This window comes from Equus caballus, chromosome 1, assembly GCF_041296265.1.
Source record: "Equus caballus isolate H_3958 breed thoroughbred chromosome 1, TB-T2T, whole genome shotgun sequence".
Classification (NCBI taxonomy): domain Eukaryota; kingdom Metazoa; phylum Chordata; class Mammalia; order Perissodactyla; family Equidae; genus Equus; species Equus caballus.
Window position 1 is genome coordinate 184,924,729 of NC_091684.1, and position 144,179 is coordinate 185,068,907.

General features: G+C 42.3%; 1 protein-coding gene, 3 long non-coding RNA genes, 1 other non-coding gene and 1 pseudogene across 5 annotated transcripts; 3 read left to right on the forward strand and 3 right to left on the reverse strand.

Annotated features, from left to right (window-relative positions):
- Nucleotides 1-66,073: 66,073 nt before the first annotated feature.
- On the forward strand, nt 66,074-69,790 carry LOC138925165 (uncharacterized). Its single transcript, XR_011440997.1, has 2 exons — nt 66,074-66,184; nt 69,393-69,790. It is a non-coding gene; the product is annotated as an uncharacterized lncRNA (long non-coding RNA).
- A 4,474-nt stretch (nt 69,791-74,264) lies between these two features.
- Nucleotides 74,265-92,576, reverse strand: SPTSSA (serine palmitoyltransferase small subunit A). Its single transcript, XM_070274112.1, has 2 exons — nt 92,335-92,576; nt 74,265-75,416 (listed from the first exon to the last, which is right to left on the reverse strand). Exons 1-2 carry the CDS (start codon nt 92,552-92,554, stop codon nt 75,313-75,315), a joined length of 324 nt encoding a protein of 107 aa, XP_070130213.1. The 5' UTR covers nt 92,555-92,576; the 3' UTR covers nt 74,265-75,312.
- Nucleotides 74,818-74,897, reverse strand: MIR1892 (microRNA mir-1892). The gene has a single exon (NR_032781.1). It is a non-coding gene; the product is annotated as a microRNA mir-1892 (primary transcript).
- LOC138919102 (large ribosomal subunit protein eL31-like) lies at nt 84,871-85,718 on the forward strand (annotated as a pseudogene).
- Nucleotides 92,577-92,756: 180 nt separating the features above from the next.
- Nucleotides 92,757-107,512, forward strand: LOC111772023 (uncharacterized). Its single transcript, XR_002805886.2, has 3 exons — nt 92,757-92,895; nt 93,264-93,436; nt 106,734-107,512. It is a non-coding gene; the product is annotated as an uncharacterized lncRNA (long non-coding RNA).
- LOC138925163 (uncharacterized) lies at nt 106,330-109,545 on the reverse strand. Its single transcript, XR_011440996.1, has 2 exons — nt 108,994-109,545; nt 106,330-108,819 (listed from the first exon to the last, which is right to left on the reverse strand). It is a non-coding gene; the product is annotated as an uncharacterized lncRNA (long non-coding RNA).
- Nucleotides 109,546-144,179: the final 34,634 nt, after the last annotated feature.

Below are 144,179 nucleotides of genomic sequence, written 5' to 3' on the forward strand. Positions count from 1 at the left end.
CATCAGAATTTTGTTATCATGTGAAAAATGGCTCTGGCCACTGGAGACACCTTCAGTGAACACTGAAAAGGCTATTTGTATGTGGTGTGAGAAACACAAAGATTACACTTGGTTCTGGATAGAAATATAAATCTGGCAAAGGCCAGAAGCCTAAATTAAAACAACTCTACTTTTATGAATTTGAGAATTGTGAGAGATCTGGGGTGTCAAGGATTTTATACACACAGAGAGAAACCGAGGACATCAATCTAGATAAAGATAAGACATTTCCTGCTCTCAAGAATATACCATGGTGATTAGCGTACCGTGAGAAAGAACAATTAGAAGCTGAAGTGTGCGGCAAAGACTGTGCATAAAGGTGTTCAGGAATAGAAATGCATTGAAGCATTCGGAGAATGTGCCTGGAGGAGAAGTAACACTTAAGTTAGCCCTTAGATGCTGGACGAAATTTAGATGGGTGGTAGGAAAAAGGAGAGCTTTCAGGCGGATGAAGCAAACCAAGACAAGACTCGGGCACAAATGAGCGTAACAGACGCAGGGAATTTTACCCTCGGTCATAAGCTCTATGGGACAGGAACTGTGTCTGAGCTTGTCCACAGTTATATTTCCAGAGACTAGCACATGGAGGGCACTAGAAATTACTTACTAATGACTGAAAGAAAGGGGAAAGGAGGAGGGGGAGGGGTACAGGAGAGCAAGAGAGAGAACTTGAGTGAAGACAGAATAGTGAATAGAAATGTCTGACCGCAGAAGAAGGTGTGTGTTGGGAGTGAAGGGAAATAAGGTTGGTAAGATTGGGTGGAGCAACGGGAGGAAGGGCCTTGACCAAAGTAGGGCAGAGAGTCTGAGTTAAAGTGAAAGGCAAGATGGAGCCAGAGGGAGCACAATGGGTTCTTGAGCATTAGGAGAAGCATGTTAAAGGCCATGGGATATGAATCAGTGTGTCAGCCATGTGAAGGCCAGACTGGAGAGGACACAGGCTAGAGGCTGGCAAAGTCCTCAGGAAGCCACTGTGACAGTCTAGACTCAAGAAAAGATGAGACTTTGACTTATGGGGATGGTAGAAGGAATGAGAGGAGGCACAAAAGATCGAAGAAGCTGCTGAAAGCACAAAACCTATGCAATGTTTATGTCCATTGGGATGATGCAGATAACAGAGAGAAACAGGTCAAAATGCGTAGTGGAGAACCTGAAAGAGTGGTGGTGGGACGCTTAGAAAAGGAGACGTTAACGTGTCTAAAGATGAAGTGAGGGAGATACTAAGCTCAGTATGTGATATACAACTTTAGAAATATAGATCTAAACCTATAAACAACATTCTGCACAGCAGAGAGTCCAAGAGTTGTCTATGGTTTCATACATGGGCATGCTTGTGGGGTCAACATATATGGTCTAGCCACTGAGCAATTCAACTGCAGGAAACAAAGGATTGTCCAACGCTTACACAATATACAGTATACATGTTTAGAACACGTATGCAGTGTACAGCTGTGTTTGTCCATCAGCGTCTGTTTGAATAACCTCTAGTAAAAATAGCTCGCTCCTCTTTCTGTGGTTGGACACCTTTGTTTACTAAAAAGTTTTCCTGAATATTGGTATTTTTTTGACAAAATGAAGCTCACTTAAGCATAAATTTGGTAATCTTACAAAATAGATGAGGAAGAAATTGCTACTCTTCCCACATCATTCTCCCTTTCTTCCTTAGTTAAAAACAAAAACAAAATTTTATTGGGACACAAGACTACCCAGGATAAAGACTACTTTCCCCAGATTCCCTTCTAGCTCATTGGCCATATGACCTAGTTCTGGCCCATGGGATGGGAGCAGAAGCAACGTGGGGAATTTCAGGGCCATGCCCTCAAAGGGAAGGAGCTTGCCTTATGCGTGCCTCTTTCTCCTCCTCCCTGCTGAATGGAATGTGAGTGGGATGCTGGCAGCTGGAATAGCCATTGTGGATGACATTGGAGCTGCATGTTGAGGATGACAAAGCAACAACAGAGAAGGAGCCCTGAGACCCTAAAAATTGTGTAAACACATATGCACACCTTCTTAGTCCCAGGTCTGCATGAGCGAAGAATAAACTTTCGCGTAAGCTATTTGTATTAGGCTAAATTTTGTTTAAGCTATTTTACTTGGGTTTCTGTTACAGCAGCCAAATTATATACTAACTAATACTTTGGATTCTAATCTCTGCCTCTGTCGTTTACTAACAAGATGTTTAGTTTCTCCGAGCCTAAGTTTCTTCATCTGTAAAATGTAGCCTATTCCACAGGGTTTCAAAAGAAATTAAATGAGGTAATGTGTGTAAATCCACTTAGCACAGTGAGTACTCAATAAATTGTAGCTGTCATTATTGTTACTCCTATCATGTGTTGCTATGAAAATTAGCTATCTCAAAAGCAAATCCAAACAATTACAATTCCTTAGAAGTAATAAAAAAGACATTTACCACACTTTAATATAGTAGTTGAAGATTAATTTATTAGTCTAAACAGCTCTGATATAGAATAAATATCTTATTTCATAGTCAAGAGGCCCAGAAAGGTATAGGAACTAGAAATTGAGAGCAATATAATAAGTAAGTGGCAAAACTTGAATTAAGTTTATATCCTTCACTCCCGTGAGGTTCAGTCATTTGAGGAACAAGCAACAGGACAGAAGAGTGAGTGAGTGTGTGTGTGTGCACGTGCGTGAAGTGGTGTCCAAGAATCTCCCTGTCTTTTCAACCTCACACCATCTATGTTTCTGAAGCACCCAAAGGTCAGACCCCTGGGAAGAGCTGGCTCTTTCCTTTATGAAGAGGCCATTCCATCTCTGCTCCTCAAGGTGTCCTGGTACTTTGCAAGTCTCTCGTTAATAGAGAAGACACAAGTGTTTTCCTTCCACGTGAGGGAATATCTAGGTACGCAGAGCCTAGGCCACCCTGAATCATTGTCCTAACATCCTCTGCAAAATTCCTCCACCTTCTCGAAGTTTCACCTTTTTGCTTTCTTCACACAGCTGAAGTCCCCTCAGAGGGAAAGCTACCTTGAGAATGCTGCTGGGGTCTCTTTTCCCAAGGGGCACTTTTATTTAGGCTGTAAAAGCAGTAGGAGACGCTGAATGTTTGAGGACCGATGACCGGTTGGAGGAACGGAAGGAAGGTAACTTACTCAATCCAAGGAATAAAGCTGCTTCAAAGTAACCGAATCATCCGTCAGGATCAAGAAAATTCTCTATTATGGGGAGACAGACATGAAAAGGAACAGTCGAGTTGTTAAAAGATAAATCTAGGTTTCAAAGGGAAAATCTTTTATAAAACTAAGGCATTCTTATTGCAAAACATATTCTATTTCCCAAAAAGAATAAAGTAAGAAAGAAAATGTCTCACTCTTTCAACTCCCCAGCTCTTTTGCTTAGAAGCAGCCATGCCTCATATTTTCTTATATATCTTTCTAGAAATTGTCCTACATATGCAAGAATATATTCTCTCTATATATACATATATGCGTGCATATAACCACAAAATTATATATGTCTTCTTCTTGTATTATTTATAAAACTATCAATGAAAAAATTATTTCTAAAATCTTATTTCTTCAAGCAAATCTCCTTTCTAACAAGAAATGAAAGCCTTCTACACAACTATCTCAGGTCTTCACAAGAGTCAGCAAAAGTCCAGGTACTCTGCGAAACAGAAATAATCAAATGCTTCAAAATATTTAATTTCCTATTCCAGGAATGTGAAACAGGTGTAATTAAAATAACGCTTTTTTAATTAAGTGACCTCTCTTGACCAACCATCTGTGAATAATTCAGATTTCCCCCTTATTATTACTGTAAAATTAAAACAAGGTCATATAAACAGGGAGATCCTCTTTAACTATCTTTAAGCACCAGCAATATATATTTTCCACCAGTTAAAATCCTTAATGATACAAAAAACCTGTCAAGCATAACTCCCCCCATTCACTTGCCTGAAACCATCAATATTTTATCACGCACTTGCAGTTGGCTTTAATTTAACAGTCCAGGTTACTAATCAAACAAAACACCCAAGTCATTAAAAGTTAGCATGCCATTTAGAAAGTGCATTTCACGTTTATTAAAATATCTTTCATGCAGCCATTAGAAACCTAAAGTTTTAATTACAATCAGATATTTAGTTCTACTCCCGTTATGCATGTGGCGCTCTCTTGCCAATGCCCTGATTAATCTTCCAGACCAAGTCCATCCATTACCTCCTGAAATTATTTTCCTCTCAACTTCTGCAGAATTCATCTTTCAACCCCACCCCCAACAAATCAGTAAAATGCCTTTTAAAGGTGTGCAAAATAACAACCCAAAAGATAACTCATTTAAAAGATTTCATTTCAAATGCAATTTATCCTTCATGAAGGACCAAAGAAGCATCATTCAGAAAAACGAATTGAAATTGAAAATTAGCTCTTCGTGTCTTTATGTTAATTTTTATTATTTATTTTTCTTTCTAATGATGGGTGAAGTTCAACCAGCATTTTCTCACAATTTTCTGTGTGATTCAACTAAGTGTTCTTATTTTTTTTTTTTTAAAGATTTTATTTTTCTCCTTTTTCTCCCCAAAGCCCCCCGGTACATAGTTGTATATTTCGTTGTGGGTTCTTCTAGTTGTGGCATGTGGATGCTGCCTCAGTGTGGTCTGATGAGCAGTGCCATGTCCGCGCCCAGGATTCGAACCAACGAAACACTGGGCTGCCTGCAGCGGAACGCACGAACTTAACCACTCGGCCACAGGGCCAGCCCCTAAGTGTTCTTATTTTTTAACTTTCCAATCTTCCCTACCCTTGTTCCTGCGCTGGCTTGCTTTAAAGTTCCATGAAGGAGATTACTGATATGCAAAACAGCCGATTTGGTGTTAAATCTAGCTCTTCTAAATTACGGCATGAAGGCTCTCATCAGTCATATTTACTGTGCACTAAAAGACATTTTAGATGGGGTTTAAAGCTGACAGCAGGGATGGGATCACTGGATCTCAGTTCTAAGAGTCACACCAATGAAAACTCTGTGACCTGCTCTTGAGATGAAGGCCTCCAACAATCCAGGTGTGAACGGAATTAACAGTCCATTCGATAAACAATGATGTATCCTTTAATGACTGAAAACATCTTACATCCACCAAGCTATCTCAATATAAATCCATAAAGACCACAGTTCTAAACAATAAAAACTATGTTAAATACAATAATCATACATTTTAGTAGGAAAAAAGAAAGATCTTAACCAAAATTCAGGTTCCATTTCCCAAAATAGCTCATATTTTCTGAGTCAAGAGATAAAGTATCCCAAGGAAAGCCAGTCACAATGAAGGTGTCCCCGAGTCTCTGGGGCTCAACAGAGCATGACTTCAAAGTTCTATTTCCTTTACATGTTGGAAGAGCACGATGGAATCAGCTGGATGATGCTTGCTGCAAGTCAGGGGAAGTGCGTCAGAATGTTGCCAGGTTCTGGGCAGAGGCAAGGAGAACAGCTTCCTGCCACACTCTGAGCCATCCTTTGTCACCTGGAGCCTGAAGCAGCTCTGGTTGTGCCCAGATTTTGGCAAAGTCCCTCTTGAGCAGCTCCATTCCCTTGCATAGGATTTTTCCTAGACTCTAATGAGTTCCATCAGTTTAAGGCCTTCACTTCTGTAAGCACAGGGACTCAAACACAGTGCAGAGGTCTGTAAGGGGGAAAACCCATACCATTCCCTCCCTCTTCTGTGGCCTGGATTCCTGGCCCCTACGCACAAAACACGCAATAGCGAGACTGGCACAGAATAACTGCAATAGACACTCTCTTTCAAAAAGGGAAAGATCAGAGGGCGCACAGCATTTACTGGTCCCTGATAATTCCAAAATGCACTCAGTCAAACATCGTTAGTTCCTGAGTTAGTATCCATCATGTTCCCTGGGATTTGTTATCCACGTCTCTTGGTCCTACCCTCTGAATCATCTTTCCTTTTTCTTAACTGACCTGTGGTTGTAGCTGAGGAAACTTCTTAAACTGCTTCTTGCCCATTGCAATTTAAGAGCCCCAAGGGCTCTTTTTATTTTGAGTTATCTTGTCCCTTTCAGTCAAAGTTGATGGTGCTTCTATCTACCGTATTCTCTTAAAAATTTTGGGGGGTTTCTATTAATCTTATTTGGGTTCACTTCGTTAAATGAAAGCCGTACTCAACAATGTCTTTGAGACAGATTCCTCTCTGCCTGGGGATGAATCAGAGTGCTATGGGATACTCAAAATCTTTTTGTCTAGTCTAGACATGCCCTTAAATCTTTTTTGAATATTAATAAAGGATCTTACAACCACACCTTTGATTTGACCTGAACTTGAGGTCATTTTTTTACTTCTAAAGCCTTTTGCCCATGGAGAGGCTGGGAATGAGAAAGTTTTATTTTCAAGCCCATTAAGTCCTAGGTCTTTTATAGTTCCTTTAAAAATTATTTGAATGCCATAAAATTTCTTTTTTTTTAATCTGATGTCTATCTGCACCTTATCATAAGTGGCTCAGAGAAACTAAGTGGCATTTTCAACATTCTGCCAGGAACTCTCTTTAGCCAAATCCACCAGTTTGTTAGGTTTATGTTCTATTTTCCACATTACTGCAGATGACAGGGCTGTCACACTTTCTTCCTCTATTACACAACAAGAGTCACTTTTTCCCAGCCTCCAAAACCAGTTTTCTCCTGGTCTTTCCAGGCTTCACCAGCAGTCTCTTCAATGGTCTTCCAGCTTTCAGCAACAGGCTCCCCAAGGCCTTCCAGCTTCTGCCTACTGCCCAGTCCCAAAGCCACATGTTATAGGGTTTTATTAGAGTAGTACCACACCAAATTCTGTTCCAGTTTTCTATTGCTGCATCCTGAGCAGCTTAAAACAATCATTATATCTCATGATTCTGTGGGTCAAGAGTTGGATCAAGACTCAGTTGGACAATTCCTTTGTTCCCCATGCGGTCAGCTGAATGCTTGGCGGTATTCAGCTCATGATGGGCTGGGTCCAAGGTGGTTTCACTCACATGGCTGTCAGCTTGGTGGGGATAGCTGGAAGGGTGGGCTTAGCTAGGGCTGTCTCATATTGAGGCTCCAGCATGGTAGTCACAGGGTATTTGGAATACTTCCATGGAAGCTGCTAGTCTCTCATGCCAGAAACTGGTACATTGTCACTTCTGCTATATTCTAGTGGTCAAGCAATCATAGAGCCAGATTTAAGGAGCAAAGACATAGATTTACCTCTCAATGGGAGGAGTGTCCAAAAAATTTGCAGCCATCTTTAATCTGTGACAAACTCTATAAGCTAGGTATTGTTATTCTTATTTTACAGTTGAGGAAACCAAACCTTAGAATGGATAAGTAATTTGCCCAAAATCACACACTATGTGCCTGTGTGGCCCTGTTTTCCATCAGAGATACAAGCTTCTCTCCTTTCCTTTCATCCCTGCTCTCAGGTGGATTTCTGCAAATTGTACTTCATGAATGTTTATAAAAGAACAAATGATCACAGGCTACAAAGGTCTTATAAAGGCAATGTCCTTGCTCATTTGTGAAAGTGCATCTGACAAATTCAGCCTAACAGTGTGCTCTCTCAGAGGTGGAGGAATTAATGAGGGAACTACTCTTCTGGACCAACATGGGAGAGCTGTTTGGTGAGGATGAAGTGACAGGAACCTTGGGGAACAAAGGGACTTTGTCATCCTGGAGTGATGACCATTAGGGAAGGGCAAGCTGGTGTGATGGGAAGCGAGTCCTCTCGCTGTATGGCAGAAAGAAAACATAGCTATGGGTCCACAGTCTGTGCTTCTACCTGGGAAGACTTCACAGGAAGGATGGGGCTTTCAAAAACAAAATTCTGAACTAACCTCTAGAAATTATTCCTGGGAAGAAGAAAAGAGAGCAAGGACTGATGTGGCTACACAGAAAGCATCCTAGCGAGCTCCAATTTAGGATACACATACCACAGATGGGGTCAAGGGACCCAGAATCAAGATTAACTGCAAAAGCTGGCACAAACCAATGGGAATTGTGTCAGGAAGGCTGAAGCCCAGAATGTGCAGGTGGTGCTAAGGACAGTGAGGAAAACAGTTTTCTGATTTTGTGGGGCAGGGACAAGGAAGACCTAAGTCTGCTGAGTAGAGATCATGGCACAGTGTTGACAGATCGTAGAGAAAACAGAACTGCTCAACTTCTATTTTGTTCTTTCTTTTCCTTAAAGAGAACGGGCATTTGACTGGAGAGAGTAGCGTAAATATTGAAGTAACTGAATCCCAGGCAGGGGAGACGATGGTGAGCAAAACTCTCCTTCCATCAAAAATGAGTTCACCTCTTCCTAACAATCCAGTACAATTTAATAGCGGACAAGTTGGGACTCTAAATGCAAGATTCTCCCCTGCACCATTCAGGATGCAAAGAAAACTCGACATGTGCCCATCAGCTCTCAGAGTGGAAGGCTCAAATCTCCACACATAGGTAATGGCAGGAAGTCAAAAATCCCAATGGGGCTGCGGACACCGGGGATGCAGAGTGACTGCTAACTGGTGCGGAGTTTCTTTGCGGGTAACGAAAATGTTCTGGAATTAGATAGTCGTGATGGTTTCACAACCTTGTGGATATACGAAAAACCACAGACTTCATATACTTTAGACAGATAAATTTTATGATATGCACAATGTATCTTAATTTTTTAAAAAGAACATATGATCACATTTTACCCATGTCCTCAGTATCAATCTTCTTTTCTCTGTCCACTCATCTGAAAAACCAGTGGCCTGGGCACATCTCCACCCGTTAAGGGACAAAACCAAACTCCATGTTGAAAGTTCTTATCCTTTGTGACTGATAACAAAACATACAACAAAACAGTTTGCTTTTTAGTCTTCTGGAAAAAAATGAAGGGCTATAACTAAATCTAGCACATAAAAAAAATAAAAGCAAATGCTGATTTGTGTCATTTTTTTAAAAATGAGAGAAAAAGATGGAATCACAACTGTGCCAATATTACACTAAATTGCCCACCAGAAGAAAACCAGATGGGATAATAAGTTGGCTAAAGTGGTGAGTTCAGATCCTCAATGACTCTCCAGGAAGTAACTTTATGTACAATTGATGAAAAGATACGACAAGGAGCTAGAATGGAAAAGTCTTAGCAACTTTAGTGGCCACAAGCTTTCTAAGCAGCAGCAGAGTGACGGAGCTGCAAGGCTATGAATGCACCTGAGCTATGAAATCCGGTGTCCATTTGGGCATGAGGGGAGGAGAGGAGATGGTCCCACTCTAATCTACGTGGACCAGCACACCTAGGGTACTGTCTGTCATTCTGGGTGCTACATTCTAAGAGGACACAGGCAGACTAGAACCTGCCAGAAGATTGAAGTTCTGACACCATGACATAATTGGAACCATTAAAAGGACAGATACTACTTAGCTTGGAAAAGAAAAAGCAAAAGAAAAATCTGAAAATTGTCTTTTAAAAAATTGTCAGAAGAATTCAGTTTCTTTTTTGACCCCAAAGAGAAGAGAGTGAACTACACGAGTCTTATTAACAAGACTTCAAAGAGGAAAAAACTAAGGTTGCCAAACGCTTGAGGACTGAGTTGAGTAACCTCAGACAAAATAGGTACATGAGCCAGAAGTCACAATTAGCCGATGTCACAAATAAACGTGAGGGAGCAAGAAAAGTGAACTTAAAAGTGAAAACAGAGCCCAGCTGTCAGGGAGAAGGAGAAAGGGAAAAGACAGTCAATAGGGACATATGCTTGGTGAATTCCGGAAGCGAGTCCCAGGGATCCGCATTATTAAAATGTCCTGAAACGATTCTCAGGCAGCCAGACTGGGACCTGTTTATCACCCAGCATTTGGAAACCACTCTTCTAGAGAGTTCTTTGATCATGCCACATATGTCCTTAAAAGCCCGCAATCATTCTTTGTGACTGCCAAAAATAAAATCCAAAGTTTACAATTTGGCTTCAGAACTCTAATAGTACGGCCCAGTTCTACTTTTAAAAATTTATCTCCCATTGCTTCCCATTACCAGTCTCCTCCTCTGGCCAAACTCTTGTATTTATTACTCACCAAGCATTCATCTGTATTTGTTCTCTGCTCCCATCTGTTTATCCCTTTCTCTCCACCTGGAACGTCTGTCCTCCTTGCATCCACCCTCCCCCACAAGTCTGCTATTCATTCAAGCCACCTTGAAGCAAAGGATCAAAAGCATGTTAAGGAATTCTTTCTTGATTATTCCATGCAAAAGTTATTCCAGGGGCCGGCCCCATGGCATAACGCTTAAGTTCAGTACGCTCCACTTCAGCATCCCAGGTTCGGATCCCCAGCGCGGACCTACACCACTTGTGCCCCGTGCTGTGGTGGTGACGCACATACGAAATAGAGGAAGATTGGCAGGGATGAGGCAATCAAGCAAAAAGAGAGGACGACTGGCAACAGATGTCAGCTCAGGGCGAATCTTCCTCAGCAAAAAGAAAGTTATTCCATCATCTACATCCTGCTCAACTCTTGATCACTTAGTTACTTCAACTCAGGTCTCAGTTTATTCATCTGTAAAACTATCATAATAATACTACCAACTTCAGGGGCTAGCCCCGTGGCCAAGCGGTTAAGTTCACACATTCCACTTCAGTGACTCGGGGTTTGCTAGTTCAGATTCTGGGCATGGACCTACACACCATTCATCAAGCCAGGCTATGGTGGCATCCCACATAGAAGAACTAGAATGACTTACAACTAGGATATACAACTATGTACTGGGGCTTTGAGGAAAAAAACAAAAAAACGGAGGAAGATTGACAATAGATGTTAGCTCATGGCCAACCTTCCTCACCAAAAAAGCATACCTTTAAAAAAAAAAATGGGGGGGGGGTGAGCCCAGTGGAGTAGCCACTAAGTTCACACACTCTGCTTCCACGTCCCGGGGTCCACCAGTTCAGAACCCAGGCACAGACCTGCACACCGCTTATCAAGTCGTGCTGTGGCAGGTGTCCCACATATAAAGTAGAGGAAGACAGGCAGAGATGTTAGCTCAGGGCCAATCTTCCTCACCTAAAAGAGGAGGATTGGAGGCAGCTGTTAGCTCAGGGCTAATCTTCCTCAAGAAAAAAACAAACTACCAACTTCATAGGGTTTAGTGAAAATTAAGTGAGTTTACAAATGTGAAGCACCTAGAACAGTGCCAAGAATATATGAGCTCTATAAATTATAATTCTTATTATTAGTTTGACCCTCTTTATAGGAGGAAGTTAATAGGACAAGCCATAGTCCCTACCTGCTGCAGTTGGTCCTGACGCTGTAACTGATACCACCTGTTCTAGATTTTCCACCACCTAGGACAGATTCTCTCCCTTTGGCCAGCACTTCTGCTGGTCTAGGTTGCTGGCCTGGAAGGTGACCTACTCCTTCATCCCGGAGGGGTCAGGGCCCGCGGCTGCTTTGCCCCTGTCAGGCCACAGTAGCTATAATTCTTTTTTCACATAAGAGCACCAAGAGACACGCCAGTGGATCTCCTGAGCTCTAAACATAGTCTTCTCTGTCCTCATCATGGAGCAGCTGCCCTACCTCCTCATGATGGTCAGGGTCAACGACCCCTGCCAGGATAACTCCTTTCTTAGCCTGCCAATCTAAGGACATAAGAAGTGTAAAACGACAAGGTACAACCATAGTCCTCGGTTTAGTAGGACTCTGACTGAGACCCCTGATGGAAGTATCCTCATCCTTATCTTGGAACCAGGATCTCTAGAAGTCCAGAACCTAAAATTGCAGGAACCAGAAGCATGTATTCCCCCAGGCAAGTCACTGGAATCGATGGTGAGCAGGACCACTCTTTGTTCGTTCCTTGAAACCAGACTCATGCTCTACACAAAACCACGTAATGCCCATTGACTCAAAAGAAATACTGCATCTTGAAGGACAGTGTTCCAACCTTGTAGATTTTCATCTTCTATGTGACCCTTTAGACACAGCTTCCAGAAGCTATTCCAACGCTTTTCAACCCCTCAGGATGCTGTGCAAAATACGCTAAGTATGGTGACTCTATGATCATATGTCCATTGTCGAACCTCCTTAATGTAAAGTGAGTATACCTTGGTCAGGGTGACATGTAGGATCATGTTAGTAAATCAGAAAGTCTGTATGCCCTCAGAGAGAGGTACATCAGACACTCTATGAGAGCCTGGAGAGCAGGACTGGCTGAGAAACTGAAGGCGGGAAAGGCAAATCCACACCTAGAGTATATTCTGGTTCCAGTAAGACAAATTGTTGCCCTTCCCAGGGTGAAGGTGGCTGATAGAATCAACTTGTGACCAAGTATCTGCTTGGTCCCCTCAAGTTATTTACCACTGAGGGCTCAGACTCGCTCTCTGTTGATGAAAGATCTAGTGGCAGCAGCTGGATCAGCTCTGTGTCATCTCTATCTCTCGTACCAAGGCTACGCCATTTATAGGGCCGTTGTACAAACACTGGGTGCCTAAGGACAGACGCTGCCTGACATTTCCTGGATGAGTCCTCCTGACAGCCTGGTTGCCCAGCTGTCTCTTCTGTAGCAGATGCTCTATAGTGAGCATTCATAGGCAATGAAAAAGACGCTGACACCTTTTGGCCACTCTCATAAGTGCATCCACATGCTTCCTCTCAAGACCAGACAGAAGAGTTCTGGGCAGTGCCCCTGGTCATCCAGTTTATGTGAAAAGTAAAGTTGTCCAGGGTAAAGATGTACCTGGATTCCTAGACAGTGAAGGATGGCTTGGCTATCAGTCAGAGGCCTAGAAAAGTGAAGTACTGTTGGCCTTTCCAGGTCAAAGCAAACCACCTCTGGTGGTCTCCACAAATTGGTGTGGAGAGAAGAGCATTGGTTAAGTCCATAGCTGTATACCAAGTGCCAGGGGCTGTGTTGATTTGCTCCTGTAAAGATTCTATATCTGAGGCCAAAGCTGCAGTCAGAATCATTGTCTGATTAAGATTACAACACTCTCAGTCATTCTCTAAGATCTAGGCACATCTGCATAGGTGAGTTAAATGAGAATGTGCTAGGTATCACCAACCCTGCATCTTTTAAGTCTTTGATGGAGGCAGTAATATGTATAATTCACCCATAGATGCAGTATTGCTTCTAGTTTACTACCTTGGTAGGGAGGGGAAGTTCCAGAAGCTTCTATTTATCCTCGCCTATCATAATGGCCCTTACTCCCTGGGTCATAGAGCCTGTACAGGTATTCTGCCAGTTACCAACTGTGTATATTCTAATACTGCATTCAGAAACTGAGAAAATCACCTCAGGAAGGGTCCTTGGGTCAACTGGGACCATTGTGAGTTAGAATTGAGTTAAGTTTCCATTTATCACCTGACCACCAAGTCCCCACACTAACTACTGGGCCTCAATAGCATTTTACTTCCCCAGAAATTAGTATCAATATAGAGCCAGTATCTAGTAATACCCAAAAAGTCTGGATATTGGCTTTTCCTCAGTGCACAGTCACTCCAGTAAGTGGCCACTAGTCCCATTAGGGACGGCTTGGGGAAGATTTATGGTATACACTTGTGGCAACATTGCAAGGCCCTTCCCAAGGGGACCCAGCTGCCCTTCAATCAAGGAACTCTGAGTCTGCGAGCTGGCTGAGGTCTGGAAAATGGTGAACGGTCATGACTCTCCACTGTGGTGACCCAAATCAGGCTGTTGGCCCCCAGATCTGGAGTTTGTTTGTCGTTGCTGTTGTTCTCTGCTATGTAGATGAAGCAGGATTCTAGGAGAATGCCCATCCTTTTCATTCAGAATTACGCCATGATCATGTGGCCTCTGCTGGAGAACCCTGCAGGCCAAACCATTCTGATTACCAGGGCACCCTCCTACCCTGAACAGTGAGGTTTGCTCAATGAACTGGAGCTGGTCTGCAGGAAGCAGGCTGCTGGAGCACCACAGCAGCTTGTAGGAAAGGGAGCACCAGTGGGCCTCTGCCTGCTGTTAGCAGTGTACCATCAGAGGAAAAGGAAAAGGAACCAGCAGACCAAACCAGGAAGAGAAGCTCTTCCGTCCCCTCTGCTGGGCAGTCTCCCTCCAGCACCCTCTATTGATAAAGCCTGATATTGCACCAGATGGCAAAGGAGAAATGATTACACATCCAGCTCCAAAATCACAAAGCAGGGGGAAAAAAGGAAAGAAAAGTGGATTTGGTCTATAACTGGCGCATATGCTGACTTCTCTGAGACTTCTGATCCCTTGCTTGACACTCTGCCAAGGCAGTTCTGGCCTTTCCACCTCCTTTAAGGTGAGCTATCATTTTTTCCAAGTTTCTAAGAGGCATACGACAGCATAATCAAGATGAGCTCTAAGAGCCCTCACCAGAACATTAAATTCTGAATCAGAGGAGAGCATATTCATAGTGACAGACTCTCTCCTTATCTAATTCTACAATCCACACTCCCAGGCCATCACTCTCAAGACCCACCCCCAGGCTAACGTGCTGATATACGTTAGCCAGTTCCTGCAGCTCAACTCCTTTCTCCTTCAGCAGGAGCAGCACCTCCCCAGTTGGGACATAATAACATTTGACCAAAATTATTAGTCTAATGGCCAGGAAAGGAGCTGAGGGCAGAGGACAGCATCTACTGTCTTGAAAAGCATCTTCTTCCATTGCAACCTCTGCACTGTCTTCAGACAGGGGAAAGGTACTGCCATCCTCTAGCAAGAGGAAATGGTCCATTTCTGCAGGCTCAGAGGAATCTGGCGATCCAAAGGTCTCTCGTGCACCCAACTGTCCCCATTCCAAGGCTCACGCTCCCCCATTAGGACATCGACTTTTGCAGGAGAGAAGCTGCTAATGCAGTATTCTCTGAAGTTCTGCTGCCCTTGCACTCAGAGCCTGAGCTTTATCTTAAGCATGGGCTAACCTCTGGCTGCTGCATTGGAGGCCTTCAGACTTCCAAACTATATTTTATTTTGGTAATGAGCTTGTCATTTTCTCTCTTCAATGCATCAGTAAGCACCAAAATCAACCAATTATTCCACAGTCCTCTTAATTACAATTTCCCTCAAATCTCTTGAATACCAGAGATAGTGCATGAACCAGAACATCCCCTTCAATCTACAGCCCCATCTCAGCTGGTCACAGCTGAAAGTGGTGGTATCTGCAAGGCTATGATACACCACGCTACAGGACTCCACCTACTACAGCGATGGTCCTTCTTGCCACCTGGCTGGTGAGTTATCCAACTTTAGAACCTCATCCCTGGAATCTGCTGCCTAGGACCAACTGTCTTATGGAAATTTCATGTGCAAGTGATTTAAGAAAGGGCCCCTGGGAAAACTGGTAAGATAACGGGGAGCAAGACAGAGAATGGGAGGAAACCAAGCAAGGCGCTGTATTAGCTATCTACTGCTGCATAATGAATTACTCCAACACTGGGCATCAAAAAACAACAGATATTCATTATCTCATCGTTTCCGTGTCAGGAACCCAGGCACATCTTCACTGAGTCCTCTGCTTCATGGTCTGTCGCAAGCTTGTAATCCAGGTGTTGGGCCAGGGTCTGCAGTCTCATTAGAGTTCAACCTGGAAGGATCTGCCCGCACACTCACTCAGTGGATGGTGGCACATTTAATTCCATATGGGTTGTTGGACTCAGGGCCTCAGTTCCCTGCTGGCTGCTGGCCAGAGGCTGTCCTCAGTTCCTTGCCATGTGGGCCTCTCCAATAGGGCCCTTGCCTCAGCAAAGGGTGAGAGCTGAGAAAGCGATAGAGAGTCTGCTAGTAAGAGAGAAGTCACAACTTTCATAACCTAATCATTGAGTGACATCCCATCACTTTTGCCATATTCAATTGGTCAACAGCAAGTCACTCTGTCTATCCCACACTCAAGGACAGGGGATTCCACACGGTCTGAACCCCAGGGGGAGGGGATGATTGGGAGCCATTTGGGAAGCTGCCTACCGCAGGCGTCATCTCAGGCGAAGCCCCCCAGAGGACAGCTTCAACATGATCCTGCAGGGGAATGCTGGAGAAGACGTTGGGCTTCCGAGTTGTTCCAACCAGGGGCAAGGGAGCTAGAGCCTTACGCTGTCATTCCCACCAGTCACTGGCTAAGGGTCACTCCTCAGGGGGCGCAGAGTTCCAGGCACTCCCTGCTTTTTGTACATACATGTAAGGTGAGTCCCAGTGGCCTGAGGGCAGTTCTCAAAAAAAGACTGGCTGTTGGAAGTGAAAGTACAGTGGATGGGGTTAAAAGGAATCCAGAGGGATCTGGGCAGCACGTCAGCATTGTACCACACCGAGACTGAGAGAATGTAAAAGGACACTCTCCGTGTGGTTATCAGTAGCAAATAATAATCGCACACCTGTTATTGTGTGTGGCTATTCTAGTTAGAGGTCTTTGACTTTAAGTAATGAGAACCCATTTTTTGCTTGTTTTTATTTTTTTTCCTGTGAGGAAGATTGGCCCTGAGCCAACATCTGTTGCCAACCCTCCTCTTTCTGCTTGAGGAAGATGGTCCCTGAGCTAACATCCATGCCCATCTTCCTCTACTTTGTATATAGGACACCGCCACAGCATGGCTTGACAAGCAGTGTGTAGGTCCATGCCCAGGATCCAAACCTGCAAAACCCAGGCTGCTGAAGCGGAGCACATGAACTTAACCACTATGCCATGGGGCCAGCCCCAAGAACCCATTTTTTTTTTTAAAGATTTTATTTTTTTCCTTTTTCTCCCCAAAGCCCCCCAGTACATAGCTGTATATTCTTCGTTGTGGGTCCTTCTAGTTGTGGCATGTGGGATGCTGCCTCAGTGTGGTTTGATGAGCAGTGCCATGTCTGTGCCCAGGATTCGAACCAATGAAACACTGGGCCGCCTGCAGCGGAGCACAAGAACTTAACCACTTGGCCACGGGGCCAGCCCCCAAGAACCCATTTTTTGGGTTATTAAAAGGCTGCTGAGCAACTGCTCACAGAACCTAAGACACATTCTTGGCTTGAGCACCTAATCCTGGGGACAGGGAAGAGAAGCACAGGAAACTAGGGTCCACTCTTGCTTTCTCTGTCACTGAGGTCAAGAGTCTTTGTCTTTCCGATCGCTACTTTGCTCTCTCTCTGAGAACAGACCTTCTCTACCTGCTAATCCTTATGCACATGACTTATCACTCCTGCTCATGAATTCACCTCCCAGCCCCTTCAATGATCTTCCAGAGCAGCTCTCTATAAACACTTAGCTCCATTTTTCCAAATTCCTGTAACTATATAGAAGGCAATATTTCAAAATATTAATTTTAGTCACCTATAAGTGGTAGAATTGTGAATAGTTTCTTTTTATTCTAGTCTGTTTTTTCTGAATTTTCTACAATGAACACTCATTACATTTATAGTCAACAAGGAAAAGACACAGCTGGACTGGATTTTCTCCACCTCACCCCAATCTTCCATCACAATACCCTCTCTTTATATCTCACCTCACCCCTTCCTGGCATATGATCTTTGGAAAGACGAAGTATTGTTAGCACAATGTAGCTAAGTTAAGCAATGAGGGGCAGTCATTATCAGCAATGGAAAGTTTTCTTGTCTTATATACGATTTGCTCTGAGGAACTGAAGGACCTGAAAAGTCATATTCCGTTCCTCCAGGATGAAGCTGGGGCCCTGGAGGGGGCACTGACTGTTCTGTGGGGCAGGAGAGGAAGAAAAGAGACCCATCCAAGACAGACTCTCTGGACAGACTGTCAGGTGGGTCTGTGGAGATAATAGAGAATTGCTTGGCATCCTCCTGTGGACTTGGTGTGTAACCATGACTATGATTGGTTGGAGCTAGTCCTCCTCACGTTGACCTACCAGATGTTACAGGGATAAATAGGCAACAGCATATGATAAGTATCAAATGAGAAGTTCAAAAATAAGTATCAAGGAAGACATCCGACTCTCTCTTCTCTTGGGATCACTGTCCTCCATCTCATCCAGCCCTTACATAAGTATTTTAGAAACAAGAAAAAAATCTAGTAATGCTATAGGGCTCTATATTACAAAATATATGTGTGTGTGTATATATATATATATATATATATATATACACACACACACACACACACACAATAACGGCACACTTGAAATCACTGCTAATCCTCTTAAGTCATATCCAGGCCTAGCCTGTGCCTTGGGCTGTAGTGAGCATCACCTTAGGCTATATCATGTCAGGCTTCAAATATGCATGATAATAAGGAAACAAACATTCCTCCATCTTCCTCCACAGCATTGCATACAATCCAATCTGCATATGTTGAGATCTTGCCTAATTTGCTTTTAATATTAATAAAGAAATATTTGACAATTTTCCTCTTTACGATATTACATGCCCTTGATTCCAGAAATTCTCCCTTGTGACTAAGTTAAGTTAGATCTCTCCTGTGATCAGTCATGAAGTCTGCTCTCGCCTGTGGTGCAGAATAGCAGCCGCTTGCCATTCCGTCACTAGAGCCCACCATGACATTGCCTATCATTCTTTAAACACCAAGTAATCCATGTTTATTTGACCTTTCCTCATACGCTTCATTCTCCCAGCCCAACTAAATTTATGGCTTCCCTTTGAATCTACTCCAAGTTTTTTCTTGCTCTCCTAAACCATGGAATCAAATCAAATATGTGAACTTCTGGATGACTTCTAAGCATTACATTCCCCTATTATAAATTAAAGAAACACAAAAATGTAAAGGGATTTCTTTGATGTGCTGGAATATATGGCTATGCTGACGCATGCAGTAAGAATTCTTTTTTGAGTGCTGGACAAGTCAAAAGAACAGGTTATGCCATTTGTGAGTCATTGATATTTGGTAAAATGGCACCATCTAGTGCCCCAGATCAGTAACATCTGCAAGAAAAAGGCAGGAAGAAAACTGTAAATCAATTATAGTGCAAAATGACAACTCCAGAAACCAGCAGGGCCAAGGCAATTTAATAACAATAGGTCGATTGACTGTGAGGGCCATAATTCTCAGTCTATTGACTGGGCCATTGGAGCAGCTTAACAAATAACTTAGCCTTTTTCCAGAGAGAAACGCACTGTTCTGAAACTGCGAGGTCCCGCAAAGAGGAGAGAAGAGGAGCCAGCAAGCACCTACTTCATGCCGGGCTCGCTCTAAGCATCTGGAATGCTTTTTTTTTTTTTTTTTTTTTTACTTAATCACCACATCCACCTTATGAGGCAAGTATTGTTATCCCCATTTTACGGATGAGAAACTGAGGTCCAGAAAGGCTAAAATCTTACCCTCAGGTAACTTGACAGAGCCAGACCTGACCCTGAAACCCACATTCTTCCCGTTGCACTGCCCCAGGGAGGATGTACAGGAAGCTTCTCAGCCACCTTTCTCATCCATCAATCTCCACAAATAAGACTAGGGAGGCCCTGCTGGTCCAGTGCACCACCGGGGAGTCCTTGCTGTCCAACTCTGCTGAGAGACGACAAAAAGGAAATTCAGAAGTCACGGGACACAACAGGACAAACCCTGGGCTGGAATAAGGTCTATGTAGCAAAAGAATTTCCAGCAGCTCAGTTTGAACATTATTTTTTTGCTTGCCATTATTTTTGTCTGCCTTTAAATCAGAAGCTTCTAGCTGCCAGGGGCTATACTCTTGATATGTCACAGTAGTGCTAAATAAATATTGACCAATTGACTGAATTAAAGCATGACAAAAGTTCCTGTTCACACCTGCATCTCTGGTCATGACCAAGTTCCTGGCACAGACACGGACAATCCAAAGGAAGCCTACATTCTTGGGAGAGAACAGAGGAATTCAATTGAAGGAACGAGAAAAAGCTGCCGGGGCTTAAGTCCCTTTCAGACATAGGCTGACTATTGTCACTCACTAATGGAGTCGCTCCCCAGGTTAACTAACCAGCAAGTAGTAGTAGAAGCATAGAATGGAGAGAAGCGGTCAAAGGCACTTATTCTTCTAAAAGTTGGGCCTTGTGTGAAGAAGTAGAGGACTCTTGGAGTACTAAACTTTCATTCATGTAACTATTTTTAATTCAGTTACTAAGTCTGTTAGGTTACTGAATCGATGAGGCAATTCGACAGAAAAAGTGAACAGAACAGCAATGATATTGTCACCCCCCCCCAAAAAAATCAAGCCGAGCTCCTCATATAAAGAAGATAAAAAGATATAAAAAATAGAATTAAAAAGAATGGGAAAACACAGTGAGTTCTTTCAATCCTATGAGTAGTTTTTGTTGTGGATTTGTTTTGTTTCCTGAAGGAAATATCACTTGAAGTATGATTGCATCCAGGAAAGTTTTCTTGAGAATTCTATTCTAACTAGGAAGATAAACCAAAAAGACATTAAAGGGAATTTTATATTTCTTCTAACACGCACACGCACACATGCACACACACCATCAGTGGTGATGATTTGTATGCAACTCTAATATAATTTCACAGAAAGAAAAAGCTTAGCCTGTTATATTCCAAACTAAGGTAAGGAACTAAACTAGGCTTCGTAAGAGAGTTAATGAAATTGGGTATCTGAAGGCTTCCCAAGGAGTCAATAACATCTTCAAACAAAATCCAGACCGCTCAGCTTCTAGTTTTGTCCTAGAATCTCTATGTAGCAAAAACTCACCATAACTGTGTGGGCTTTACTCCGTGCAGTGGGGGTGGGAATAGACAGGGTCTAGAATCTAGAGTCACGCCTTTGAAGTGAAGATAACTCGGTGGCTGCATCAACAGAACAGAAGGTTTGAGAGGTTCCAGAGAAGCCATCACTTATGTTCATCTATCCATTCTCCCGCAAGGGGGCTCTGTAAAAACAGAAATTTGCAAAACCCCGCCTGCACTGAGGGGTGCACTCTATCGCCCAGGAATACAGCATGGCCAGCTAGCCCTAACTAGGGTGCAAATGACTGATGGGGAAGGACAAAGGGAATACCATGTGCACAGACACAGGGGTACGAGAACGTTTGTTCAGGTCAAAGCAGATCATTCAAACGAGTTGGCAAAGGGTGTGCTCATGGGAGAGACGATGCTGAAAAGGTAGGAAAGGGACAGATTATGAAAGGTCTTATGTGAATGCTAAGGAGGTATATACTTTGGATTACACTTTGGATTAGGTTTCTCAGATATAAGTAATGTAAAAGGAAAAAAAATCCTCACAGACCCTTTGTTGGCTTAAATTCTCTTTAAATATTCTGGCAGAGACTGCTAATAATTCCCTTACACTCATTCTCCTTATCTTCCTTTTACTTAATATAATTCCTCACTTTTTATCTAGAGCCTACATTTCCCAGCCTCCCTTGCAACTGAGTATAGTCATATGACCACATTCTGGCCAATGAGAAGTAAACAGAGAGAATATATACAACTGCCAGGTCATGTTCTCATTGGGAAGCAGCTTGCCCTTCACTTCCTCTATGCTCCTTCCCGCAGGCTAGAAATCCAATGAAGCAGTGACAAACCAGCTTCAACCGTGCAAATGAAGGCAGTACTCCTGGACCTCGCTGCTCACAATGTGGTCTGCGGACCAGAAACATCAGCATCACCTGGGAGTTTGTGGGAATGCAGAATCTCGGGTCCCATCAGCTCTACTGATGCTGATTCTGCGTTTAAATAAAATCTCTGGGTGATTCATATTCACATCAAAGTTTGAGAAGCACCAAGCTAGGAGAAGGCGGAGCAGCAAGCTAGACGGAACCTGGATCTCCCGATGGCGCTACACTGCTGACTACCTACGAGCTCAGAGGGCTGTAAAAGAGAAGTAGATCCTCCATATTTGTTTAAGCCTTCTTTATTTTTACCTCTGGTCTAATATGTTAACCTATATTAATATGTGTGAATATAAAGCAGTATAAATCCCCATCCTTATAGCTTTTTTAATATAAGTGTATTCATGCTTTCCTTTGACTTTATTCAGTACCACCACTGTTAAATCATATACTATAGTGGTTCTATCAAGTAGTTGAACTGATTACTTGCTGGTCCACAGCCATAAAATTAAGACAAATTTATAAATTAAATAAAAATATAATGATAAAAATCCAAATGAACAATTGTTTTAATATAATAAAAAGGATGATGTTTTTCTGCTGGAACAAAATCACTCTTCACCACGTGACTAAGGTGCTGATGCTTCCACATGAATGCTTGTGAGTTTGGCAGGTCTGTATTACCATGCATTTTATGATGGCTCAGTTCTCTACCACTTGCCTCTATCTGAAGTACTGAAACCATCAGTAGCATGAAATGCCATGACATTTCTTGATTTCACTTGGCCTAAATGCATCACTTATATAATAAGTTGCCTCTGTTCTTTTCTCATTCACCTAGGACAATTCAAGAAGTGCTACTTAACACCAGTAATTTTATAAAGACAATTGCAAACACAATTCATAACACAAGATGGTCGCCCAAACCTAGAGAGATAAAACATATTCACCCACCAAAAAGGAAAAAAACCTGTATACAAGTGTTCGTAGCGGCTCTATTTGTAATAATCAAAAACCAGAAACATCCCGAATAGCCTTTAACAGGCAGTTGGATAAACACATTACAGTACACCATACAGTGGAATACTACTCAGAACAAAAGGAAACATATTGATACATACAAGTTGAGTAGATTGCAAATGCATTATGCTAAGTGAAAAAAGCCATTCTCGAGAGTTTACTTACTGTGTGATTCCATTTATATAACATTCTTGAAATGACAAAGTTATGATCAGCAGTTGTCAGGGGTCAGGTTGGGGGGAGGGTGTGATATAAAGGGGTACCATCACGGAACTTCTCTGTGGCTATGGAATGGTTTTGTATTCTAGATGTGTCAGTGTTTACACAAATCTGCATGTGTGATAACATTTCATGGAACTATACACCAAAAAAGAAAAACCACAGTGCATGTAAAAACTGGTGAAATCTTAATAAACTCTGTAAGTCAATACCAATGTCAATTTCCTGGTTTGACAATGTCCTATCGTTGTGTAAGATGTTATTATAGGGGAAATTGAATAAAGGATATACTGGAACTCACTGTACTATTTTTGCCACTTCTCACAAGTCTAAAAGTATTTCAAAATCAGGTTTTTTTAAATCATAACCTAATAACAAAGACAATTAGACAGGAAATCTCTGAGATTTTGCATTTTAGCATGACCTAGGCATGACAGCTGTCAAAGGAATACTCAGAGAAAGAAGCATTTAGAAAAGGAGAGAAAAATTCACCCTCAAAGAGAACACGGGAAACAGACTTCGGAAGGACTGATTCACCAACTTTAAAAATGTAACAAAGAAAAATACACATTGTTACGAAGGTCAAAAAGTTTACATTAGTCCATTCATGGTGAGAAAGCAGCAATTCACCCACACAACTGTTACATTTACAAAGCTCCTGCCATATCTCCAGCCAGCGGCATAGCAAAAATCAAGGATAAAATTGCTTTTGTTCGGGAGCCCAGCTTTACGGGAGCTATTCAGTGTTTCAGTATTCAGAGGACCAGACTGGTCAGGGTGACTCTGTTACTTCTGATTTATCCCAGGGTGCAAAGATTGCTGTTTATGTTTTTGGCTTTTATAGTAGTAGGTGAAGTGCTTAGACACATTGCAAGCGCGGCAGGTTTTGCTTTTATGCAGACACCCACAATCTGCCAAAAGCACCCACACTTTCACCCCTGGCATCTCAGTGACCAGGGGGAGACCGCTTGTTCCCACCACGCGCTGTGACCCCATTGGGCGAGGGCTCTGTCTGCTGTTTTCCATAGAATGTCTGCACTTGAAAAATCACAAAGAATGCAGCCAACAATCTACAGGACCTGGGGAATCTTCCAGGTAAATTATTTAATGAATGGATTGTGAGAGCTTAGAAAGTAACAAAGCAGCTGCCATTCAGTGGACTATGTCCACAGTCCAAACTGCTTTATACATGTCATCTTACGTCACCCTCACAACATAAGGTAGACATTGTTCTCACTCTCATAATGGAGCTGGGACTTGAACCCAGGGAGTTCTGACTCCAGATTCCACATTCTTACCCTCCGCACTAGGCCCCCTTATGTAAAAGGAAGCAGTAACCGCTGGCATCCAGCTTGGATTTACTAAAGATAAGCCATGCCAGATTTTATTACCTCTATAAATGGAACTTCCAAGCCAACAGATCTGAGAAATAGGATAGACCTGATTTCAGCAATGAATTGACAAGATTTTGATTATTAAAGAGAATGACTAGTTTGAGATGGGATCTTGAAGCCAGGTCACAAGGAATGGGGACAATCACATGTGGGAATGCTATAGCGGGCATTAAAGCTGCAGAGGAAGAGCCTGAGTGCATGGATTTTTCCATAGGGTTTCTATGTATTTTGTGTGTTTTTCCCCATAAGTGAATCTAACCAATGAAACTCTCCTGCACACTCAGTCCCCAGTTTGTTACACCCCCAACTCATCCTGTCCCTTTTTTCTTTCCTGCTTTATTCCCCAAAGCCACCCCCCCCCCGCCCCCCTGCCCACCGTACATAGTTGTATATCTTAGTTGCAGATCCTTCTAGTTGTGATAATCCTGTCCTCTTACAGTCGGCATGGAACGCCTGTGTGAGAATATTCCACCAGGAGGCAGCAGAGAGCAGCAGATGTCTGCAGAATTAGACCCTGCCCCTGGGACCAGCTCAGACCTCAGTCTGCAAGGGCACCCAGGGTGGACCCCAAATCTCAGAGTGTGCAAACACGGGGCTTCACATACTGCCCCTTCTTAGCCTCACCTGCCCCAACTTGCGCCACAGCTACAAATCATACTGCCTGGGCAGGAGGGAGGAGGAGGCAGGAAAAACAAATTTCATACATACAGATTTCGGGGGCAGGTGGCCTCAGTTGCTTTAATATAACTTGTTTTTCAGGTCCTGAAAAGCTGCACCGCTTGAAGCTTTGCTTCATGTCCATGACCAAAAGGGTATTAAATGCAGATTCACACAAATATCTGATGACCCACACATCTGCGGACAGCTAATTTTCGACAAGGGAGCCAAGAACATACAATGGAGAAAGGAAGTCTCTTCAACAAATGGTGTTCAGAAAATTGGACAGCCACATGCAAAGGAATGAAAGTAGACCATTATCTTATACCATACACAAAAATTAACTCAAAATAGATTAAAGACTTTTTTTAAAAAATATTGACACCTGAGCTAACACCTGTTGCCAATCTTCTTTTTTTTCTTCTTCTCCCCAAAGCCCTCCAGTATGTAGTAGTATATTCTGGTTGTCGATCCTTCTGGTTGTGCTATTTAGGATGCAGCCTCAGCATGGCTTGATGAGTGGTGCCATGTCTGTGCCCAGGATCCAAACCAGCGAAACTCTTGGCCCAGAGCAGAACTCCCAGACTTAACCACTTGGCCACGGGGCCAGCCCCTGGCTTAAAGACTTGAATTTAAGACCTGAAACCATAAAAATTCTAGAATAAAACATAGGCAGTACACTCTTCAACATCAGTCTTAGGAGCCTATTTTCAAGTACCATGTCTGACCAGGCAAGGGAAATAATAGAAAAAATAAACAAATGGCATTACATCAAACCAAAATCTTCCGTACAGCAAAGGAAACCATCAACAAAATTAAAAGACAACCTAACAATTGGGAGAAGATATTTGCAAACCATCTATCTGATAAGGGGTTAATATCCAAAATTTATAAAGAACTCATACATCTCGACAACAAAAACACTAAAAATCCAATTTAAAAATAGGCAGAAGATCTGAACAGACATTTCTCCAAAGAAGATATACAGATGGCCAACAGGCACATGAAAAGATGTTCAACATCATTAATTACTAGGGAAATTCAAATCAAAACTACAATAAGCTATTACGTTACACTCGTCAGAATGGCTATAATTAACAAAACAAAATATAACAAGTATTGGAGAGGATGTGGAGAAAAGGGAACCCTCATACACTGCTGGTTGGAACGCAAACTGGTGCAGCCACTATGGAAAACAGTATGGAGATTTCTCAAAAAATTAAGAATAGAACTGCCATATGAGCCAGCTATACCACTGCTGGGTATTTACCCAAAGAACATGAATACACAAATGTGTAAAGATATATGTATGCCTATGTTCATTGTGGCATTATTCACAATAGCCAAGACTTGAAAGCAACCTAGGTGCCCACCAAGGGATGAATGGATAAAAAGATGGTACATATACATAATGGAATACTACTCAGCCACAAAAAAGGTAAAATCTTGCCATTTGTGACAACATGGATGTATCTTGAGGGTGTTAAGCTAAGCAAAATAAGTCAGAGGGAGAAAGTCAAATACTGTATGACCTCACTCATAAATAGAAGATAAAAACAAGAACACACACACAGAGACAGAGACTGGATTGGTGGTTACCAGAGGGGACGGGGGAAGGGGGAGGGGAAAAGTGGTGATTAGGCACATGTGTGTGGTAATGGATTGTAATTAGTCTTTCGGTGGTGAACATAATGTAGTCTACACAGAAATCAAAATATAATGATGTGTATCTGAAATTTATATGATGTTATAAACCAATGTTACCTCAATAAAAAAAAAAAGTATCATGAGAGGTTTGCTTAAAAGAGCTCCCCTTGTCTCTCAGACATAAATGCTCAGAGAGAAGCAAAGAGGATATGCGGCCTGAAGCTGGGCTTTCCTTTCTATCCTCTCACTTTTGCTTTAAGGACCACTGAAAGATTTCTGACAGGTATGGAGTCCTGGGCCCCACCCCCTCCCCAAAGTGTCTCTACACTAATAATCCTGAGCAGAAATTCATTAACAGTTGACAACTGAGTAATGGACGATGGCAACTGAGTTGAAGGGACCCAAGCATTCCAGGTAATTGTTCCATTGGTGAACGAGATGAAGAATGAGGGCTTTGACCCACTCAGGGCCCAGGTTTGAATCCAACAGATGACCCCACTTTTGCAAGAAAACTTCCTATGACCAGGGAACAAGGTCTCTCCCCAAACTCTACCATAGGGATTCAGATATCAGTTTCCAAGACCACAAACAGTTTGTCCTTGTAACAGGTACCTGGGAAACTTTACCTGTCATGGGATTTGAAACTTTCTGGGGAATACCCTGCATATAGCCTAGCTAACTGCATTTTCCTCTTTTTTCCTGATGAACATCACATAAACCTTGTGTGGGACCCGCAGGCTGACTCCAGAGTCCCCCAGCAGAGGCCTAACCAGCAGCCCTCCCATTGACAGGGTGCTAACCATTCCCTTGAAAAGAACTTCCCTTTTTCCAGCCCAAAACAGTCTCTTTCAACTAAAAGTCAGTTCTCTGGGGAAAGGTGATGGCCCCATATCTAAAACTACTGCCTCTGGCAATTCAAAGGCTCTGGAAGCTAAAATTAACCTGAGAGCAATTAACCCAGTTCAGAAGACCATGGGAATTTAGCTATTTTTAATTTATCTGAGGTAATTCAGTCCCTGTACAGAAAAAGAAAAAAATCCATGAATTAAAATCCGTAATCTCCAACATTTCCAATTCTCTAATATTACTCAAGATTCTATCAATTCACATTTTGACTGGAAGGAAAATAAGTATGAAGCCAAACTAAAGAAGCCTTTCTGCCTTAATCTTTCCACGGATTTCATTTTAGACAACGCCCAGAAGTTCTTGAGTCTTTCTAGTCGTATTTCTTGGAAAGACTAGGCTGCTAAGAAGTCCTCCTGTGCCAATCTGACCAAGAGTCCAGAAGAATTCTTCTGGCAGTCAGTTTTTCTCCACAACCTTCCCTCATCATAAACACGAAGGGGAAGCTGTCTCATTATTCCAATTAGTTCCTGAGAACAAGGGTGGCCATAGTCCTCTGAGCTCCCCACAGCAGACACAGACCAAAGGTGCCCCAATAGTTAAAGTCTGAGGGCCTCCAGGGCTGTCACATATGGGGACTCATGACTCTCCCAGCCCAAGGCTCCACCGTTTCTGGTGCTTGGAAAGCATTTGGGGGAATGTCTCTAAAAGCCCTCTGTGGCCTAGAGCATATAAGGCTTGAGACTCCTCAGAACAAACCATTTAAAGCCCTTAAATCCCCTCACTGAGAATCTTCTCTACTGTAATTCTTGCCAACTAAGGTTCTGACTCATCCTGTCTGTGTGTCCAGTTCCCAAATGAACCCTTTATGTTGGCCCATCTGGGGAGCATAACCCGAAAACACCCTCACTGACTGACCACCACATCCCCTGAGATAACTTCTTGGTTACGGCCCATTCCTCGAGGCTGAGCGTTGGCTGCAGTCTTCCAGTAACAGGGACCGAGACGTCCTCGGCATCCAGCTGACTCCCTGATGAACATTCCCTTCCCTTGCTCAAATGAACTAGCACAGGGGGCCCATTAATCTTCCGGATAAGGATCTGGCCTGCTACACCTCATCTCAGCTGAGACTAATCAGGTCTGCCTAATTGATGATATTAATAAATCAGAAAGTACAGAATCATAAGACCTTTAGACCCAAAAGAAATTGGTTGCATTTTTTTTCCTGACCCTGCGAGTGTTCTGGCATCTCCTCTCCAATGCTTTAGAAATCCTGGGATGTGGCAGAGGGGAAGCAGACCCAAGAGGCGGATCGCCAGCACAGGCTCCCACCTCGCCTGCTGACTACAGATCCAGGCTCAGCAAAATGACTTCTCCAGGCCCAGGATTTCTGGCCTTTTCCTCATCCTGCTTTCTGGCAGAGTTATTGTGATAAAGAAAAGAAGAATTTATCATTTGCTTTCAGCTAACAAAATTGGAATCACTTCTAAGTTACCTGTGGGTGTTTCATTCATTCACTGTTTCAACAAATAACTATACGCCACGCTCTCTCCCAGGCTCTGAAGAGACACTGGAGAGTGAGCACACCTCTGCCCCCAACTTCACGTCTATGGAGGAATCCACAAACAAATGGGGAATAACAATACAGCAGGATTCCCTGGTGATGAGGGAAGCCCAGGGAGCACTCAGCAAGGGGCCCTTACTGGGGCCAGTGGGACAGGATCTGAAGGGCCAAGGGTGAAGAGGAATCAACTCGGGAAAGAAGTATTCTGGAAATGGGAACAGCATGTGGCAGAGAACGGGAGAAGAGGACGTGTTTTAATCGGCCCGGAATGTGGTTCCAAGGGGCTGGAAGAAGGAGGAGAGGAGAGGCCAGAGAAACAAGAGACAGATTGTGCTGTGAGAAGGAGATAGGACTTGATCCGGAAGGCAACCAAAGCTATCCAAGGGCTTCACGCACGCACTCACTCATTCATTCTAGGGGCCTGACAGATAACAATCCCAGAGCGTGGTGAGCACTCTCAAGAAGGCAAAGCAGAGTATGGAGGAACGGGTGAGTGATACAGGGCTCTGAGGCAATCCACGCTATCTCCACTCAGAAATCTGGCCGCCGGCGGAAAAGCACCTAGAGGAAAACCAGTCAGTGGTCTGTTACTCAACCCAGAGAGAAAAGTTGGGATTGAAAATACTTCTCAGTAGATCAGTTCTCCACATAAACTGCAAGAGCAAAAGCAGGAAAAGACATGATCCAAGTTCATTTTTCATCAAAATCTAATTGTCTTAAATAACAGAATTTATAGAAAGGACACTGTAAGTCAATTTCATGTATATCTTTAACAAAGGGGTTGAGTTTTTTATTTTTAAAGAGTGGCACCTGAGCTAACATCTGTTGCCAATCTTTTTTTTTTTTCTTCTCCCCAAAGCTAGTTCATAGTTGTATATTCTAGTTGCAGGTCCTTCTGGTTGTGCTGTGTGGGATGCGGCCTCAGCATGGCTTGATGAGCGGTGCTAGGTCTGCACCCAGGATATGAACCGGTGAAACCCGGGGCTGCCAAAGCAGAGTGCATGAACTTAACCACTGGGCCCTGGGGCCACCCCGAGTTTTTTAGTATTTAAAAATCAACTTTCTTTGCTTATCTGTCTCTTGATGTTGATATTTTAGACTGAGTTGAGGGTGATTCTTTATCCCATATACTTATTTGTAAGGCTGACTGTAAGATTAGGATTAAACAAAGGTCTTATTGTTCCTACAAGCAACCTATTGAGAACTAAAAGAACTTGAACTTCTTTTCTGGGGAATTTTCCCTCCTGCCTATCATCAGATTATAGACGCTGAAACCGGTATTGATTTTTCTACATCCGGGCGACCTCCCGTTGATCCACATCCTGCCTCCCGCTTTGATAACTGCTGCCAAGGAAAAGAAAATTCAGTAAAGGTAGTGAGATCACAGACACGAGGGGAGGAACAACATTAGGCACTTTAGCAATCTCTGAGATTTGAGAGCAATTACATGTTTTCTCTTGTTGACAGCCGGGAAGACCAGAAATGGCAAAATCATTTTCATCTTGCATGCCAACTCTGATTGCTGCATGGTGGCCGCCTGAAGCATCGTGCTGGCCAGGGGTTGAGCGTCTGGTGCGACAGCGCAGGTGCTCTTGATGACTATAAACATGGAGGGTACCACCCACACAGGAGCTCAGCCCTAGGAGGTGAGCCCTACTTTCATTCTCTCCTGTGATAAGTATACTGATGGAATTAATTAGAATCATTTGGCAAAGATAGATGACAAACAGGGCTGAGTAAGAACGATTCTGGAAGCAAGGAATCTTTTCCTGATGCTTTTTTCCAAGACTGGATGACTGATTTTACATTTTTAAGCAAATGGGATTACTGAGTCCCACCAGGGGAGAATCCTGCTGTTTTGTATATGAAACATGGAAAAACCTGCCAGAGACCGTGATTCAACAGATCAGAGCTAGACACTTACGGTTAGTGCACTTTAGTGGAAGTGTAACTCAATTTTTAAAAACTCAAATAGCAATAATCTCCAAGTGATGCTCATGGTCAGCCTGTTTCAGAGTCCTCACCATTACTGTGTTTTTGTTGGTGATGGTCACTCCTCTGTCTCCAAGGTCCCTCCCAGTGCCTCGTACCAGTGAGCAATCAACAAATTGTAGTTGAATAAACAAATAAATGCTCTACAGGGGAAGTCTTCTAATGGTTAAAGTAACGAATAACTACTTTTGCAATTTTTCAGGTCCAAATTCTCTCTTCTGGACAATGTGATACAAAGTCTTTGGGTCTCAAAATAGTCCAAGAGCCTTGAGCATGCTCAATATGCATTTCTGAGAAAAACCGTTGGCTTCTCCATAGCCATCTAAATCAAAGTGGACATGTTTGCTCTTTATTTGTCTGTTTTTGCCTCCCAGCATCCATATCCCCAGCTTTAGTCACAGCTCCCGGGTTTTCCTCCAGAGAGCCCCACTCTCAATCCACAGCTGCCCAGCTAGATGAAGTTAGCTCCACCCCCAGCTCCATGGTGAGCAACATGTCCCACCTCCAAGGCAAGTGGCCCCACACATCCTCTTGGCCACAATAATTTCCTCAGTGGAGGAGAGGTTTGCTAGGTTCATGGGAAAGAGAAGCTTCCTCTTCTCCTCCACAAGACTGTATGTCAGAAAGATGGGAACCTGAAGGTTCCAGGGGCCATTACCCAGAGCTTTAGGAGGAGCCAACACAGAAGAGCAGAGCCAAGAGGGGCATCCTGCAAGCATTCTTCGAGTTCTGACTCGAGTCTCACCTGAAGACACTTTACCTGTGGTCTTCTCAGTGACAAGAGCCAGTGAATTCCTTTGCTTCCTTTTTTTGTTTGTTTAAGCTAGTTTGTTTGGGACTTGGGGGTCACTCACACTAAGAAGATTTCTGACTGGTGCATCTTCCACAAGCAATTGTGAATGAGGACACAAGTCTGACTTCCACAACGTCACCGAAATAGTGATAGGCAGCATCTCAAGCACTCAGAGCTGCTCTTATCCGGAAACTGAATTATCAGCACTTCTGACACTCCTTGGCGAGTTCAACTTTGACATTATGTAGAGTTCCCTTAGTTATCTAACGTGTGAAAAGCCGCAGTTCTCAACAGAGCGTCTGAAGTGCACAGTCTGTTCTCCAAGTAAACCACAGAGAAAGTATCACAAATGCTGGGTAAAATGGTTGAAAAACACTGTTGAAGGACATGTTCAGTATCCTTCTCTCCAGGTTCACCTAGTTCCAGCTCAACATTAAATTCGACAATCAGAAAGCAACAAACCTGACCTAAATTATTTGCTCTCCATAAAGGAATTGATTGGGTCCTTTAAGACTTAACATAATGGCCTTGGCTTTTGTAGAGAAACGAGGAACAGGAGAGTCACTCAGCAAAGGAAATTGCTAGTGACAGAGGTGAAAAAGGGTCCAGGAGAACAGAGAAAATAATCCTAAAGAAGGAAAGAAAATGCTAGGTTCAGGATTCAGGTATGGAAGCTAGATACCCGCCATATATTACTCACAGAAAAAGGAAAACTAAAACAAAGTTTGTTACAATGCCTCAGAGCCAACATCTCTTTCCTGTTATTCTTCTTGTCTGCATTGAGTTGAGGAAAGGGGGCCAATTTCATGGGATTGAGGGCTGTGGGCCTTTAAGCCTCACATTTTACCTCCCAGGTTGCTCGGTGGGCATGTCTGCCTGTTGCTACAAGCGGAACCCACTGAACAACGGGCCTGCTCACGCGGGGGGCCTCTTCCAGGGTGATGCTATCTGGCCGGTGATTCTTCCATCTGACAGGATATGAAGGACTCAGAGGCAAAGGGCAGAGGCGTTTCTGGGCCACAGCCCGGATACAGGAAAAGATCGTACAAGGTTGCAAACTACCCTTGAGGCAGAAGAACTAGCAGCAACTGAGCGACTTGAGATCTTGTGGGGAAAATAGTGAGGGGGCAAGGTCATGGAGGAAGTTATAAAAACTATTTCTCACATTATTTCTCTTTACTAAAATAGAACAATAATGATGACACTGGATAATGAGAATTACCAACCACGTTTCACTATCTTAAATGCATAACAATGGATAGTGTGCAATTAGTTTTCCATTTACCATCTAATCTTTGATAAAAAATGTTCAAACTTTCACTTAATCAAAGTTTAAACAAGATGGGAACTCCAGATCTGGTAACGTGGCAATTAAAATCATCTGGAAAAGCTGGATAAAATACAACCCAAAAATTTTGTTAGATACACAACTGAGCCCACAAAAACAAAAGTGTGAAAGCTGAAGCTGTGATGGCCCTTATGTGATCCTGGAGGGAGAGGGCAGAGAAAGAGAAGGACTTGGCAACAGATCAGGCTAGCAGACTAAGAGACAAGTCTTGGGCACACACGAGAGAGGAGTTGAAGCCAAAACAAAAGCAGATTTGAAGTCTAACTGTATATACATGTGTGATGTGGGAATCCCCAAGCCAGAAAATCCCCAAGGCGGGCAATCCCCTCAGAGTGCCTGAAAATAACAAACACAGTCCACCTGAGAGGGGATCGTTCCAATCCAGGCTGCTTGGAATTCACACACACAAAAATAATCTCCACTTAAGATGAACTGACCATTAAAAAAATCCAGGCACACCTTGGAGATACTGCCGGTTCAGCTCCAGACCACCACGATAAAGCAAATATCACCATAAAGCTAGTCACACAAATTTTTTGGTTTCCTGGTTCATATAAATGTTTACACTATACTGTGGTATATTAAGTATGCAATAGCATTGTGTCTTATCAAACAATGCACATATCTTAATTAAAAAATACTTTATTGCTAAAAAATGCTAACCATCATGAGCCTTCAGTGAGTCATAATCTTTTTGCTGATGAGGGTTTTGCCTCCAAGTTGAGGGCTGCTGACTGATCAGGATGGTGGTGTTGAAGTTTAGGGTGGCTATGGCAATTTCTTAAAATAAGACAATGATGAAGTTTGCCTCATCAACTGACTCTTTCACCAACGATTTCTCTGTAGCATGTGGTGCTGTTTGATAGCATTTTACCCACAGTAGAACTTCTTTCAAAATTGGAGTCAATCCTCTCAAACTCTGCCACTGCTTTATCAACTCAGGTCATGTCATGTTCTAAATCCTTTGTTGTCATTCCAACAATATTTATAGCATCTTCACCAGGAATAGCTTCCATCTCAAGAAACCACTTTCTTGGCTCATCCATAAGAGGCAACTCCTCCTCCTTTAACGTTTTATCGTGAGATGGCAGCAGTTCAGTCACGTCTTCAGGCTCCACTTCTGATTCTGGTTCTCTTGCTAGTTCCCCCACATCTGGAGTTACTTCCTCCATGGAAGTCTTGAATACCTCAAACTCATTGATGAGGGTTGGAATCAATTTCTTCCAAACTCCTGTTAATGTCGGTATTTGACCTCTTCCTATGAATCATGAATGTTCCTAATGGCATCCAGAATGGTGAATCCTTTCCAGAAGGTTTTCAATTTACTTTACCCAGATCCATCAGAAGAATTACTATCGATGGCAGCTATAGCCTTACAAAATGTATTTCTTAAGCAATAAGACTTGAAAGTCAAAATTACTCTTTGATCCAGGGGCTGTAGAATAGATTTTGTGCTAGCAGAAATGAAAACAACATTAATCTCATTGTACATCTCCATCAGAGCTCTTGGGTGACCAAGTGCACTGTCAATGAGCCGTAATGTTTTGAAAGAAATCTCTTTTTTTTTGAGCGGTAGTTCTCAACAGAAGGCTTAAAATATTCAGTAAGCCATGTTGTAAACAGATGTGCTGTCATCAAGGCTTTGTTGTTCCATTGATAGAGCACGGGCACAGTAGATTAAGCATAATTCTTAAGGGCCCTAGGATTTTCAGAATGGTAAATGAGCACTGGCTTCAACTTAAAGTCACCAGCTGCATTAGCCCCTAACAAGAGAGTCAGCCTGTCCTTTGAAGCAAGGCATTGACTTCTCCTCTCTGGCTATGAAAGTCCTAAATGGCATCTGCTTCCAATAGAAGGCTGTTTCATCTACATGAAAATCTCTTGTTTAGTGTAGCCGCCTTCGTGAATTATCGTAGCTAGATCTTCTGGATAACTTGCTGCAGCTTCTACCCCAGCACTAGCTGCTTCACCTCACGCTTTTATATTATGGGGATGGCTTCTTTCCTTAAACCTCATGAACCAACCTCTGCTAGCTTCAAGCTTTTCTTCTGCAGCTTCCTCACCTCTCTCACCTTCATAAAATTGAAGAGAGTTAGGGCCTTGCTCTGGATTAAGCTTTAGCTTAAAGAAATGTTGTGGCTGGTTTGATCTTCTATCCAAACCACTAATGCTTTCTCCATGTCAGCAATAAGACTGTTTCACTTTCTCATCATTCCTGTGTTCCTTCAAGAACCTTTCCTTTGCTTTCACAACTTGCCTAGCTATTTAGCACAAGAGGCCTAGCTTTCCGACTATCTCAGCTTTCAACAATCCTTTCTCACTAAGCTTAATCATTTCTAGCTTTTGATTTAAAGTGAGAGCTGTGTGACCCTTCCTTTCACTTGAACTCTTAGAAGCCATTGTAGGGTTATTAACTGGCCTAATTTCAATATTGCTGTGTCTCGGGGAGAGGGAGAGAGACAGAGGAATGGCTGGTCAGTGGAGCAGTGAGAACACACACAACATTTATCAATTAAGTTTGCCGTCTTATATGGGTGCAGTTCCTGGCACCCCAAAACACTTACAATAGCAAAAGCAAATATTACTGATCACCATAACAGATATAATGACAATGAAAATTTTGACATATTGCGAGAATTACCAAAATGTGACACAAAGACATGAAGTGGACAAGTGCTGTTGGAAAATGGCGCCAATAGACTTGCTCACTGCAGGGTTGCCACAAACCTTCAACTTGCAAAAAATGCCCTATCTGCAAAGTGCAATAAAGCGAGGTATGCCTGTAATAATAAGAAAACATATATAGAACTAATTCTCCATGAATAACAGTCAGCAGAGACAAGAGATAAGAGAACCTGAAACAATAAAGTAAGTATATTCTTAAATACTAAAGAAATAAAAGGAGAATAAACACGGAGATGAAGAAACTGAGGCTCAGAGAGATTATATGACTGGCCCGATTGTGCACAGCTATGAAGTGCAGAGCCAGATGTGGAACCTGACCACGGACCTCAGGGGTCATGCGCCTACTCTCTGTGCCGCTCTGTCGAACCCAAACAAAGTAGAGCAGAGGAACCAGAGTTCAACGCCTCAGGACCACGGGAGCTTTCCTCTGGACTGGTTACCGATGTCATCCCTTGGTTGTGTCTGTAGGAGGGTGTATGGGGCCACTCAGTTACTGAGGGGAATCATAATAACAGATGTTTACAGATAAGCACAGTGTCCAGAAGATGATGCAAAACAGTGCCACTTTTTCCCCTCCAGTCATCTGGATACCTGGGGTCTCTTCCCTCTCTGATCTCTCTTCTCTTCCTCCACTATTCCCTTGGTCTTTTCCCACTCAGTCTAACTGATGCGGGGTTGGTGAGCCGAGGAGTCGAAAGAAAGATTTCTTGGACTCTCAAGATCTGGCAGTTGTGCTCTTTTATTTAGAGAATAGTGTGGAATAGCATGGGGACAGAACCCATGGGCAGGCAGAGCTGGTGCGTGGGGACGGGACCCATGGGCAGTCAGAGCTCCTGCTGCTGCCCCGAGTTAAGGGTTAGGGCTAAATTTAAGGCATAGGTATGTGATTCATCTCTTTACAAGACAAAGGAAAGAACATGAAAAAAGTTAAAATGGTATCAGTGCAGGTGGGGTCTGGTCATTGGGTGATCCCATGACTTTTAGACAAGAATCAAATCGGATTAAGTAAAGGTTAGAAAGGTTAGAAGCCACCACCCTAAATCAGTTACATGAGATTGCCAGACAGCAACCAACTTAAGTTCTTGCCTTCCCCATTAAGAGTTTCTAGGGATAAGGTCATCTCTCTTCTTCTTCCTGGTACAGAGAGGGAGGCACCTTTTACAGATAGAGATTTACCTTGCAAATGTAAATGTGTCCCAACCAGGGCAAGTTCCATTCCCCAGAGCCTCCTTCCCTGTCCCAGTTTATCAAAAGCAATCAGCCCCAAACAATCCCGATGCCAAAGAGACATATCCTGGGGTGGCCAAATTCAGGTCCCTACAAGGTCATCCCCCCTTCCTTCACAAATGCAAATGTCTCTCAAAAGGGCAAGCAAAATTCCAGTCCTCGGAGCCTGCTTCTCATCTGCAGTTTTAAAAGTAACCAGCCTAAAAATCCTCATCATAAACCATTTTAAAATTAAGCAGCCTAAAAATCCTCATCATAACCACCCCACAAGGTGCAACTCCTTCCTAGAAGGACAGGGGCAGAAGCTTACTGGGCATCATTGGAAGAGTCTTTTAATCCCAGAATAGAGTGTCCTGGGAAAATAAATTTCTCTGTTGCTTATACTGACTGCCTCATAGAATAACCTCAATGTATTATTATGTTCCTCAATATTCTGAGTTTTTTTTTATTTTACCAAAGTCTCCTCCTGGGGAGGGATAGACGAAAGAGGAATTAAGGAGGAGGAGCTGAGAAAATCCTATACTGCCTCTTTCACAAGTAGCTTGACCTTTACTCTCTAAGCAATGAGAACAGTTAGCTTCTGGGAAGCATCACCTTTTCAAGCTGCTGAGGGGAAGTGCTTCCCAAACATGAGCCGTCAGTACACAGCCTGTCTCACCTGAGAGCCACTGACAGGAACCAGAAGTCAAGGCACCAGGGAGGCACATGAGGGTCACAGAGAGCCTCTTCCTCTTTCACCAAAGCAGGGCATGCTACGCTGCTCCTGGCCCAGGAGGACACTCTGGTTCCAAGTGAAACAAAGGTCATACCTGCTGTGTGCTGGTCACATTGGCCAAGTGCTGAGTGAGTGGGGAGACAGGTTCTCACACACCGTTTCCTGGCCCCACTCCCTCTGCAGGGCCTTTAGCATCCTGCTCCATTCCTCTTCTGCCTGGATGATGGCGATCTTCTTCTCACCCTGATATGCCACTACTGGGCCACACAGCAGAGATCCCCAACCATTTCGTCTGAGGTTTGAGATAACCAGTGTTCTGATTCTCCAGTTCCCTAGGGCTCTCCATAGGCACAGAACCAATAGCATGTGTGTGTAGACAGGGAAGGGGAGGGAGTCAGGGGAGAGAGAGAGAGATTCTAAGGAAGCGGTTCACATGATTGTGGGGGCTGGCAAATCCAAAATCCAGGGGGCAGGCTGGCAATTCCAGCAAGAAGTTGAGGTCTTGAGTCTGGAAGCAGAACTCCTTCCTCTTCAACGGACCTGAGTCTTTTCTCTTAAGGCTTTCAGTTGATTGCATAAGGCCCACGACATTATGAAGGGTAATCTGCTTTACTCAAAGTCTGCTGATTTAAATGTTAATCATATCTTAAAAAAAAAAAATACCTTCAGAGCAGCAAATATGACCAAACAACTGGGCACCGTAGCCTAGCCGAGCTGACCACAAAATTAACCATCACAACCTGGATGAGGGGAGGACGACCACAGAGCCTCTAAGTGAGAGGAGGACGGGCACCCCTCCCCAGCGGAAACCCCGACAACCCTCAGAGAGGGATTTAGAGAAAGGAGAGGGGAGGGGCACGGAGTGGGGGCTGCACAGCAGCAATTGTCCGGAACAGCCAAGCCCCACAGTGGACACTCTGAGCACCTCACCTTCGTGAACCACCAGATAAATTCTTCATCCTCCTCATTAGATTTAAGCTATTCAATTTTGTATCAAAGTTGCTCCCAAGAGACAAAAAGAACTGCAGAGAAATCTGAAGCTTCACACATGCATCGCTTCCTTCATATAATCTTACTGTCAATAGTAATATTAGTAATGCAATTTTTCAACTGTTTTATGTAAATGTAGAATAAAGCAAACAGACAAAATATATTGAGGTTATTAGGAACCAAAATTTTCAACGTAAGAGAAAAAGAGATGCACATATAAAATAAAACAGGGTTAAGGAAAAAAATCCTGTAATGTGACATTAAAATTGGAATTGGAGTTATCAATTCAAACACATCATTGTTTTCTTTAGCGGATTTCCTAGCTTTGTCCACTAAAAGGGACCGAAAGAAATGCCATCCCAGTAGCGATGAGCACAGCTAGCACCCAGACCTTGGTTTTTAAATATTATTCCCTGTTCCAAAGAAGCAGGGCTCCTCAGAGAAATGGCTAATTCCAGGGCCCAGGCAGAGAGCATACAAGAAGAGCCTAGGACATCTGTTGCCAAAAAGTAAAAGCAGTACATAAAGACTAATGGGGTTATATTAAAAGGAAACAGGAGGAAAACTGTTCAGCAGTATCTAATAAAGTTGAACATACCCATGAGTAGGAAATTCATTCTTAGGTATATGTCCCCCACCCCAAAAAACAATGTGTTCACCCAAAGACAGGTACCAGAATGTTCCTAGCAGCTCTATTGTAATAGTCAGAACCCGGAACCATCCTAAATGTCCACCTACATTAGAACGGATAAATAAATTGCAGGAGCAATAAAAAACAAAGAACTACAACATCATAGATGAACGTCATGAACGTGATGATGAATGAAGAAGCCAGGCACCAAAGAGCACATGCTGTATGATTCCATTCATACAGAGTTCCCAGACAGGCAAACTGATCAACAGGTTTAGAAGTAAGGCTGGTGGTTACTCTTGTTGGGGGCAGTAGTGATAGGAAGAGGGTGTGACGGGGGCTTCTGGGGTACCGGCAACGGTCTGTTCCCTGATCTGGGAGCTGGTCACACAGGTGTTTGCTTTGTGAAAAGATTTTTGAACTACAGACAATTTTTTCATATTTCTCTATATGTTAGAATTCAATTTTACTTAAAAAAAAAAACCAGCTTGAAGGGGTTCCCACCAGCCAAATTTAGTACAATTTGAACATCAAAAAGGATACTGATTGTTGCTGGTTATTAAATGGAAATATTAAATGAAAGGGATAATGAGTCCAGGGAATGAGGAGAGGATAAATAGGACAGGTTTTTTTTTTACAAAAGAAAGTCACTAATAAATGTAGAAGGAATGACAAGATTAGAAGACCAGCATTTTATAACCCCCGATATAATAATTGATTGAGGTAACAATCACCAATGGAAGCTAAAACCACTAGATGAAAACTCATTAGCAAACAGGGCATTCATACAGCGCCCAAGGATCATCCCAGAGACCACTTACCTTTACAAAGGAGAGCCATGGAGAGGCCTCCTTTGTGACGGAGAGGTCTGGTGGTGACAACCTCAATCCAGTGACTGAGTTTAGCATCACAAACAATGGATCAGTGTGACATTACCTGCCTCCTGATAGGATGCAAATTAAGCAAACAATCTAACCCATGGCAGTGGGTCTTCTTGACTGCATTAAGATCACCTGGGATTTTAATACTCTCAACACCTAGGCCCCGCTGCCAGACCAACCGTATCAGAATCTCCAGGTGGGACCCAAGCATCATTATTGTTTGAAGCTTCCCAGGTGACTGTAATGTACAGTCAAAGGATTGTGGACAAAACGTGTACGCTGAGTCCAACTTCTGGTTTATGGGACACAAGAAGATGGAGGTGTGGTTCTTAGTGCTGATGCTGATTAGAATTACCTGGAGAATTTTGAAACTAGGGCCACCTGGGCTTCCTCTCCAGAGATTCTGATTTAATTGGTTTAAGGTAGAACTCAGGCATCAGTTTTCTCTTTTCTAGGCTTTAAGTTTGGTTTAAATAACTTCCAGTGAGAACAGAGTGAGCCAATTACTACCCCTTCCTTGTAACGCCAATTCATCAAGACACATGGTTCTGATGTGAGGCCAGGGTTGAGGATTACTAGACAGAGGAACAGATGAACGTTATGAGGAAACAAATCTAAGATGTGGGACATTCTGTAAGACCACTGGCCTGGATTCCTCAGAAAGTCAATGTCATGGGGGAAAAAAGAAGAGAGAGGAACTATTCTAAGTTAAAATAAGTAACAAAAAAAACGTAATGTGTGCGTTAGTTTGATAAAAACAGCTATAAAGACATTTGGGGGAAGAATTGGGGAAATTTAAATATTCAATTGATTTTAGATGGTTGATTTTCTCAGTAAGGATAATGACATTATGGTTCCGTAGACAAACATCTATATTCTTGAGTGATATATGTGGAATATTGAGAAATGATGTGTTATAATGTGAATATAACTTGGAAGTTCATTGTGCCAATCTTTCAACTTTCCTGTATGTTTGAAATAGTTCATTAGAAAGTTGAGGAAATGGGATTTTTTTTTTTTGAGGAAGATTCGCCCTGAGCTAACATCTGTTACCAATCTTCCTGGTTTTTTTTTTTATGTGAGTTGTCACCACAGCACAGCCACTGACACAGATGAGTGGTGTGGTTCCATGCCCAGGAACAGAACCCGGGCCACTAAAGCAGAGTGTGCCAAACCTTAACCACTAGGCCATTCATGCTGGCCCAAGAATATTTTTAAATAGAGATAAAAACCTACTCACAAGTGCATATAATTACCACCTGTATTACTTCTCTCTTGAGAATTTTCCAGAAAAACCCACTCATAACTCAACCTTACACAATCAACCTCACACCACACCCAACAATTAAAGCTGCATTGCTCAACCTTTGCCCACTGGATTTAAACAGAAGTTACCTGAAAAGAGCTCTTATTCAAATGAATTTGAAAAGCACTAGGTTATGCAGGGTTTTCTTGTTACAGGACATCTCAGAAATCTTAAGATATTTAACAGGCATTGTTCATTGGGGTCAGGGGAGGACACCTGCATTTCTTAACCCTATTTTGTTTCCAACCCTCTTTGAGCACAGACCCTTTTATCCCAGAGAGTCTTATGGGTTAAGTGTTCTGCAGGCATTCAGAAAAATGCTAGCATGAAGCATCCTATCTCTCATTTTATAGCTTCTCTGTCTGATTAACCAAAGAGCCCAGGATGTCCTTCTGGGCCCTGAAGACTAATGGTGCATTTGCAGCCAGATGAAGATCTGTCTCCCAACCAGTACAATTTCCTGTTCACCAAAATGCAAAATGTAGACGCTGGTCCAGTGGTGTAGTGGTTAAGTTCACACACTCCACTTTGGTGGCCCAGGGTTTGCAGGTTCAGATCCCAGGTGCTGACCTAGCACCACTCATCAAGCCATGCTGTGGCGGCGTCCCACATAAAATAGAGGAAGACTGGCACACATGTTAGCTCAGCGACAATCTTCCTCAAGCAAAAAGAGGAAGATTGGCAACAGATGTTAGCTCAGGGACAATCTTCCTCGCAAAAAAAGAAAAAAAAGATGCAAAATACAAAATGTAATTTTTTCTTCATGAGCCTATTTTTTTTTAATATGTATGCACTGTTTTATGGCTTTCCTTCAAGTGCACTAAAGATGTCTATTTTAAATTGTGAGTTCCAAAAAGACCACCCCATGTGTCTCCTTCCATTCAGTATCCAGGATGGCATCACACACCACAGACAGAATATGCACTGATACCCAAACAACAAGAAAGAGGTGGATAAGAACTCTTGTCCCGGGGTATCCTCACCCAGCTCAGCCCCTACAGCACAGCTGTTTCTAGGCATCTCTCTGGTCCTCCCACGCCCACACTATAAGGTGTGTGTTGTGATCACAGGTGAGGGTCCTGAGGGTCAGAAAGCCTACGAGGCTTGCCTGGAGTCACAGAGTGGACCAGCAGCATGGCTGGGATCTGAGCCCCACGAGCCTGATCCCAGAGCTCCTGCTCTCACCCCAGACACTACTCTGCTTCCTGCGACCTCAGCCATAATCCTCTTCTACAGCTCCTGCTTTGCTGTGCACAGTGTCAGGACTTCCAGGAAAAGCAGACTAAATCTGCCCCTGCCACCCACACTTCATATGTGGCATAAGGAAGCTGGCAAGTGGCAAGTGCAGATTCAGAAGCTAAATCATCAAGAGTTACCCTTTGACTAAACCAAGTTGGCCAGCCTTGTGGCATTTCTAGCCTCAAAAGACTGCTATAAATGAAGAACAAATGGTGAGTGTGAACACAAAGGAGTCAACGAGCCACCACCCAGAACAGCCTGGCTGGGGCTCACCTTGAGCTTCTCCAAACCTCAGGGGCTGCCTGCAAGTCTCATTGACCACGGCAGAAAACCCTGGCAATTCTCCGCTCGCCTCCCTCCCTACCAAACACAGAAGCACTGTAGATAAAGGCACATGGGAGTTCACTCTACTATGGCCAAATTAAGATGGAAAACTGAACTTAAACTAAAGAGATGAGAACTCATTCTTAGCAGATCTCAGATCCAGTATGGAATTCTCAATGGTCAATGGGAAAAAGGGTTTCATGGTATTTCCTCAATCGATCAGGGGCTAGGGAGACCCCATACCGTTTTGTGTGACTCTCAAGCCTACACCGGAGCCCCAGGCTCTTTGGCTAAAGTTAGTCGAGGCCAAGTGAGTAGAACCCCACTGATGAGGATTTTTAGGCTGCTTAATTTTAAAATGGTTTATGATGAGGATTTTAGGCTTGTTACTTTTAAAACTACAGATGAGAAGCAGGCTCCGAGGACTGGAATTTTGCTTGCCCTTTTGAGAGACATTTGCATTTGTGAAGGAAGGGGGGATGACCTTGTAGGGACCTGAATTTGGCCACCCCAGGATATGTCTCTTTGGCATCGGGATTGTTTGGGGCTGATTGCTTTCGATAAACTGGGACAGGAAAGGAGGCTCTGGGGAATGGAACTTGCCCTGGTTGGGACACATTTACATTTGCAAGGTAAATCTCTATCTGTAAAAGGTGCCTCCCTCTCTGTACCAGGAAGAAGAAGAGAGATGACCTTATCCCTAGAAACTCTTAATGGGGAAGGCAAGAACTTAAGTTGGTTGCTGTCTGGCAATCTCATGTAACTGATTTAGGGTGGTGGCTTCTGACCTTTACTTAATCCGATTTGATTCTTGTCTAAAAGTCATGGGATCACCCAATGACCAGACCCCACCTGCAGTGATACCATTTTAACTTTTTTTCATGTTCTTTCCTTTGTCTTCATAAAGAGATGACTCACATACCTATGCCTTAAATTTAGCCCTAACCCTCAACTCGGGGCAGCAGCAGGAGCTCTGACTGCCCGTGGGTCCTGTCCCCATGCACCAGCTCTGCCTGCCCATGGGTCCTGTCCCCATGCCAGCGGAGGCAGCAGCAGTGGCTCTGCCTGCCCATGGGCCCTGTCCCCATGCCAGCGGGGGCAGCAGAAGTGGCAGCAGCAGAAGCTCTGACTGCCCATGGGTCCTGTCCCCATGCTACACTATTCTCTAAATAAAAGAGCACTACTGCCAGATCTTAAGAGTCTAAGAAATCTTTCTTTCGACTCCTCGGCTCACCGACCCTGCATCACCACGCTTGCCACCTGCCCAGAGCTCACAGTCAGTCCAGGAGTTAAAATCCCTGCCCAGGATATGAATCAGCGTGCGATTCAGATATACGAAGTCGTGAAGTGATGAAATGGTGAAATTTGAAGATACTCGACTTCAGGCCATGCAAAACTAGTTCCTCAGCTTACATCGTGGCTTTGCTCATCTCCTGTCAAAATGACGGACGTGGCAGTCTGTCACAAGGAACATTTTTAAACAACAGAAACTTGTGTTTGTCAGTGAGCATTCCCCAACTACCTGCCCTGAAGTATGTGATTGTACTGTATCCTGGGGTTTTAGGGACATTTTTGTCCAAAAATCCTGGCAGTCTTCCTTCTCCCACAAGCCCCAGAAATGATCAGCATGTTCTTCTTATAAATTAAGTTGCAAGAGGTTCTGAACTCTGAGTCTTAAGGGCTTTATAGCAAACTCTCTTTTTCCTACTCACTATTAAGGAATAATTAGACATTACTTATATTTGTTTATATTTTAATTAGTAACATACTATATTATACTTTTTTATATTTTATATTATACTCATATTAGTATATTAGTTTATCAGACTTTTAATGCAAGTCTTCTCTCCTTAAATATTCAACATTTCAAAAGTCTAAATGGACGGTCAAGATCCCCCAAGTTAGACAGGGTGAACCAGCAAGATCTGTGCACAGTCAAGCATGGTGAACACCACCTAGAAAGTGCTACTCTCTTCAGGTGACCCGCCTCCAGATCACATTGAAGATGATTGACAGTGACAGTATCCAATCACAACTTTTCCCATCTGCTTTGGGCTTGAGAAGTGGGCTTCCTCTAGGCTCTGCCAGAGGTACTTCAAAGTAACAAGGCTGCAAATATTATTCTGACGTAATACTAGCCATATCTAAAATACGAAACAAATCTACAGCCATGCTCTGTCTAGTCCCTCGTTGTGGGATGGGAATACCTCAGCCTTGCTGGTCAGGCTCTCCTGGTAACTATTTATCAAAGGAAAGAAAGCTCTGGAACATGACAAATGGCAAAAGGCTCTCTCAGTCTTTCCCACCAGAATCTTCAGGGGCTCAGCCCAGCTGATAAGAGCACAAAGCAGAGACGACACTGCCAGCCTGCAAAGAGCTCCCAGTCTACAGGGGCGGACAGACATCGTGCTTCTAATTAGGCAGACTGTGACAATGGCCATAATAGGGGTGTTTCCAAAGTGGCTTTCTACAGAAGAGGGGAGCATTCATTCTATCTGCGGGTGTTGGGGAAGCTACTTAACACAGTTCCTGGGCTTTTGACAGTTGAAAATGTCAGGGAAGGGAAGGCAAGGGTGTTCTGGGGAGAGGGAACTATGTCATCCAATGCACCAGCATGTAAAAATGCCTAGCGTGTTCAGGAAAGGGCACCTGATTTGAGGAGGGCAAGAGCAAGATAGGACCAAGATGCTCTGACTTTTTTGCAGGGCAAATTTTACTTAAGTGATTTGCCCATTTTCTGTCCTCCTCTTTTCTTCTTCTTTTTTTTTTTTCCCCCTTCATCTTCTCGCTCTCTCTCTTTTCACTACACATTCGAAATAGATCCTACGCAGGAACTCAGGGGAGGGAGCACATCCACAGTGGAGTACGAGGCAGCGCTTTCCTAGACTCAGAAACGCTCAGTGACAGAGCAGTGTCTGCTTAATAAGCAGATTGTCGGCATCGGGGCTGGAGATTCCAGGTCACCACAGTGCTTGGCTTGAGGAAAGCTCTCCCTGAAACTAGGTCTCTGAGTCCTGAAAGTAGGACAATGCAGCCACTACATCTTAACAGCAGATGATTTTATTTAGACTTTAAATTAGACTAACTTTACTACCACTATTCATAGCATAAAAATGGCTGAAGTTAATTGTGCTGAACACTTTTGGGCGTCATCGCTTTAAAAGTTCCCAAGCATTCCATAAAAGAGGTACCATTACTATGGCCATTTTACAGATCAGAAAACTGAGGCTCAGAGAAGTTCAGTGATTTACGCAGAGTCACACGACTAGGAAGTGGAGGAGCTGGGATGTGAATTTCATCAGTCCAACTCCAAAGGCTGTGCTGAATCAGCTATGTTAAACCCATAAGAGGTGGTTAAATGATGGTTCTGTTGTACATGTAAAAGCTCTTACATATTTAAGTTTCTCTGTACATCAGGGTTGCCAAATTCTTGACAATCTTTTATATTCCCCACAACACACAACATAGCACTGGACACAATTGCTCATCATTCATGCTGATTCATAAGAAACATTACACTGGGCCCATACTAATAAAAGAAAATTGAGAGAGAGAGAGAGCAACAGACTTGATCAAGGGTTGGTTACTATGTCTGTCCATCTGTGTCTGTGTCTCTCTGTCTTCCTTCCTCTTATGTCTCTGTCTTAGCATCTCTCTCTCACACACATACACACGAACACACAAACACACACACACTCAATTAAATTTCACAGCTGCATGTTGCTTCCTAGGCCTGGAACAGACCAGTAACCTAGAATCAGTTCAATATCATAAAACATTCCTACAGGAAGCCTGTAGTCCCCAGGAACTCAAGTTAACTGCTACAGGGCAAATGAGGTAGCAATTAGGAATATGGACTCTTGAGGCAGACAGACCTAAGCCCTTATAAGCTACATGACTTAGGGCTAGTTATAAATCTATGAAATGAGTAATGTTGTAACCATCACAGAGAGCTGATGTGAGAATTAAGTTTAATAACATATAAAGCTCTTAACACAGAATCTGGTACATGCCAAGCAACTAGCAACAATGCCAGTTGCGATTGTTACTGTTATTATTCACAGCGTCTTACTTGTCTTTAGAATCTGAGAATCCAGCATAGTATTTGGCACACAGCTGGAGCTCACATATGCTCAGAGAAACAAGACAGAAAGAGACAGACATACTGCAACACACATAGAAAGACACAGCAAGAAAGACAGAGAGAGAGATACAGCAAGGAAGGTACGGAAAGAGTCAGAGACAGAGAGTGACTGAGAAAGACAGAGACACGAAGAAGTAAGGAAGCGAGAAGCAGACACGTGCACAGACTGAGACAGACATGCCGGTCAACCCACTGAGCAAGCCTCTTGCTCTTTCTCAGTTTTCCTTCACTCGTATGGGTCCAGTATAAGGTTTCCTTATATATTTCTTGTAAATCAACATAGGTGATGAACAAGAAGGTCACATTCTCCATGCCACCACCAGGCTTCCCGTGCTACAGAGGGGAGCTGAGAAGTAGGGAGAGTTAGTGCCCACATCTAACTCACTATCCCAGAAATAGTGAATGGCTGGCTGCTCACTGAAACAGGAGGAGGCTGTCCTGGCACTCTCTGAGGCATCCCTTCAGAAGAACAGGGTGGTGGCATGTTCGGTCAAGTCCAGGCTCTGCAGACCCCATGACATTAAACTCATTTGCAGAGGACTCCTTAATTGAATAAGAATAACACCCATTTCCCTCCTTGGCAGAGCTACTGGGCAACATCACAGGAACTTTCCTCCACAAATATAAAAATGGAGCAAAACTTTAATCCCAGCTTCAAAGCGAAAAACAGCCCAGTCCCACAAAGGAGACATTTAACCCAGTCAGGAGCACACCTGGGTCCTCTCTTTGCTCTGTTGGCCTTTAGCTCAATACTGACTGTAAATTGTGAGCTTTGTAACACCTGTGATCAGCACACTTTGGAAAAACAGGGTGAGTATGGATGAGGTCGCATTTGGGACAAGCAGATCTTTAGGGAACAGGTGTGGAGCAAATCATTGTAGAGACAATATCTTTCTTTCATATGAAGCCAGAGAAAGACTGAATCATGGGGAAAGAATGGAAGACCATCAGAGTTCTATGCTTGAAATTCCTAAACTATTAACCACCCCGTTCCCAGCTAACAGCATTTCTCAGATTGCACGGGAAGAAAGGAGAAGTTTCCAATGGGATGTTAAGCTGATTTCAACTACCTGGGTGTGATCTCTCTTTCCTCTAGGCAGCAAGCCGGGACAGTACCCTTCTCACTCCCTGCGGACAGATCCTGTGCCACTTCATCCCCTCACAGCCACATGCAGGCAGCTGTGGCTGGCAGATTTTGGCCATAGATGTTGTTGCCCCAGCGTCACTCAGGGCTAAGCTCTCCAGAGGTCTGTAGCTCCAGATGTTCCAGAAACCCGGGAACTCTCCCCTGCCCGCCAAACAAAAGCCACTCTATCTCATCGGCTAACGATAGCTGTGAGAACGTCCTGGCTGAGACGCAATAGCAATCCTAAACTACAGCGGACCCTGACAAGGTCGGTGTTTATTGGAGGACTCTTGTCTTCATACCTTTTCATTTTATTTCAGAACCATTCTTCAGAAATAAGAGGCTTTCCAGAAGCCAAGGGTTACTCAGCCTGCCACCCTATTACAGATGCGCAGCAGAAGGAACCCTGAAGCCAACAAACAGATCGTTTACTTTCATTTCTAAAGAAGAACAACTAATTTTGGAGATGGATGGCGGTGATGGTTGTACAACAATGTGAATGTGCTTGATGCCGCTGAAACGTAGGCTTGAAAATGGTTACGGTAAGTATGTATATTTTCCGTTACGTATATTTTACCACAATTTTTAAAAGTTAAAAAAGAATAAATTTAATACAACATTAAAAGAAAAGAAGTACAGCCAGGTCCCAGGTTGCTTAGTGATCACTGATTTAGTGTCATTAAATTATTTTTAAAGAAACTCTCAGTAGTACAGAAAGGATACCAGCTTCGAGAGTTTATGAGCATCAAAAGTACGAAAATAAATGCCCTTATATCAAAAATGCCCTTAAATTAAAAGTTGCTACACTCTCTCTGGTATGTGAGTATTATCCATGAGTAACATTTTCTAAGGAATGTCACTAAGCTTTTCTTTCAGAAACCGGTTCTTCCACAATTGCAACATGCGGAACATTCAGATCATGGGAGTGGCTTAAGAGGATTATAAGCCTTATAAGGCTCGCCCTTTAGCAATAATGTGTTCAACAGTCTGTTCTCAGGTGCCTCTCAGAAACGTCAACAGACACAGTCTGCCATTAACTTAAATAGGAAATATTATTTGCTTTTGAAGATGGTAAATTAAGGCATGGGTAAAAAACTAAGCTGAGATCATTCCACGAGAAAAGAAGTTCAGATTCCCGATGCCAAGTCCCTGGCCCAGAGGCCATCCTTTCCCTGCCTTCTGGCTCCAGATCATTTAAGAAACAAAGTCACTCACTGCAAATTAACATCTCCAATAAATAGCCACCCACATAAGTACCTACTCTCTTGAATGGTGCCTATCGACTCAGTCTTCCTCAGGAGACAAACACAGGAAGCCCCCAAATGGGGGAAAGCTCTGAATGCGGCTCACCTTTAGGGAGGGGAAAAGTGCAATTACCTGTTCATATCTGTCAGTTTCACCTACAAGGAGTAAGAAATGATCCGTAGAAGATCTTAGGGGCAGGGCCGGGGACAGCTCCAGCACAGCTGAGGTTCTAACTCACCGTGCATTTCAGGCACAAGTGACAAGGCACATCAGTCGGGAGCGATCTGGAGGCAGACACCCCAATGGCAAGCCTAAGAAAGAGAACAGATTATGACCAGCTCTTGGCCAGCTATCTATAAAAAGGGCTTTTATCCAGATGCCAGGCCAAGATGGACCAAGAACAAAAGAGAGAACAGTGGAATGCTTGTGGTTCTCTGCCACCCTACACACAAACATGGCGGCAGCTGCAATGGATTTCACATCTTTCCCCCAGCCTCAGCAGAAAAAATTACCAACCATCCTCTCTGCAACAAGAGTAATCCTTCCCCTTGAGTTCTGGCTCCCACCTGGCCCCTTCCTCACAGACATGCTCAAGCCAACCATCATCTCTCCTATTTCTTTCACCTCTCCCTTTCTATTGCCACATTTCCTTTAGTGCAGTGGTTCTTAATGTCTATGGGTCACAGATCTCTTTGAGAAGCAGGCATGTTTTGTGTGTCGTTTCTAAAGGGTTGAAAGATTCTGAGGCTCATGGAGCCCAGGCAAGGAATCTTCGCTTTAGCAAGTCTTTTCTACCTTAGACCTTAGCTGCTAGTGGACACCTCTCCTTCCTTTCAAAGTAAGCTTCTAGAATACAGACCTCTGTGTTCCCTACTTCCTATTCTCTCCTCGATCTACTGCCCTCACTCCACTAAAACTAATCCTGCTAAAGTTACCTCTGACATCCTAAATGCCAAACCCACTGGGTACTTTTTTCTGTCTCATTTGACCTCCTGCTGTATCTCACAGTGACCCATCCCCATATCCTAAAACTTTTCCTCAAATATCTAGACACAACAATGATAAACCCCTCTCAGAGCCTGGTGAACGATTTCTCCTTCTCTAGGAAACGTTCAAACATGGGTGGTGAGCCCCAGCCACCATGTTTGTATATTCACATGCCTCTACTTCCCCACTGTGGTTGGTCAGCCCAGGGGTGGGCCTCACCAATCAGTGACAAGCAATACCAATCAGTGACTTCCCTCAGAATTTTTGAATAAAGAGGAAAAAGAAAACAATTTCTTGGGTTTCCCATAACGTCCTAGTCACAAATTCCAGTCATATGACTATACCTACACACCTGACTACCCCTGTATCTTTAGGTTACATTCCCTTTTTCTCTTCAGTCATTTAGCATTTGGCTTCTGTTACTTGCCAGCGAAAGAGTCCTAACTGATACAAGCATTCTCTCATTCTTGGGTCACCTCCTCTCCCTCTGGCTGCTCCTTCTTAGCCTTCTCAGGCAACTTTCTCTGTCTGTCCCTTAAACACTGGTTTATCCATCAGAATTTTAGGGGGTAATCGTTGGTGAGATAGGAAAGTAGTCCTGTCAGTGAACAGATTGACCAAAGGCTTTGGGTTTCACCAAATCAGACCAGGCCTCACTCAGAACAAGCTATTTGCCACACAGGTTTCCATGGGAAAATAAAATAAAGGAAAAAACTAGAATAAATAGCTGCAAAGTTGATGTACATTAAGCTGTATTTTAAAGATGAGAGACTCATAATATGTATCACTTTGTAGACTACAAAGTGACTACAAAATGTAGACTGAGACTAAAGAAATGTAACAATGCAAAATCAAATGCAATGTATGAAACTTGATTGGAGCCTGGATTTTAAGAAACATCTTAAAGAACAGTTTTGGGAATTTGAGTATGAACAAGATTTTTAAAGTTATTGAAGTAATGTGGATTTTCTTTGTGTAAAAATGATGTCATGGTTGTCTAACAGAATCTCATTGTTCTTAAGAGACAAAAGTTGAAACACTTAGGGTTGAATTCTCATGATGTCTGCAGCCTGGGGCTCTTTCATTCTCCCTCTCGTCTTCTCATTCTTCTTACTCAACTCTACTCATACTTACTTACCCACTTTGCTCATTCTTACTTACCACACCCACCCACAAGCATAACTCCCAAATCAACACCTCTAGCTCAGCATTCTCTTCTTAGTTCCAGATCTGAGGAGCCCCCTCTCTACTCAACATTCCCACCTGAATGTTCCAGCAGCTCCTCACACTTGCTATATTAGAAGCCAAACACATCTTTCCTCTTCCCCATCACCTCCAAAAAACTGCTCCTCCTTCTCTCTTCTCTATCTTGATAAATGTCAAGTTGACCAAGCCAGAAACTTCTCTCTTTCTTGCCTCAAATCTAATCAATTACCAAATCCTGTGTACCTCATAGTCTGTCTTCTCTATCTCCTCCCCACTGCCCCTTTCTTGCTCTCAGTGTCTCCCGAATGAAGTACCATGAAAGCATCCTCACTGGGGTTTCTTGCCTCCGATCTCGCTGCCCTCTAATCCATCTTCCACCCATCAGGATTTTTCTAACATAAAAGTCTGATCATATCAGTACACTGTTCAAAATTCTTCAGTGACTCCCCAGTGCCTCCAAGATAAACTCCTTTTCCATGATATTCAAGACCTTTCATGATCTTTTCCCCTGCCTTCCTTCCAAGTCTCATCTCCTTCTGTACCCTACCTCACAGCCAATTGTTCAAACATACTAAACTACTGTGGTCACCCTGAGCATGTCTTGTCCTCCAGAGCTGCTGGGCCTTTGCACGTGCCATCTTCTCAACTTAGATGCCATCCTCTGGCACCTCTGTATCAACCCCTCCCCACACTGCATACCAGTACACTTCTCCTAGAGAAGATACGCCTGTTGGGAAGTATTCTCTACATTCCCCAGGTGGACTCATGAGCCCCATTTCTCCTATGGCCCATCAACCTTGATATACAACCTCATTAAAGCAATTTAGTTTATTAAGTCATTTGTTTATGTAACTGGCTTCCCAACAGATGATAAGATTCTTAATGACACGGAACCTTATCTTTAGTTTGTTTTTTAAGTGACTAGTCCATTCCCAGTTGATAGCAGGCACTCAACAATCATTTATTAAAAAATTGACAGGAAGAGGGAGGGCTGAATATGGGGAGCACAGAGGATTTTTAGAACAGTGAAACTACTTTGCATGATACTATAATGGTGTATACATGTCATTATACATTTACCCAAGCCCGTACAATGTACAACACCAAGAGTGAACCCTAACGTCAACTAGGACCCTGGATGACAATGATATGTCAATGTAGGTTCACCAGTTGTACCAAATGTACCACTCTGGTGGCAGATGTTGATACTGTGCATGTGTGGGGGCAAGGAGTATATGGTAAATCTCTGTACCTTCTCTTCAGTTTTGCTGTGAACCTAAAACTACCCTAAAAAATAAATTCCACTTAAAAAATAAAGAGAGTCATCTTTGAGGAATAAAGTAAAGAAACAGAGACAGATGAGGAAACATATAAATACTAGAATGGGCCAGTGCATAGCAGCTCCAGTGCCAAAATGAAGAAGGAAATAGACAGCCAGAGACGACCTTTGAGAAGAGTTTGTTGAAAAACTATTTTAGATGAATTACCATAAAGGAACTGTTAACAAGCAGGAGAATTTTAAGGGGAAAGTTAAAATTTCAGGCTCCTGTATTCACTTGTAAAGGACAGGAAACTGGGCAAACAGTGGAGATAAGAGAGAAGCCAGGAATGAAGTGAAAAAATTGAAAGTCCCTTGCACAGACTTAGCAGGATAATTATTTAAACTGTGAAGGTAGTAATTTAGGTCTAAAATGTCACTGCCATTAATTCTAAGTTTTATTGTAGTCTGTTAGGGAAGAGTTCTCTGGGGATTATGAATAACTGCTTCTTGAAATGGAAACTCTGCAAAAACAATTGACATTTCTATAATCCTTAAGGAATAGGACATGGAGAAAAATGACTTTTCAGGTGGCTATCTGAACATCAGTGTCTGAGTAGCTAATATTCATCCTTGCTTTATGTCACGCTCATTAATCAGCTCCTATTAAAGATAATGCCATACATGTAATTACATGGCATAGCATTATGTTAAATATTTAAGACTTTCATATTGCACCATATCTTGGATGTGAAGATGTATTGCCCTGATTTGAGTACGTGTCAATTTTTCATAGATTTTCATGGCTCAAGGCCCTTAGCAAATTAATAACCAAAAGAGTTTGTAAGTCCATAGTCGGTTGCTTAGCATACTTCTCCACACTTTTTGTAATCTCTAAAAACCTATTTAGCTCTCAAAAATATGCCTACCCTCTGTTTCTAATTGCCCTGGTTTCCACATTAGATTTTTTAAATCTGGTCATGTGACTTTCAAATCATATCACACTTGTAAACCGAGTCATCAAAATAAACAATAAAGGAAATAAAACAGTACACTATAAGGAAAATGCCACATTAAACTAAGTCCAAGATCTTGCAATAAAATCTAGTTTATCCCACTTCTTCTGCATTTTTAACATACAGCAAACTCATCTTTAAAAAAAAACCAAACTCATCTTTATATAGTTTCCAAGTTCTAACGTGGGGTTTCATTCATTATTCCTTACAACAACCCTATGAAGAAAAGTCAGCGCTGTCCCAATTATATAATCAGGGCGACAGAGAAGACCCATGTCCAAATTTCCATGACATACAGCCGAACAGGGATTAAAACTCTCTGTTCGCATGCTTATAGTCCATTTTCTCTTGTATATTTTTTGTGAAAATTCTGTGACCAGGTTCCTGGCCTCCCCTGGGCTGCTCACATCAATTATTAACCACCATTAAATCAATAAACTCCTACTGCTTCTGCCCTAAGCCCACCTGCTCTTGGGAGAAGCGGAATTGTCAGAATTCAGTGACCCCCTCTGGAGACGGCTGCCTGTCTCTTCAAAGGACCCCCTCCTCAGGAGCTCCCAAAGTAAAGCTCCTTTACCCCATCTGTTAAGTCAGGCAAACCCAAACATGCTCTTCTAATCTGGTGGCAATCTATCCAGCTGTTTTCATTTGGTGTAATGAAGAACAGGCAGAAACTTGGTTTTATTCAAATGAGTAATATTGTCCCAGAGCCCGGGGCAAACACTGGGCCAGTCGGTAGTGGGTGACCTAATGCTGTAGAAGCTGCTTCATTGTGTGGTGCTGATCGGAAGGCTAGACGACTATTTCTCCGTCAGTGGCCTTAGAACAAGGTGCTTGTTAAAATGCAGCTTCCCAGGTCCTAACCCAGACCTACTGAATCAGACTCAGAGGTGATGCTGTATTAAACCAACACCACTGTGATTCCTACACAACCTGGAGTAAGAAAGCCCCAGGCTGGATGGGGACTTCTCCAATGGGACTGCATGCTTCTTGAGGGCAGGAAGCAGCTCTTATTCATCCTTGTAGCCTCAGTACCCAGCTGAGGGCTTAACAACATTCAAGGGATTGATAGTGTTAATCAAACGAGCATCGTGTGTCCAAAATCTTCTTAGTCAGAATTCGTTCATGCTTAGTTACTTAGGAAGTAGTGTAAACACTTACAAACACTTTCACCCGATTTTTAGCTTTGTCCTATTCCCAGGGTGTGGAGTGCAGAATTGAACAAGCCAAAGGCAGGACCACCTCTGCAAAACTCACTGTGTGGACCTGCTCCATCCCAGCCCAAGGCTTGTGGATTCTCCAGTCACTCAGAAAATAATCCCTTGTTGCAGTGTGAAGTGCACGGGCCTGGAGTCAGACCAACTCTGTGACTTCGAGCCAGTGTGTTAAACTTCTAAGCATCAGTTTCCTCTTCTATAAAACGGTGTGACACGTAATATGTAACATTCAGAAAGGGGCTATGTAATAAAGGACCTGCCCTGTGCCTGGAACACTGTAGGTGCTCAACAAACAGTGCTGGCGGTAGCAGCAGTGCTTACCAGTTGTGGTGGGAGTGGCAGTAGTGGTGATATAGTAGCGTAGATCCCTCTTTGGTTGTGTTTCTTTATTTTTCTCTCTCTGTCCAACGTGCCTTTCCTCCATATTCTAATAATAACACCCTCATTTTCTGTGGATAACTGCCCCCACAATTCTATGTGGCTCTGAGTGAACTGCCAATCACAGTGCCCTACCCCCTTGACCATAGGGTGGGCTTCCCATCCAGGCCTTTGTAATCCATGTTCCCTCTCCTCCCAGCCCCAGGGATTGGGGGCAGGGGAGGTGGAGGCAGGAAGGACAAATAAGTAAAGCGGGACCAATCAGAGTCTTTCCTCAGGATTTTCTAGAGAGCTATGGAGAGAGAGAAGCTCTCATTCCTCTGGGGTGGCTGGGCTGGGATGTGTAAGCTCAGAGCCATCCACAGCCATGCCGCTCTTTACCTCCCACACACAAGGAACGCATCTTGAAATAGGAGAGAATACGGCCAACACAGAGAGTAGCAAAACAGAAGCGGAGAGGGAGAAACAATAATATTTGTATCCCTGGATCCAGCTCCACCCCTAGATTCACCAGTTAAAGAAGTCAATAAACTCTCTTTTTAGCCTTAAGCTCATTTGAACTGAGTTTCTGCCCTTGCATTAAAAGCTTCCTGTCTAAAATAAATATGCTGTTAAAAAGAGAAAGAAAAAGAGGAGGAGGACTAGAAAAGAGAGCGCAGAAGCAATACCCAGGCATCCTCACACGTTCACTCCAGCACGGAAAACGGAAGCCAGCGGGTATCTGCACCACTGCCACACTGAAGCGAGCAGCAGCTGCAGCGGCACAGCCACTAAATCAGAGGCAGGCGACCTGCTGGAAGACACAAAAAACAACATGGCATCGCTGTGATTTCTTGTCCAGAGCCTAGTCATTGGAGGGAGGAAGGTGAACCCTGATTTGTTTCCCTGGTCAGGGTTGTCCCCCTGCCCCACCCCAGGATAGGGAGGGAGACAGCGGCCAGCAAAGCCAGAGGAGTCGGTAGGGACCATGTTATTGTGAAAGACAAAGGAACTTGGATCTTCTCCGGGAAGCCACAGGAGCCACTGGAAAGCTTTAAGAAGGGGAATGATGTGATTTTTGTGTTTTTTGAAAGCTTTCTCTGGCCTCAGAAGCGTGGCTGGATTGGAGGAAGACAAAGCTGGAAGTGGGGAGACCAGTGGAAAGTTTTAGCAACAATCAAGTGAGTGCTTGAAGGAAGACAAGCCAGCAATGACTGAGAATAGAGAAGGTATATTTAGACGGTCAAATCTATGAGACTTGGTGATTGGTTGTATGGGCAGAGGTAGGAGCATGGAGGCAAAAAGAAGGAAGAACCCAAGCCATACAGTCACCAACTGATGTCAGGGATCCAGAAAGAAGGTCTGGATTAGGCATGGAGGAAGGGAAGGGGTTCGTGTTAGAACATACTCAGCTGGAGAAACCATGGGGATATCAGGGTAGAGATGTCCAGTAGGAAACTGAGTCATTTGAGTCACCGATTCTGTGACCATGGGTGTGTTACTTAACTTCTTAGAGCCTCAGCCTCCTTATTTGTCAAATGGGAATCATCCTCTCTAATGAGAGAATTTACTTAACTTGTCCAAGTCTGCCAGTCGGTAATGGGACAACATAAAACATCATCCTTAAACAGAAAGAAAGAACAGCTAGAGGGTCATGATCACTCCAAGAGTGAGATCCCTAGGTGGTCCCTGGTCCTGGGAGAGCCTACTGCCTCCCAAGCCACCCAGGCCCCAATTCCTGCCTTGTCCTAGAGAAGCCCAAAGACTTGAGGAGCTCAGGCTTTGCCCTGAGGGTTCTCGTGCAACTCAGCCTACTGGAGGGTTTGGGTCCACTCTTGGCCTTTGCACCCATTGTTCCTTCTTCCTGGAATACCTTTCTCTGCTGATTTGCCTGAGGAACTCTTTTTCATCCTTCAAGACTTAGTTCCTATCACCAGGCCTGTGATGTTTTATCTGCATCGTCTCCCTGGCACAATTCAAATGTCATCTTCTTGGGGCCGGCCCTGTGGGCAAATGGTTAGGTTCCCACGCTCTGCTTCCGCGGCCCAGGGTTTCACCAGTTTGGATCCTGGGCTCGGACCTAGCACCACTCATAAAGCCATGCTGAGGTGGCATCCCACATGCCACAACTAGAAGGACCCACAAATAAAAATATACAACTATGTACCAAGGAGCTTTTGGGAGAAGAAGGAAAAATAAAATCTTTAAAAAAAAAATGTCATCTTGCAACAAGTCTGTCTTCCTTTTGTCACTCGATTGTCCCTTATGTAGTTGAAGTCTACCGCCCTTTCCTATAATGCTGGCTGATGCGACTTGAAACAATCTGAATTTAGACGTCATTGAGGAGTGTGTCAGTTACAGAACTATAATCGCTCAGCTCCAAACCCATCTTTCTATGCTCTGCCCTGTGGTGCTGGGACTCGGACTCTGCAACCGCATTTCCACTTGGCCAGCAGTTTCCCTGTTGGGGTCTGCTCTGCTAGAGGGAGTCAGGGAGGATGAGGGAAGGAGAAGGAATTCCTTCCTTTCTGCTGGCAAGTCCTGTGAACCTCGTACCAGCCATGCTCTGCCGACCTGTAGCAGCATTTAAATACAGTCTGCAGTTTTTCCAGAGTTGGTGGTACTAACCTCATCCCAGCTGTTGCCTCCTTCCTAGAGGTCTGGTTCTCAAGCCCACAGCCCACTCTCCAAGCTCAGAGACACTGGTCCCAACAGAGCGGTCCCTCCTCCTCAGAAGTCTGAGCTCCACTCCATGGGGCCCCTCCTCCAAGTTTCTCAGTTTTAACAATCCCAGTCTTTATTCCCCAAACCCTGTGAATAGTAGCTGCTTCCTGCAATTGCTATCTCTGTGATACCTTACACTCTTTTCTAGCCTTTTCAGTCACCTAGTTAACAACTTTATATCTAGGTAATAGTCTTCATGTTAAATTCTCTTTGTCCAAATAATTGGTGTGGTTTCTGACTCTTGACTGGACAATAATAGTATAAGGTGCTTTGTTTTGTTTTTCCTCCCCAAGGCCCTAGTGCACGATTGTATATCCTAGTTGTAAGTCCTTCTAGTTGTTCTATGTAAGCTGCCACCACAGCACGGCAACTGACAGATGAGGGGTGTGGTTATGCAACCATACCATACGCAACCCTGTGCTGCTGAAGTGGGATCGCCAAACTTTAACCACTAGACCACCAGAACTCACTGAACAAGGTGTTTTTAACGTAAGCATACAGTTGGCCTGGATCCATATATTTTACAGGATTAATGAGCCATCTTTACCTGGAAAGTCCCAGCTATTGAGTATCTGGCCACCCTCAATGTAATTGTGTAGCTCAACCCCTAAATGCCTGGCCACCTTGATGTAATTAGGCTGCCCAGCCTACCTGCATGAATTCTATCCAGAGTCTGGGCCCCACCAGCTGGCCCCATTCAAGGAGAGCCCAGTGGAATAGCCTAAGGCAGTGGGACCTGCACCTGGCTGTGGTGCCAGCTGCAATATGCTGACAGCATCTCTCTTTCCACTGGCAGGATAAGAAAGAACCAGGCTTTGTCCAGTATCCATGGTCCACTGAGATGTCACCACCCTCCCCCCTCTACTGTTGGCGTGGTGGAATTTTGCCCTCTAAGCCCTTGCCACCTGCCTGGGGACCCTCCCCTCCTTCACCCAGTGAGTCCAGGAAGGCAAGAGGTAGCATAAAAGTTTGCTTGTGCTTTACTCATACCTTGCGTATTTGTGTCTCATCAAAAATGTCCTTTCATTTGGAGGAAAAAACTAATCTGTTTCCAGTTCCATCTCCAGAACCAACCAATTAGTCCTAACTAGACTAGCACAAATGGTGACTAAGACATAGTGCCCATCCTCAAGGAGCTTCAGTCCACAGGGGAAGACAGACAATAAGTTTTGAATTAAGAATCAGGTTTAGTTACATGAAGCAGGGACCCAACATTGCACTGAGTTAAATAAGTTTATTTCTCTCTCATGAAACAAACCAGACATAAGTGGAAGGCTGGCAGGCTTGCCCTATTCCATGAGGTTGTCCATGGCTCTTTCTATATTATTGCACCACCGTCCCTTGAGCATGGCCATTGCCCACAAGATCTAAGATGACCAGCTGTCATGTTCACATTCTACTCAGTAGAGTAAAAGAAGGGAAAAAGAAAGGGCATGTCCTCTCCCTGGAAGCCACACACATCACTTCCCCTCACATCCCACTGGCCAGAATAGAGTCACATGGCCACAACTAACTGCAAAGGATATAGGGAAATACAGCCTTTATTCTCAGGGCAACCATGTGCCCAGGTAAAAATGAGAAATTCTATCTTTACACAAGAAAGAGAAAACGGATATTGAGGGGAACTAGCAATTTGTATCATAACAGACAGTTATAATTGTGTGGGGGGTGGTTCATGTAGAAGATGGGGTATACTGGGACTTAGTAGAAATGTAAATGAGGATAAGCCAATTTGCCTAAAAGACTGAAGTGCCTTCTAGGGAAAAAAGAAATCATGCTACGTTTTTCTAAACTTTGCATAAATTTGTGTATGTCTGATGAATCGGTGGAAGAACCAAACTGAAATTTATTTGCTAGAAGGCTGAGGATGCTTCTACAGGAAAAGCTGTCCTAAAAGGAAGGAACCTGGCCCCATGAACTAATGCAATAGAGAAGCTTCGGTTACTAGCAGTAGGGGTGATGCTGAGAACAGCAGAGTGTCAGCAGTTTGGATTTAGAGATTAAGATAGCGGACTTTGAGGTCAGACTGCCAGTATTGGCTAGGTATCCTTGGGCAAATTATTTAACCTCTGAAACTTCAGTTTCCTCTTCTATAAAATGGAAATAATAATAGAATCTAGAATTAAAATAATTGTTAAAGGGCTTATCACACAACTAAGCACATAATAACTGCTCAATCACTGTTAACTATGTATAATAATAATGATGATGCTCTCAAGGCCCATCCCCACTGGACGCATACCTGAGTCCTATGGAATACAGGTCACGTAAAAAGGGAAAAGCTCTGGTGGTGTGCTGGGGCAAGTAGTGCTTTGCGACCCTCTAGCTGAGGGCAACACCAAGCTCCAAGGTGAGTGGGCATTCTTCCCTGCCTCACGGAAGCCATGCAGCTCTGGCTCTGGGGCATCAGGGACAATATCAGGACTCAGGACTCAGACCCATGGCACTGGGACCCAGCAGGAGACAGAAGGGCCCAAAAGGTACCCTATGGAGGTGGCAAAGCAGCAGCAATGTTGAGCTGGAGTGTTCATTTATGCGCACAGGGGAAAGACCTCCTGGAGACTTCAAAAACTATTTTACAAGGTGAAGTCCTGCCAGAGTGGCTGAGATAGAAGTCAGTGCCATTTGGGTCATTATGATTGATGTGATTCCATTTGTACTAATAGGCAGGTATCTTGTGCCACATGTGAGATGCTAAGAACCCATCATATTCATGCTGCAATCACCATCATTTGCCAATAGAAGACCTCACATTTAATATGACATGCTGCCTTATTTAAATATAAGGAGTCTTCATTTTCCTGTGCCCAAGAAATGTTTAACATCCTTTATCTAGGCAATAAATTTGTACAAACACAAAAACAAATAAGGGTTCAGCAAATTGAACTTCAGATGCAAACTGAATTGAAATCAAGCACTACCAAGCAAAAGCCAGTGGAAAAAAATATATAAAACCGTATCCTTGCGGCGAGGCTGGACATCAGGATAAGATCTTCTCTTCTTGCTCCAACTACTCTCCCATGTTAATATTAAATCCAGTATTATCTATGATTCAATACTTTAAAGGCCATGCCAACAGGCTTTCACTTCCAATAAGCCAGAAGCATGAAGAGCTTGACTCCAAGGGCTCCTCAAATTCATGAGTGATGACTTTTTTAAATGAGGGGGATCCAGACTATCACATCCTCATTTCTACTAATGATGAAGGTATCCTTCGATTCTGGAACATATAGAAAAATTAGTTTTGGCTTCTTTCAACCTAGCTTGCCTTGAGTTTTGCTCAACTATGCTGAAGGATAAGACAGTTTGACGTATTCCAGAGGGTCTCCAAGAACAGATGTTTCTTTTTCTCTCAAATTCATTAAAAGGGAAACCAAATAGCTTGGCTAAGGAAAGAAGTGACCCTCTACTAAATTTAGAGAAGAAAACTTCCCCTGGCCAAACCAAAGCTCCTTGAATCAAAAGGGAAGTGCAAGGCCATCGCTTTTGTAGATAACAAATTGGTTCGGTCAAGGAAAGACTGTAGATCTGACAAGGGAAAAATGGCATGCTCAAGAGAAGATGAATTTTTACCGTATTTCATTATAGAAGACCACAATGAAAGAAAAATGACTTCATCAATCCCATTCTAGGAGCCCTGGTGAGGCTAAGGATACAAGGAGAAAGCCTCTGGAATTGGCTTCCTGTCATACAAGTTGCATCCATCAATTCAGAGCAGCTTCAGACAGGCACACGCAATCATAGCTGACAGTGGATAAATCACAATTATCAAGATTTCATTAGCTATTGCCCCAGAGTTAAAGAGGGTCATTTGCCTCTAGCCGGTACCAATCGATTGCTTTGTATGGGCTACAACTTAGAAGGCCAAGGTCAAGGTATGGTGATGGAAAATTAGGTTAGATATCATAAATCCTCCAGCACCAATCCTTCTTATCTGAACGAGAGTGCTATAAACTATTAACCCTGAAGACAGGTTTGTGGGAAATATAACAGAATCCAAAATCATAGCTAACTCTCTGACGGATAATACAGTACACCAGAAAGACCTAGAAAGATGGAACTTTCCTCACTTCATAAGAAGAAAATTGAATTCATCCTGCCTCAATGCACATGGTTAATTCTTCAGATCAGCAAATACTTATCAAAAGAGAGGAAAAGACAGTTTATAGAGGAAAGCTTCTCTCATTTCTCCTCTTCCTCTCTTCTTGCTATGATCCAAGAGAACTCATGCCCCAAAAGAATGGCTCACAAGTAGCAGATACCACGATGCTGGCACTGAAGTGAGGGGGTAATTCTGTCACAGTGTCTTTTTGTCTCTGTAACTAATCACCAAGAAGCAAACTACCAAACAAATAAACAGAAACAAAATTCTCAACCACCCAAATAAAAGACGTGCTGTCACTTTTAAGAGTTGTCAGAAAATAGTAAACCTAGGTCGTTGGACTATTAAAATATTAAACCTAGGCAAGTGAAATATAGTGTTTATCTTGTACCATCCTTTCAACTTTTCTGAATGATTGAAAATATTCCAATTAAAAAATTGGGGAGGGGCTGGCCCGGCGGTACAGCAGTTAAGGTAACACGTTCTGCTTCGGTGGCCTGGGGTTCGCCGGTTCGGATCCCGGGTGAGGACATGGCACGGCTTGGCAAGTCATACTGTGGTAGGCGTCCCACATATAAAGTAGAGGACGATGGGCATGCTGTTAGCTCAGGGACAGTCTTCCTCAGCAAAAAGAGGAGGATTGGCAGCAGTTAGCTCAGGGCTAATCTTCCTCAAAAAAAAAAATTGGGGAAAATCTTGTCATAGTTGGTACTAAAGTAGAAGTAGCTGTGCTTTAATTCATAAAAATAACTTTGTATACTCTTTGTATTCCTGTTTTATTTATAGAATAGTTACTTGCATTTTTACTAGCATAATAAATGATTTCTACTCTTATGTAGACTGAAGTTTTTATACTTAGCATTATACCAACCAGAAATAGCTATGAATCAGCATTTCCATACTGATCACAACAAATATTCAGTCAATGAACCTACCTGTGTCCTTGTTTGGCAATTTCAAAAAGCTTTGAAGAAGATAAGACACAAAGGGGAAAATTAACCTCCTCTCTGATGACAGCCTTTAACACAGTTGAATCAAGGAAGAAAAAAAAGAATCAATTTTCTAAACTTTACACAGCTGAAAAAGCATAAAGTTTTATTAAGCCCATGAGAAATGACAGATATTTCTCAAATGCATCTTGTTTAAAAATGTCAGAAATTGGAGATTGTTCTTAAAAATCAATGGGCAATGAGAAGACTAAATCTGATCAATTCCCCGGGCTCAGAAAGGGAAACAGGAGAATGCAAACCCAAAGTTGTCTCTCTGGATTCCCAGCTAGTTGAACAAACCTTGACACTAAATCAAATTTTTCTTACATAAAAACTGAATTTTTCCACAGAGGCAAAAACATGAAGCTTCAGAAGCACATGAGCACGAAAACTTTCAAAGGCTTGAAATTTATTACTTTGCAATCTCTCACCACTTTCTCCCACTGTCGTTGGACACTACTATCTCCCAAAATGATCCACTGGAAATGCTAGATTCAGCATCTGTTACTACATCTCAAACTCTCTCCAGCCAACGTATATTTCCAATTCACAATTCATGCCTTTCAGTTGTAGTTATAATTTTTGACCAGGATCTTGTATTTAAAAATGCTGTGATCCAACACTACCATGTCAAATTAAAAATAAAACAAAAGTCTGGTAGCACAGCTAATCGTAGGAAGTTTTAGAAGATTGTGGGCAGGTATAAAAGCTTCCTAGATTTAATTACTTGTTTATATTATTTATGCTGAGGATTTAGTGAAAACAGGTAAGTATCCACAAGGGAAAAATTATCCTGGGAATGTAGTTTCTTCCGCCAGCTAAATTTTAATGGTAAATAATAAAGTGAGCTTTTACTTTCCAGGCTCCTAACTAAAGCATGGAAGTTTCAAGAGAGATGGCAGGAATGCAGAGCAAAAGCAAATCCTCAGCAACCCAAAAGGTGGGCAGCTGGTCTACAGAGCAAGGAGAGATGTCCAATAGCTCCACAAGTTGACAGGTGAGCCATGAAGCACCAGAAGGTCCCTGGAATCTCACCCGTTCTTAGATACAAGCCTTGCTAAAGAGGAAGCCCAAATCCCACCCTCAACACACTTGAGGCCAATGGTGAACTAAATGAAACTGCAAAAAAATACACACCCAGGTCAAGGACAGATCAGACTGACTCCCTCACTCAAGTAGCCTGATTTTTACCTTCTGAAGGTAAATAGTTTACTTCAGTCTCTACTATTCTTTTATACCAAATGTCCAGAATGCAATTAAAAATCACAAGACATGTATAAAAACAAGAAAATGTGACCAATGATCATAAAAGGAAAAAGTTAATAGAAGCAGACCCAGGGATGTCCCAAATGTCAAAATTATCAGCCTAGGGCTTTAAGATAACTATGATAAAAATGCTAAATTATCTAGTGGGAAAGATGGAAATGTGTTTGAAGAGTTCAACATGGAAACATGTTGAAGAATTTCAACGGAGACGTGGAAACTATTTTAAAAAAGAATTTAGAGGATGGCCTGGTGGTGTAGTAGTTAAGTTCACATGCTCCACTTCAGCAGCCTAGGATTCACAGGTTCAGATCCCAGGCACAGACCTACACACTGCTCATCAAGCCATGCTGTGGCAGTGACCCACATATAAAATAGAGGAAGATTGGCACAGATGTTAGCTCAGGGACAATCTTCCTCAAGCACAAAGAGGAAGATTGGCAATAGATGTTAGCTCAGGGCCAATCCTCCTCACAAAAAAAAAAAAAAGAGTCAATTTGTAGCTTTTTTAAAAAATAAAGAAAAGTTTTAAAAATACAGAATGTATATTCTTGTAGGTTTATCATTATAAACTTAAGCAAGTATTTCTGAAGGATAAATTTATAGAAGTGTAACTGCTGGATCAAATGATACAAACATTAAAACATTTAATAGTGCTAAATTACCTCCCAAGTGCTTGTACCAATTCTCACTCCAACAATAACAGTGAGTGAAGACTCTCATTTCTCTACATACTTACCAACACTGAGTTCTATCAACTTTAGGATTTTTAAGAGTTACATGTAAAAAGATAACTGAAGAGCTAGGGTGACTCAATGACTATTTCAAAAAATTACAAAACATTTCATTCAGCGCAAGTTCTCCCTTAGCATACGTAGACACCAACAATCAGGTTTGGGGTCCTTCTGGTGCCTCTGAAACAGGTGGAGCACCTACATTCTTGGGCTGCCATTGCCCTGCACTAGCAAATTCACCCTGCAGCTAGATACTGTCTGAAATAGCCTTCCTGTGAAAGTGCATATGCCTTCATTCTGACTAAACATTTCAGCCTTTGATGCTTCTCCTCAGCGCTGCCATGCTATCAAGCTTTGGCTTGAGTGGTGGCCAAATTCAAAGACCTAAAAGCCAAAGACGATCTTGATATCACAGAATGAAAAATCTTTCCATCTTGGCACTAGTCCAGCCTTTCTCCTCTAAAGTGTCATTACCATCCTGTTTCCTTTTATGTGACATTTTTAAATGTTTACATGTTTGGGACTCCCCTAATAAAACTGCCTTCAGAGATGGATCATCAGCCACACAGGAAAAATTAGTCTTATTACTCTATAATCACAAAATATTACTTTGTCAGATTCTTCTCTCTCTCCCTCCCCTTCTCTTTCCTCCTTCCCTCTCCTCTTCTTTCTCTCTTTTACTTCCCAACATCGCTTAGCTTAGTTCTGATCTCTCCTTCCTTGCTTTTCAACTTGAGCCCACAGACTGAGGATCCCAGGGGCTCGCAGTCCACGGGCAAGATGCCCCATGACCAGGAGATGAGCAGCAGAGAAGTAAGGGACCCTGGAGACAAACTGAGAGCATCATCACAGGTGGACCTACCTAGAGCATTAGCAAGCAGATCTACGGAGGAGGGCTTGCAGGTTAGTGCTTATTTGCTGGCAGGAGTCAATCACATGGGCCAAACAACTTGGCACCCTAAGGAAAGGATCAGAAGTTAAGTCAGGCCTACTCATACTTTTCTCTAAATTAAGAAAAGGAGACTGTCTGGTATTGCAGAACTGTAAATTGTAGAACAGCCTAACTGACTAGTAGGGATTTCCAGGCTCCATTGCAGATCTCCTGAATCAGAATCAAGGATGACCATCCCGGTTAGGAACCGCTTAACAGAGGGAAGCACACAGTTTCCAGTCTAATAGCCCCAGGCGTAAATCTGCAGACACACGCACACAGGCACATCACTTATTGGGGATGTGACCTTTGAAAGACTCTATGAACCTTGCTTCCTTATCTGTAAGATAGTGATGATGCCAACCATGCAGGGCTAGTTTAAGGAGTCTCTGTGTAAAGTTCTTGCACACAATAGGTTCTCAACAGTAAGGATTTATGATAATAATGATTTAAACAAAATGTGATCACTGCCATCCAATTTTTTATAATAAGCTCATACTATTTTCATGCTTAGTAGGAAAAAATAAAGCTACTTCTATTTTTAATAGGTCTTACTTTTTTAAGAGATCCAATTTTTGAGTATCCATTATAGAGTCTGCTATTAAAATTTTAAAGAGGAGGGGGAATGTGAGTCAGTTTCATGGGATAGGAAGTAGGGAAGAAAATTTTTCATCTCTGCAAAATGTAGGCTTTATCATCCCAGTTATATTTACAGATATTGAAATAGAAATGAACCAGACAGATACAAGATCTACTCTCAAAGTTTTCGTAGACCAGTAGGAAAGAGATAACTTATAACAGAAATTACTGGAGTTAAGTGACACTGTGTCACAGGGCCCCTTACCTGGTCTGGAGAGTCACAGATGTTTCCTGAGGAAGAGACACCTGTGCTGGGTGGACAGGAGAAAATCTAGAAGGAGAGTGGGGCAGCACTCTGCAGGCAGAGGAAAGAGCCTGGGTAAACACCTGAAGCAGAGAGAGCCTGGGGGAGGGAGGGGTAGGTGGTTGAGAGTCATAAGGAAAAGCTTGCGAAGCAAAGAGGGGCGGATCATCCAGGCCTTGTGGAAATGTTAAGGATTTGAGACTTGATCCCAAATGCAGTAGAAAGACATAGGTGGGTTTTAGGTGGAAATGATATAATCTGATCTTTCATAGATCAGTCTGGGTGCTTCGTGAAGAATTGAGATGTTGTGATATAATAAGAAATACATATTTGGTCTTAGTCCTAGGTTCCTGGCACAGAGCTCCTAAAATCCTTGGGATTTCTGAGTGATAGAGATGAGAGGAGTGTTTTTCATCATTCATAAAAGTCCCTTTCAACCATAGCTGGGTTTAAGTTAATGAGGGACCTTGATGGGGCCCTAGATAACTGCAGGATGGGGGCTGGGAGAAACAACCATGTGATTAGCGTGTTGGAACTTTCAGCCCCACTCCACCTTCTCACCTCCAGGGAGAGAAGAGGGGCTGGAGATTGAGTTTAATCACCAAGGGCCAACGATTTATCCAATCATGCCCACACAATGGAAGCTCCATAAAAACCCTGAACAATGGGGTTGGGAGAGCTTCTGGGTTGGTGAACACATCGAGGTGCTGGGAGGGTGGTACACCTGGAGAGGGCGTGGAAGCTCCATCCCCCTTCTCACATACCTTGCCCTACACATGTCTTCCATTGACTGTTCCTGAGTATTCTTTATAATAAACCAATACTGACAAAGTATTTTCCTGAGTTGTAGCAAATTATGGAACCCAAAAAGGGGATCATGAGAACCCCCAATTTATAGCCAGTAGGTCAGAAGTACAGGAGGTCCACACTTTCCATTGGCCTTTGAAGTAGGGGTAGTTTTGTGGGACTGGGCCCTTACCCTGGGGGATCTGATGCTAACTCCATGTAGATAGTGTCAGAATTAAAGTGAATTGTAGGACATCCTGCTGGTGTCAGAGAATTGTTTTTGTGTGGGAAAAAAACCCACACATTTGATGTCAGAAGTGTTGTGAGTACAGAAAGAGTTTTATTTTAAGAATGGATTCAGGGAAGGTAGGAACAAATGGAGTAATGGCAGTGTAGGTAAAAAAAATAAAATAGAAAGTAGTTCAGAACAATTACTTAGGAGGTGAAATCAACAAAATTTGATGGTTGATTAGAAATGGCAATTGAGGAAAAGCAAAGCAAGAAGGATAAATCCTAGGTTTCTGACTATCTATTGAGATGGGGAACATGGAAGCATGATCAGATCATAGGACCAAGAAGAGGAAATTAGAGTGTACAGGACATCGCAGGAAATACAAGATAGGCTCTCAGAAGCAAGGTCTGGACTGTATTATAAATTTGGGAGTGGTCAGCCTAGAGATGTCTAATCAGTATGTCCCCAGATCCCACCTCCTCTAACTGCAAAGTGAGGCCACACTCCTTGAACATCTAAATTGCTCTATCCTTTCCAGACATACCCAAAGACTCTCGGGGCTGCTTGCACTGGCCCAGCTCGCCCGACCCCCATGTGTCTCTTGCTGCCACCATAGCAAGGGCAGAGCACTCAGATATGCCCCTCAAGGCAGATCTCCACCACCAATGACCATCCTGTGGCCAGACCTCCTGGCCACCTCCAGCACCTGCTCCGTGGATGGTAGAATCAGAGGCCAGTGTGCCATCGGCTCAAGAATTGCTTCCGTTCCTAATTTCCTTGAGGACAGATTTTCCTTCAAGGCACTCTTGGCCTCTCTCCACCTGGGAAGGTGAAGTGACTTACCTGCTTGGAAATTTTGGAAGAACTGGGAATGCAAGACCCACATTCACCTGTCTTCTTGGGAATGGGCTACCCCCAGGGAGCGCCTCCAGAGGCTGGCTCTTCCCCCTATGCCCAGGTCCAGCACTGCCAGTGACTGAGAGGGAAATTCTGCCTAATTCTGGGCTTTGAGATGAGCAAGCCCATTTGAATAACAGACCTAAAGTACATCATGCCCTTTGACAGTAAAAAGGTGGTATTTTGGCTCATTGTGGTATCTGGTACATAACATTTATTATTTGCTGTCTCTCCATAACAAAAATTAGATGTGTACATCATTTTTTAAGGGTTGCTTAACAGTCTTCAGTATAAATACACCATAATTTAACCAGTCCTCTATGAAGTCATTCTTCGTTACTACTTTTCTTTTATTTTAAACCTTCTCTTTTTTTTTTTTAAGGGAGATTAGCCTTGAGCTAACTACTGCCAATCCTCCTCTTTTTGCTGAAGAAGACTGGCCCTGAGCTAACATCCATACTCATCTTCCTCTACTTTATATGTGGGGCGCCTAGCACAGCATGGCTTGCCAAGCGGTGCCACGTCCGCACCTGGGATCTGAACTGGCGAACCCGGAGCCACCGAAGTGGAACGTGTGAATCTAACCGCTGTGCCACCAGGCCAGCCCCAAGCCTCATCTTAATTAATATCCTTGAACATACAATTTATACAACTGTCTATAGCCTAAGAGCAGAACTGCTGAGTCAAAAAGCATATATATATATATACTTTGTTTGCTTGTCTTTTTTTTTAAATATTGATAATCTTGTTTGACACAATACACACTTCCATCAGTATAAATGTATTGGTCTTCTATTGCTACATAATAAATTATCACAAACTTAAAAGCATAAAAGTTTCTATGGTTCAGGAGTACAGGTACAGCTTTTCTCCACTCAGGGTTTCACAAGGTTGCAATCAAACTGTCAGCTGGGCTGCGTTCTCATCTGGACACTCAACTGGAGAATTCTCTTCCTTGTAGCTGTATGCATGGGGGTCTGACTTCTTACTGGCTGTCAGCTAGAGGCTGCCCACAGCTCCTAGAGGCCACCCACAGTGCCCTGCCTCCTGGCCCTCTTCACAGTAAGTTCTCAGCATGCTTATTTGCTTCTTTGAGGCCAGGAAAAGAATCTTTCTCTCCAGTTTGCCAAGATAGTCTTGTAAAACGTAACCTAATCATGGAAGTGACATCCCATCACTGTTGTCACAGAAGCAAGTCATATGTCCTACCCACTTTCAAGGGGAGGGGATTCTAGAGGACATAACACTATGGGGCAGATATCATGGGGCCATCTCAGAATTCTGCTTCCACCACGAGGGTGCCCGGCTCCCATGTCAATCCTACGTTATCAACCTCTGCCAATCTGACAGGTAACAAAAGAGATCTTTTTTTACTGGCATTCGTTAATTACCACTGAAGCTAAATAGCTTTTTATATGTTTACTGGACATTTCCTATTTCTTCTTTTGTGATGTGTCTGCTCTTTGCCCAATGTTTTACTGAAATGTTAGTACAAATCAACATTCTCTTATCTGCAATCCCCAAAATCAAAACAACTCTGAAAATTTTAAATTGTTCACTACCCATTTGGTAGCAAAATCTGGCTTGATCTAAACTTATTTGTCAGCAAATCTTTTCTAGACTGATGCACGCTATTTATAGTTTTATTTATCTCATTTAGTATGAATTTTCATATATTTCAATGCAGAACTAAAAATGCATTTGGTTAACTACATATGGCCTGGGCCCCACTGGGCATATTAAATAAGGTACAACATTTACCTTTCTAAAGCCCAAAAAAATCAGAATTCTGAAATATTTATAGTCCCAAAAGTTTTCAATAAAAGGTTGTTGAACTCTAGTTGGTATTGATTCCCAAAATGTTTTTGTAGATTAAGAAGGTGAACCCTTTTTCAGAGATATTGCCAGTTTTTCCCCATTTTGTCATGTTCCAATCTAGCTTATAGTACCATAGGTTTTCTTAACTAATTAATTCATGTTCATTGCAAAAAACTCAAATATAAATTATAACAGATTATAATCTTTTCAAGTCAATAAATGATGACTTTGAAAATCTGATTAAAGTAATGGGAAAGTGCCCCAGAATGTTTACATATAATTTTGCATATAATTTCAGGAGATTTATAGGCTTAGACACCAGATTAAGAACCTCTGCCTTCTATGCTCTTCCTAGGAACTTTGATCTTTTCCTTTGACTTCAATTATCATCTATCTATGATTCCCAAGTACATATGATACATATCTATATCTATCCATATCTTCAGCCCAGACCATTTCCGGATCATATCTCCACATTCATCAGACTACTAAACGTCTCCAAATATTCCACTAACATCAAACTCAACATATCAAAAACTGAAATCATTTTCTCCTACGCCAAGCCCACTCATCTCTTTATATTAATTTTTAATGAATGGAACCACTGACCATTCAACTGAGTCCGCCAAAAATCCGGTCAGCAACTATGACTTCCATCTCTCCTCTATCCTTGATATCTTTCAGTTTTATGCACATCTCATCTCCATTGCAACAAACTTAGTTTTGACCACTACGATTTGCCTGAATTACTCTAACAGCCTCCTAAATAGTTTTCCTACCAGAGTTCTTATCCCCTCCATGTTCAACATTGTAACCAGGGTGATCTTTCTAAAACGCAAATCTGATACCACTCCCTCACTTAAAACTCTTCGATGACTCCCCACTGCTCTTGGGATAATGTCCATACTCCTTAATATGGCTTACAAAGTCCTTTATCATCTACAAACCACTTAGTTCCTGCACGGTCACCTCTGTATCTGACCCTTTCCCCGCAGTCCCTATATTAGCGACTGTCACCCCTTAGCAAGGTCCTCAAGACAGAAACCTGCACTCTCTCCTCCCTCTCCCCCTCTATATCTAATTAGTCATCACATCCTGTTTTCACCCCCACTGCCACCACCCTCATCCAAGTTAAAATATTTTTCTCACCTGGACTACTAAACTAGCCTTCCCTCATTGAAGAGGGAGTAAAACAGATCGTTCTCGTGAATAGCTTGACCAACCAGGCTTAATTATCTTTCTCTTTAATGAAAATGAAGTCAGGGTGTAAGCAGAGAGAGAAGTGGGCACAGAGGGTGAGAGAAGCTCTGAGCCAATAAGCAAGGCTTTTCATTCAATTTCAGTCGCCATTCACTCATGGCTCACCCAAATCAACATCTAATGTTTTCAGACCACCAAAAGATTTGTTTTGAATAACGTGTCCCTCACCACTGACACCATTTATTTCAGTTTTGGAGATTCTTAGGCTTAGCAGCCACAGCCACATCATCTTTAGTTTTGTCCCATTTCATAAGATTCCTTCTTACAGCTGCCCAGAGGAGCAACCGACAACTAATGCACCATTTAGGCAGCTGTTTCAATCGTACCTCTCACTGCTCAGCCACTAATCATTAACTAACAAGTAAGATAGTGGGGAACCCTTATTCCCCTAACCCACTCAATACTCGGGCAAGAGCATTTACTACTGGATACCAGGGAGTTGTCTCATCTCTCAATTTGGCCTGCAGGGCCATTATCCTTCCTCTTCCAGAACACTATGCCTCTGTCAGCATCTCATCCTCATCACCAAAGCTGTCAAGAACTGTGAAGGGTCTGAGACCTTACCCTACTTGCAAACTAACAAGTTAGTCGGTCACAGTTTTGTCAGGCCTGGCAGAAGACATGAGATCCCAGGGTCAGACACAAAGGACTGTACTACTCAGTCATAGCAAAAGTATCATTTTCTTGTCCTGGTTCCCAAGTCCCAGTTCCCACAGGACAATGCAAAGAGAGCCAGGTAATACCTATACATGCAAAGGGTTACGTTACAGGAGAGGAACCCAGAGCACAGGGAACCCAAATCTTTTAAAGTGCCCTTTACTCCAGAAGGAGATTTCCCTCTGTTTTCCAAGGCTCTAAGCAAACCTGTCCTTTGTTCTGGAGGGAGACATTATCTCTTCTCTATCTTCTCTATCATACAAACTTCCTTGAAGACTATTCCAGAATAAAAGCAGTCAGTACCTCTGCTTGGAAGACATACAGAAACATAACGGACCCATGGAGAATTGTCTAATAAATACCTTCTTGTAAACAAATACAGTGGAGCAATCTCCCCATTTGTTATTTACCAATAAAAGACCAGACACCTGCATCAGTTGGTGACAATATGCTTCCCTGGTTACCTGTCAATGCACCTGCTCCTTTTTTCCTTTCTGACTCTCCTCAAGATTCTCCTAAGGCTAAACTTATCTTCCATGTATCTCACAGGCCAGTGTTTCATAATAACCATTGGTTATACAACAGCACTTTAATGGATTTCAGCAAAGAGTGAAGATGAATTAAAGATTTCTGAGTAGAGGGCTAGGATAGGTAATCTGGATAACCATCTAAACTAGTATTTCTCAACTTTTCCTATCTTCAACTCATCAGAGACCCAGATATTAGACATGTGTCAATGATTCTCTACAGGGGGTGTCAATGAGGGAAAACCAAATTTGAGCATTAATTGAACCAATCCAAAGTTAAATCCTCATATTCATTGTTTGGCTTGAGACAGTATGAATACTATAACCACACCATAACCAAACATAACCATATCTAACTACTTTTAACTACTTCAAAACTAAATAATTACATATTATCCTCACCATCTCTATCTAATTGTAATGATAGAAATTGACTCTTTAAAAATACCAGGGGCCGGCCCTGTGGCCGAGTGGTTAAGCTCGCGTGCTCTGCTTCAGCGGCTCAGGGTTTTGCTGGATCGGATCCTGGGGGCGGACTTGGCACTGCTCATTAGGCCATGCTGAGGCAGCGTCCCAAATGGCACAACCAGAAGAACCCACAACTAAAATATACAGCTATGTACTGGAGGGCTTTAGGGAGAAGAAGGAAAAGAAAAATTGGCAACGGATGTCAGCTCAGGTGCCAATCTTTAGGGAAAAAACAAAAAATACCAAACATTTATATATTACTCGATGCCTCTGGAGTAGAAAACACTTCAAAAGTCTAGTCCTTAAAATTTAAGGCCAAAAGTATTTACATTTTTAGAAAATAGCAAAATTTATTCTAGGAAGCATGTTAAAATATGTCTAATTTTTTAAATTAGCAATACTTTTATGTTGAGGGACATGTTAAGACGTACTTACTGCTTATCTGTCCACAGCAATCAATTCATAAATATAAACACTAGATTAATATTTAACCAACAGGGAAAAAAATATACTGCTACATCAGCTGATTTTTCTCTGTGAATTTAATGAGTTTACATCAAAAAATTAGGTAGTCATTTTACATTTAAGGAATAAAAATCTTTAAAAAAAAATACAAAGAGTGAAAGGATTTTAACCAAGTTTAAATTTCTTTTTGCCATAGTTTTCAACAACAATTCATCTCATCATATCTCACTGTCATCTGCAAATGCATCTGCAGCACCCATTACAATCATGAAACTAAATTTATGGAAGTACATTACTAATAATGGCCCTCAGAGGAAACTGATATCTTTCTATTAAAACCTCTATGGTATACAAGCATTACATAATAATGCTATTTAACCACCTTTCGTCGCAAGAGTCATCACCAAACTTTTCTGGAAATGAGTCCACATAAGAATTAAATATTTTAAAAAGTGAAATGTTCCTTATTTTAACTTTAGCAAGGTCTCTCTTTTTCATTGTTAAGAAACATTTTAATAGTTTTAAAGCAAAAGCTGTTAGAGTCTAGATAGCTAAAACTGTACTCCTGAGTTCAAACTTACAGATAAGTCTTTTGTAAATAGTTCTCAGTAAAATATCCTCCCTCCCCATCCCCCACCCCAAATCCTGTATTGTTTCTTACAAAACTTTAATCAAGAGTAGAAATATATCCAGGCAGATGTATATGCCATTCAATAGCAAGAACAGTAAAGCCCAACAAATGACTTTGGGTTTTAGAAATAGAAGGCAATTAAAATGTACTCAAAGTTACATTAAGAAAAGCTTTCACAGGGTAATATTGAAACAGTCACAAAGGTTAAGAAAATACTGATATCAAAGTACAAATGACTACAATGTTAAAATAGACAAAAACTACTATACAAGAGCCTCTTTTAAAATTAAAAATAAAGAACACAACACATGAGTCAGGATAATTTTCCTGTTCTACTCATGAATTTCAGTCTTATATTCAGAGGGTTGGTTACGTTGACATCTAGTAGAGCTTCTTATGACATCTGATGAAGTCTCATTCCAGCTTCAGAGGGTGGTTCTTCCCCAAGGAACCTCTCCATTCTGGTCACATCTTGGTCATTGTACAATTTCGAAGTAGTGCAATATCGCCATGACGTGCTGAGGCATGAAGACGTAGCCCGTGTACAGCGCCATCCCCACGACGGAGACCAGCATGGAATCTGAGTCGTAGCTAAGGAAACTTAATTTTTCTTAATTTATTCAAAACCAAATCCCAAAATTTTTTCACCAACTGCTTTATGTTGAAGTACCCATTCATTTAATGCTTTCTCATATACATCAAGTATTTATAAAGAACTAATAATTATAGTTACAGCCATAACATACCAGTACCTGACACCATTGTAAGATTTTTAGCTCACTTTATCTTCACCATCACCTTACAAGGGAGGTCCCACTATTCTCCCTATCCTTCTTCAAAACATCACACTGCTTCAAAGGAAGCACAGAAAGGGACACTGTTAACTAAGACACAGAAATTACAGGAATAAAATTGTATTTAATGACTGCAAAAGGTCTATCAACTTGAATAAGAATGTATGATCCAAGAATTTTAGAATTATTTACACTAGAATGTGGCTAAAAGCATTGACTTTAGAGCCAAAGTCAAGATCAATCATATACTAGTGACATATAAACGACAGCACCTGCTACTGTTAAATATTTATTATCACTAAACTTTGCAACAACATCAAACAAAAGCCATCTTGATAACCTACACAATAAGCATTCTGCACTGTGTTCCTTTCTCCTCATTCTAAAAGGAAGTGAAACTGTACATATGCAAATTAACAAGGGGCCCTCCTCTTGGGTCACACAAAATACTGCTAACAAAAATTATGTAAAATCTAAGGGCTTTTCACCCTGCAAGGTCACACAGCCGTGATAAGAGGAATAACTGCTTCTGAACAGGGACCATGTTTTATTAATTCATTCATTCATATTCTCTTTGTCTCCCTCTCCCCTGCCCCCATCTTTCGTACCTTTAGCTCTCCATACTAGTAGTTTTATAATACCTTACATTCTTTTATGAGAAGATAGGGTTTAAATAAACAATACGCTTACTACCAACCAATATTTGTATAACAGTTTAGTTGAAAAACCTCTATTACATATTATCTTGTTTGACCCTTAGAGCTTTCCTGTAAAATGTTTACTATGACTGTTACTCATTAGAGGCTAACATTAGAGCCACTTGTCCAGGGCCATACAGCAGCCGGAGCTCAAACCGAAGCCATCTGACTCAAACCCTAAATTCATTCCTCTCATCCAGCAAACATGGAGGAAAAGTCTCCCATAATCATTTTTTTTAATTTATTTTTTAGCCTCCCTTAATCCAGCTACTTCTTAAACTTTCTATTTACCACATAACTTCTTTGAAAAAACAAAAAAAGTACCTAGTCACTGCTTCTATATCATTGCTCATGAGTCAGACAACCTTCTGACTTCTACCCGTCCAAGCTAGAGACACTGCTGTCAGGTCACCAGTGTGCTCCCATCAAATCAATGGCTATCTGAATTGACACTATTTTAGTCCTTCCTTTTCAAAGTTTTTCCCACGCTGAGCTGAGGTACTTCTCCAGGGCTCTCCTCCCATCTCTCTCACCACTTTCCTGTTTCACTGGCTCTTTCCTGTTTGTCCCTTACGAGTAAGATGATTAGAGTGAATTTTGTGCTTTGCTCCCAAACATCCACTCCACCCCTCCCTATGCCCTATCCTACTCCACCCTATCCTACGTCCAGGGATAAGCCCTGACTGATCTTAACCAATTAGTAAACCCTCCTCTTTGTAGCAATGCCCACCCCCAAAACTGATCAACCAGCTCAAAGTTTCAGACTTCTGCCAGGAACTCAGGAAGGCAGACCCTACGCTCTTCTCTCCTAGAGTACGCAGTTTGCTGATGGAGTCCTGTAATCACTGGCTCACTTTGCTTCCATGAGGAAAGCAGAACTCAGAACACAGCTGACACGTGAAGGTGGTGAAAAAAATAACAGAAACATGGAGCTGGAACCCTGACCAAGCCACCGGAAGCCCACTCCATCACTGGATTTGCAAATACATAAGCCAATAAATTTCCCCTTATTCTTAATCCAGTTTTAGATTTTCTTTGTTATACTCGCAGCTGAAAACATTCTAAATAATAAAATGGACTTCCTAATGTTTCATCTTGGGGTCTACACGTTCTTATAACTTAAACAATCGCCTTAATGTTGTTGACCTGACCTCACCTTCCACACTGCAGACAAATATTTCCTGAGACTTACTGAACATTTCCACCTATGACATTCCTAAGGTACCGTAAATTCAACAGAGCCAAACCTTAACTTTCTCCAAAACTACCTCTTCCTGTGAGTCCTACTTTTTCAACCACTTTAAAACACTTGATATAACTATCAATGAACTATTTGCCTACTCACTAAATCTAGGAATTTCTTTGATTCCTTCTCCCCAAATCCAAATTATCTAAGACTTCTCAGTTCTTACTAAGCCCTACAAATGACTCATATCTTGTTCTCCTACACCAATCGATGAGAAATGACTGAGGCATTCATCATTCCTTACTTAACCATTTAAAAGCTCCCATCTTAGGCCTCGAGGCACTTTCTATGCCACTCTTTACCAGAGTGATCCTTTTAACACGCATTAGTCTACCCAATGCCTATCAGATAGCACTTGAATTCTAAGCCAAGCATCCAAGGACCTTTCCAATTTCAGTACCTGTCTTAGGTTGGAGTCCGTAGAAGTAGACAGGATTTGAGAGATGGGACAGGCATTCTTGTACAAGTTATTTTTGAGGGAGTTTTATCAGAAGGGGAGTGAGTAGACCAGAACAGAGCAAGGGGAAAAAGCTAAGTCAGTTCAGGGGCTCAGCTCCCACATGGCGCTCTGGAGCATGAAGTGTACCACATGTTGGTGTTGCTTTGAGGCAGAAGGCGTGACCTTTTGTATCCCTTTATCAGTCAGTCATTGGCTGCAGGATAGAGTGAGGAAAAACCACCTGGGCAAGACGGCTGCCCTGGCCAAGGGCAACACTCTGGAGAAGGGGGCAGCTAGAAGGAATAGCAGACAACACTCACAGCGCCTCGGGGAGAGGTACGTCAGCTAGTAAGGGGGATCGAGGTGGGGACCAAGGGCATCCACTATGCTACTTTTTCATTGTACCTCCCAACTCCCCAGCAATGCACATCCTACTCGCAGCCATAATTACACAAGTCTCGGAAAACAACGCTCTATGTTTTCATATTGCTCTCCCTTTGCTTATGGTTAAATAATCATATGACTAAGAATAACAGTAGTGGTGGGCCGGCCCCGTGGCCGAGTGGTTAAGTTCGTGCGCTCTGCTTCGGCAGCCCAGGGTTTCGCTGGTTCAAATCCTAGGCAGAGACATGGCACCGCTCATCAAGCCGTGCTGAGGCGGCATCCCACATGCCACAACTGGAAGGACCCACAACTAAAAATACACAACTATGTCCCGGGGGGCTTCGGGAGAAAAAGGGAAAACAAAGAAATCTTAAAAAAAAAAAAAAAGAATAACAGTAGTAGCAGCCACTTTCATTTTGTGAATGTCAAGTGTGTGCCCGGCACTGTGTTAAGCCTTTCAGTTCAAGTAACCTCCTGAAATCAGAGTAAGTAACTGAGCCAATTCCAAATCAAATCAGTCGAACTCCAAAAAACTGTGTTCTTAAACACTCTACCATAATACCTTCCGATAGGTGCAAAGTCCTATTCCTCCTAGTAAAACTTAATCATTCTTGAAGCTCAGCTAGTTATCGCCTCTTGTATGAGGCCTTCCCTAGCTCTCAGATTTTTCCCATTCTTACCCCAACCTCCTGGCAGAAATAATTACTCCCTAATGCTCATAAAGCTCTTTACTCATATAATACAGCACTTATCACCTGACATAACTCATTTGTGGATATATTCATATCATCCAGATCCCACTCCTTGAACACAGGGACAATGTCTTACTACTTTTGTATCTCCAACACCTAACACAACACATGCTCACTAAATATTTGATGAACTAAGGAATTGCTCAGGAAACATTCTATGACTCTGGATTCACTGTGGTACTTTCCACACATTCCACACATTACAGTGACTGACAAACTTTCTAGTGACTACAGAAAAGAAAACCAACATCTGTTTCTAGGCAATATTGTATTTTCAGAATTTCGGGGGTTTTTTACAGCTTTTACATAAGTTTTTGTTTGTTTGTTTTGCAGGGAAAGATTTGCCCTGAGCTAACATCTGTTGCAAATCTTCCTCTTTTTTTTTCTTTTTTTTTTTTTTTTTAGCATGGCAACTGACAGACGTGTGGTATGGTTCCATGACTGGGAAGTAAAACCAGGCTGCTGAAATGGTGAGAGTGCTGAACTTTAACCACCACGCCATCAGGGCTGGCCCTATATAAGTCTCATAAATGTATACACCAAGCAGATGAAATGGTGTAGTAATAACCTTCAGGTCATTGGCTCAAGTCAATTCAAGTAATATAATGAATGATTATATTACATGCTCTTTATGGCACTATATTTCTTCAATTTAATATGGAGAATATATCAGTTAAGAAACATGCATAAATTAGCTTAACAGAGATCACTCCAATACAAGAATCTCAAACTTAAGCTAAATTTTGTGAACACTAAATTGTCAAACTTTTATATTTTTTATATTCATATAAAATCATGATGTTTTTCTAAGTGAAACAAAAATTTATCAAAACTTGAAAAGGTTTTTTTCCTAGTTAAAATGTAGGATACGAGAGTCCATGACTTTATACAGCACTATGTTGTGGTGCATACACACGGAGCAAAAGTAATAAGACAGAAACGGTACTTCCATAGGCTAAATTCAGGATGGTGGTTACTCGGTAAGGTGAAACGGGAAGAGGAGGAAGGGAGAGCAACCGAGAAGAGGCATAAAGAGGCTTCAAATGTATCAGCAATGTTTTTCTTCAGCTGGTTGGTAGTACACGCACATACGTTATATTATTCTTTCTGGGGTTTTGTATGCCTGAACACAAAAATCTATAAAAATACAAAAGTCAACTTTGTGTGTGTGTGAGGAAGATTGTCCCTGAGCTAACATTTGTGCCAGTCTTCCTCTATTTTGTATGTGGGATGCCACCGCAGCATGGCTTGAGGAGCAGAGTGTAGGTCTGTGCCTGGGATCTGAACCTGCAGACCCTGGGCCACCAAAACAGAGCACACGAACTTAACCACTACACTACCGAATAAAAACTGTAAAGGCAAATGGAATTGTATATTGTACCAGACTGAAAACTCCTTTGTATGAAGGATCTTCCTCCTTCACAAAGTTTGTGTGAAGCATCATTAGATCTAATTTGTTACTAGGGAATAAATAGAAAGCCTTACCACTCAGAAATAGAATAAACAACTCCCAATACTGGCCAACATACACAGAAAATGATCAAAAGTCATTTGAACCTAGATGCAAATGCCAATTTATAAGCTGCTCAAAAAAAACTTAACCTAACCTTTTACCCAAAGCCACTTATTAAATTGTTTTATCCTGTATCCCCCCAAAAATGTTTCTATATTCTGATCCCATTTCTCCTATTTCCAGAATCACAATAATTAAATAAGCATCTAAAAGAAAGTTTTCTACACAATTAAATTTCAAAATTATTCCCAAAAATTATTCTGAAGCTCTAAACCACAGGAGAATATTTAAAACGGACTTAACCGTACAGTGACACTCACACTAAGTGAACAAGTAGACACTGGGACCATGAGGACCTTCCGTGAGCTTTAATAATCACCTCACAAAAAATGCAAAAAGAAGGTACCTTGTATAAGTAGCTTTCCACAAACGCAATTTAAGCAATTTTAGCCATGTAGTTGAAATAGCTCCAATGCACTGAGTGGAATATTCCCTGAGATTACACTTGGCACCACTAAAAATGGTAGTTTTACTGACACCCTTATGCATTGGTACTGGAAACACTGTGGCACTGGAGGGGACCTACGTTTGAGTTGTGATTCTGCTAATCTCTGGCTGTGTCAACAATTCTCTGATCACTAGTCTCCTTATCTATAAAATGGGGACACACGTCACCTACCTTTCAGGGTGGATACGAGAATTTAGAATCAAACCTATTCTGCAACAAAAGGTAATGTAATCCCCATTAAGACTATCATTTGAGGGCTTGGGCCTTTAACATCATGACTCAGACCGATTTTGGGAATTTAATTAATTCCCCAAATTCCTGCTATTGTTATTAATTTATAGTATAATCCTGGGACATCACAACCTCTCTAGACCTGAGTTTTTCCTACATAAAATGAGGTCCCTTCCTGTATTAACATTTTAGGAGCAGCCCTGTGGCACAGTCGTTAAGTTCGGTGTGCTCCACTTTGGTGGCTGGGTTTGGGGGTTTGGATCCCTGCTGCAGACTTACACCACTCATTAGCCATGCTGAGGCAGCAACCCACATATAAAGTGGAGGAAAATTGGGACAGATGCTAGCTCAGTGTTAATCTTCCTCAAGAAAAAAAAAAAACATTTTAGGATCCCACTTGTTTGGAGAGGACATTTAGGCACCACCTCTCAATCATCCTTAACATAATTGTCCGTTTGAGACACTGAGACATACACACACAGAAAAAATGTAAATAACCAATGTTATATAATACCCACATACTGGAAAGTAATACACAAAGTGATAGAGCAATCCTTCCATTTACCAAACTCTTAGCGTTGTTTGCATAAGGTAGCTGTGTCAGTAGCTGCACACAGATTAATCAGGTCTATATTTTAGAGGGGACGCCATGATTCAAGAACCATAGGATAAAATTAGTGAAATCTAGAACATGACAAAAATCCTCAAAAACTGAAAAATAGGCTTTTCTGTTTTGTGTATTCATAACTGTCTCTACCACTGAATTCTAAGAGCTTGAGCGCGAGCACCTCGGCAGCTCCTCTGCTCCCAGCAGCAGCGCACTGTCAGATAAAGCGGGTGCTTCATAAATCATTCAAGAACCAAGCAGATAATGTGCCAGGATGTGTGCAGGTGTGGAAGCTAAATGTTTGCACAAGGGCTGAATAAACAATCAGAAGTTATTTATAACCTGGACATAACATAAATATTTTACGGGTTTAATGGATTTAAAAGCAAATAGATGTGAAACCATATTATCTGTATGTTGTTTGCTGTTTCTTTAACAGGGAATCTCCAACTAATCACAAGCTGATAAGTTTACAGCCAGACAGGAAAAAATAGGGGGTTTCTGCCCATACAAGGGCCATCCCCACCCCTTTCCCCAGCAGCTTAAAAAAAAAACCCATAACAAAGAGGGGAAATGCTTTAAAGATAAGTACTGCACAGCAGGAGCTAGACCACAGTAACTAACACTTCCTGTCCCAACCAGCAATTCCCCACGTTCACCACCTGCCTTAGTAACCTACTCCCAAGACTGTGGAGAAATCAAGAGGACTTTCTCATTGGGAAAAGGCCAGAGACCCTTGTTCCAGTAGGTATGACTTACAGCTCTTCACTAATCTAAATAATCTCTGATTGCACCAGTCACATTAAAAAACAAAGCTAAAATGTCATGTAAAACAATCCAATCTTCTGATAGTCAAATTTCTTTCTAAAATCATTCTAAAATGCTACGTTTATCCTTAGAAATACTCAAAAGTTTTGATACATCTGATTTATTTTAAGGAATTATCTCAATGAAAAAAGAAAAGAAAGAATTTGACGAAGTATTATCATAGCCTGTTTGGTGAAAAGCAATCAGAGCCCAAAGGGAAAGCAGCTGTGGGCTCCTGAATGCCTGCTCCACAAAGAAAACCTTCCCTATTACTGCAGGTTTTCCCTGGACCTCAAAAAACTGGAGATCGCCACCAAGAGAAATGTTAAGAAAGCATATTTTTACCAAATACATCAACTAGGAAAGTCTCTTGATACTTAAAACGAAAGCAAGTGCAAGATATGGATACTGCAGCAGTCCTGGGTATGTGATTCAACAGGATATTCCTGGGTCACACTAAAGGACATCCCAGCAGCACCAAAAGTTAGTGTTTAGTAAGCAAAACCCATTCTCTGAGCTTTCTGTAGTGTTGATTATACCGAAGTATGGAAATTGATTTTAGAAACTACAACTTGATGACAAGCTCTCAAAAAACTAAAAGAAAAGAGCACACTGCTGAAACCAGCAACAATCGTGTTCAATCTGAACTGAAATCTTGGACGTGGTTTGTAGCTCCGAGCCCAGAGATACCAAGGCTTTATGCTGCTGTGCACCTTTATAACTAGAATTTCTCATAATTTCTAAGAAGATTTGAAGTCCCAGGGTCAAGGAGAAAAAATTCCCAGTCTGCTCTGAAGTATCTGTTCTGCCACAATATGTTTCTGGGACACCAGTTAGCTCACACATGGCTAGCACAGCACAGGAGCCACACTGTTTCATCTGGGAGCTTTCCTAAATTAGGGGAGCCAGATTAGGGGGGAAAGAATTACACCCTTCAGCAAGAAACATCCCTCAGCTCAGCTGCAGGAGTCCTTTGAGCTCTATTTTAAGAAAATTAAAAATTAACCTCCACACCCAGGCTCCCTCTCCAGAAGGGCACACTTCCAAGCTAGCACAGCTCTCAGTGGCAGCCCCTACCATCTGCCTTACTTCATTTCCAGTCAACTCTGTCCATGCATTTCTAACGTCCCCCGGGACAGCCTCCAGCGGCCTGCCCAGGTTACCCAAGTGATCTCCCAAGATGCCAATTACTGTTTTTCTTAGTGCCTTTTTACTGAGTTGTGTAGATTTTGAGTGGTCTGCTCCAATCCTATTTTGCCATAAATCCTTATCTGGGGATTTTTCAGGAATACACATAACATGTGATGGCAAAAATGATTGTATTAGTAGTAATTCTACTTTTCCTAACTATTGATCATAAATACTATCTATCATTCCACAACCACTATTTTTTAAGCATTCCAATTTATGAAAAGTATATATATCCAATTAAGTAGATCTTCTGGAACATAGTTTTAATTATTAAATTTGAGCACTGAAGGGGCTGGCCCCGTGGCCGAGTGGTTAAGTTCGCGCGCTCCGCTGCAGGCGGCCCAGTGTTTCGTTGGTTCGAATCCTGGGCGCGGACATGGCACTGCTCGTCAGACCACGCTGAGGCAGCGTCCCACATGCCACAACTAGAAGAACCCACAACGAAGAATACACAACTATGTACCCGGGGGCTTTGGGGAGAAAAAGGAAAAAATAAAATCTTTAAAAAAAAAAAAAAAAAAAAAAATTTGAGCACTGAAGGTTTGTTTTTTGGAAAAAAAAGCAAAAGAATTATAAACATTATGACACTCAAAGCCTGGGGGGGGGGAGGGGCACAAAGTCTTTAAGAATATGAAGCAGTGGAGACAGGATCCACAGCCACCTCTACTGACAAATGCGTGCCCTGTCCCCAATGTCATCAACCTCCCGTGACTTTCCCTGCCCATCCTGGTACAGACCACTTAGTTCTTATGTAGCATAATTTTCTTCATCTCTCACTCTTCCTGAAAGCTGCTACAGAAAAAATGATAATACCCTAAGGAGTACAGATATGGGACATGCTAACACTCTCACTTAGCCAGCCAAATGTCAAGGCAGTGTAACACAGGCTGGAGCAGCTGTCTCCAGACTAAAGCACACGAGCCCTGGAGGTCCAAGACGACTTTCCAGAAGGTTAGGATTGGTTAAGGGGAATCCGTGTACAGATCTTCAGATTCCCGTTCTCTCCTAAAGCCGATCTGAGAATTGTCGCCATCTGCTGGTTCTCCTTCCTCCCCCCCTTACAACTTCTCTTCTCCCAATTTACTTCCTAAATCTTACAATTATGCATTTCCCCAGGGTATAAAATAACCTCTGGGACAACAAACAAAAGAATAATAACTAACTTCAGCTATAGTTTATTTCACTCAGATAACAAACTCCTGGCACAGCACCCAGCCTCATCGATCTATCTAAATTACTTGAATTCAGAAGTGAGACATCTTTCCAACCTGGGCGCAGCAGAATGGGTCCCGCAAAGAAGGATGGCAGAAGAAGGGATGTTCCGCCATCGACGAGGTAGTGACCAGAGAATACACAGTCAACTTTCACAGCACCCATGGAGTGGGCCTCAAGAGGGCCACTCAGGCGTTCAGACATCCGGATATTCGCCATGAAGGAGACAGGAACTCCAGATGTACGCTTGACACCAGGCTCTACAAAGCTGTCTGGGCCAAAGGAATAAGGAATGTCCCATCCCGTATCCATATGCCACTGTCCAGAAAGCATCAGGAGGACCAAGATCACCAAAGCAGCTCTGTACATTCGTTACCTGTATACTGGTCACCTCTGTCAAAAATCCCTACAGACAGTCAATGGGAATAGAACCAACCACTGATTGTCAAATAAAATTATTTCTTTTAAAAAGTGAGACCAAAGTGAAGTGGTTTACATAACAATTATTTGAACAGAAAAATGGTACTGAGCTTTTTCTGACAGAAATTAAGGCTGATATTGCCTATGTGGCTTCACAATGAGGAACAGCTCTGCCAATTAGGTTACATAATGAACATTTTCTATGAATTATACAAGATAAAATTATAGTTGAAGGTTTTAACAAACATATACAGTAATAAAATACATGTATGAAAAGCAAGAAATTACTTTGTAACAGTGCACTTATACCAAAGATTTCAGATGTCAAATGAGCGAGAGGATACATAGCATGCGCTTTTTGTTCTTTTAGGGGCTACGCAAACAAAAAGTCTGAATGCCACCAGCCGGAGGCCTGGAAGTATTAATTTATCAGTCACAATTATTCTACCGCTGCTTTCCCATTGAGCCCTCCTGGTAACAGAAAGCTGCATTCATTTCTATAAAAAGAAGATCAAAAGGAAACGGCATAAAATACAAGAAGAAAGGCTGCAGAGTGTTGGGAAGAAATTCTTCACGTAAGTTTGGAGGCAGTGCAAAGTGTTCAGTTTATTTCAAGGTTCTGAAATCACGTTTTGCTTGAAAGTATGTTGATAAAATCTTTCTAAAAGGCATTAAAGCATCTTTACTAAGAATATTTTCTAGAAGTAACTTCTCTGATACTAAGAATTTTGCCTAGTCATCAAATCACACACTGAAGGGCCGGCCCAGTGGTGCAGCGGTTAAGTGCGCACGTTCCGCTTCAGCAGCCCGGGTTCACCGATTGGGATCCCGGGTGCGGACGTGGCACGGCCTGGCATGCCATGCTGTGGTAGGCGTCCCACGTATAAAGTAGAGGATGATGGGCATGAACGTTAGCTCAGGGCCAGTCTTCCTCAGCAAAAAGAAGAGGATTGGCAGTAGTTAGCTCAGGGCTAATCTTCCTCAAAAAAAAAAATCACACTAATTTTTACTGGAAGTCTAATTCAAGTGTCAGATGACTCTATTTGTACAAACATTTTCTTCAAAAGAGGAGTTCGTTAAGAAAAAAGTTCTGGTGAATTGGGATTTTAATGGTAATTCCCTTTACTGAAGAGCTTAGAGAAAGCTCTACCAAAGACAGTGACAGATAGTGACCTAAAGGTCCCCAATGGCCAAAATATAGGGGATTTTTATTCAATTCTGTTGTGTTTATCTACAAAATATATTTTATTTAGAAAATATACAAAAGAGATACTAACTTGATTGTGGGGAACCATATCAATCGTTATTAGTACCTCCAAAAGTGGCATGGCAAAATATATTCCTCGGATACCTCTCTACTGGCTGATAAAAACTTTGACTTCACCAAACTATTAAACGACACCTATAGAGAGTATTTTCCTGGTGTTCACTGACTATCTCAGGAGAGACGCCCCAGAGACTGCTAACGCTGGCTGTCCCCGGGTGGCTGGGGCAGGGCATGAAAGAAGACTTTCACCACCTACCTTTTGCTACCTTTCGAGTTTTGAACCATGAGGATATATAATCTATTGTATTTACAATTTAAGAATTCATATTTTCTAAACTCTCAAATACTTTAATTACTCTAGTATATTGAGATGTGAAGAAAAGTCCTTTTCTATTCTAGCATAAGCATTTGAGGATTCAGCAAAAATCTAAGAAAATAATGTAGTTGCCACTGAAAGTAACATAAAGCTTAAAAATTTTCAACACTCTCTTTTTCCTCATCATTCAAAGCCCACCTCAATCCCACCCGTGCTTCTGCCCTTGGCTCCTCTCACCATCCTCAACCTCTTCCAAACCCTGCAACCAAAGGAAATCTTTTCAAACTTGAAGTCAGACTGCGTCACTCCTCTCTCAAAACCTTCCAAGAGCACCCTTTTTCACCAAGATTACAAGGCAAAATCCTTACAATGACCTCTAGGAACTCCATTGCCTCTGAGCTCACTGCCTATTTCTCTACCCCATGCTTGCTCTGCTCCCACCATCCCTGCCTCCACAATGGCCTTCACACGTGCCACGCAGCCTCTGGACTCAGCAACTTTGCACTGCCTCTTCCCTCTGCCAGCTATGCTCTTCCCTCAGATTTCTAGCCTCCTAACTTCCTCATCTCCTTTATGTTTTTACTCAAATATCCCTTCTCAATGAAGCCTCTCCTGACATCCTCTTTGAAAACAGCAGCTCCATCCCATCCACACATTTCTTATCTCCCTGATCCTGACCTATTTTCCTGCTCTCCATAATGCCTCCCAGCTAACATACTATATAACTCACTTATTATAAAAGTCCTACAAGGACAAGGATATTTGTCTCATGTGCTCACTGATGTATCACAAGCTCCTAGGCCAGCATCTGGCCTGAGGTACGCACACCGAAGTATCTGCTGAATCAGTACGTGGCCCCAACCTGCTTTCTCAACATTACTTCCCGCCTCTTCTGCCTTAAGGAAGTCCTGTTCCAGCCAGTCGGCCTGCTGCACTCGCCACCCCAGCACACCAGGCCACACCCTGTTCTCATCTAGGGGAAAAAACCCACTCAATACTTCCCTAAAAGTCTCTGAGCGCCCAGTCCACTGTGATCTTCCCACCCTGCGCCCCAAAGCACTTGCTGCCCAGCTCCCTCAGCTGAAATGACACGGGAAGGATCCATCTGAGAACAAGCATACGCTCTCATTTTTCCTAAAACATGGCTCTAATTTCCTCGAAGGAAGAAATGAAGTCTGTCTTCTTGGAAGTTTAGTACAGAATTCAGTACATTAAAAATGAGAAAAAAAAACTGTTCCTAGGTTGTATTATTTTCCATTCAAAATGAAAAGAGCTTTGAGTCTCATGGGGAAAAGAACATATATTCTTATTCTTACTTTCTTTTCCTACTTTATTAAATATTAAAATGTCAGTGGGGGGCGAGCCCCGTGGCTGAGCGGTTACGTGCACGTGCTCTGCTTCGGCGGCCCAGGGTTTCGCCGGTTCAGATCCTGGGCACAGACACGGCACCGCTCATCAGGCCACACTGAGGTGGCGTCCCACATGCCACAACTAGAAGGACCCACACCTAAAATATACAACTATGTACTGGGGGGCTTTGGGGAGAAGAAGGAAAAATAAAATCTTAAAAATAAATAAATACGTAAAATGTCAGTGAGAAAATTTTTAGTGGATTGGAGTGATTCTACTCAAGAGGTATGAGCACCTCCCTTCATCCCCTGAATTCTTGCTTCAAGGTCTAGAAGGCCCTACAGGATCTGCCCTCCTTGCCTACTATTCACACCCCCGTCTCGCTGGTGCGCAGCCACACTAGGCCCTGGGCTATCCTTGAAATATGCCAGACATGCTGATGCTTTGGGGCTTTCGTACTTACCATTCCTTCTGCCCGGAACACTTATTCCCGTGGAATTCTCTTCCTGTTTAAATCTTGCTAAATGTCCCCTTCCTGACCACTCTAGCTAAAACTGATGAACATGCCCTTTGCCTTACTTCCTATCAACTTTCCTGTTTTATTTTTCTCCATAACAGCTATAATGATCTAATATTCTATATTTTTTACTTATTTATCTAGTGGAATTACAATAAATACTTTATGTTTTATCCAGTTATAGCTCCACCATCTAGAATATAGCATTTGGCAGTTCTAAAGTACATAATACTTGAGGAATAGAGAATTCCACAAACATGTATATTTTACAAATGCGTAGACAGAGCAATCCAAATTTTGTTAACATCTCCAAAATAAAGTTGTTTCAATCTATAGCATGTTCTACTTCTTTAAATTTGATTTCTCTCCAAGAACTGAATTCTGTTCATCAGAAATAGCCAAGCTCCAACACTACTTTAAAAGTGGTTTAGGGGCCAGCCCCGTGGCTGAGTGGTTAAGTTCGCACGCTCCACTGTGGTGGCCCAGGGTTTCACCGGTTCGAATCCTGGGTGCGGACATGGCACCACTCATCAGGCCACGCTGAGGCGGCATCCCGCATGCCACAACTAGAAGGACCCACAACTAAAAATACACAACTATGTACCGGGGGGGCTTTGGAACAAAAATAAAATCTTTTAAAAAATAAAATAAAATAAAAAATAAATAAAAGTGGTTTAAAATCAGGTCCCTTTTACCATTCCCAAATATTTCTGCAATTGCTTTGAAATAAGAAATCAATATATCAACAAATGTTTCTCAAGCATTATTTGCGTGCCAAGCACAGTGGTTTTAAAAACTCTTTCCTTGAAGAAACATGGACTGTCTTTCACGGGAAATCTAATTCCTAACATAAATCAAAAAACTGCCCACATTTTGCTTAAAATAAATAGAAGTATAAAATGCCATGGAAACATAAAAAGCCATAGAGAGATGGCAAATATAACCCAGTGATTACAGAATAAAACTTTATTTTTTTTAATTTAAAAAACAAGGCTAAAATAACTTTGCTTATGCTTCAAATTCTTTTAAACAAAATACTTGAAATCTTTCCACCTCCCCTCAACAGCGTGGTTACAATGTTATCCACTGAGGCAGTACAGGGAGCTCTCACTGGTTACAAAACCTGGTTTCCCCCTACCTTCCGCCACCCCTCACAGGGCCGCCGAGAGAAAGAGGGCTTTTGAAACACGTTAAAAACTTCCCTTCTAGAGGTGGAGGCCAATAGTTTTCAGTCCACGGCTGGTCTCCTTCTAATTGTAATACTACTTAACACTTACACGATTCATTTTGTTATCTTCTGTCTTACTGCAAGTGTCAGCATTTTTTTGTAAGATAGAAAGCATGTCTGCACATGGAAACAGATTCAAATATTGGTTGAATAAAAAAAGAACACCACTCTGAAATCACCTAATGACAAATTTCTCAAAAAGAATCCCCGCAGTTAAGCGATACATGACTGTATCCATTGTGCAAGGATGACCTCATGAGCTCTGACCTACAGAACTCAGAGTGAAACTAGACTGTAGCTACAAATAAATGGTGCAGGAAATCAAAGCGTACTTTGTATTCAGACTTTAAATCCAAAACATGCATGCCAGTTCTTAAGTTCCAGGTTTGGAAAGAAATGCCAACAATAATAAAAATAAGTAAATTTCCTTGTAAGCAACTAAGATTCAAAAGTGTTGAGGGGCCAGCGTGTGGCAGACTGGTTAGGTTTAGCGCAGGCTTTGGTGGCCTGGTTGGTGGGTTCAGATCTCCTGAGGGACCTACACCACTCCTCAGCCACGCTGTGACTGCAACACACGTATAAAGTGGAGGGAGATTGGCACAGATGTTAGCTCAGAGCTAATCTTCCTCAGTGAAAAAAAAAAAAAGCATCGAAACAAAAGACTCAGCTTTGAGGACAAGTCTATGCTAGTTCAGTACAAATAAACACACTTAGTAAGACTTGGAATGAAATTACCAGTCACTACACAACAATGCATTTGCAAAGTTGTTCTGAAGTTACTCCAAACCAAACCACACTGAAAAGGAGAAACCGTGGATGAAGTAAGCATGTTATGTTAAATATTTGTTTCATATTGGCCCCCATGTTTTTTTTTTTTAAAGTTACATCTCATTATTAGTATTTATTCTGCAAGAATAATATCAAGGGATGTCAACATAGACAAACGGAGACAGGAACATCACAGGCTCCATTCAGGGAGCTATCTTCACAACTGAGAGTGGTTAATTGAGGTTGTTATGAAAGTTAAACGTGTTAAGACACAGGCAAAGCGCTTAGCACAGTTGCTTGGCTTGCAGCAAACACTTAATAGTCATTAACAAGTATTTATTAGCTATCTACGAAAACGCAGTTTCAAATACTATCTACAACTAACCACAATTCCTCTTGGGGCTCGACTTCTACGTACTGTGCAAACAGCAAATTGTTGAATAAAACACACCTTTTATTTCCCTAAAGATTGGCACCTGAGCTAACAACTGTTGCCAATCTTCTTTTTTCGTGTTCTGCTTTTTCTCCCCAAATCCCCCCAGGACATAGTTGCATATTTTAGTTGCGGGTCCTTCTAGTTGTGGCATGTGGGACTCCGCCTCAACATGGCCCGATCAGCAGTGCCATGTCCGTGCCCAGGAACCCTGGGCGGCCTAAGCGGAGCACCCGAACTTAACCACTCGGCCACGGGGCCAACCCCTAAAACACACTTTTACAACTACCCATCTTGAAGACCAAAAAGGTACTCTATTGGGGTGTCATCAACACAAATTCACAAACTGATCTAAAAACTGGTTAACTGGTTAGCATGCACCTTACTTAGGACCAAAGCCAGCTAAAGCAGGGACAGTGAAAGGTCAAAGGCGGCCAAGCCGGGAGCGACCTGCTCCACTTGCACGCTCCCTACTTCTCACAGAACGGGGCGCTGGATCCAAGGTAGGCGCGGCCGAAGTGCAGAGGAGGACACACCGAGTTAGACATCGCCCTAGGGGACTTCCTCCAGGAATAAAGACCATTCTACCTTAGGTCCATTGACTCACAGGCGACCTCGGCTCTCAGGAGTTCCGCCCCCGCCCCCGCCGGGGCGCCGCCCAAGGGTCCAGAGACCCCCGCCCCGCGAGCCCACCGCGAAGAGGCCAGTCCGCGCCGCCTCTCCGCCCCGCCCCGGCCCCAGGCCCTGCGCCCGGGAGGATGCCGCCCCGGCGCCCGCGCCCCACCCTGGGCCCCGCGCCGCGGCCCCGGCAGGATACTGAACACGGTCCGCTCCCAGGGCTCCAGCATGTAGAGCGCCGTGACCAGCAGGTACTGGTAGTAGAACCAGGACATCTGCTTCCAGGCCCGCGCCAGCGCCATCCCCGCCACGCGCCTCCCGCGCTGCGGACGAACGTCAGCCCGCCCGGCCGGCCTCCGGTTCGCCTCCTGCAGCCCCGGCCGCGAGGCCCGCCCGCTCGCCCGCCACGCCGCGCCCATTGGCCCGCCCGGCCCGGCGCGTCACCCGGGGGCACGCCCGGCCCCGCGCGCGCCCGGGCGGCCGGCAGCGAGCCCCGCCCGGCCGGCGCCCATTGGCCAGGCCGCGGCCTCGTGTCGCGCCCGCCCCCTCCGCGACTCCCCAGCCCGGGCCGCGCCCACGGGAGCCGCAGGACTGTCCCCGCGAGAGCGCGCCCCCCGCGCTGCGCGCCGCGCCCCGCCCCGCCTCGCCCGCCGGCCGTTGGTGGGCGGGGCGCTGGAGTCGGCCGGGGTCCCCCAAATCCAGCCGGAAACAGTTGGCGAGTAAATGTCTACGGGATCCTTGTGTTGCTTCAGGCGTCCTGGTGCGCAGGGGGATTTCAGGAGTGGACAGGAACCTGTTAGGCTCCTTACCTCGTGCAGTGGAGACAGGCATTGAACACACGAATGCAAGGAGAGCTGTGATGGGTGCAGATGGGGACAATAAGGAGCTCCGAGTGGGGGGCGGAGGCGAACCTCACCTGGTCAAGGGGGTCAGGAAAGGCGTCTCTGAAGAAGGGATGCCCTCCTTCCTCCCTCTGCCACGCGCGCGCACACAGAAACACACCCACATAGACCAACATACCAAAGAGAGATTACCTTAAATATGTCTATCTGCCCACCTCTTTTAGTGGCTATAGGTAACGTGTAGCTCAAGGCCGGGAGAAAGACACTGATCTGGTGGGTTTTGCAGACGACAGGCTGCTTGAGATCCGCTGTGGGCTGATGATACCTCCTGGAGATGCTCTCTTACATGTCCAGATTTTCCCACTGGCAAATGGGCCGGCAATATTGCGCTCACGTTCGGGAACGAGATGCACGGTCAGCGTGTGAAATGGCACAGCTGCGTGGCCTGCTGTTTGAATGGTAAAAGGTTTCTTGGTTAAATAGCCTACTTATTAAACTGTAGAACTTTCATGGTTGATAACTTTTTATTTATTCATTTAGAAATGTCAACTGCTGTTCATAAGCTAAACATTGAAGATAGAAAGCTAGATAGACTGAGATCTGCCTTCATAAAGTACCCCGCCTCCTTGGGAAGAGGGGCAAGCCACCCGATTACAGTGAGATGTGGTAAAGGGTATCTTCATGTTGTGTGTAGGACGCCACGAGAGCCCAGAGAAAATCAGATTGGGACTGTAAAAGCGTTCTGGGAAATAGTGCTTGAGCTGAGTATTGAAAGGAAGGTAGAAATGGAAGAATGAATGGGCCTGGGGAGGAGAGAGGGCCAACGGATATTCCAAGCACCGGAGCGTGAACCCCATCTGAAGGCCTGATGCTTTTAAAGGGCTGCACGAATTTCCATGTGGCTGAAGCAAAAAGAATGTGAGGGCAGTAGCAAGAGATGGAGCCATATAGTAAACAGGGCCCATATCCTGAAGGACCTTATGTGAGGAGCTAAAGAATGTTTAACTTGATATCCAACAGTTAAAAGGACCAGTGGCTTAATAAGATTTGCTTTTTGGACAATACTTGAGGGTGGGCGGTAGCCTGGAGGCTACTGAGGAAAAGAGGGTCGGGTTGGAGACATTCCAGTGGTAGAACCTGTGACTGGGACATGTATAACCCACACTCCCTCCGGAGCTCCTTACCGGTAAGAGATCCACGTCCCTCCCACTTCCAAATCTTGCTGTATGGGGCTTCTCTCTGTCCCTGTTCCCGAGCTATCGCTTTTCAGTTCTGTTCAGGCGTGGACAAGCTCTGTTCTTTTTCTTCAAGAACTCCAAATACCTCAGCACTTGGCGATGCTCAGTTAAGTTTACCTAAGATTGGCAGCACCACCCATAGCTACCCTTCCCTCACTGGGCCAGCTCCCCGCGTTCCATTCCTACCACGTGGTCCTCCCCACAGTATATAGCCCCCCAATCCACAGCATCTCTTCAGGAGAGCAGCTCTACCAAGCCAGTCCACATCCCTCAGCTTCCCTGAGATTCTCGTGAGCAAAAGTCCCTCCATCTTGCTAGAGTTGATGACTGACTAGAAATGGGGAAAAGAGGCTGCGATCCTGCATGATGACAACATTCACAAAGAATCCAGGGGAAGAAGTTGGGCTGAAAAGATGTAAATTCTGTTAGGACGAGGCTGAGTCAGAGGAACCTAAGGGACATTTAAGTGGAGGTGTCCAGGGGCAGTTGGGCATATGGTTTAGAACTCAGAAGAGAAGCCTGAACCAGGAGCTAGAGACAGGTGAATTTTTTTTTTAATTTCATTTTATTTTATTTTTTTGAGGAAGATTAGCCGTGAGCTAACATCTGCTGCCAATCCTCCTCTTTTTGCTGAGGAAGACTGGCCTTGAGCTAACATCCGTTCCCGTCTTCCTCTACTTTATATGTGGGATGTCTGCCACAGCATGGCTTGACAAGCAGTTCATAGGTCCGCACCCGGGAGATGAACCAGCGAACCCCAGGCCACCAGGGCAGAACATGTGAACTTAACCTCTGCGCCACTGGTCTGGCCCTGAGGCAGGTGAATTTTTTTTTAACTTTTTATTAAGATTATGGTAGTTTACAACCTTGTGAAATTTCAGTTGTACGTTATTGTTAGTCATGTTGTAGGTACACCACTTCACCCTTTGTGCCCTCCCCCCACTCCCCTCTTTCCCCTGGTAACCACCAATCAGTTCACTTTGTCTCTATGTTTAACTTCCACCCATGAGTGGAGTCATACAGAGTTGTCTTTCTCTACCTGGCTTATTTCACTTAACATAATACCCTCAAGGTCCATCCATGTTGTTGTGAATGGGATGATTTTATCCTTTTTATGGCTGAGTAGTATTCCATTGTGAGTGTGTGTATATATATATATACCATATCTTCTTTATGCAATCATCAGTTGATGGGCACTTAGGTTGCTTCCACGTCTTGGCTATTGTATATAATGCTGCCATAAACATAGGGGTGCATAGGACTTTTGGAATTACTGATTTCAAGTTCTTTGGGTATATACCCAGTAGTGGGATGGCTGGGTCATAGGGTATTTCTATTTTTAACTTTTTGAGAAATCTCCATACTGTTTTCCATAGTGGCTGCACCAGTTTGCATTCCCACCAACAGTGTATGAGGGTTTCTTTTTCTCCACAACCTCTCCAACATCTGTCACTTTTTGTTTTGGATATTTTTGCCATTCGAACAGGTGTAAGATGAGATCTTAGTGTAGTTTTGATTTGCATTTCCCTGATGATTAGTGATTATGAGCATCTTTTCATGTGTCTAGTGGCCATCCGTATATCTTCTTTGGAGAAATGTCTGTTCATGTCCCCTGCCCATTTTTTGATTGGGTTGTTTGATTTTTTGTTGTTGAGCTGTGTGAGTTCTTTATATATTATGGAGATTAACACTTTGTCAGATAAATGACTTATAAATATTTTTCCCAACTAGTGGGTTGTTTTTTTGTTTCAATCCTGTTTTCCCGTGCCTTGAAGAAGCTCTTTAGTCTGATGAAGTCCCATTTGTTTATTCTTTCTATTGTTTCCCTCGTCTGAGGAGTTATGGTGTCTGAGAAGATTCTTTCGAAACTGATGTCAAAGAGTAGACTGCCTATATTCTCTTCTAGAAGACTTATTGTTTCAGGTCTAATCTTTAGGTCTTTGGTCCATTTTGAGTTTATTTTGGTGAATGGTGAAAAAGAATGATCAATTTTCACTCTTTTACATGTGGCTTTCCAGTTTTCCCAGCACCACTTGTTGAAGAGACTTTCTTTTCTCCATTGTAGGCTCTCCGCTCCTTTGTTGAAGATTAGCTGTCCATAGATGTGTGGTTTTATTTCTGGGCTTTCAATTCTGTTCCATTGATCTGTGCACCTGTTTTTGTACCAGTACCATGCTGTTTTGATTACTATAGCTTCGTAGTATGCTTTGAAGTCAGGGATTGTGATGCCTCCAGCTTTATTCTTCTTTCTCAGGATTGCTTTAGCAATTCGGGGACTTTTGTTGCCCCATATGAATTTTAGGATTCTTTGTTCAATTTCTGTAAAGAATGTCATTGGAATTCTGATTGGGATAGCGTTAAATCTGTAGATTGCTTTAGGTAGAATGGACATTTTAACTATGTTTATTCTTCCAATCCATGTGCGTGAATGTCTTTCCATCTCTTTATGTCGACATCAATTTCTTTCAGGAAAGTCTTGTAGTTTTCATTGTATAGGTCTTTCACTTCCTTCGTTAAATTTATGCCAAGGTATTTTATTCTTTTTGTTGTGATTGTGAATGAGATTGAGTTCTTGAGTTCTTTTTCGTTAGTTCATTGTTAGTGTGTAGAAATGCTACTGATTTATGTATGTTGATTTTATACCCTGCAACTTTGCTGTAGCTGTTGATTATTTCTAATAGTTTTCCTATGGATTCTTTGGGGTTTTCTATATATAAGATCATGTCATCTGCAAACAGCAAGAGTTTCACTTCTTCATTGCCTATTTGGATTCCTTTTATTTCTTTTTCCTGCCTAATTGCTCTGGCCAACACCTCCAGTACTATTTGAATAAGAGTGGTGAAAGTGGGCACCCTTGTCTTGTTTCTGTTCTCAGAAGGATGGCTTTCATTTTTTGTCCATTGAGTATGATGTTGGCTGTGGGTTTGTCATATATGGCCTTTATTATGTTGAGGTACTTTCCTTCTATACCCATTTTATTGAGGGTTTTTATCATAAATGGATGTTGGATCTTGTCGAATGCTTTCTCTGCATCTATTGAGATGATCATGTGGTTTTTGTTTCTCATTTTGTTAATGTAGTGTATCACGTTGATTGACTTACGGATGTTGAACCATCCCTATGTCCCTGGTATAAATCCCACTTGATCCTGGTGTATAATGTTTTTAATGTATTGCTGTATTCGGTTTGCCAAAATTTTGTTGAGGATTTTTGCATCTATGTTCATCAGTGATATTGGCCTGTAGTTTTCCTTCTTTGTGTTGTCCTTGTCAGGTTTTGGGATCAGGGTGATGTTGGCTTCATAGAATGTGTTAGGGAGTGCTCCATCTTCCTCAATTTTCTGGAATAGTTTGAGAAGGATAGGTATTAAATCTTCTTTGAATGTTTGATAGAATTCTCCAGAGAAGCCGTCTGGTCCTGGACTTTTATTTTTGGGGAGGTTTTTGATTACTGTTTCGATTTCTTTACTTGTGATTGGTCTATTCAGATTCTCTATTTCTTCCTGCTTCAGTTTTGGGAGGTTGTAAGAGTCTAGGAATTTGCAATTTCTTCTAGTTTGTCCAATTTGTTGGCATATAATTTTTCATAGTATTCTCTTATGCTCCTTTGTATTTCTGTGGTATCAGTTGTGATTTCTCCTCTCTCACTCATTTCTAATTTTCTTTATTTAACTCTTCTCTCTTTTTTTCTTAGTGAGTCTGGCTAAGGGTTTGTCAATTTTGTTAATTTTTTCAAAGAACCAACTCTTTGTGTCATTGATCCTTTCTACAGTCTTTTTTGTTTCAATATCGTTTGTTTCTGCTCTGATTTTTATTATTTCCCTCCTTCTACTGACTTTGGGCTTTGTTTGTTCTTCTTTTTCTAATTCTGTTAGGTGTCGTTTGAGGTTGCTTATCTGAGATTTTTCTTGTTTATTGAGGTGAGCCTGTATTGCAATGAATTTGCCTCTTAGGACTGCTTTTGCTGTGTCCCAAATGAGTTGGTATGGTGTGTTTTCATTTTCATTTGTCTCCAGATAATATTTGATTTCTTCTTTAATTTCTTCAATAATCCATTGTTTGTTCAGTAGCATGTTGTTTAGTCTCCACATTTTTGCCCCTTTCCCAGCTTTATTCTTGTAGCTGATTTCTAGTTTCATAGCATTATGATCAGAAAAGATGCTTGATATTATTTCAACCCTCTTGAATTTATTGATGCTTGCTTTGTTTCCCAAGATATGGTCTATCCTTGAGAATGTTTCATGTGTACTTGAGAAGAATTTGTAACCTACTGTTTTTGGATGAAGTGTTCTATATATATCTATTAAGTCCATCTGGTCTAATTTTTCATTTAATTCTATAATTTCCTTGCTGCCTTTCTGTCTGGATGATCTATCCATTGGTGTTAATGGGGTGTTGAGGTCTCCTACTATTATTGTATTGTTGTTGATGTCTCCTTTCAGTTTTGTTAATAGTTGCTTTACAAATTTTGGTGCTCCTGTTTTGGGTGCATATATATTTATAAGTGTTATGTCATCTTGGTGGAGTGTCCCTTTTATCATTATAAACTGCCCCTCTTTGTCTTTCTTTATCTGTTTTGCCTTGAAGTCTACTTTGTCTGATATAAGTATGGTGACACCTGCTTTCTTATGTTCATTATTAGCTTGGAGTATTGTTTTCCATCCCTTCACTCTGAGTCTGTGTTTGTCTTTGGGGCTGAAGTGTGTTTCCTGGAGGCAGCATATTGTTGGGTCTTGTTCTTTGATCCATCCTGCCACTCTGTGTCTTTTGATTGCAGAGTTCAATCTATTTACATTTAGAGTTATTATTGAAATGTGGGGGCCTACTGCTGCCATTTTATCACTTTTTTTCCAGTTTTCTTGCATTTCCTTTGTTTCTCGTCCCATGATTTTTGGACTACTAATTCAGGTAGGTAGATTTCTATATTGGCTTTCTTCTTATTTGTAATCTGTGTCTTTATTCTTGTTATTTGTTTAGTGGTTACCAAGTGGTTTGTATAAAACATCTCATAGATGAGATAGTCCATTTTCTGATAGCCTCTTATTTCCTTAAATTAAGATGTTCCATCCCTTTTCTCTTCCCCTTCTGGGTTGTTATTGTCAGATTTTTTTTTCTCTTCCTTCTTGTGTTGTGAGTCTGTGGTTAAAATGACAAGGTTATATTTATTCTTGGTGTTTCCGTTCCTTTTATCTTTAATGTTATATTTAACTTTTGCTAACCTGTTCTGATGGAGAGCTGCTTTCTGTTATTGTCCTTCTACTTATCTCCTTTGCTCTGGGTTTTGTAACCCCTTTCCTTTTTTTGATTTTTCAGGTATGATGGTCTTCCTGAGCATTTCTTGGAGAGGAGGTCTTGTGGCAATGAACTCCCTTAACTTTTGTTTGTCTGGGAAAGTTTTTATTTCTCCATCATATTTGAAGGATATTTTCGCTGGGTAGAGTATTCTTGGATGCAAGTTTTTGTCCTTCAGAGTTTTGAATATATCATTCCACTCTCTTCTAGCCTGTAAGGTATCTGCTGACAGCCTTACGGGGGTTCCTTTGTAGGTTATTTTCTTCTGCCTGGCTGCTCTTAGTGTTTTCTCTTTGTCGTTTTTTGCGAGCTCCACTACTATATGCCTTGGGGTTGGTCTTTTTACGTTGATAAAGTTTGGAGATCTATTGGCTTCTGTCACATGGAGTTCCATCTCTCTCCCCAGATTTGGAAAGTTCTCAGCCATTATTTCTTTGAACAGGCATTCTGCCCCCTTCTCCTTCTCTTCTCCCTCTGGGATACCTATAATCCTTATGTTGCATCTCCTAACTGAGTCAGATAATTCTCAGAGACTGTCTTCATTTCTTTTTAGTCTTACTTCTCTCCTCCTCCTCTGTCTACAGCATTTCTATATTCCTGTCCTCCAAATTGCTAATTCTATCCTCCATATTGTCGACCCTACTGTTCAGAGAGTCCAGATTTTTCTTAATGTCCTCCATTGTGTTCATCTCCAGTATTTCTGATTGTTTCTTTATAGTATCAAGTTCTTTTGTGACATAGCTCCTGAACTCGTTGAGTTGTCTATCTGTATTCTCTTTTAACTCATTGAATTTTTTAATGATGGCTGTTTTGAATTCATTGTCATTTAGGTTATAGATTTCATTGTCTTTGGGATTGTTTTCTGGGTACTTGTCATTTTCCTTCTGTTCTGGAGATTTGATATATTTTTTTCATACTGCTTGATGGCATGGATTTGTGTCTCTGCATAGAGATAGAGTTTAGTTACTGCTTCCACTTGCTTCTACTGGTGTGTGTGGGGGGTGGGGGGGAAGCAGCTGTTTAATCTGCACTGACCAGGAACCCTGTCAGCTGTTGCTGACCGGACCTGGGCCCCTCCTTGTAGTCACAGTGGTCCTGTGGGGTCTCTCATCAGCTGTGGGGACAATCTCAAGGGGGCCTCAGGCTGTTGGTGCCTATTGTCACATACCACCTAGACGCACTCCCTCCTTAGGGTCTGCAGCAGTGTTATGGGCTTTCCCAGTGGCCGGGAGCAGGTTCACCTAGATTTGCAGCTCTGTCACTGTCAGAGCCCACAAGATCTCACTTGTCCTCTATGGGCCACAGCAGAGCTATGGGTACCTACTGCAGTCTGTGCTTAGCTCACCCAGCTGTGCTACTTCTGCCTCAGGGCCTTCCAGCCTTGTGATTGCCAGGTGGGGCCTCTTCACTAACGCTGCACAGAGGCTTTTGCTGTGGCTACTGTAGGACCATGGATTTTCCCCCTGGACCATGGAGCAGGCTTGCTGGGACTCCAACCTGCCGCCGCCCATTCACACAGGCTCACTGATTGTCCCTTGCCCACTCTGGGACACTGCCAGAGTCTGTGAGTCAGAGGTGGCTGGTAGGCTGCTGCCCTGCCCAGGATCCTCCTGTCCTGGAGCCTTCCAGCATTCTGAATGCTGGGTGGGGCCTCTCCACTAATGCTGAGTAGGGGCTTTGCCCATGGCTGCTGTGGGGCTGTGGATTTTCCCTCTGGGCCACAGAGCCAGGCTGCTGGAGCTCCACCAAGCCCCTGGTCACTGCCACGGGCTCACTGGGTGTCCTTTGCCCCCTCTGCGACTCTTGAGGCAGGTGAATTTTTAAGAAGCCCCTGGTGATTGTAGCCATGACTGCAGATGAGGTCACCCAGGAAAAGTACACAGAGTGGGAAGAGCAGAGTACAGAATAAACCCAGGGTCTCTGGCATTTCCAGGATGAGGGTGTAAAGGGAGCCAATAAAGGGCACTCAGAAGGAGCTGACTGAGATTTCATAGCAAAGAGGAGACACGTTTGGGAGAAGCCAAGGGAGGAAGGGACAGCCAGTAGATCAAATGGGTCAGGGAGGGACAAGCAGAAGCAGGAAGGGAAGTGCCAATTCATTTTGTCCTCATGGAACTCAGTTGATGACTCATTCATTGTGGGGTGATAAAGGCAGAAACTTGATTAGAGAGAGAGTGGGAAGTAAGAAAAGAGAGCTAATGAGACTTGTCTTTTCAAGAAGATTGTCTGTAAAGGGAAAGAGACGGGTAGGATGGTAGCAAGGGTTTTGATTTTCAGATCAGAAAGCTGTGAGCAAGTTTATAGGCTTAGAGGAAAGATACAGGTAAAGATGGTGGGTTGGGGGACCAGGTATAAAGCCTTAATAAACAGCAGCTGGTAGGTCTTTCCTAAGAGGGGAAGGATGGAAAGATGAGAGTCAGATGGACACAAACACAAGAGAGTAACTGAAGGAACTCCCTGCTTTTCAGACTCAGTTTTCCGAGTGAAAAAGAAAAAAAGGCCTTCTGCTGAGAGTGAGCAAGGTATTGAGGTGGAGGGTTTGGAAAGGAAAAAAGGGAGTGGCAGAAGCTCCCTAAAGCTGCTAAAAGGGATTGTTAGGCAGAAAACTCATATGATTTTCACCAGCAATCCACAAGGACCCATATATAGAACTTGTGGACAGGAAGAACAAATTGGAGTAACATACATCAGGGCTTCTAAAATGGAGCTGGGAGGCCATTAAGGAAATGCAGCTTATGCACGCACACCACATCTCTACCCGGACGGCATGTAAATTTTGAACTGTGCTTCACTGTTGTCATCTTGACCCTCCTTCAAGAAATATGCTTACTCCCATAGATAAGAACTTTTTGCCTTAGAGATGGCCTTAGCAACCAATCACATAAAGCCAAGAAGCAACAGTTGTTGCTAGCCCCAATCAAAATTTTGCAAAACAACCTGTGTGATTTCTCTCTTTTTGTGTTTATAAACCCTTGCCTCTGTTGTCATCCTCAGAACACATTTTAGGTTTCTGCCTGAATCTGTGTCTCCAAAATTGCAATTCTAATCGCCTGAATAAATATCAGCTATTTGAATTGTAGTGAATTTTTCCTCAGTCAACAAACTGGAGAGGATGAATTAGGAGCCATGCTTCAGACTGGAGTCTTGCTTGATGACTAATGAGGAAGCAAGAAGGTTGGTGGGGAGAGAATAACTGAAATAATGGCTATGAGAATTGGGTCAGAGAGGGAAGTAAATGCAGAAAAGTGAAAATGGACTAGTCCAGAGGTGTGTGAGGTTGGAAACTGTAGGAGTAGATGAGAGGGAGAGCTTCTGTCCTGGAGGATGATAACCACAGATGTGCTTCTGAAATTTAAGATTACAGAGATGAGTCAGTCCTAGGCAATGATAGGCACAAGTATGACCATGGAACAGGCAGCCAAAGTGGAGTGGAGGGGAGGTAAAGGCTGTCAGTGCTGATGGTGTTGGCCAGGCTGACCACGTGAAAGTTGAAGTTGACCAGGATGATGGCAGGACTAAGGGTTGAAAGGAAAAGTCTGCAGACTAAATGTCAAAGTCTTCAGGGAGCATGGAGAAAAGCTCAGGAGACAAGTGGAGCAGAGAGGGGTAAAGCCTGGTGGCATGTGGTTTTGGTTAGGAGGCAGTAATAGGGAGCAAGAAGAAGGCCAACTCCACCCCCACCCCCAGCTCTGTGGTGGGAGGAGATAGGTCATTCTTTGGGGGAGAGGAAGGAGGTAGAGTATTTACAAAGAAGTTGACAGTAGAGGAGACTTTGTTTATAGGGGAAAGGAGAGCCTGGCAAGGGATAGGGTTGGCAGGAAGGGCTCAGTGCAGGGATATGTCTGCAAGATGGAAATACCAAAGCAGCATGAGAAGGTGGGACATTGTCATCTTAGGGAGGTAGTGCTAATGGCAAAATGGGCCAGGCTGACCTCCAGGTCCGGCTTACAGGACACCGGCAGGCCCCAAGTGGTGTGAACACCGGCAGGCCCCAAGTGGTGTCCAGGGCTAAGGGGCTCCCACTGATTACAGTCCAGTCAGCAAGCCAGGACCTTTACTCATTCTCGGCCTTTCAATCACATGCTAGTAAGAAGTAGTTTTGTGCTCAGCAAAGCTCAGCCCTGGAGTAGTGGGTCATGCAGGTGACAGAAGCAACCACTAGCCCATGTAGTCTGCCCGGCCTAGGGCCCCTGCCCAAAGAAGAGAAGGGGAGGAGGAAAGCACGTCACCAGGGCTTCCAGCGTATGAAAAGGAGAGTCCTGGACAAAAGCTTCCAGCTTCTGAAAAGCAAAGTCAGGACTGAGTCAGGTGTGAGAAGAAACAAGGTACACTGCAACATCTTTAAAATAAACACACATACAATGCACACATCCGTGCACAACAACGAAGCTGTATTCATAAAGAACATCAGTGCCTGCCAACACATAACAAAAAGAACTTGATTCAACCAGCATTTAAGGATCTAGTTACTATATGTTTTTTATTTGTGTGAAAGTTAATACATAGTTCTTAGCTGAGTGTGACCAATGAACATTTGTATTTGCAGTTTTGTAGGTTTTTCTACAAGAAACATCTGCTAAATACCTAGCTCTTCACAGCGCAATTTCGGAGCTTCTTTTCTTAACTGCCCAGTTCTCGCTCTGCGCTCACAGGAGGCCTCCCTCCAGCTCTCCCTCTCTGCCGCTCTGCCAATACTCTGCCAAGACCCTCACATTTCCCCCCAGCCTCAAAAGAGTTCTCTCTCGTCTGTAAAGCTACTCCCTCCACTTAGGCTGAATGTGACAGCTCCTCAAGAGTCTCCTTTCCCTCCTCCCTACTTCCCTGCACCTTCCATATGTCCTCAGCCAATCTTTCTGCCCATTTTTCCCTTCAGATCCTTTTGCAATAAGAGTATCAAAGAATTGATCAAGCTCTCTTTCCTTTGCTGTTAAGCATGCACAGTTGTGGTGATACCCACAGCCACCACCTCCTCTTTGCCAGGAACTTTACACCTAGTCCCGACCACCCCTCCAAAATATACGAAGTCTAGGTTCTACCTCTACCTGCTACCAAAACCATTTACTCAAGTTGACCCAATTCAGTGTGGTTTAATCATTCCTCTTCTTATTCAGCCTCTCTGCAGCATTTGACACTGTGGAACATTTCCAGCTTATCCATAGTCTTGCTTTCGACCACTCTGCACTGTCCAGTCTTCTCTTGGAGTTCTCACTACTCCTTGGAGAAACCCCATCCTCTTCCCCATCCCTAAGGGCTTGCTACCACGGGCAGTCCCGGTGGCTTAGTGGTTAAGTTTGCATGCTCCACTTTGGCAGCCCAGGGCTTGCTGGTTTGTATCCTGTGCGCAGATCTGAACCACTTATCAAGCAGTTTCCCAGATATAAAATGGAGGAAGATGGGCACAGATGTTAGCTCAGGGCCAATCTTCTTCACCAAAAAGAGGCAGATTGGTGGTGGATATTAGCTCAGGGCTAATCACTCTCAAAAAAAATGACTTGCTACCTCTACCTTTCTCCATTCACGCACGCGTCCTCAGTTGGCTCATCCCTTCCTTTGGATCCCAAATATCACTTCCAGTCTTTATTCTAACTGCTGGCAGAATATATCTAAATATAATTAAAATAATAATAAAGGTTATCATTAATGTAATTGTCTATGCCTTCCCAGTTTTCATATTTCAAAGTGCCATTATCCCATTTCCTTAGAAAGAGCAAGTACAACCCCTATTTAATAATTATGGACGCTGGAGTTCAGAGACACATTCAAGTCCAAACTAATCTTGCACCCAAAACTCACTTTTCTTATCTCTGTTGATGGCCAAAAGAAAAAAAAGCACCTTGATTTCCAGGCAGAAAATTTGTACCAGTTTTAATTCCCTTCTTTGCTCCCCACCCATGATTCCTGGCCCCAAGCGATATGGAGTCCTTCTTCCAAGTGTCTCAGGTTGCCTTCTTGGGTAGGATCTGCCATTTTGTATGTCCACACACAACCTCACTCTTAAAAAGATAATGAGCTGGCTATTGTCACCCAAACTTGTCTTACCAGCTTGTTAACCCTGAAAACTTTCATCCTGAAAATACTTTTGATCTGTGAGAAAAGAATGATACGTTTTCAAGAAACTATCCCATGTTGTTTGCCTCCTGGAAGTTTTCACTTCAATCATCTTTTCAGTCAAAATGACCCAGTAGTTCACCAATCCATTCACTTAGCACCCACTGCTGTGTGCCCACAATATGCCAGCTGTGCCAGTGCTGAGCTACAGAAAGACCAATGCAACATGACCTCTGCCCTCAATTTAAGGTTTAATGAGAACCATGTCCATGTATCCCATTGTTTTAAACTTACAATTAAGTTTAAACCTGTAGTGAGTGCCTCCCTTTGCCAGGGGCTATAGGAATGGTAGGGCGGGTCACAGAGAGCCAGCCCTTAAGGAACTAATGGCCCAGCAGAGGAGACGTGAACACACATACTGTCAACAAAGCATGGTTCATCCACCCCACTAGGTTTTCATAATATTCCTGGACCAGCAGCCATAGTAATTGCAGGTTCTAGGCCCAAGCCTCTCCTACAGGCGCTGGGCAGGGCCTCTGGCAGCTGAGCTGTTCTGGGGCAATGAGGGGACTGTTTGTGGGTGAAAAAGAAAGAAAATGAGAAGGTGAGCAGAGGCTCTGGGGACAGGAGGGGTGACAACTGGTAGCAAAAGTGCTGGTATGGTGGCTTGGTGTGGGGAGGAGAGGGGTCAAGCAAGGCCAGTCAATTTGAGTAGAAACTAAGAAAAACTCCCCAGACATGTTGCTTGATGTCTCAAAACACGGTAGATGCTTGGTAAATTGTCGCATTTTTTATTGTGGCAAATACAGATTGGCACAAAGGAAAAACAAACATTCATAATAGAACAACCATCCACATTTCCTCTATATATGACTTATTTAAATGGATTATTACTGTGGGAGAAAAACAGAGTTCACAGATGCACGTGCTTCAGAATGGGTCAGAGTCAACTCTGGAGTCCCCCTCAGCGATGTTATGTGTAGCAGTAAATACGCCTTACCAATCGGTTAAAATATGGCTAAAAATAGCAAACAATTTGATTCAAGATAAAGGAAATACAAGAAAGTTGATTTAACCACTGCATTCATTCACACGTTCATTTAGCAAATCCTCATTGAAATCTTACTCTGTCCTGGCACTGAGGCCTGACTTCTAATACCCCCATTTTGTTTGGCACAGGGTTATGACTAGTGACTTCTGTGAATGCCATGAGTGGATGAAGTGGCGCTGGTGGATCAGGAACCCTGATGTTGCCGACAGGTCATCCAGATGCCCGTGTCTTCCGTGGTTGCCTAGGACATGAGCAGCAGGAAGTGAGGGCCTTTCCCCTCCACACAAGGGCTTCACTGTCTGCACCATCAGTCCCCACTCTGACCTCAGGTCTTCAAGGAAATGAAAACCTGCTCCCCCTTGCAAAAGGCACACCTCCATATGCAGTCTACAGACCTGGGGGACTAGACCAGTGGCATGATCTTGCCATCCTCCTGCCAGAAGTAAATGAAAAGAATTCATCCAAATACCCAGACCAACCAAAGAGGGGGTCTGAGGGAGGAGATCCAGACTGTGAAAGGAGATGAGAACTGAGGAGACTGAGGCCTGAGAAGTCCAAAGCCGAGGATGCAAGGAGACAAGGAGGCAAGGAGGCTGGGGAGGTGGAGAAGGCTGAGGAGGCAGCAGAGGCTGCTGTGAAAAGAGGAAGGCAGGGAGCAGTGTCTGGCTGGAAGGGTGGGGTCCTTCAGGTATATCTGAGAGTAAGGGCCAAATGGACCCTTTCAGATGCCATTGGTTACAAACCAGCCTGCATCTTTAGCAAATGAATGTAAACAAGAGGCCCCACTTAAACAAGCCTCACATTAACAGTTCCTGCTTCCTCTAACTCATCCTAATTTCTCAATACAAATACAATAGTGATTTCATGTTTAGTCTCCTTTATGTTGCAAATAAATAGCAGGCCATGCCCATTGTGTCATTCTTTGTAGCCCGGAGAGTGCAAATATAGAATGTAAAATAATTTATCTTAAAACTGTGCTGTGAAAAGTGAATCATTTTGACAGATGATCATCACTCTTAGGGTACTGAATTTTTAAAGTCTAAAATTCACATGTAGGAGATTTGGCTACTTTAGAAAGATATTTGAACTGATTATCAGTTCATCTTGTTACCAAACCAGGTTCATTCTTGCCCACCACCCAGAAAGCCAAACACCAAGACAACGGGATTACAGCAGAGAGAGGGTTTACTCACAAGGCAGCCATGTGAGGAAGTGAGACCATGAGCCCCAAATGCACTTCCCCAAAAATAGGGTCTCAGGGATATTTATGGGACAGGGGGCAAGGCAGTCAGAAATGTGGAGAGACATGATTAGAGGTGAGGAGAGGTGAGGTAATTGATGGTCTGCACAAACATAGTCAGACTTCATGCCTCTTCATAGGACCCATGTTCACAAAATGGTGGCATTAGCATGATCTGAGGGTGGAGTTTTTAGCCTCTTGTTGTCAAATGGTCACAAATCGGACATCTCTGCAGGCCCAGTTGACGATTTGGTGGTCTCAACTGGCCTGAAGTGGACGAGGAGTTCTAATTCCTGAAAAACAGCTCACATGCCCATTACCATGGTGACCTAGGCTCCAGAAAGATGTTATCCATAGGAGCCTAGTGGGAGTCAGATAGCATATTGCCTAAACAGCACGGTTAACAATGGATGGGTTAAACAGCTAAAAGCTATAATCAGTAATTGCAAAAAGGAAAAAAAAACTTTAGTTCCTAGCTACTTAATCATCAATAGCTAACTTTCTGCCAGTTTCAATCCCCCTATTCTTTGGTCATTCCAAAGAATGTTTGGGGCAACAACCAATCTAGCTACTTCCTGCTGAATCGGGGCATAGATCTGGCTGAGAGGAATGAAACTGTTTAGCACTCTCATTTGGAAATGTTCCCTTGTTCCAGGCTTCATGTTGACGTTTTTGTATTATTAGAATTTTGTATCTTGCTCTACATCTAAAAAGCACATTTTATAATCAAGTATCTGATGATAAGGATAAGTATAGACAATCCAAATTTTAACAGTCCGTCAAAAATAGACCTAATTCCATTGGGGCCTCCATTTGATCTCCAGGTGGGGCAGACATCTGGTCTCAGTTCCTGATAGTCTTTTGTTTTATTGGATATGCATCAGAGACCAGAGCAATGGCCTATACCCTGGTCTTTCAGTTGTCATTGATAATGGCCATCAGCACAGACTCTCTGCCTGGGGGTCATCACATTCCTAAGTAATTCAAAAGAACAAAGTTATCAACTTATAACAACTAAGAGGGTCCATAAAATCTACAGAGTATGTCTGGGTTAGTTAATCAGAAGTCATTCAAAGTTACAATATGGTTTCTTTTTTACAATATGGCTTCCCTTATGCCAACCTTGTGTTGACTGGTGTCAATCCCACCTTTTGTTGTTCATCTTCAATCTTGAGGGATTATCCTGTTGATGAGGGGCATAGGTTGTTCCATCTCATTGAACCAGTCTCTTAGTAAGATGGTGATGCAGGTGGGTTCACAAAGTTGAGCCTTTCTGAACCCAGGTGGCAGCCAGACAAAAGATTTCTAGGTGTCAGAGTGCAAGCATCTTTTGCAGTTTGAAATGTCTCTGATGATGTCATCACGTGTTCAGGTATCTTACTGAGTGTCTTACACAGCAATAGACACGAATCTCTCTTACGTTTATATCAAGTCGCCCAGCTTCAGTTTGAAAGTCTTCAGGAAAAAGGGCAGGTTCAGTTCTCAATGATTCCAAATGAAAATGGTGGGAAAAAAATTGAAAATGTTAGTTTGGAGATTTGTAGCCAGATATTTCAAGAGACTAGAAGAATTCAGGATCCAGTCCAGTTAACAGACATAAAATAAAAACCTCAAATAAAATTATCAGAACTAGAACCTAATATCCATGAATGTGTACTACAGTTTTTATTGAAACATAATTTTTCTCTCTAAAATCACCCTCATTTTTACCAAAGAGAGCCAAATTAAGACTAACTGGTTTGCAAGATAAGCCTAGTTTCAATAAAACTTAATTCAATTATTTACATAATTACAGCAGGAATAGCCATTGATCATATAGGCTTTTTAAAATCTGCTTTGCTAGAACTTTTTATAAGGAATCTCAAGTTGAGCTTTAAATGCCTCTCGAGGCCAGAAAAGCCAAGCCAAGGATTTGTCATCAGGCTTTGCCTGGAGTTTAGATTTGGGTGAATTCCTCTCTTCTCTTGAGGCTCCCCAAAGTATTTTGAGATTCCAGGCACCTGCCAGATAAGTGACCTTCCTTACTTACCCAGGTTGCTGGATTCCTTGTAAACAAGGACCAAGCCAATATTTCCAAGTGGCTTTATTACAGGAAGTCAACCTTTATTCCTCAAAAGCTGTCTTGTCATATCTGAGTCTGTATGTTTCTCTCAAATATGACATTCCAGTCAAAGCTTTGGTAAGATAACCAACGTTTCCAACTGTGTCCTGTTAAAAGGAGAACAGATTCTTATTGAACTTATGCAAATAACTCTATTGCCATGAAAAAAATACTCACTCATTAAGAGTTTCCAAATCCTGGAGGGATCAGGTAAGAAGAAAAATAAATGTTTCAAATCTGCTTACAAAGGTATAATTTATCAAATTGATATAAGTCATAGTAAGCATGAGAAAAAAAGAGTAAAAGACTTCCTTAAATCTGGAAACAAAACAGAACATAAAAAATCAGCAATATCTCAAATGAGAAGTCATACAAATCATAGTCATCCTCATCAGTTCATTCAGTCCTGTGTAACTGATTCTTGATCTTAATCTTCTGTTAGCAGTTTTATGAGGTCATCAGTTTCTCTGTTAGAGTTCTGTAATTTCTTACCCAGTTCAGTTTTACAATCTGAAAGTTTATCAGAAATCTCTAGAGTGTCAGAGTCCTTTCCATGAATTTCTCTGAAGACAAAACATATTTTGCAAAAGCATCAGAGTAAAACAATAACTGTCTAGAAAAAACAAGATCCCAAAATGGAAACTGACAAAGAAATTTTGTTAATTTGTGACATACAATACTTTAAAATAATAGCCAGAATTATGGCCGACAACCAGGACCAATCAGAATTTTAGGAATGTTATATAATTTTTAAAATACTTATATCAATAACATTTACTCACATAATATCACCGTAGAAAGTTTATCATCACTTATTTTACAATGTTTCCCATGTAATTTAACATACCAAATAAGAGTAATAAGTTTAGTGTCTTCCTCCTTACAGGAAGAGAGAGCAAATCTCTTTGAGAAGTCTCAGGGGCCCTCTGAAAATCCTCAGAGAAATTCTCTTCTCTTCTTCCTGGCCAAAATAAAGCCTTTATTCAGGATTTGAATATTTTGGTGGGACAAGGAGCTGGTCAAAAATATCAAAAGGTTTTAAAACACTTGGTCAAATAGGAAACAATGTTCACTCTATTCAATCAAAGGGACAACAGAAACAGTCAAGGGCAAACAGTTAAAACAGTCAAAAAAATCTTAATAGAAAAATGTCAGTCTTTCTGAACATAGGAAATTATTTTAAGAAAACATAAATTTTATGTCTTTTAGGTAGACTTTCTCAAAAATAAATTTTAAAAACCTGTTAAAACCTCTTTATCAAGAGCAGACCAAAAGTTTAAGAAAATTATTCTTTTGAGAGAGAAAAGCAAATTTTAATTTTTGCACCAGTTCATTTTTTTCATTAAAACTCACTTACTTAATTGGATTTACTTTCATCTTAGCCAACTTGACCAGGCATAAAACTCCTTTCAGAATTTCTCTTTCACAAACCTTCTATAACTTTCTTTGCACATTCAGAATTTGTCCCATTTTCTTTTTCTTTTTCTTCTTGTACTTTAGGGCAAATTTGCCTTTCTTAACCCAACAAAAAAATGTCCTTATACTTTCTATAAATGTCTTTATACTTTCTATACTGAAAACATACATTTTACTTTCCTTAGATACAAAGATGTTTGCCTAATTAATTTTAGTAGCTTTAATTACATATGTTAATTAGAATTTTTAACCCTTACAGACCCTAGTAAAAACTAAGCAATTATGAACTGTCTTTTATATTAGCATACTGCAGCTTGGCCAATTTATAAATACATTTTATAATTTCTAGAAACATGCTACTTCATGGTACAATCTTAATAAAATACAAGACATGTTTACTAATAGACCCAAACACCTTTTAGTTTCTTTGTAATAAAAAGCCAAAAGCAGATAAATCTAGATATGTCTAATGATAATGTTTTAGTATTTTATCTTATTTGAAAAATGACCCAGATGTTCAGTGAGTTTTTATCATTCAATTTTACCTAGCAACACTTCAAAGTTTCAGGTTACCAGAAAGATTTTGGAAGTTATTTTAAATATACATGTCATAAGACATAATTATTTTTAAAAGTTTACCCAACACTTTTATCTTTTTCACATCTATTTAGTTTACTTGTTTCCAATAATTATTTAGATTACCTATAATGCTTCATGAGACATTAGACAAAATTAGCCATCATTTTAAGTTATTAGTTTTGCTAAACAGTTTTTTAATAAAGATAACATCAGCTTATTTGACCAATAAACCCAGACATGTCTGCATCATATCCAAATTCTGACAATTATGAGGACATGCTTATTTCAATCAAATCAACAACCTTAAATAAGCTTTCAGTTACCAAAGATTAATTTTATATCATGTTAACTTAAAAGACATTTGGGTTAATTTCTTTTCCATTTGTAAATAATTGATGTAACCACTTACTTTTAGCCAATTAAACAGAGCCCTTAATTTTGGCCATACCATCCTAAGGTAAAAATATCACACACATATAACATACATACAGACACACATATACAGAGATTGCACAGCTATTGTTTTAAAATTACTGCCATGAATCAGGTACAAGCCTCTCTAGTTATGAATCCAAATTTTGTTTTGAGCCCTTTTACTAATATGTGTGGAGAAGACCCTCAAGATGCTAGATTTTTGGTGAGGGCACTCTTCTGGCTGTTTTGGACTTTTTCCTTTTTTTTTCCCCTTCAGTCTTAGGAATTAGTGATGGGCTAGATAGTGCTTAGAGGATTTGCAAGCTCTTCGAGATAAGGGAAATGGGTGGAACTGCCTCTAAAACTACATTTCCAGTCTTACAAGGATTTTCCAAAGACAATTGCTCCTGATTTTTCAGAAATTGGGTTGTAACACAAATGACATTATGGGTTGATCTACCTGTCCACTACATCATAAAGGCACAAAGAAACCACTCAAGTTTTCTCCAAGATGGAGTTTCGGGGGCATAACCCACACAAAGTTGAAAGTCTTTCGAGTTAATTAAAATGCACCTGAGGGGTGAGTCTCCAGAGATGCTTGGGGCATTCCCCATGGTGGTTAAGCACCGTCAGTGTCTGGCTGACAGTGGGCCAGAGAAGGGTGCAGTACCCAACTGCAGCTGTCAACATAGTTATAAGATTTAGTCAACAGCCCAGGCACTTAGTCCGTGAGCCAGCACAAGGCAAGCTAGGGAGGCAAGAGACAAAGGCCTGGAGCTGGCAGGGGTAGGCTCCCAACACCAAGGTTGAGTTAAGTCCCTGGCAGAAAGTTTTTCAAGTTTTCATTTTACAGAAGATCTAGGTTCTGCTCAGGTACAGCCTGAACTGAACCCCGACTTGGTGACAACAGAGGAGGTGACGAACGAGACAGCAAAGAAGGGAAAGAGGTCATCAGGTCTCGCTCTCCCAGCCCCTTCCGGAGAGTTATCAAGATAAAGGTCACACAAACAACAGTTCCCAGGCAAGACAGTTTACAGAATAAATTACCAGTCTCCTGGCCCCACAACTGATATAGTAGGCGCCTAAAATCCTCAACAAGCTCTTGACAGGAGACAAAACAGGGTTCCAGATTGTCAGTCAAAGGACTGACCAAGGAGCCAATCTGGAATCACTCCAGAAGCCCAAAAACCAGAGGAGAGCTCCCAGGGGTGGAACATGGACTCTTTAAAACCAGGCAGAGGAGAGCTCCCTGGGGTGGGGGTGGGGTGTGGAGCTTTCATTAGCATCTGTAAGACCACAAGTGGAAGCTGAGATTCCAAATTTAAGTTCTTAAGACTAGTCATTGCAAGAGCTCCCTGATTGTGGCCATGTGGTGTCACAGAAAAATACCATCTTTTTCATAGACTCGCAACTGAAAGTTGTCCAATTTTGAAGAATGCACCCTAGGGGGCTGCAGGTGGGAATCAAACTAGTTTTATCCATTGTTTCAGAATTTAGACACAGCCGGTCAAAGTATACTTATGCTAAGCTAAGCCAAGCCAAGGGCACTTCTGTGAGCAGATCCCCTAATTCTTCCCTATTATCAAGCATCCTCAAAAAACAAGACCCTCACAATGAAGGCCAGACTGAGGCTTCCTTTTTCAGAAGTCACAGAGGGTGTGCCCTGCCAAACCAAGGCTTCCTTTCAGAAGTCAGACTTAAAGGAAGAAGAAATAAGGATGCAGTCACTTGTACTAAAGTTACTCGCCAAAAACACATCTTCCAAACCAAGAAACCATCTCTCTACTGCAAAGTGAAAATATGTGCCAGGGAGTCAGCAGCACCAAGCCAGGAAAGAATCCTGGAACACTCCCAGGAGAAATGCTCCCGGCAGCTGCTGGACTCATCCACAGGTCCTCCACACTGGTGAGGGGCTGACGAAACTCCGGCAAAAAGGTCCATCTGGAATTAGCTCCTGGCTGGCTCGCCATTTGTTACCGAACCAGGTTCATTTTTGCCCACTGCTCAGAAAGCCAAACACCAAGACGATGAGATTGCAGCAGAGAGAGGGTTTACTCACAAGGCAGCCAAGCGAGGAAGCAAGAGCATGAGCCTCAGATTCGCTTCCCTGAAAACAGGGACTCAGGGATATTCATGGGATAGGGGAGAAGGTGGTCTGAAATGTGGAGAGAGGTGATTGGGGGTGAGGAGAGGTGAGGTCATTGATGGTCTGCACAAACATAGTCAGACTTCATGCCTCTTCATGGGACCCATGTTCACAAAATGGTGGCATTAGCATGATCTGAGGGTGGAGTTTTTAGCCTCTTGACATCAAAAGGTCACCTATTGGACATCTGCATGGGCCCACTTGATGATTTGGTGGTCTCAACTGGCCTGAAGTGGACGAGGAGTTCTAATTCCTGAAAAACAGCTCACACACCCATTACCATGGTGACTCAGGCTTCAGAAAGCTGTTATCTAAGGAGCCTAGTGGGAGTCACATAGCATATTGCCTAAACAGCACAGTTAACAATGGGTGGGTTAAACAGCTAAAAGCTATAATTAGTAATTGCAAAAAGGAAAAAACCTTTAGTTCCTAGCTACTAAATCATCAATGGCTAACTCTCTGCTGGTTTCAATCTATGAGACAGAATTGTACAAAATAATCATTTAGTAAAGTAAAATAACTTCCCTTCTATGACTCTGAATTTTATCAAATAGGTTTTGGACTGTACTATTTAATCTAGACATAATTAAATCAACTTAAGGTCCTTGGAGAACTTGTCCAAATCTTAAGGTGGAGGTGGTCTCCAACTATTTGCTTAAATTGCACATCTGCTCATTAGAGCCAATTAGTGTTTTCTGTCATTAGTGCTAGAATGCTGAGCTTCCTACTGCTGAATTTCAACCCTGTCTGGAACATCTATTACCCAGGGCGGGGATTTAGGAGCAGCTGCCCTGTAATATTATGTCAGTTACATGTTATTTCATTATAATTTTATAAATTATATGTACAATAAAAGCTGGATTGTCTGACATTGCCCTAACAAGTTCTAGGAATCGGTGTCTGTGATGCTCTCCCAAAATAAATCTTTACACCAGCTGACTAGTAATACTGAAATTCAAGCAGTGTCAACACATTCTGAAGACATGTCCAAGTTGTCTCGAAGTCTTTAGGTGAGCAAAGGAAGACACGGAAAAAAAATAATACATCTTTCTCCCAAAATTCAAAAATAAGAAAAGCTTCAGAGATTCATAAGAAATTCCTTTTTGAAAAAAATAAAATTCGATTAAGGCTACAGGGCTGTTCCATTTTATGCAAGGGCTGTGTTCCTAAAGACTTTGTGTCATTCAAAACATCAATTCAAGACACAGCCTGGCAGAGGGTGGCTTTCATTTCCGTTTATCTGCTAAAGAAGAAATGTTATATAGCAACACTTAAATGCAGTTTACAATTTACTGAGCCAACTTCTTTTAGAATATGTGATTCTTGATTTTTTTTAATTTGGGAGGGTTTTCATTGTTTCAAACTTTGCATAGAAAGTGTGACAATATCTTTATAATGCTCAATTTCAAATTTAAATAATTGAAAAATACATTAAACATGATTATACTACATAAACTGGAAAAGCTATAGAAAAAGAAAAGAAACTGGAGAACACTCATTAAAATGATCTGGTTTATCTAGCAAATATAATTTTTCCTTCATGATATTTGCAGCATATATGACAAAGAGCCAATATGCCTAAGAATATACAAAGAATTCTTACAAGTCAATAATAAAAAAGATAAACTACGAACATAAATCCTCCTGTGTCTCTACAGAATTTTCAGTAAAATCCACTTTACTCCTAAAAAAAGATAAACTATATTTTTAAATGGGCGAAAGAAACAAACAAGTGTTTCACAGAAGAAATATAACCTATAAACATGAAAAGGTGCTTGACATCAGCCATAATTAAAGAAATCCAATTAAAGCAACGATTAGATGCCATTTTCACCCTATTAGATTAGCAAAGGTAAAAAGACAAAAGGCTTATAAATAGCCATTATCATAGGTGGAGGTGGGGAGTGGGAGCAGGACTTTAATCAATGTTAATTAGGGTATAAATTGTTACAACCTCCAAAAGAAGGTGATTTGGCAACCCAGGGAAAAACAAGAAAGTTCACTTGTGGGAATTTGCCCTAAGGAAGCGGAGGGATATGGCTGCCGATCCATGAAGACTGAGATGCCACAGGCAGCAACCTCAATGCACAACCCGCTCCGCCAGTGACTTCCACCAGGAATCCAGGCACAGCGAGAACACAGGGATTTCTGTATCTGCTCTGAGATGGGCAAGAATACAAGGGGATGTCACATCTCTCCGGGGCATTTCACTGGAAAATCTCCCAAAGATCTGCCTCTTCTCTTGGCCTCCGGCCAGCCCTGTGGCTCCTCCCAGGTCCTAGTCATTCAAGAATTCTGGTGGCCAGTCCTGAAAAGCCAGGCCCAGAAGCTAGCATCCACCCTACAGGCAGGGCTTACCAAACCACCTCCACCTAGGAGGCAAGATTGCTCCTACTAGCCTCTAAGAACTTGAAAATGTCCCCATTATTACATTTGTAATAGTGAAAAACTAGGCCACAAGTATAAATGTACACATATAGGGGATTAGACAAATTATGATACATTCATACAATGGACTGGCTTTTGAAAGGAATGAGTTGATTGTATTTTGGACTAAAAATGGAATGATGTCCAAGTGGCACAGCCAAAGGGAAAAGACTTGCAGAACAGGATATAGGCCATGATGACATTGTCTGGTTTGTGCGTGGAGGGACCCCAATGCCTCGAACAAGGGAGGTGCTCGAATATTTGATGAATGTATGAGAATGTGTAAAGAGAAAAATCTAGGAGGCCTTCAACTTTGTGCACTATGTTCTCTGCAATCTCCCAGAAGCTGGAAAATTACCTGGTGGCCCAGGAAGTCCCAAAGTGTGTCCTTAAAAATACACAACATTTACAGCAACTGAGGCCAGGAAGACTGAAGGGCGAAGGGAAAAAGGCCGCTTTTTACTTTACATAATTCTATATCCTTTAGCTGTTCTTACAAGCATGTAATACTGTGTGATCATTCATAAGAGTAGAGGAAGGGGGAAGAAAGCTTGAAGTTCTTAGAGAAATATGGATAAAATAAGTATATGAACTACTGTCAGTTATCCTTCTAATTGTTCTCATTTTAAGTACTTCGCTCCAGCCATTTTGTTCTAAGTCTCTAAGAAATCCAGAAAAAACTTAAAATTAGCATCTGTATGACTGCTTGACTACACTTGTTTACATTAACAATCCTTTCTACATCCATTTCTAGGTCCACATGTGTAAGTCTTACGTAACAGAAATTTTTGATACCTAAGAACTTCCACTCCTCCAACAAATAAAGTAGCAAAAGCTTTTAACATGGCATAAAGTAACACTCAGGTATGGTATGGAACCCAGCCCTAGTAGTCTAGTGGTTAAGATTCCGTGTTCTCACCCTGAGTTCATTTCCCAGTCAGGGACCCATACCAGCCGTATGTCGGTTGTCATACTGTGGCGGCTGCATGTTGCTCTGATGCTGAAAGCTATGCCACCGGTATTTCAAATACCAGCAGGGTCACCCACAGTGGACAAGTTTCAGCAGAGGTTCTGCTCTGGAGTAGGAATGGCACTAACAAAAAGGTATGAACACAACACTAGTGGGTGATGTCCAAAGTTGAGAGTTTCCCTTTTTCCGTCTAAGTGGAGTGCTGACCCAATGACAGCGGGAGGAAAGTTGGCACAAAATAGAGGGGGATTTCCTGGCTCTGCTGCCCCAGTCAGTGCTAGCCCCTGACCTTCAGCCACCACAGAGAATATCTCCACTGATCTTCTCACCCTTTACCGCTGAGATACCCCAAGAGGCACGGGAGCAAGCTCTCCCTTGAGGCCAGGGGCTGGGGATAGCCTGGAGGGGCCAGCTCGAAGAACAGACACAACATTTATTTGAGACCTCATTCTAAATTTGCATTCTACTCTGAAAATACATATCTGCATTTGTTTCAACATGTAAGTGTTTTCCCCCAAAATCTCCCAAATGAATCTTATGTTCCAGGAAGATGGAAATTGTGTATATGGTGGTTTCAAGTATCCCCAGCACACACACCAACTGAGATTCAAGTTTGAAAACCTGGCTGCAGCCTCTCCCGCCTCACAGCTCAGATTTGATTATCAATGTCTCCTGGCAATTCCAGGAGTCCAGGATCTGCAGGCTTCAATCAACTACTCACGCCATCTCCCCAACACATGGCTGTCCTTATCACTCTTCCTTCTGCTCAAAAAGCATAGGGGTCCCCTATTTCCATCTGCATTTGGTGCAGACTCCTTTGTTGTGCTTTCCAGAATCTCCACAGTTGGACTGCACCCTTCTGGTTACTGTAGTCTCCATAGTAACCAGGTGGTCCTGCTTGGTCCCACACTCAAATGGCCTCTCCATTTATAAACACTCCATGTGTACTCCCACCTTTATGCCTGGAATTCCTTTCATACTTGCCTCTATATAACCAAATCGTGTTCTTCAAGATTCAGCTTAAGTTTTCATTCTCAAATTTAAGAATTCCCTGCTCTTTCAAAATGTAGGGACAGCTGCAGTCTGTGCCAAAATTTGGCTCATCACTTGATTTTTGTTTCACATTTTGGGTAATGCCTTATCTCTGTCCCTAAGTCCCCTCCTAAAGCATCCCAGTAGCCCCATTTCCCCCGCTTCCCCAACACCATGCCAAGTTCCTGTCTGGGTCCCTGTCCATCTTGTCCCCGTAGGCCTTCCAGCAGCAATAATCCTGGTCCTGAACCCCAGCCCCATCCTTCTTCCACTTCAGTCCTCCCTGGTGCCCACCTATTGTTGCTGCCAGGTGCCATGAGATCCTTGGCTGGGCACCCTCATGTGGCTTCCTCATGGTAGGCTCTGGGTTCCAACCTTCCCAGGCAGATGGAACATTGGTCACTACATTTATGAATGTTCTACAACTCAACCAAATGAATGAAACGTACGCTGTATCCAGGTGTGTGAATGACGGCAACTCAAAGATGGGCATGTAGGGCCTCTGGTAAAAGAGCACAGATTGTACTGGAGAAAACAGTCCGGAAGAGGCAGTGATTTTTCCTGATGTGACACTCCTGATGTGAGGGTGTCAGGAAGGCAGGAGATGTGGGCTTCGAAAGGTGTGTACGATTTCCCAGCTTGAAGTTGGAAATGGGGAGGAGGGGACATGTGGAGACATTCCAGGCAGAGGAAAGTGCTTGACCCAGAGGCTCAGAAAACATGAAAGGACCGGCCTCTTCAGAATACCAAACATGCTAGCTCAGTTCAAGACTGAGCTTTCACTAAATTTTTCCAATTATAAATGTTTTCTCAGGTGCAGATAAAAGAAGAAAACATTTTGAAGAATAGGACAGAGCTTGGGCATGCTCTCCTGGAAATCCTTCCTGGGGCTAAACCTTATCCTTTGAAAGTAGATCCTTTGTAAATATCCCAAAGTCAATTACAGAATAATCTAATGAGTTATGTGTGTTATCAAACTGGTTCATGCTCTATGGAATAAGTAAAAAAGATGACTAAATGAGTCATCTTTCATGCTCTGTGGAATGAGTATGGAATGAAACTAATCTTCTCGGCCCATGAAAGAACTCAGAAGGCAATTTCAAAAGTTAGCGATCAGGCTGGAAATACAGGAATTATCCTGGAGTAGTCTCTGTCTTCACCTAAAATTACTGATAAAGATCTATAATCGTTTCCCTAACCATTGAATCACTCCATTGTCCTGGCCACCTCATTCCTTTCCTTTCCAGTCCCTAACTTAGGTTAACCATCGATTCTCACGTGGATTAACCAAAGGTGTGGCATGACTACCATGTTTTCTGGTTGGGTGGAGGGTAAGGGAAACCAGGGTTCATTTTCCATCTTGATGAAAAATGTTGAGTTGTTGGGTTTTTGCAGAATACATGGAACTGTGGGCTACATCTCACCATGTACATATACAGTTCACATATAGGATAATTCTATGCCGTTTCTGAGAATGATCAAAGAATTTCAACTCCCTCTAAGAATTTGGGGGTGCACAGTTCCCTCAGCCACCTCCCACAGTTTGTGCAGATGAACAGAATCAGCCTCGTACCTCCTCTTCCTGTCTTGTCCCCGAATCCAATTCTTCCTCACTACTGCCAGAGTGCACTTTCCAATAATCTTTCCATGGTTTTGCATCATCTCAACATGACGGGCAAGTTTCTTCATGCTTCTGCTCTGCCCTCTCTCGCCCATGCACACTGAACTATTACTGCTCTCTGTGGAATGTGCTCTCTCTCCATCTTCTGTGCCCAAATGAAAGAACTATTATTGCCTCTGTAGAAAGCACCGAGTCCCACTCCTATTCCTCCTGGGAACTCCAGCTCAGCTTTCAGGTGTCAGGTCTACCGTCTGCTCCTTCCTGTTGCCGTCACCATCTTCTTCAGGCCCCAAACAGACCTCCCTCCCTGCACAGGGACACAGCACCTGGCACACCCGTCACCTAGAGCACCTGCTGCCTGCATTGTCACTGCCACTGTACTGTCTCTGTCGTGCCCACCATTCAGTGAGCTCCTACAGGACAAGCCCTAGGTCTTTTCATCTTTATGTCCTAGTCGTGCCTAGGACCAAACAGGTTCCTAGCAATATTTGTCGAGTGAATAAATAAAAGAATGAAGAACTCATAGGATATTTTAGCAACAATAGCATCAGGAAAATAAGGACAGTTTCCCAAAGTCACTGCTATTAAGAATAAAATTAATTATTGTGATATGTGTATTTTTAAGAATAGTGTCATGTTATATTTACATTGAATGTTGCAGGGGAAAAGTCATGTTTTTAAAAATACAGAAGTTTCTATGATATCACTCCCCAACTTAAAAAATATTAAAAATATGTCACACTTGAACACCTAATAGTCATGACTAATTATGCCAGAAATCATCACCTTCCTGTCCTAGCCTGAGATAAAGATAGAAATCTGATGACTAGCAAGGAGTTGTTTTAAAAAAAAAAAAAGGATGTGTCTGATTTACTAATATTCTAAGTACTTTATAGGATGTACATCTAACCAAAAAACTAGAAGATTCTTACCTTCCCTTCTTTGCTTCTTGGTCAGCTTCTTCCTTCATCCTTCTCAGATCAGCCCAGTTAAGAGTTTATTTAATGAACTTCATCAATGTGCTGGGCAGATGCAGTGCCAGGAAGACTGGCCTGGACCCTCAGGAGCACTTGTCTAGTCTGAGAGACGCCTCCTGGGTGTAGCTGCTCTGATGAAGTGTCATTTGGGGCCACCGGAACCCAGACAGGAGGCACCCACCCAACAAGGAGCACCACCCATTCCCCAAGGAGCTCATTTTGTTACTTTATTTCATTAGCAGGCTGCCCTTGACTTTCATACTTATTACTTCCACAGAACTTGCATTTTTCAAACACATATTGATGCCCCTTTATGAACAGAATTCAGCCCACATCCCTAGCTTTGCCCAGCTTTTTATCCTGGTACTTCCCATTCCACCAAGAGAATCTTGCCCTTTCCTAAGCATGATTTGCTCCTTCCCAACTCAGCGCCTCTATAAATGCCATCCTCCAGAAAGCTTCTCCTCAGGCAATCCCATTTATTCTCCTCTGGTACTTCAGTGGTTCTCATACAGGGGTGATTTTGCCCTCCAGGGTATGTTTCGCAACATCTGGAGACATTTTTGGTTGTCAGAACTGGGGTTGCTACTGGTATCTAATGGGTAGAGTCCAGGATGCTGCTAGATATCCTATAATGCACAGGACAACCCCATACACAAAGAATTATCTGGCACACAAATGTCAACAGTACCCAGACTGAGAAATCCTGCTTTAACTTGAGCTTTACGTTTATCTATTTGGATTAGGAAATATCCCCGAATGACCCAACCCGACTTTCATCACACCTTTGTTTCATGTTACCTCAGGACATAAAGTGCTCTACGGTAACTGGATGTCAGGATAAGAATCATGGAGTCTCCGGATCGGACAGGGCATTAAAAGTCATATAGTCTACCCACTTCCTTGTCACCATTGCTTTGTAAACATCTGTTGCATGTAAAAAGTTGTCTTTCCTCAACTAGGTTATAAGCAATTCCATTAAATCTTTTCACGTTCGTGCATTCCACAAACATTTATTGAGCACCTACTGTATACCAAGCACTATCCTAGGCACTGGGGATACACTGAGAAACAGATATTATCCTTGCTCTTGTGGATCTTAAGTTTAGTGGGACAGACATATTAAAAAATCATGTAACTTCAGTTGTGATAAATGCTGTAATGGGAAGAACATGGTTTACCTGACAACAGGGGCACCTAATTTGATCTGGGACATCAGACAAGGCTTCCTGGAGAATGAGACATGTAAGTACATATTAGGCACTCAGTCAATATCTGTTGAACAAAGGCAAAGCCTGAAGGGTAAATAGAAGTTATCCAGGTAAAGTGTGCAGAGGGGAAGGGGGACAGCAGGGGAGCTGAGGGGCCATGATATGTTTGAGGTGCCTATGAGGCATCAAGGTAGAGAAACCACGTGGGCCATTGGATGTACGTGTCTGGAGCCCAAAGAGGGAGCCTGGGGCCATGCCCAGGGAACTCCAACTCCAACATGTAAGTCAGGACACGGAGGAAGAGCCGACAAGAGACTGATGAGGGGAGGCCAGAGACACAGGCAGAGAACCAGGAAAGGGTGCATCATGGAAGAAAGCTTTTCTAGAAGAGGCCAGCCAACTTGCCAGACTGACTGGGAGGCCCACCCTCTTGCCACCCACATCTGCTCAGCGCTGGGAAGCCGGCAGCCTGGACTGATTATACAGGCGTCCTGCAGGACGAGCAAATTACTGTTTTTGCATTTTGAATTAGCATAAAATCTTTCTTCCTGATGAATTTTCTGCTTCAAACTTAACCACATTGATCTGGGTATCAGAGTTAGATTTTGCGGGTGTTTTAATTTATGACACTCAAATTTATCATGCTTATTTTAAGATAAACTCTAATTTTAGATTCCTTTTGGGCCTCGGTGTGACAGTGTTCTACCAGTTTAGGGTGTCGATAAGAAAGAGTTTGGAACTACTGCCTCAGGGGTTGAATAAACAAAAGATGCATTTGGCAACATGCAACCAGATTTTGATTATTTGTGCCGGTGAGGGATAGGAACACATAAATAACATTGATGGAATCTAAAACCCCAAGTTCCACCTTTTTTCTACTAAATACTTAATTTTTAAAAATCACTAAATAGCAGGAAGTCTTATAATAATCTCACTCTCAGTTTCCTTTTGCCCTGACCTAGAAGGGCTGCTGAAAAGCCACCTAGATGGGGAAGATTAATAAGGTGCTCAGATAACCTAGAAACTGGGAATCAGCTCCTCAATAATGTTAATTATAGCTACCTCTTATTGTTTCAGATTAGATCCCCAGAGAGTGCTTCAATTTCTAATTCTTTTAGAATGAGCTTTCATTGGGTATTTACCCAATCCAAGATGCATACTAGAATTATGAGACGAGAATAACATTGCTCTGCCCTGGGTGGAGAGGGGTGATCTTAGACTCCGCTAGTGAGACAACAAGCCAAGAGACTGAATGCAGTAAGCCACAAACAAAATGGCGGAAGCACAGAGGCGGGAATAAGTCTTTCCAATGTGTGCAGTGACTGGGGAAGGAAGTGAGTCAGGCAAAGCTTCACCAAGGATGATCAGAGAGAAGGGAAGAGCATTCTGGGTGAAGGAAGAGCAGGAGCGGTCCTTTCAGTTATTCTGTGAGCCTGAGGTAAGACTCGTGCTTGATCTGGCTGAACCACGCAGGTGCATGAGGCAAATGTTGGAAGAGTAGGTAGGAAAATCCGTTAGGGTCAACTTATGCAAGGTCTTCAGGATCTTAAGTATGGACTGTATTGTACGTGAAAATAGGGAAGCTTGCTGAGAAGTGAAATGCCAAGATTGGCATTGTGAGTTAGAAATAAAAGTGTGGAAACAATATAAATCATGGGTTTAGGATAAGAGAGAATGGAGACAGAGAAAACTCCACTAGGAAGTGATTGAAATGATCCAGTTCAAGATTGCCCAACATGTTCCAAGGAACACTGGTATTCTCAAAAGAAAGAGAGGAGAAGGTCTTCTTGGAGAGTTATAACATACTTCAGCGTATTCGCTGCTCTTTGAAGTTCTGCACTAAAAACCCAATGGGTCCCAAACTTATTTGACCAAAGCACCTTTGCTGTTATGGTCATGATTGTTGTAGAACACCTATTAATACCGGGCAAAACACTAAGGTTCAATGGGGTATAATTAGTGAAATGCCGTTCCAGTGGTAGCTGATGAGATCCTGAACTAGGATATAGCAAAATAAGATACAGCAATCAGTCCTGTATTTGGTATGTAAAATCTAGAAATATTTCCAATATGATGATTTCCTCAGTTCAGTCGTTTCTCTTTATAACCTGTACATAGGAAAACCCAAAGCTGAGAATTCTTGGCCACGTCAGGAATTGGAAATACTGGGTTCTACAGGAGAGGCAAGGGAGTGAGACGAGATGCTGAGGACAAGAGAATTGGTTGAAAGGCTGTGTGAGTATCTGTTTGACACCAGGTCTCATCACCACCCTGAAAAGCCACATGACTTTCCCTTTCCCCTGACCCTGCAGGAAACAGGAAGTTTTCTCTGGAGATATTGAAACTGAGATGCTCTAGGCTTGGGATACTAGGCACAGCACAGTGTGGGGGTACCAGCTCAAAAGAGACATATTAAGCAAAACTTATGATCCTAAATAGTGAACTCTTAAGTCCCTGCACCATAGTAAAATTCACCCCTCAACAAGCCCCACCCAGGCGCACAGAATGTCCGATCAGCTTGGTGCCTCATCCTTCAGTGTGAACAGTCAAGGATCACTAGACATGGGTGGGAAGCTTCCTTCGTGAAAGATAGACACCAAAGCAAACAGAAAGAAGGAACTCAAAGCAGAAGAAATTTCAAACCCATATCTTCAGAGTCGTGAATGAAATAACATTCATAAAACAAGAAAAGGATGTTACAAAAGTAACAATCAGAAAAAAAGTTACCTTTGCATGAACGAACAAGAAAGCCCAAATAAAAAGCAATGTAAGTGTACTAGAAGGTAAAGTTGAGGAAATCTCCCAGAAAGAACAAAATGACAAAGAGATGAACAGTGCTTATCCTGGCTGGAATAAAAAACAGGCGAACAAAATTTTGTCCAAAAAATTTTATCCTTTAATTTTCTTAAGAAAACTTAAGAGAATGAGAATAATCCAGAAAGTCCAACATCTGGCAAGAGATCCTAAAGGACAACAGAGCCTAGCGGGAAGGAAATTATAAAGAAATAAAGAAAACTCTTCCACAGCTGAAGATCCAGATTGAAGGGGCCATCTGAGTGACCGATTCTATGGATTAAAAAAAAACTAAAGACACATCACTGTGAAATTTCAGAAGATCAAGGCAAAAAGAGAAGAGGGGTGGATACAGGCCTGGTCCTAGGTTAGGTATCCCTGGAAGCACACCTTGGATTTGAGGACAAGTAGTTTATTCGAGAGATGATTCCACAGAAACCTCAGTTAGGAAGCGGGAAGTGAAACAGGGAAAGAAAAGAAGCTTTAATATGGGCAACTGGGGTTCTATACGGGAGACCGTATAGAAAACAGTTCAGGGCTGTCCCACCCAAGGGGTATTAGCCACCAACTCCTTTCATCATTGGTTGTGGGCTACTCCGAAGGCAGTAACACTGCCTGGCACTTCCTCATGCAGAGGGCATGGGCCTTGCAGGCCCGTTGGGCTAGAGAAAGCGCTCGACAGAGCTTCCCGGGCACTGACAGCAAGAAGCCTTTGGCATGCAGAGATGGGGACTGGGGAGGGCCACTTCAGCATCTGCTTCTGTCACATACAAAGAAAAGGAATCAAAAAGGCATCAGATTTTTTATAGCAACCTTGGATACTAGAATACCTTTAAATTTCTTAGTGACAATTATTTCTCATCAAAATTCTTAACTGACCAGCGGGCCAGCCCAGTGGCGTAGTGATTAAGTTCACATATTCTGCTTTGGCAGCCTGGGGTTTGTGGGTTCATATCCTGGACACAGACCTACACACCACTCATCAAGCCATGCTGTGGCGGCATCCCACATACAAAATAGAGGAAGATTGGCACAAATGTTAGCTCAGCAACAATCTTCCTCAAGCAAAAAGAAGATTGGCAACAGATGTTAGTTTAGTGACAATCTTCCTCACAAAAAAATAAAAAAAAATTCTTAACTGGCCAAACTTTCAATTAAAAGTGATGAAAGAAAAAAGTCATTTTACATATTAGGTCCCATCCACCCTTTCTCAGGTATTGGAGGATATGCTTTAGCAAAAAGTGAGGGATTAAATCACAAATGAGTAAGACACAGAATCCAGGAAGTAAGATCCAACATAGGAGAGAAATAAAGAGAATTTCTTGTATTATGGCAGAAGAGAAGTCCCAGAAAGGCAGGTCTATAGCAAGCTAGAGAGAGAGGCAGAGCAAAACTGAGGACTCCAGTGTGGGGGGTTGCGGGGGGGTGGTTCTAGGAAAACATGGAAGGGATGAATTATCTGCTGATAGGATTGACCACAGGGAGTGATTCATCAAGAGGCAGTTAGAAGATGGGGGAAGACTTGCTTAGATGTTCAAGAAAATTAAGCAGGGGCCGGCCTGGTGGCGCAGCAGTTAAGTGTGCATGTTACGTTTCTCGGTGGCCCGGGGTTTGCCAGTTTGGATCCTGGGTGCCAATGTGGCACCACGTGGCAAGCCATGCTGTGGTAGGCATCCCACATATAAAGTAGAGTAAAGAAGGCACAAGGTATATTTTGACAGACTATGATCCTCCCTATGAATTATTTATCATATTGTTACATAGCAGAAAACCGCCTTGGCAACTGGTGTATTACGTTGCATTGTGGATGCGGACAGTTAATAAGCAGGGACTGCTATATTTGATTCAATAAGATAATTCTGAACCAGAAGCTGAATGCTTAAAAGCTGAAGTTACTTTATAAAGCAGCTTACCACAGAAAAGGGAGAAAGGCAATCTCTGGCCCAAGTACCTAATGTCCTGCAAAAGCTGGCATTTCTCCATGTGTGTAGGAATCCTGAGTTACACACACCTTATCTGGAAATTTGAAAAGCCAAGAAAAAGTAACTCAGCTTGAGAACCTTTAAAGTGACTCATGTTGGCTACTCTTACAACAGATGGATTGCACACCAATGAAGTTAAAGAGGCTGAATTTATTTAAATATGACACTACTTTTAAATCCTGTGAGTTGAGGGGCTGGCCCGGTGGTGTAGCAGTTAAGTTTGCGTGCACTCCTTTGGCAGACCAGGGTTCGCCAGTTCAGATCCTGGGGGCAGAACTATGCACCATTCATCAAGCCACTCTGTGGCAGGTGTCCCACGTATAAAGTAGAGGAAGATGGGCACAGATGTTAGCTCAGGGCCAGTCTTCCTCAGCAAAAAGAGGAGGATTTGCGGCAGATGTTAGCTCAGGGCAAATCTTCCTAATAAATAAATAAGTAAATCCTGTGAGTTGAAAAATCCATGACTGTTGCTTACCTGCTTGCATCTTATTTAAGGATGTTCCGGGAGAGCATCATGACACTTTCCCACGGCAGCTTCGCAGGGAGGGAGCATTGGTGCCAAGCCTCCACAGCTAAAGGAGAGGCCTTGGCTGGGCCAGAGATTCTGCAAGAAGCTCAGAACATGACTTAAGGCTCTGCATGAAGTCTCAAGTTAGCTGATTTTGACACACGCAAACAACTTTCTCCATCATTCTTCGCTGATCAAGCGACACCAGGAGTCAAAGGCACTTTTACAGTCCTTGGGATTCTGGGGACATGCTGGTGAGGCAACAGGGGGCACTTGCTACCTCCACCTTATGTTGATAGGTTGAACGAGTAGCAGACTGGTAAAAACTTGCTCAAGGGGTGAGCAACCCTGATGACTCATCCGTGAGTTCACTCAACACTGTGTGCCAGGCGCTGGGAGTACAAAGGGAATCTTTGAAAGGCCCAGAAGCTCTCAAGAAGCTCCCAGCACAGACACATAAACAGACGATTACATGTATTTCCATTCCCCCTGGAGAGGTAAGCAGCTGATGCCGGGGCCGCTGAGCCCACCAAGCACAAGCTTCACTGAGGAGCACTGGCCGTCATCAGACCCCTCTGCCTCTTGTCTACAGATCCTGCTTTACTGTAATGTGAGCACTGAAAAAGTTAAAATTTGGCATCACTGAGAAAATTAAAACTCTGCCTTGCCATTTTCCAGGCTAGGATAACAGACACAGATAAAGGCAGCTGCAAGATAACGAGAAAGTGTCTCTCCCAGTGACACATCACAGCTGTAAAGTATCAAAACCAGCCCCTTCCTGTGTGTCTCCTGCTTTCTAACTCACAGACAGTTTTTGTTCTCTAAAATTAGAGATAACCAGAAACTTTGCTGTTTGAAATTTTATCTGTAGAAATGAAATATTCCATTCCTGACTGGAGAATCCAAGTCACTCTGACACAGAGAAGCAGCCGTGATTTACAACCCAGGTACAAAGCTCCAGGAAAGGGGTGTGGACACAGCATTCCACACCTAAACTTTGTACTTTCCAGGAAACAACACTCAGGCCACTTCACAATTTAGACCTGACATTGACCCCTTTACATGAGCTCTGTTTTGCTTTTAGCCTGTCAAAAAACTGCTTCATTTAAATTTTATTTCCCCTCTTCCCCTAAATCCTTTATTAACTCCATCCTTTGCTCCTCTGGTGGGTAGCCTGCCTCATTACAATGGGTTAATAAGCCTGACTTTGTCGGATTACAGGTCCGTAGATAGGCTAGAACAGCATCAAATCTATGAGAACCTTGTTGATCTCCGAAATGCTATCACAACCATCCAGCTAGTATAGTGTTTGGGCTATGAGTCTGCAGCTGTGGCAGGGGAAAAGATTAGCAAACTCATACCTGAGGTTTAGCTTTTCAGTAACTATAGTTATTTGGTAGCTTGAAATTTGATTCTATGCTTGAATTACAATGATTGAAATGTCAAAATAGCATTTTAAGAGCCATAAAGTCTACTATAATAAATAAGATATAGGGAAAATTTGCATTCAGAGAAAAAAAAATTCCCAAAAAAGAGTCTGGTCAAACAAAGAGTTAACAATCTCAGAAGGCTGAATTCCTGGCCGATTCATACTAAGCCTGTAAGACTCAGCTCAAGCATCTCTTTTCCTGAGAGCAGTCCCTAGGCCTTCCTCTTTTATACTCTGGTGGCACCTGGTGTTACATTTGTGCCATGGCACTCCCACCACACAATATTGTTGGGTTGCCTGTTTCCTCCATTCATTTCAACTTGCTGAGAGCAGGGCCCTGTCCTTGCTCTGTAAATTCCTCGCACCTGGCACAATCCCTGGCACACAGGAGGAGCTCAGCAACTGTTGACTAGATGAACCAATGGTGCAGGGGAGATTGGGAACAAGAATACGAGTTGGCAGGTGGTTGTAATGGTTCACAGGAATGAAAATGACCTGGACTCAAGTGTGACGAGAAGGAAAAGATAGACGAGTATGGGACATTTGAAAGGAAGAAGAAAGAAGACAAGATAATTAAGTGGAAATGAGAAAGAAAAAGGAATCAAAGAAAAATGTTAAACCTAACAGCTAAGAAGTGGATACCACAACTGGTATAAAGGAATCCTAGAGCAGTCGTGTTATTCAGTTTTAGATAAGCAGATTTTGCAAGGTCCTAGGAAAATCCAGTATAGTTTTGGACATTAGAATTAAAGTCAAGGCTCAAAATAGACATAGAAGCCATTGGCATTGAGGCTGAAACTTTTTAAAAAGGGGATGAACTCTCTAAGGAAGAGACTAGGCATTGAGTGGTTGAAGGACTGAAGTGTGGAGAATGCAAAGATCTAAAGAAAAAGAAGAAAAGCAGCAAAGAAGAGTGTGTTCCTGGAGGAAGAGCGCAGTGCAATATCCTGGACACCAGCGGAGAAGCACTACCTGCAGGCGAGAAGAGGAAAACTCAAGAGAATCACCTGAAAAACTATTGGAATTCAAAGTTCAGCAAGGCGGTGAGTTACAAAATACAGCAATTGCTTACAACAATCATTGCTTTCCTCCAACTATAACCTGTTAGAAAATATAATGTACAAAAGATCCCATTTGCAATGGCAAAAAACAAAACAAAAATATCTAGGGATAAACTTTGAAAATGTGTGGCACTTCTATGAATTTTAAAAAACCAAAAGACAGAAAATTTTAATAATGAGGAGATGTAGTAGATGGGAAACTAGATATTACGAAGATGTCAGTGTCCTACAAATTTATACATTTCATGCAATTTCAAGCCAAAATAAATTCCAAGTGGGTCCAGAAAGCTTACAAAAAACAAAAACAGATAAAAGAAGTATAAAAGAAAAAATGGGACAAAGTTTTTCCAGGCATAATCCCAAAAGCTGGACTATAAAGAAAATGATTAACAGATATGATCCTGAATGAACCTGATTCCTAGAGCACACGCATCCCTGCTCAGGCCTTTAAAATGTCGTCCTCCATCCTTGGATCTGTGATAAGGCCATTGCAATTTTTCTCCCCCTTGGCTCAAGATATTTCCACCCCCTCGTAGAGACGAATCATCTGTAAGTATTCATCAATGATCTCCACCACCCTGCTCTGGGTGAATCCACATCTCAGATTCTCAAATCCCACAACCACTCTCAAAATCTTAGAATACAGCAGGCCCTCAGCCCTGGCTGAGAAATGTGGTCAAGAGGAAAGAACAACCAGGCCATGGCCAGCACTGACCGGCCAAAAGACAAAATTCTACACCATCTTTGTTTTAGGGGCTGGGATTGTTCTGGCCCTAGAAGTTGCAGCAACACACCATCTGACCAAAAGTAGTGGCCAAGCAGGGAGAAAATAGTAGCAGGTGTCTGTATTAGGAGGAATGTTCAAATGTTCTCTGGCTTGTTTTTTCCTTGATTTTTTTTAATGGTCTTTTACAGTGGTTCTCAAACTTTAGCATGGATCAGAATCAACTGGAGGGCTTCTTAAAAAGATTGCTGAGTCCTCCCCCAACCCTGACCCCAGCCCGCAGTTTCTGATTTAGTTGACCTAGAGTGGGCACTGAAGCTTTGCATTTCTAACAAGTTCCCAGGTGATGCTAATTCTGTTGGTAGGGGGACGCACTTTAAGAACCACTGCTCTGCAAGATTGTGAGACTGGGTGTGGACCTGAGGGAAAGGCAAAAAAGGAACTCTTTTTTTTTTCCCTGCATTTTCTCCCCAAATCCCCCCAGTACATAGTTGTATATTTTAGTTGTGGGTTCTTCTACTTGTGGCATGTGGGATGCCACCTCAACATGACCTAATGAGCGGTGTCATGTCCGTGCCCAGAATCTGAACTGGCAAAACCCTGGGCCGCCAAAGCAGAGGGTGCAAACAACCACTCGGCCATGGGGTGGCTCATGGAACTCTTGACTCTGCTTCCTTTTAACAAAGAAATCCTTGGAGAGAAGTAGCTGGCAACCTGACTTACACAGGGAGTTTGGAAGGCCTCGCAGGAGATGTGCAACAGAATTCCGTTCTTGTCGATATCCCATCCTAAACCTTAGCAAAGTTACTAAATTCATAAAATGCTTACTTTAGGTAAAGGTTGTGTATGTGTATGTAAAACTGGGTGGAGTCAAACCAACAAGACAAAAAAAGAAGTAGAAACAAAAGCACGGGGCAGTAACGTTAGGAATTCACCAAGAGGGGAAAGACTTTCAATTGCCCAAAGCAAGACTCAGGAAAAATTTACTAGAATTTCTAAGGGCAGGGATGTTTCACATGGATGTTCCAATCTTCTGATGCTTTGCTTAATTTGGATTTATCTTCTCTGGACATTGAGTCCCCAATATTTTTACCCCCACATTAACTCTTAATTTGTTCTGATTCTAAACACTACACTTAAAAATTCATAATCTGTAGAGAAATGTAAGTGCAGAAGATTGCTCTCAAACTTGAAAGAATTAAAACTCTCCTGTATTTTAAAGATTAAACCATCTCAAGATTTCAAAATTAAACCATTCCTAGTTCATCTGTTTTATACATTAGGTTTTCTATAGAGATTTTCATTAGGCATCACATGTCTCTGAAATCCCTCCATGATGGTTATAAACAGAGCCCTCTTTAAAGACATAGAGCCATCAGATCTATTTCTTGACCCCTCAGACTAAAGTAACACACTGTCAAGGACTGTTTCCACACCACAGAACCAAAGGATGGCTTCATTAAATTTTAAATAATTTAATTACATGGGTTTCAGATAAACTTTCAGCACAAATGGAGGATTCCTCTTACAGTGAACAAACATTAGCATGTTACATTTCCAAGGTAGGGGATAATTTACTCTTTTTAGATAAGGTTTACAAGAGTCATTACAGCTTTCCATTTAGATCAACTGGAAAGTTACTGTGATAGCCATTCTCCAAGATGGCCCCAGTGATCCTTGCTTCCTAGTATTCACATATTTGTATAGTGCTTCCCACTCTGAATCATAGCTGGACTGTATGTCCAATAAAATGAGGCAGAAGTAACAATATATTGCTCCTAAGTCTAAGTTATAAAAGATATTGCAGTTCACACCTTGGTCTTAGTCTTAGATCACTCCAGGGGAAGCCATCAGTGAGGATATTCAAGCAGTCCTGTGGGTAGTCCATGTGACAAGGAACGAAGGCCTCCTGCCAACAGCTAACACTAACTTGCCAGCCAAGTGAGTGAACCATCTTGGAAACAGATCCTCCAGATCCAGACAAGCTTTCCAGCGACTGTAGCCTCACTCGATATCTTAAAGGCAACCTGTTGAGAGACCTCAAGCTAAAACTGCCCAACTAAGCCACTCCTCAAATTCCTGACCCATAGAAATCAGAGATAAAACATGTTATTTTAGTCCCCTAAGTTTGGTGTAATTTGTCATGCAGCAAAATATACAAAGGGAAAAGATCCATTCAAAGAGCAAGATAAGAGTATGAAATTGATATCATTTTAGATTCCACATTGCATCTAACTTCACAGAAACTAACACTTGCCAAGTTTTCATATAGTACCAAAGACAAATATCGACAATTATCTGAAAAGCTATTAAAATACTCCTTTACAACTAGATATCTGTGTGAGGTGGAATTTTCTTCATATATTTCAACCAAAATATAACAGATTGGTTGCAGAAGCAGATGTGAAAATCCAGCTATTTTCTATTTAAGCCAGACATTTAGAAGATTTACAAAAATATTAAAGAAGGCCACTTGTGTTCTGTTTTGGAAAACGGTTTTTATAAAAAATATGTAACATGTAATGGGTTTATTATTTTAAATAATTAATATTTTTTAATTTCTAATATTTTCAATATAGAAATGGATATAATCTACATAAACACAAGCTTTTAGAGGCCCTCAAAAAAATATTAAGAATTAGATCACAAAGGAAGTCTCAACAAATTTCAAAGAATATCATGCTGACCATGCTCTGTTCAAAGCAATTAAATTAGAGATCAAAAACAGAAAGATATTTTTTAAAAGCTCCATATGCTTCAAAATTTTTTAAAAAATAATAATACTTCTACATAATGGATTTAAAAACTCATAACTGAAAAATAGTAGTTAAAACTATTCTTATAGTTTTTTGGGTTTTTTTAAAGACTGGCACCTGAGCTAACAACTGTTGCCAATCTTTTTTCTTTTTTTTCTGCTTTTTCTCCCCAAATCCCCCCCAGTACATAGTTGTATATTTTAGTTGTGGGTCTTTCTAGTTGTGAATTCTTATAGTTTTACACACAGTCTTTTTTACTACATTTCTAACTTGTGAGTGCAATTAAAGGAGAGGACATTTATAGCCCTAAATGCTTACATTAGAAAAGGAGAAAGGTTGAAAGTAAGCTAAGCATTCAACTTAAGAAGTAGGAAAAGAACAACATAATAAATCCAAGGTGACTAGAATGAAGGAGATAGTAAAGTCAAGATTAAAAGTTAATGAAACATAACAAGACCAAAATATGATCAAGATAAAAGAGAAGCCATAAATATTAGAAATGGAGAAGGAAGACATAACTACATGTCTAGCAGAAATTAAAATATAATAAGAGAAAGCTAAGAACAACTTTATGCAATATATTTGAAAATTTACACCAGAAAAATCTCTAGAAAAAATGATCATTTATCAAAATGAACTCAGGAAGTAGTAGAGATCCTGAATAGTCCTATAACCATTAAACAAGTTGGATCGGAGGTTTAAAATCTTCCCACAAAGAAAACATCAGGTTCAGACAGTAATACAGGTGAGTTTAACCAAACAGATCATCCCAATCTTATACAAACTCTTTCAGAGCACAGAATAATAGAGCACCCGCCCCCCACCCCTGCCACCTCATTCTATAAGAGGAAATAACCTTTATCCTAAAAATATGTAAGAACAGCTAAGAAAGGAAAAGTACAGAACAATATCACTTACGAACATAGGTAGAAAAAGATAAAAATGGACAATGTAATTATAAAACTTATAGAGAAATGCAAAGGGCCTGGAACAACCAAAACAACTTCAAAAGGAATGATAAAAATAGTAAGAACAATAATAAGGTTTCACGTATTGAAGTATATGGGGAAGTCACTCTGGTTTAAATCTGATGTGGCTTAAAACTTTCTTCCCAGAGCAGCCTGACTTACGGCCCACCAAACATGAGTTGTACACCTGCTTCAAACACTTTCCCAAAGCACAGAATGCACTCTAAAGATAGCGAGGAATGTCTTCCTTTCTCTGACGCCAAGACTAGTATTTCTTTGAATATAAGCTTTTCTTCCCAGAGAACCAAGGTCAAGCTGACCAGCTGTGTATGTGCTAAACTGCAGCAAAACATATCCTTGTGAATTTGGGGGGAAAAAAATTGTATTCCTGTCATGCTTGGTGTATGTTCTTTGTTCTGAAACGGTATGTAACTGTGCTGTAAAACACGCTTCTCCAAAGTACTTTCTTCCCTGGTGGAGATAGCACTTCTAGGCTAGTCCTCAGCATTTGGCTCAATAAATATCACCCTATCCTTCTTATCTATAGATTGATTATTGATTATTTGTGCCGACAGGAACAAAATTGGAGGGCTTATGTTACGTGATTTCAAAGCTTATTATGAATCCACAGTAATTCAGACAATGTGGTATTGGCATAAAGATAGACCTATAGAGCAGTGAAACAGAATAGAGTTAAAAAATAGATCCACACATATATGATCATTTCATTTTCAACAAAGGTGCCAAAGCAATTCAATGGGAAAAGCATAATGTTTTGAACAAATGGTACAGGAACAAGTGGATAACCATATACAAAAAAATAACTTCTACCTTTATCTCACATCACATACAAAAATTGACAAGATGGGTCATGACCTAAGTATAAGAGCTTGAAGTATAAAACTCAGAGGAGAAAATCTTGTTGACCTTAGGTTTTGCAAACATTTCTTAAATATGACACAAAAAGAAAAAGAAAAAATTGATAAATTTGACCTCATCAAAATTAAAAACTTTTGCTTTGTTACAAAAATGAAAATGCAAGCCACAGACGGAAAGAAAATATTTGTAAAATACATACCCAACAAATTAGACAAAAGCAACCCGGTTTAAAAATGAACAGATCATTATGTTACACACCTAAAACTAATATAATGTTATATGTCAATCATATCTCAATTTTTAAAAAATGAACAGACAGATCACCAAAGAAGATACATAGGTGGCAAATAAGCATAAGAAAAGGTGATCAACATCATTAGTCATCAGGGAAATGCAAATTAAAACTATAATGGGAAATCACTACACACCCAATAGAATGGCTGTAATTAAAAAGACTGACTATACCAAGTATGGTTGAGGATATGCAGCAATTGAAACTCTTAATACCCTCTGGTAAAAATGCAAAGGGGTACAATTATTTTTGAAAACAGTTTGGCGGTTTTTTAAAAAGTTAAACAAATACCAACCATACAACCTAGCCATCCTACTCCTAGATATTTACCAAATAGAAACGAAAGCGTGTGCCCATACAAAGACTTCTACATAAACTTTTATAGCAGTGTTATTTGTAATAGCCAATAATTGGAGACAATCCAAATGTCTGTCAGCAGGGGATGGATAAACAAATTGTAGTACATCCATACAAAGTTCATACAAGAGGATACTACTCAGCAATGAAAAGGAACAAACTATCTATACATGCAACAACGTGTGTGAATCTCAAAATCAGGCGAGTAAGTGAAAGAACTCAGACAAAGAGCACATACTAGGGGCTGGCCCCATGGCTGAGTGGTTAAGTTCAAACGCTCCGCTGCAGGCAGCCCAGTGTTTCGTTGGTTCGAATCCTGGGCACGAACATGGCACTGCTCATCAAACCACACTGAGGCAGCGTCCCACATGCCACAATTAGAAGGACCCACAATGAAGGATATACAACTATGTACCAGGGGGCTTTGGGGAGAAAAAGGAAAAAAATAAAATCTTTTTTAAAAAAAAAAGAGCACATACTGTATTATTCTATTTATATAAAATTCTAGAGAATGCAAACGATAGTGACAGATCAGTGGTGGCCTGGGTGAGGGGGTGGGGAGGAAAGGATGGATTACCAAGGGGCTATTGTAGTTACCAAGGTAACTACTGGGGGTGATATGTTCAATAGCTCGATTGTGGTGATGGTTTCATGAATACATAGATATGGCAAAATTAATAAAATTGTATATTTTAATATGTACTTTATTACACATCAGCTATACCACAGTAAAGCTATAAAAACATAAATAGGAAGCAAATCAAATCCAGCAACATATAAAAACTACAATCTGAACCTAAAACTGCTCTAAAAAGTGAAGTCTACTTTATATATACACATACATAATGTCATGTCAGGGGAGGGATTCCCGAGACCACCCCCAGGTCAATGACTGTGAAGAAGACTCACAGGGTTTCGCCAGTTCGACTCCTGGGCTCAGACATGGCACCGCTCATCAGACCACGCTGAGGCGGCATCCCACATGCTACAACTAGAAGGACCCACAACTAAGAATATACAAATATGTACCAGGGGGCTTTGGGGAGAAAAAGGAAAAAATAAAATCTAATTCAAAGGGTACACAGCAAAATCGGCAAGAAAGAAGGCACATGGCAAAGTCCAGAAGAAACCAGGCACAAGCTTCCAAGAGTCCTCTCCCAGTGGAGTCACCAGGACACACTTAATTCCCCTAGCCACCAGCTGTGACAACACATGTGAAATGTTGCCTACCAAGGAAGCTCATTAGAGACCCAGTTCCCAAGGTTTTTATTTTAGGCTGGTCACATAGTTACCTCCTATCCAGCAGAACCAAAATTCCAGACTCCCAGAAGGAAAGCAGGTGTTCAACATAAACCACATTTTTTGTACAAACAGTTTAGGCATAGTGAACCATTCTTATCAGTCAGGGTGACTAGAATTCTCCCAAAATTCTAAGTTCCCAGATGCCAGCCAACGGCCAACATTATAAGCAGGCCTTTCAAAGGACAGCAGTCAGGCCTGCTATGTTAACTCTTCTCCACACAATAATATAAACTAGCTGAATTTATCCCAGGAATTGAAAGGTAGTTAACATTTATAAAATCTATAAATAGCATTCCCTACATTGAAAGAAAAGTAATTATTTTAATAAATTATTTGATAAAATTCAATACACATTCATTATAAAACCTTTTAGCAAAACATAAATTAACCTGATAAAATATATCCACCAAATACCTACAGCAAAAAAAAATTTTTTTTTGGTGAGGAAGATTGGCCCTGAGCTAATACCTCTTGCCAACCTTCATCTTTTTGCTTGAGGAAGAGTGGCCCTGAGCTAACATCTGTGCCAATCTTCCTCTATTTTTTTTTTAATATGTGGGATGTCACCACAGCATGGCTTGTGAATGGCATAGGTCTGCACCCAGGATCAGAACCCCCGAACCCAGGCCACCAAAGCAGAGCACACCAAATTTAACCACTACACCATGTGGCCAGCCTCAAACATTATTTCTTAAAACATTAGAAGCATATCCTTTAAATCAGGAACAAGACAATAATGCGTACAATCAATGCTTCTATTCAACATTTTACTGGAGATCCCAGCCAGTCCGTAAGATAAGAGAAAGAAATAAAAGGTATAAGGATAGGAAAGGAAAAAAGAAATGTCATTAGTAAAAGCAAGCCAGGCCAGACAATCATTAAAGTTTGGGCACTCTAACTGAGACCACGATAATGATATTGCTTCACTGTACCCTAAGAAATTCAAAACTAATCTGGAGTTAGAAACGAAAACTAAAGTTCAAAGTTGAAAAATCTGTGAAGGATGCTCCACTTCAAGTGAAACTTCATCCTTATCTGACAAGCTCTCCGGGAGAGACTGAGCAGTTCCACTAGCATCAACGGTGAAGGGATCATCAACAGTTCCCACCAGTGTGCAGGGACCTCAGGGTAAGGGAGGGGTTAACTGTGGCCATACGGAGACAAAAAGAATGGGTGAGCCTCCCCATTTCTCTAATTGCAGCACAACTCGTTATTTAAGTTTGTATAAAATTACTGAGGAAGATGATCTTCATGATGGTTAATGCTTGGGTGGGACCAGGAACTGTCTTTTTTTTTTTTTTTTTTTTTAGGAAGATTAGCCCTGAGCTAACATCTGCCACCAATCCTCCCCTTTTTGCTGAGGAAGACTGGCGCTGAGCTAACACCCGTGCCCACCTTCCTCTACTTTATATGTGGGACACCTGCCACAGCACAGCTTGACAAGTGGTACATAAGTCCACACCCAGGATTCGAACCAGTGAACCCCGAGCTGCCGAAGTGGAACGTGTGAACTTAACCACTGTGCCACCGTGCCGGCCCCAGGAACAGTCTTAAGAGGAAGCATTAGACCAGTATTAGTGACCTGACGTCAGTGAGAGAGAGGAAAATGATGAAGAACTCACAATGAGTAAAAATAAAGTTTTGTGGGGATCTTTTTTAAGTGAAGGAAAAGCCCCAGGGAAACAGAAGAACCCAGCTAAATCAAAATGTAATACTTTGGGGACTCCAGTAGATGCTGCTGCTGTAGCAGCCCATAAATTAATCAGCTCACACTAAATAGGGTTTCTCTCCCTTGAGAGCCCATAAGGAAACCATTCAAATAGTCCATTCTGCAGCTAAAAGTAGGAGGTCTAAATGGGCTCCACCAGCGGCATCAAGAAGCAGTGGCAAACAGCAGCAGCCAACTTGTGGATGTTTGCAGTAAGTCGTGGTAACTGGTACAACGTTTTACAATAATTTCAAGCCTATTCCTATAGAACACAGCATCTGCTGAAACACAGAAATACAGTGACCTCAGAGATCCACTCTTCTGTTTAATGATTGGGGGGAAGCTATCTCAAGCCTAGGCATCTGTATGTCTATTTTAAAAATCACTTTATATTAAATCAGTGATATAGTAAGTGCTTCTATAACGTCAGGCAATATAATTTTTTAGGAAGCTTAGATCTGAAAGTATCATGAATAGAGTAACCAATATTTTATATAGAAGTATGAGTTAGTCCGCTGCTCGTCGTATGTGCCAGCCTTGGCGGTCTAGTGGTTGAGATTTGGCACTCTCACTGCATCAGCCTGGGTTCATTTCTCATCAGGGAACCTCACCACCCATCTGTCGGTTGTCATGCTGTGGTGGCTGCATGTTGCTGTGATGCTGGGAGCTGTGCCACCTGGTATTTCAAATACTAGCAGGGTCACCCATGGTGGACAGGTTTCAGTGGAGCTTCCAGACTAAGACAGACTAGGAAGAAGGACCTAGTTACCCACTTCAAAAAAGTTGGCCATGAGAACCCTATGAATAGCAGCGGAGCTTTGTCTGATAGAGCACCAGACAAGGAGAGGATGGTGCAAAAAAACCAGGCAGGGTTCCACTCTGCTGCCCACAGGGTCACTAGGAGTTGGAAGCCATTTGACAGAACTAACAACAAATATATATATACAATCATGAGCCGCATAACAACACTTCAGTCAACAACAGACCACATATCCGATGGTGATCCCATTAGATTACAGTGGAGCTGAAAATTTCCCATTGCCTACTGACTTTGTAGCATTTGTAACATTGTAGCTCAACACATTACTCACGTGTCTGTGGTGATGCTGGTGTAAACCAACCTACTGTGCTGCCAGTCATATAAAAATTCAGCACATACAATTATGTACAGTACATAACACTTGACATACACGACTATGTCACTGGCTTATGTATTTACTGTACTATGCCTTTTATCGTTATTTTAGTGTACTCTACTTATAAAAAAAAGTTCACTATAAAACAGTGTGCCATGTTATGCCAGCAGCAGCCTCATACCTCTTGTGTTTACCACATCTCTTGATTGCATCATTTTCTCTTGTGCTTGATTTGATCTTTTGTTTTGTTCATCATAGCCCCTAAGTGTACAAAATCCACTGCCAACATTGCCAGTAAGAGGCCACATCAAGTCATTGACCTGGAAACAAAATTAAAAGTGATTAAGGACTACGAAGGTGGAAAATCAGTGATGGTCATTGCTCGCCAGTCAGGCATGTCCCCCTCCGCCATAGCTATGATCTTGAAGAACAAGAACAAAGTAACAGGAGCTGTTAAAGGATCTGCTTCACTGAAGGCAGCAAGACAAACAAAAATTGAAGGACCCATATCAGATACGGAGAAATTCCTAAAGACTTGGACTGAAGACCAGACACAGAAGCATATCCCACTCAGCACCGTGATGATCACGGCCAAAGCAAAAAGTTTGTTTGCGATGTTGAAAGAAGAGGCTGGATCCGACTCTCATGTTGAATTTACTGCTAGCTGGGGGTGGGGTGGGGGGCGTTAAATGATTCAAGAATCATTATTCATCACATAATGTGAAAGTGAGTGGTGAGTCCGTGAGTGCTGATGTGAAGGCAGCTGAGGAATTTTTGGAAACTCTGGATGAGCTGATTGTGGAGGAAAATTGCTTGCCAGAGCAAATATTCAATACGGATGAATCCTCCCTATGCGGGAAACAGATGAGTGAAAGGACTGTCGTCCATAAGGAAACCAAGTCAATGCCAGGTTTCAAGGCTTCCAAAGACAGGATAATTGTCTTGCTTGGGGGCAATGTTGCAGGCTACAAATTGAAACCTTTCAACCTGGCACAGTGAGAACCCCAGCACCTGCAAGCATGTCAATAAGCACACACTGCCAGTGTACTACGGGAGCAGTAAGAAGTCATGGGTGACCCAGCTCCTCTTCCAAGATGCCCTCCTGAATCGCTGTGCCAGCAAAATAGAGAAGTGCTGTTTGGAGAATAACATACCTTTCAAGATTTTGCTTATTGTTGATAATGCTCCCACACATCTTCCTTTTATAGGTGATCTTCATCCCAGTATCAGAGTGATGTTTCTCCCTACAAACACCACCTCTTTGATCCAACCAAGGGATCAAGAAGTTATAGCAGCTTTTAAGGCGTACTACCAGGGGAGGACCTTTGCCCAGGCTATTGCTGCAACTGAGGAGACACTGATGCAATTCTGGAAGGGTTCCATCTATGCCTACATCAGGAACCTTGCTTGTGCTCGGGGTGATGTCACCAAGGAGTGGATGAATGGCATCTGGAAGAAAACACTCAAGAGGTTCATCTATGACTTCAGTGGATTTGCTGAGGATGAGGAGGTTGCAAAAGACGACAGGGATGTGGTTGCGATGGCAAACAGTCCTAACTGGGTGTGGATGAGGAAGACACTGAGGAGCTCCTGGAGGTGGTTCCTGAGGAACTGACTCATGAGGAGTTGTTGGAACTGGAACAGGAATGCAGAGCCAAAGAAGAGGCAAGAGAAAAGGAAACTGTGGGAGAAGAAAAAGAACCCTCAAGAAAATTCACAGGGAAGGGTTTAACAGAAGCTTTTGCAGCTTTTTTAATGAGCTCCTTAAAAAGTTTGAAAACGTGGACCCCAACACCAAAAGGTTTTCATTACTAGAGGGGAATGTTCATGGTGCATTATCTGCTTACAGGCAAATCTATGATGAAAAGAAGAAACCAAGCAAACCACCATGGACATATTCCTGAAATGAGTGACACCTCCTCACGAAGAGCCTCAGGCAGGTCCTCCAGGAGGTGTTCCAGAAGATGGCATTGTTATCATAGGAGATGACAGCTGCATGCATGTTATAGCCTCTGAAGACCTTCCAGTGGGACGAGATGTGGAGGTGGAAGACAATGATTTTGATGATCCTGACCCTGTATAGGCCTACACTAATGTGTGCGTTCGTGTCTTAGTTTTTAACAAAAAAGTTTAAAAAGTAAAAAAAAAAAAAAAAATTTAGAAATAGAAAAAAGCTTATAGAATATTAATAAAATATTTTCATATGACTGTATAATGTTTATGTTTTAAGATACGTGTTACCACAAGAGTCAAAAGGTTTAAAAAAATTAAAAAGTTTATAAAGTAAAAAGTTACAGTAAGCTAAGGTTAATTTTTTACTGAAGAAAAATTTTTTTTATCAATTTAGTGTAGCCTAAATGTGTAGTGTTTATCAAGTCTACAGTAGGGTACAGTAATGCCCCAGGCCTTCACATTCACTCACCACTCACTCACTGACTCACCCAGAGCAACACGGAGTCCTGCGAGCTCCATTCACGCTAAGTGCCCCACACAGATGCACCACTTTTTATCTTTTATACTGTATTTTTACTGTACCTATTCTCTATTTGGATATGTTTAGATGCACAAATACTTACCACTGTGTTACAATCACCTACAGTACTCAGTACAGTAACTTGCTGTACAGGTTTGTAGCCTAGGAGCAATAGGGTATACCATATAGCCTGGGTGTGTAGTACCATCTAGATTTGTTTAAGTACAATCTATGATGTGCATACAGCAAACAGATCACCTAACAACGCATTTCTCAAAATGTATCCTGTCAACACATGACTGTGTGAGTATGTAGATATATAATTTCAAATCTTATTAACCATTAAAAATGAATAATGCTTAGCTTATTGTGCTTTATAAAAACACAGATGTTAACAAAAAATGCAATTCAGAATTATGATTAAAATAGGCATTTGCCTTTTTATTAAAAAGCAATTGTACCTTCAACAGCTGAATGGCTAAGCAAACTGTAATACATCTAGAAAATGGAATACTACTCAGCAATAAAAAAATTATTGATACATGCAATGATTTGGATGGATCTCAAGGGCATTATGTTGAGTGAAAAAAGCCAGTCTCAAAAGGCCATATACTGTAGGAATCCATTTGGATAAAATCCTCAAAATGATGAAGTTACAGCAAATTATCAATTAACAAGGTTTAGAAATGGTGGTGGAATGCTGGGTAGGCATGAGTATAAATGAGTAGCATGAAGGAGATCTTTGTGGTGATGGGCTAGTTCTGTATCTTGATTGCAGTGGTAGTTACGTGAATCTACACATTTGATAAAATGACACAGAACTATACATGCACATCGTACCGTTGTCAGTTTCCTGATTTTGATATCGTGCTATAGTTATGTAAGAAGGAACCACTGGGAAACTGGGTGAAGATTATATGGGACGCGCTATAGTATTTTTGCAACTTCCTGGGAATCTATAGTATTTCCAAATAAAAAGTTAAGGGGAAAAAAAGAAGTAAAAAAGTAGTTGCATTTCTATACGACAAAGTTAGAACGTAATTTTTTAAAGATATCATTTAAATAAGTAATA

Coding starts and splice junctions, on each gene's coding strand:
- SPTSSA (XM_070274112.1), bottom strand. CDS start 92,554: ATGGGCGCGGCGTGGCGGGCGAGCGGGCGGGCCTCGCGGCCGGGGCTG. Junction 75,417..92,334: donor CTGGGAGCGGACCGTGTTCA/GTATCCTGCCGG, acceptor GCTACGACTCAG/ATTCCATGCTGGTCTCCGTC.